The 144,179-nt window shown below is 44.7% G+C and overlaps 4 protein-coding genes across 7 annotated transcripts; 2 read left to right on the forward strand and 2 right to left on the reverse strand.

The window, feature by feature from the left end:
* Positions 1-44,590: 44,590 nt before the first annotated feature.
* On the forward strand, positions 44,591-76,565 carry LOC139383804 (solute carrier family 35 member F4). The gene is made up of 7 exons (XM_071128374.1): positions 44,591-44,942; positions 73,461-73,761; positions 74,260-74,479; positions 74,610-74,735; positions 74,848-75,040; positions 75,117-75,206; positions 75,783-76,565. Exons 1-7 carry the CDS (start codon positions 44,720-44,722, stop codon positions 76,016-76,018), a joined length of 1,389 nt encoding a protein of 462 aa, XP_070984475.1. The 5' UTR covers positions 44,591-44,719; the 3' UTR covers positions 76,019-76,565.
* A 3,226-nt stretch (positions 76,566-79,791) lies between these two features.
* LOC139384083 (N-alpha-acetyltransferase 30, NatC catalytic subunit) lies at positions 79,792-86,562 on the reverse strand. The gene is made up of 4 exons (XM_071128726.1): positions 85,762-86,562; positions 85,229-85,349; positions 84,721-84,776; positions 79,792-83,455 (listed from the first exon to the last, which is right to left on the reverse strand). Exons 1-4 carry the CDS (start codon positions 86,113-86,115, stop codon positions 83,318-83,320), a joined length of 669 nt encoding a protein of 222 aa, XP_070984827.1. The 5' UTR covers positions 86,116-86,562; the 3' UTR covers positions 79,792-83,317.
* A 1,727-nt stretch (positions 86,563-88,289) lies between these two features.
* Positions 88,290-92,135, reverse strand: LOC139383304 (adaptor related protein complex 5 subunit mu 1). Its single transcript, XM_071127780.1, has 8 exons — positions 91,428-92,135; positions 90,565-91,225; positions 90,220-90,447; positions 89,979-90,118; positions 89,700-89,785; positions 89,461-89,573; positions 89,284-89,380; positions 88,290-89,170 (listed from the first exon to the last, which is right to left on the reverse strand). The coding sequence occupies exons 1-8, from the start codon at positions 91,493-91,495 to the stop codon at positions 89,088-89,090; spliced, it is 1,476 nt and encodes a 491-aa protein (XP_070983881.1). The 5' UTR covers positions 91,496-92,135; the 3' UTR covers positions 88,290-89,087.
* Positions 92,121-108,640, forward strand: LOC139383303 (exocyst complex component 5). 4 transcript variants are annotated; one of them, XR_011628723.1, is made up of 19 exons: positions 92,123-92,271; positions 94,724-94,818; positions 96,660-96,807; positions 97,037-97,231; positions 98,583-98,647; positions 98,907-98,935; positions 99,037-99,146; positions 99,372-99,416; positions 99,548-99,688; positions 99,781-99,863; positions 100,353-100,562; positions 101,167-101,314; positions 102,908-103,016; positions 103,170-103,290; positions 105,803-105,889; positions 105,995-106,103; positions 106,267-106,482; positions 106,639-107,029; positions 107,172-108,640. XR_011628723.1 is itself a non-coding variant. In XM_071127777.1 (18 exons), the coding sequence occupies exons 1-18, from the start codon at positions 92,245-92,247 to the stop codon at positions 106,825-106,827; spliced, it is 2,127 nt and encodes a 708-aa protein (XP_070983878.1). In that variant the 5' UTR covers positions 92,121-92,244; the 3' UTR covers positions 106,828-108,640. The 4 variants fall into 4 exon arrangements, 3 of the variants coding, with proteins under 3 accessions (XP_070983878.1, XP_070983877.1, XP_070983879.1); XM_071127777.1 differs by having other exon boundaries at positions 92,121-92,271; positions 106,639-108,640; XM_071127776.1 differs by lacking the exon at positions 92,123-92,271 and adding an exon at positions 92,544-92,783 and having other exon boundaries at positions 106,639-108,640.
* Positions 108,641-144,179: the final 35,539 nt, after the last annotated feature.

Genomic DNA, 144,179 nt, shown 5'->3' on the forward strand with positions numbered 1-144,179 from the left:
AACGACAAAGCGAAAACAGGTTTATGGAAATGTTTGCAAATTTATTAAAAATAAAAAACAGAAATACCTTATTTACATAAGTATTCAGACCCTTTGCTATGAAACTCGAAATTGAGCTCAGGTGCATCCTGTTTCCATTGATCATCCTTGAGTCCACCTGTGGTAAATTCAATTGAACGGACATGATTTGGAAAGGCACACACCTGTCTATATAAAGTCTAACAGTTGACAGTGCATGTCAGAGCAAAAACCAAGCCATAATGTCTGTCACGACTTCCGCCGAAGTCGGCTCCTCTCCTTGTTCGGGCGGCGTTCGGTGATCGACGTCACCGGCTTTCTAGCCATCGCCGCTCCATTTTTCATATTTCCATTTGTTTTGTCTTGTTCCATTCACACATGGTTTTCATTCCCTAATCACACTGCATGTATTTAGTCCTCTGTTCCCCTCTATGTCTTTGTGTAAAATTGTTATGTGGGTATTGTCACGCGCCAGACTTTTGTTCATGTTCCGTGTTTTGGGCACGTTTATGTACTTATGTGCTTTCACTTGGACCGGAATAAAAAGTGCACCTGTTAACTACACTCTGCTCTCCTGCTCCTGACTTCGCCTCCAGTACACACCCGTAACAAGGTCGAAGGAATTGTCAGTAGAGCTTCGAAACAGGATTGTGTCGAGACACAGATCTGGGGAAGGGTACCAAAACATTTCTGCAGCATTGAAAGTCCCCAAGAACACAGTGGCCTCCATCATTCATAAATGAAAAAAGTTTGGAACCACTAAGACTCTTCCTAGAGCTGGCCGCTCGGCCAAACTGAGCAATCGAGGGAGAAGGGCCTTGGTCAGTTAAGGGACCAAGAACCTGATGGTCACTCTGAAAGAATTCCAGAGTTCCTCTGTGGAGATGGGAGAAACTTCCAGAAGGACAACCATCTCTGCAGCACTCCACCAATAAGGCCTTTATGGTAGAGTGGCCAGACAGAAGCCACTCCTCAGTAAAAGTCACATGACAGCCCGCTTGGAGTTTTCAAGGCCATGAGAAACAAGGTTCTCTGGTCTGATGAAACCAAGATTTTAACTCTTTGGCCTGAATGCCAAGCGTCAAACCTGGCACCATCCCTACGGGGAAGTATGGTGGTGGCAGCATCATGCTGTGGGGATGGTTTTTAGCGGCAAGGACTGGGAGACTAGTCAGAATCGATGGAAAAATGAACAGAGCAAAGTACAGAGAGATCCTTGATAAAAACCTGCTCCAGAGTGCTCACCTTCCAACATGACAACAACCCTAAGCACACAGCCAAGACAATGTAGGAGTTTCTTTGGGACAAGTCTCAGAATGTCCTTGAGTGGCCCAGCCAAGGCCTGGACTTGAACCCGATCGAACATCTCTGGAAAGACCTGAAAGTAACTGTGCTGTGACGCTCCCCATTGGGCTTGCTCCTACCTATTTCTCTGATTTGGTCCTGCCGTACGCTACGGTCACAAGACGCAGGCGCCCCCAAGGGGGGGCGCCTTAGAATTTCTAAGCAAACAGCTGGAGGCAGGGCTTTCTCCTATAGAGCACCATTTTTATGGAACGGTCTGCCTACCCATGTCAGAGACGCAAACTCGGTCTCAACCTTTAAGTCTTTACTGAAGACTCATCTCTTCAGTGGGTCATATGACTGAGTGTAGTCTGGCCCAGGAGTGGGAAGGTGAACGGAAAGGCTCTGGAGCAACGAACCGCCCTTGCTGTCTCTGCCTGGCCGGTTCCCCTCTTTCCACTGGGATTCTCTGCCTCTAACCCTATTACAGGGGCTAAGTCACTGGCTTACTGGGGCTCTCTCATGCAGTCCCTGGAAGGGGTGCGTCACCTGAGTGGGTTGATTCACTGATGTGGTCATCCTGTCTGGGTTGGCGCCCGCCCCTTGGGTTGTGCCGTGGCGGAGATCTTTGTGGGCTATACTCAGCCTTGTCTCAGGATGGTAGGTTGGTGGTTGAAGATATCCCTCTAGTGGTGTGGGGGCTGTGCTTTGGCAAAGTGGGTGGCGTTATATCCTTCCTGTTTGGCCCTGTCCGGGGTTGTCCTCGGATGGGGCCACAGTGTCTTCTGACCCCTCCTGTCTCAGCCTCCAGTATTTATGCTGCAGTAGTTTATGTGTCGGGGGGCTAGGGTCAGTTTGTTATATCTGGAGTACTTCTCCTGTCCTATTCGGTGTCCTGTGTGAATCTAAGTGTGCGTTCTCTAATTCTCTCCTTCTCTTTCTCTCTCTCGGAGGACCTGAGCCCTAGGACCATGCCCCAGGACTACCTGATATGATGACTCCTTGCTGTCCCCAGTCCACCTAACCGTGCTGCTGCTCCAGTTTCAACTGTTCTGCCTTATTATTATTCAACCATGCTGGTCATTTATGAACATTTGAACATCTTGGCCATGTTCTGTTATAATCTCCACCCGGCACAGCCAGAAGAGGACTGGCCACCCCACATAGCCTGGTTCCTCTCTAGGTTTCTTCCTAGGTTTTGGCCTTTCTAGGGAGTTTTTCCTAGCCGCCGTGCTTCTACACCTGCATTGCCTGCTGTTTGGGGTTTTAGGCTGGGTTTCTGTACAGCACTTTGAGATATCAGCTGATGTACGAAGGGCTATATAAATACATTTGATTTGATTTGATTTGATCTAACCTGACAGAGCTTGAGAGGATCTGCAGAGGAGAATGGGAGAAACTCCCCAAATACAGGTGTGCCAAGCTTGTAGCGTCATACCCATGAAGACTCGAGTGTCACGTTCGTCGTAAGAGTGAGACCAAGGCGCAGCGTGGTATGCGTACATTCTCATTTATTGAATGAAACACTTAACAAAAACAATAAAACCAACAAACGAAACGTGACAGGCAACTAAACATAGTCAAGATCCCACAACATAAATGAGGAAATGGCTACCTAAATATGATCCCCAATCAGAGACAACAATAAACAGCTGTCTCTGATTGGGAACCATATCAGGCCAACATAGACATACAAAAAACCCTAGACATACAAAAACCCTAGACATACAAGAACTAGAGTACCCACCCTAGTCACACCCTGACCTAACTAATATATATAGAAAAACAGAGATATCTAAGGTCAGGGCGTGACAGTACCTCCCCTCCCCCCAAGGTGCGGACTCCCGGCCGCAAACCTGAACCTATAGGGGAGGGTCCGGGTGGGCATCTACCCTCGGTGGCAGCTCCGGTCCTGGACGCAGCCCCCCCCCCCCCTTACGCAGCCCCCCTTACGCTGATCCCTCCGCTTTTGTGGAACCGGACCGTGGATCATCGCCAGAGGCTCTGGACTGCAGCTCGTCACTAGAGGCCCCGGACTGGGGACCGTCACTGGAGACCCCGGACTGGGGACCGTCACTGGAGACCCCGGACTGGGGACCGTCACTGGAGACCCCGGACTGGGGACCGTCGCTGGAGACCACGGACTGGGGACGGTCGCTGGAGACCCCGGACTGGGGACCGTCACTGGAGACCGTCACTGGAGACCCCGGACTGGAGACCGTCACTGGAGACCCCGGACTGGGGACCGTCGCTGGAGACCCCGGACTGGGGACCGTCGCTGGAGACCCCGGACTGGGGACCGTCACTGGAGACCCCGGACTGGAGACCGTCACTGGAGACCCCGGACTGGAGACCGTCGCTGGAGACCCCGGACTGGGGACCGTCGCTGAAGACCCCGGACTGGGGACCGTCGCTGGAGACCCCGGACTGGGGACCGTCGCTGGAGACCCCGGACTGGGGACCGTCACTGGAGACCCCGGACTGGGGACCTTCACTGGAGACCCCGGACTGGGGACCGTCACTGGAGACCCCGGACTGGGGACCGTCACTGGAGACCCCGGACTGGGGACCGTCGCTGGATACCCCGGACTGGGGACCGTCGCTGGAGACACCGGACTGGGAATCGTCGCTGGAGACCCCGGACTGGGGACCGTCGCTGGAGACCCCGGACTGGGGACCGTCGCTGGAGACCCCGGACTGGGGACCGTCGCTGGAGACCCCGGACTGGGGACCGTCGCTGGAGGTTCCGGACTGGGACCGTCTCAGGAGGTTCCGGACTAGGAAAAACAGTGACGGTCCCCAGGCCTCTAGTGACGAGCTGCAGTCCAGAGCATCCTAGGTTTTGGCCTTTCTAGGGAGTTTTTCCTAGCCACCGTGCTTCTACACCTGCATTGCTTGCTGTTTGGGGTTTTAGGCTGTGTTTCTGTACAGCACTTTGAGATATCAGCTGATGTACGAAGGGCTATATAAATACATTTGATTTGATTTGATTTAGACCATCTCAGGAGGTTCCGGACTGTGAAACGTCGCTGGAAGCTCTGGACTGTTGATCTCAGTGCGAGGAAGTGCGAGGCGAGTGCGAGGAAGAGGCACAGGACGTACTAGACTGTGGAGGCGCACTGGAGGCCTGATGCGTGGGACTGGTACTGGTGGTACTGGGCTGGTGACACGCACCTCAGGGCGAGTGCGGGGAAGAGGCACAGGACGTACTGGACTGTGGACATGCACTTGAGGGAGAGTGTGAGGAGCAGGAACAGGACACACCTGACTGGGAAAGCTCACTTGAGGGAGAGTGCGAGGAGTTGGCACAGGACGCACTGGGTTGTGAAGGTACACTGGAGACCTGGTGTGTATAGCCGGCATCAATTGTTCCGGAACATTAACACACGTTTCAGGATGAGTACGGGGAGCTGACTCAGGTGGCACCAAACTGACAACACGTTCCTTTATTCCAAATCCGTGCATCCTCCACCAACTCAACAACTCCCCCATTTCTCTATCCTCCGAATTCTCCTTCTTCTCCCAGACTGGCTCTGGTTTACTCCTCAGCTCTGCCGACTGCTCCATGTACCCCCCCAAAAATTTTCTTGGGGTTTCTGTGGCCTACCTCTCGGACTTAACCTCTATCTCCTCCTTCGGAAGGAAATACTCCCCGGCCTGCGTCCAGCGTCCTTTTCCATCCAGGATCTCCTTCCAAGTCCAATTCTCCTGGCCACGTTGCTTGGTCCATTTGTGGTGGAATCTTCTGTCACGTTAGTCGTAAGAGTGAGATCAAGGCGCAGCGTGGGATGCATACATTCTCATTTCATGAATTAAACACTTAACAAAAACAACAAAACCAACAAACGAAACGTGAAGCTATACAACTTAGTGCAGACAGGCAACTAAACATAGTCAAGATCCCACAACACAAATGAGGAAATGGCTACCTAAATATGATCCCCAATTAGAGACAACGATAAACAGCTGTCTCTGATTGGGAACCATATCAGGTCAACATAGACATACAAAAACCCCTAGACATACAAAACCTTAGAAATACAAAAACTAGAGTACCCACCCTAGTCACAGCCTGACCTAACCAAAATATATAGAAAAACAGAGATATCTTAGGTCAGGGCATGACATCGAGGCTGTAATCGCTGCCAAAGGTGCTTCAACAAAGTCCTGAGTAAAGGGTCTGAATACTTTTTATTTTTAATACATTTTCTAAAATGTCTAGAAACCTAGTCATTATGGAGTGTGTAGATTAATGAGGGGGGAAAAACTATTTAATCCATTTTAGAATAATTCTGTAACGTAACAAAATGTGGAAAAGGTCAAGGGGTCTGAATACTTTTCCGAATGCACTGCATGTAGTAATTTAAGTAGTAGTGAGTGGTAAATTGGGACATTTCATTACTGGCGAGCACTACATATTTCCCATTCAAATCACTACATAATTCTCTCTTAATGACTAATGTGTAACTACTGAGCTTTTGGGTATCAACTACTTAAAACCTACACAATTCCTACATGTTAATTTTTTAATTACCACATAATGCCTACACATTACTGCTGTATGCCTACTCAATCCCTAGTGAATAACTACTGCCATTTGTGAGTGTAGTGTTTTGTCACTACTGAATTGCTCCTGATCTTTTTACTTTCCTCATTTCTCATTACAGTATTCAGAGGTTGTCTACAAACGTCAATTGAAAAGGTGAACCTTCAGTTCTACCGTTAAACTAAACTACACTATTTCAGCCACACCCGTTGCTGACATGTGTATAAAATCGAGCACACGGCCATGCAATCTTCATACACAAACAATGACAGTAGAATGGCCTTACTGAAGAGCTCAGTGACTTTCAACGTGGCACCGTCAGGGTGCCACCTTTCCAACAGGTCAGTTCGTCAAATTTCTGCTCTGCTTGAGCTGCCCCATTCAACTTGAAGTGCTGTTATTGTGAAGTGGAAAGTCTAGGAACAGCAACAATGGCTCAGTGGTAGGCCACACAAACTCACAGAATGGAACCGCAGAGTGCTGAAGCTTGTAGTGCGTCTGTCCTCAGTTGCAACACTCCCTACCGAGTTCCAAACTACCTCTGGAAACAAAGTCAGCACAAGAACTGTTCGTCGGGAGCTTCATGAAATGGGTTTCCATGGCTGAGCAGCCGCACACAAGCCTAAAATCACTATGCACAATGCCAAGTGTTGGCTGCACCACCATTGGACTCTGGAGCAGTGGAAACACATTATCTGGAGTGATGAATTACGCTTTACCATCTGGCAGTCTGATGGACAAATCTGGGTTTGCGGATGCCAGGAGAATGCTACCTGCCCGAATGCATAGGTGCCAAAAGTTTGCTGGAGGAGTAAATGGTCTGGGACTGTTGGTTCGGGCTAGGCCTCTTTGTTCCAGTGAAGGGAAATCTTAATGCTACAGCATACAATGACATTCTAGACAATTTTGTGCTTCCAACTTTGGGGCAAAAGTTTTGGGGAAGGTCCTTTGCTGTTTCAGCATGACAATGCCCCTGTGCACAAAGCGACGTCCATACAGAAATGGTTTGTCGAGATCGGTGTTGAAGAACATGACTGATCAGCAGAGCCCTGTCCTCAACCCCATCGAACACCTTTGGGAGGAATTGGAACACCGACAGTGAGCCAGGCCTAATCGCCCAACATCAGTTCTCGACCTCACTAATTTTCTTGTGGCTGAATGGAAGCAAGTCTCTGCAGCAATGTTTCAACATCTAGTGGAAAGCCTTCCCAGAAGAGTGGAGGCTGTTATAGCAGCAAAGGAGAACCAACTCCATTTTAATGCCCATCATTTGGAAATGAGATGTTCGACAAGCAGGTATACATTTGGTCATGTAGTGTTGCTATTTACGAGGCTACTGTGAAGTGGGTACAATTATAATTATGAAAGATGGGACTAATGGTAGCCTATCCTAACTTGTTGTAGGTCTATAGGCTATTTCGCGGGAATGAAACCACCACAGTCAGAAAAGGTGAGGAATTTATTCTGCAATGATCATGGAAATAAATTATGGGAAATACATGCCCATTTCAAGGCCTCCCGGGTGGCGCAGTGGTTAAGGGCGCTGTACTGCAGCGCCAGCTGTGCCACCAGAGACTCTGGCTTCGGGCCCAGACTCTGTTGTAACCGGCCACGACCGGGAGGTCCGTGGGGCAACGCACAATTGGCCTAGTGTTGTCCGGGTTAGGGAGTGTTTGGCCGGTAGGGAAATCCTTGTCTCATCGCGCACCAGTGACTCCTGTGGCGGGCCGGGTGCAGTGCGCGCTAACCAAGGTTGCCAGGTGCACGGTGTGTCCTCTGACACATTGGTGCTTCTGGGTTGGATGGCGCTGTGTTAAGAAGCAGTGCGGCTTGGTTGGGTTGTGTATCGGAGGACGCATGACTTTCAACCTTTGTCTCTCCCGAGCCCGTACGGGAGTTGTAGTGATAAGACAAGATAGTAGCTACTAAAAAACAATTGGGGGGAAAATAAAAAAAAACACAAAAGAAATATTTTCAATGCAAAGATAAAATAGACTGTAGCTGTTCTCACTAACGGCAAATAATTGCATCTTGTTATTATATTTAGCTACCTGTTTTATTGTTATGAATAGGAGTGTCATTATACATGACATTCCCCATTTCCACAAGGCTTTAGCTTTCTTGCAATGCAATACTTCAACCACTAGAAACAGTGCGTACATGGTCTGAAGTTTGCGGGAGGATCAGCACATTATCATGTCAAGTTCAGTTTTTATGAATGCCATCTTTTGGTTGAAAACTGACTGCATGAATACATTTTGTGTAACAATTCAGTAATTATTTTTCATAAGGGATATGACCCTGACACTTTCCATTCAGATAACTGATTAGGTTAGGAGAGGTGTAATGCTGGAAGCCACACTCTGCCAAATGATAAAATGGCCTGTAATGACAGACAATCACATTGAGTCCCCGAGAATAGGATGGTTTAAATGGTTAAATGTTAACTATGCCTTAAGTGAACTTAAAAATATGTTTTAAAAGACTCTCCGGATTGTAATCTTAATTTTAAATGGTTTTAAATAGAGAGACAAGAGAAGGTGTTCCTAACATTATCCACTTCTCCATCACATTTTAAAAACATCTTTGAAAACGATCTTGAGATAGAAACCATCCTTAAAGTCAAGCGTAATATAAACGTTGGGTTTATATTGGCAGCCTGCTGCAGTATGCAAACCTGTTGCTGGCAAATCTGAACTAAAATGTATTGAGTTAAATGGGAGCAAGACCCAAACTACAACCTTTTGTTCCCACTGTTGAAGCCAGTTCAAGACCAGCAGTGCATAAAGTTGATATCTGCCTGTTTGATGCTGTTTCCACCATCCTAGGATACTTCCAAGATATGCTATCCAGTCATAATTGTTTTTTAATAATCCATGTGAGCTGTGGGCAAGCGTTTAGAGTATAGAGTGCAGAATCAGCACTTACAATTGGCCATTTCATCTTTTGATGTTTTGAATGTCATACTAAGTGTATATGATATCAGAGTTGGCAATCTCCAGACCACGACCCATTTGTATATTACTGAAATCTTCTAATGGGAGCTAAACTGAGGTCAATTAGACCTGTAGTTACGCTTAGTACAATCTATCCCCAAAGTACACAATTCATAACCTAACAGGCCATTTTTGCCAACTGCATATTGCGTTGTACGGTCAGAACTGATATTGATCATTCAGTACAGATTAGTCTCTCCAAGTAAGGCCAAGTAACAGCCATGGTGAAGTGACCTTATCTATGCGATTGACTTGGCTAGGCATCGGACCTGACAGATTTGAGCTTTGAGAGAGCTGGCAGTGGGTTGTGTTCTACAAACTACTCACAATTTCCGGAAAACGATTGTGAAATATTATAATCTTATAGTAACTGAGTTCCCAGTCAGTGTCATCATTAGGTCATTCTTCCACAGAATGAAGTTTGTCTTTTATAAGATGCCAATGCATAACTTTTGACAAAGTCTATTCTGGTCTGTTCTGACTGAGCTCAGAGAGTAACACTGAGTGAGAGTGTCAGTGTTCATCATGTCTCTCTGCACTGACATTGATAATATATACCATACCAGCAGCATGGCCGGACTACCGCATTTGGGGCCCCGGGACACATACCTCCAGGGGAAAACAGCTAACTTTTTTAGGAAAACCGCGAACTTCCTGCATTTCAATACATTTTGCCATGGGGCAGAGAGAAAAATGTGCAGTTTTATAATGCTATTCTACACATTTTGTCATGAGGCTGAGATATAAAAAAAAATAGTTTTGAAGGTAATTTCCTGCTATTCTACACATTTTGCTATGAGAATGAGAGTAAATGGTGTAGTTTTACCTTCTTAAGGATCGGTGGGTGTCCGGTGAAACTGGAGTCCGTGCAATTAAAATAAATAATCATAAATATTATGGATTTTAAACATTTATGTACATATACAGTGGGGCAAAAAAGTATTTAGTCAGCCACCAATTGTGCAAGTTCTCCCACTTAAAAAGATGAGAGAGGCCTATAATTTTCATCATAGGTACACTTCAACTATGACAGACAAAATGAGAAAAAAAAATCCAGAAAATCACATTGTAGGATTTTTTAATGAATTTATTTGCAAATTATGGTGGAAAATAAGTATTTGGTCAATAACAAAAGTTTATCTCGATACTTTGTTATATACCCTTTGTTGGCAATGACAGAGGTCAAACTTTTTCTGTAAGTCTTCACAAGGTTTTCACACACTGTTGCTGGTATTTTGGCCCATTCCTCCATGCAGATCTCCCCTAGAGCAGTGATGTTTTGGGGCTGTTGCTGGGCAACACAAACTTTCAACTTTTTAAGTGGGAGAACTTGCACAATTGGTGGCTGACTAAATACTTTTTTGCCCCACTGTAAGTGTCTTATATCGGCTGAAAGCTTAAATTCTTGTTAATCTAACTGCACTGTCTGATTTACAGTAGCTATTACAGCGAAAACATACCATGCGATTGATTGAGGACAGGTTTCATAAATTCACATACAGATGAAATATTCACTTACTTTTTGAAAATCTTCCTCTGATTTGTCATCAAAAGGATACGAGCTATAACATGTAGGGTCATTTTGTTAGATGAAATCCTTCTTTTTATCCCAAAAAGTCAGTTTAGCTGGTGCCATCGATTTTAGTAATCCACTCATTCAACTTGCAGAGAAAGGAATTCAAAAATCTACCCTTAAACTTTGTTTCAACAAGACAACATATTTTTTTATTTACGCCTCAGATACCCTAAAATGTAATCAAACTATAATATTTCATTCGGAAAGAACTATGTTCAATAGGAAACCGATTTTAACAGGTGCATAATGTCTTCATGGCGCGCGCAAACACAAATTTCCAAGACTGTGTCCCTCTACTAAAACTGTTACTTCTTCTTTGTTTTTGAAGTTACAAGCCTGAAACCTTGAACATAGACTGCTGACACCCTGTGGAAGCCATAGGAATTGCATCCAGGGAGCTAATTTTCCATATCTCCCAAAACATTATTTCCGGTTGGTTTTTCTTTGGATTTTCTCCTACCATATCTATTGTGTTATATTCTCCATCTCCTGATTTTCTTTCCAATGGTACCAATTACAGTTGAAGTCGGAAGTTTACATACACTTTAGCCAAATACATTTAATCTCAGTTTTTCACAATTCCTGACATTTAATCCTAGTAAAAATCTTAGGTCAGTTAGGATCACCACTTTATTTTAATAATGTGAAACGTCAGAATAATGATTTACTTCAGCTTTTATTTCTTTCATCACATTCCCAGTGGGTCAGAGGTTTACATACTCTCAATTAGTATTTGGTAGCATTGCCTTTATATTGTTTAACTTGGGTCAAACGTTTCGAGTAGCCTTCCACAAGCTTCCCACAATAAGTTGGGTGAATTTTGGCCCATTACTCTTGACAGAGCTGGTGTAACTGAGTCAGGTTTGTAGGCATCATTGCTCACACGCTTTTTCAGTTCTGTCCACACATTTTCTATAGGATTGAGGTCAGGGATTTGTGATGGCCACTCCAATACCTTGACTTTGTTGTCCTTAAGCCCCTTTGCCACAACTTTGGAAGCATGCTTGGGGTCATTGGCAATTTGGAAGACCATTTACGACCAAGCTTTAACTTCCTGACTGATGTCTTGAGATGTTGCTTGAGCGTTGGACTAGTAACCGAAAGGTTGCAAGATCGAATCCCTGAGCTGACAAGGTAAAAATCTGTCGTTCTGCTCCTGAAAAAGGCAGTTAACCCAGTGTTCCCAGGACGTCATTGAAAATAAGAATTTGTTCATAACTGACTTGCCTAGTTAAATAAAGGTAAAATAAAAAAATAAAAAAATGCTCCTTCAATATATCCACATAATTTTCCCTCCTCTTCATGCCATCTATTTTGTGAAGTGCACCAGTCCCTCCTGCAGCAAAGCACCCCCACAACATGATGCTGCCAACCCCGTGCTTCACGGTTGGGATGCTGTTCTTCGGCTTGCAAGCCTCCCCATTTTTCTTCCAAACATAACAATGGTCATTATGGCCAAACAGTTTGATCAGACCAGAGGACATTTCTCCAAAAAGTACAATCTTTGTCTCCATGTGCAGTTGCAAACCGTAGTCTGGCTTTTTTATGGTGGTTTTGGAAAAGTGGCTTCTTCTTCGAGATAGGACTAGTTTTACTGTGGATATAGATACGTTTGTACCTGTTTCCTCCAGCATCTTCACAAGGTCCTTTGCTGTTGTTCTGGGATTGATTTGCACTTTTCGCACCAAAGTATGTTCATCTCTAGGAAACAGAACGCGTCTCCTTCCTGCGTGGCATTACGGCTTGCTTGGTCCCATGGTGTTTATACTTGCTCACTATTGTTTGTACAGATAAACGTGGTACCTTCAGGCGTTTGGAAATTGCACCCAAGGATGAACCAGACTTGTGAAGGTCTACAATTTATTTTCTGAGGTCTTGGCTGATTTATTTTGATTTTCCCATGATGTCAAGCAAAGAGGCACTGAGTTTGAAGGTAGTCCTTGAAATACATCCACAGGTACACTTCCAATTGACTCAAATGTTGTCAATTAGGTATCAGAAGCTTCTAAAGCCATGACATAATTTTCTGGAATTTTCCAAGCTGTTTAAAGGCACAGTCAACTTAGTGTATGTAAACTTCTGACCATCTGGAATTGTGATACAGTGAATTATAAGTGAAATATTCTGTCTGTAAACAATTGCTGGAATAATTACTTGTGTCATGCACAAAGTAGATGTCCTAACCGACTTGCCAAAACTATAGTTTGTTAACAAGAAATTTGTGGAGTGGTTGAAAAACGGGATTTAATGACTCCGACCTAAGTGTATGTAAACTTCCGACTTCAACTGTATATGCATATCCTGGCTTCAGGGCCTGAACTACAGGCAGTTTTCTTTGGGCATGTAATTAAGGCAGGAAGTGGAGAAAAAAGGGCAGAGCCCTCTGAAGTCCTGCACTTCTACACAGTTTGCAATTGTTTATGATGTGTTTATATGCTATCTGGGGGCCCCCTGGTGGTTGGGGATCCCGGGGTACGTGCCTTGCTTGCCGGTTCAGTAAGCCAACCCTGACCAGCAGGTCATAAAATGCTATAGTATACTCAGGTGCTTTTGTAGAGGAGCCAAACATAAACATAAGGCTATAAGGCAGTATGATTGTAAGTTATCATGGCTCAGGATAAGACCCAGATGCAGACACTTCAAATAACAGACGTCTATTTATAAAACAGGGGGCAGGCAAGTGACAGGTCAAGGGCAGGCAGAGGTCGGTAGTCCAGGGCAGAGTCCGTAAGGTACAGAGCGGCAGGCAGGCTCCGGGTCGGGGGCAGGCAGAGGTCAGTAATCCAGGGCAGTGTCAAAAGGTAGAGAATGGCATGCAGGCAGGCTCAGGGTCAGTGCAGGCAGAATGATCAAAACTGTGATAACTATAAAACAGGGGCTCAAGAAAACAGGAGTATGAAAAACACGCTGGTAGGCTTGACGAGACAAGATGAACTGGCAACAGACAAAAAGAGAACACAGGTATACATGCACAGGGGATAATGGGGAAGATGGGTGACATCTGGAGGGTGGTGGATACAAGCACAATGACAGGTGAAACAGATCAGGGTGTGACAGTATGTAATCATTAGGCAAGGATGGAGTGAGACATGATATTGATTTCTTGTTGTTCCTGGAAATACAAAGTACCAAAGATGAAATTGAACAAATAAAAAAACTTCCAAAGAAGTATAGGGAACATCTATGGACATCTAGGTCATACTGGCTGTCTTTAGCACACAACCACCTGCTTAGATACAGGAACTAGCTAGGCTACGCAGAGTGCACAGTTTACACAGAGAATTTCCTATCTAGACTTATGCTTCCTTTTCAATTGTTCATGGTGGAAACTGTAACATGTTTAAATGCACAGTATGAAATTGTATCATGATGTAATCAGCTGTGTGATCAGCTGTATAATAAAGCTGTGATTGACCATCCTTGCTTGGAACTGGTTTCGACAGTATTATTATGTGTGGCAAAGGGACACTCTTTTATTATTGATCTAAACGGAATGATTTCACACAGGTTTCAAAGTGATTTACCCTTTCCACATACTATGCCCATTTTTAGGGACAGAGTCGAAACTGAAGTCGGAGGCCTGTGATGCCTGTCCATCTTGAATATAGTCTTAATGCTGACCACTGCATGAATTCAACAGGACCAGAGTCTTTTGCACTTCCCAACACCATGGCAACCCTGTGGAAATTGGGAGATAAGTGTTGTGCCTCTGAAACGGGTGCCATCTGGCCTGGTGTGGTGGCTGGGCTTTGCCCATTGACTCGAGTGCCTTAATACACAACCCAATAGGGTTTGGTTAATGCTTTGTGCTTCCATGGCTCTTGAGGAAAGGTCTTTGTGGGAAAGAAGAGGCTTTTGGGAATTATTGAGAGCATACACAGACTTAAGGTAACCTCAGAACTTAATCCTACTGGAACACTTAATCCTACTGGAAAATTGCAGCTCATTCCTAACTCCATCAATCTATTTGTATTATGCAGCTCTATCTACACTGCAATTTACTATAATTATTGAACTGTCTACACAGTTCTTAAAAGAGGGGTAATGATGATTACAGAATAAGGTATTTGACACAAGGCCTTGTAGGCAATTGCTGTTTTACTTGCACCGGTTTAAGGAAATACGCAATAAGGCCAATCTACTCAACATGCCCACACCATAGACACAATTGTGTCCCCTAGTGCACTTACTTTGTATTACCTCAATAAACAATTACCTCTGTCCTCATTACTGTCTTGTTCATGCCTTTATTAAATATATCTAACTTGATTGTTGAAATATTTGATAAAGTAATTGCACCTGTAAATAAAGAATACTGTAGATCTTATGGATAAATGCTAAAACCTAACCTAATGCAAGTTTGTGCTGCACAGATACTGACATCATGAATGCTGTTAGGCTACATTGGTCCGAGGCAGATAATCAGACTGACCTAACTCTCTACATCCTGAGAGTGATCATTCCCAGTGGTATAAAGTACTTAAGTAGAAATACTTTAAAGTATTACTTAAGTTGTTTTTTGAGGGCATTTGTACTTTACTTTACTATTTATATTTTTGACAACTTTTACTTTTACTTCACCACATTTCTCAATAAAAGAATGTACTTTTTGCTCCCTAAATTTTCCTTGACACCCAAAAATACTTGTTACATTTTATATGCTTAGCGGGACAGGAAAATGGTCCAATTCACACACTTTTCAAGAGAATAAGTGGTCATCCCTACTGCCTCTGATCTGGCGGACTCACTAAACACAAATGCATACGTTGTAAATTATGTCTGAGTGTTGGAGTGTGCCCCTGGCTATGGTGCCGTCTGCTTTGCTTAATATAAGGAATTTGAAATGATTAATACTTTTACTTTCGATACTTAAGAATATTTTATCAATTACATTTAGTTTTGAAACTTAAGTACATTTAGAACCAAATACTTTTAGACTTTTACTCAAGTAGTATTTTACTCTGTAACTTTCACTTTTACTTGAGTAAGGTTCTATTAAGGTATCTAAACTTTTACTCAAGTATGATAATTGGGTACTTTTCCCACCACTGATCATTCTACTGGATTCTGTGAACTGTTTCTTTCCAGGAGGACATTCACTAGAACCACACCATCCAATAGAGAACACATCAAGATAAATCTTCACCCATATAGTGTCCTGTCAGTCCAAGTTAGGGGTGTGGTCGAAACTGTGGTTTATCCATTCTTTTTATATGCTCTGGATACAGCATAACCTGTTATATGAAATAAAGACAACTCAATTCTATCTGTAGTCAGCAAAACCACACATATGTGCACCCTATTATATTTGTCAGAATATAAGTCCTTCTAACCATTGTTGCAATAGAGATTGCCATTTTGGTGGGCATATCAATCTTGTCAGTTGTCAGGAATGAAGATTATGTAATGAATTGAGTTGACATACTGCATACAGGGAAAAAATAATTCAGAAAAAACATTATGAGCTTGACTGAAATGACTGAATTTCACGTTGATGAACAGAAGAAAGTCTTCTGAAAATATATTCTGAGCTTGACTGAAATGACTGAATCTCACTTTGATGTATGTTCTCCGCCACCTATCCTACTGACGAGGCAGCCGCCATGGAAAATTAAATCTCCAGAAGACCCGAGATCACAGATTCATCCAAAGATATTCATAGTTCTCCTGAGTCCCAAGCCCAACATACACAGACCAGGAGAGCAAATAAATGCTATTAAGAGAAACAACACATTAGCAAGAAGCATAATATCATTTGATGATCCACATAAACTACTAAGCACCATTCCCAACAGAGATGGTATGCATCCTGATGAACAGGTACTTTCATGAATAGCTGCAAATAGGGCAATTGCACAACAAACAGCGTCAACTCTCACAGTGTATCAAACAATCACTTGTTTGTGAAGGAAATTGTATTTTCCCCATCTTCCCTCTGTAAGAACAAACTGTTGAAATTGTCCACATTGTGTTGTATACTGGTTGTCCACAGGGTGGCAGTCTAGTCATATCCCTAAAATCGATGTCAATAGGCAAGTAAAATAACCCAAAAGATCAGTGTAGGCTACTGTATGCTCTCTCTATGCCCGTAGAAAGTTTACATACCCCTTGACTTATTCTTCATTTTGTTGTGTTATAGCATGATTTCAAAATTGATTACATTTGGGGGGGTTTTCTCACGCATCTACCTACACACAATACCTAATAATGAGAAAGTGAAAACATGTTTTTAGAAAATGTTACAAATGTACTGAAAATTAAATACAGAAATATCTCATTTACATAAGTATTCACACCCCTGAGTCAATACATGTTAGAATAACCTTTGGCGGTGATTACAGATGTGAGTCTTTCTGGGTATGTCTCTAAGATATTTGCACACCTGGATTGTGCAACATTTGCCCATTTCTTAAAACAATTAAGGGCCTTCAAGGGCCTCCTGAGTGGAGCAGTGCTTGAGGTGTCACTACAGACCCGGGTTCGTTCCCAAGCTGTGTAGGTGTCACAGGTGTCACAAGGAGCCCTAGCAACTCCTTGTGGCGGGCCAGGCACCTGCAGGCTGACTTCAGTATTCAGTTGAAAGGTGTTTCCTCCAACACATTGGTGTAGCTGGCTTCCAGGTTAAGAAGCGCGGTTTGGCGGGTTTCGGAGGACGCATGACTTGACCTTTGCCTCTCCAGAGCCCATTGGGGAGTTGCAGCGATGAGTCAAGATCGCAATTGGATATCACGTACTTGGGGAGAAAAGGGAGTAAAATGTAATAATATTTATAAATGTTAATAAAATCAGACTTAATTTGTCACATGCGCCTAATACAACAGGTGTAATAGACCTTATCGTGAAATGCGCACTTACAAGCCCTTAACCAACAATGCAGTTCAAGAAAGAGTTAAGAAAATATTTACCAAATAAACTAAAGTAAAAACTAATAAAAAGTAACACAATAAAAGAACAATAACGAGGCTGTATACACGGGGTACAGGTATAGAGTCAATGTGCGAGGAACAGGTTAGTTGAGGTAATTTGTTCATGTAGGTATTGTAGGGGTAAAGTGACAATGCATAGATAATAAACAGTGAGTAGGGGGAGGGGGTAATATAGACAGTCCGGGTGGCCTCTAGATTGATTGTTCAGCAGTCTTATGGCTTGGGGGTAGACGCTGTCACGGAGCCTTTTTGTCTTTGACTTGACGCTCCTGTACCACTTGCTGTGCGGTAGCAGAGAGAACAGTCTATGACTTGGGTGACTGTAATCTTTGACAATTTTCCTCTGACATGCCTAGTATATAGGTCCTGGATGTCAGGAAGCTTGGCCCCAGTGATGTACTGGGCCGTACACACTACCCTCTAGCACCTTACGGTCAGATGCTCTCAATGGTGCAGCTCTAGAACTTTTTGGGGATCCGGGGACCCATGGGGATCCGGGGACCCATATCCTGAGGGATAAAAGGTGTTGTCGTGCCCTCTTCACAACTGTCTTGGTGTGTTTGGACAATGATAGTTTGTTGGTGATGTGGACACCAAGGAATTTGAAACTCTCGACCCACTCCACCACAGCCCCGTCGATGTTAATGGGGCCCGTTCAGCCCGCCTTTTCCTGTAGTCCACGATCAGCTCCTTTGTCTTACTCACATTGAGGGAGAGGTTGTCGTCCTGGCATCACACTGCCAGGTCTCTGACCTCCTCCCTATAGGCTGTCTCATCATTGTCGGTAATCAGGTATACCACTGTTGTGTCGTCAGGCAAACTTAATGATGGTGTTGGAGTCGTGTTTGACCACGCAGTCATGGGTGAACAGGGGATTAAGGGGATTAAGCATGCACCCCTGAGGGGCCCCAGTGTTGAGAATCAGCGTGGCAGATGTGTTGTTATCGCCCCTGATCATTGCTAGACAACCATTTTCAAGTCTTGCTATAGATTTTCAAGCAGATTTAAGTCAAAACTGTCACTCTGCCACTCAGGAACATTCACTGTTTTCTTGGTAAGCAATTCCACTGTAGATTTTGCCAAGTATTTTAGGTTATTATCCTGCAGAAAGGTGAATTCATCTCCCAGTGTCTGGTAGAAAGCAGACTGAACCAGGTTTTCCTTTAGGATTTCGCCTGTGCTCAGCTCCATTCCATTTATTTTTTATCCTGAAAAACTCCCCAGTCCTTAATGATTACAAGAGTACCCATAACATGATGCAGCCACCACTATGCTTGAAAATAGTGGTACTCAGTATTGTGTTGTAATGGATTTTCCCCAAACATAACAGATTTTATTCTGGACAATAAGTGAATTGATTTGCCACATTTTTTGCAGTATTTCTTTAGTCCCTTGTTGCAAATAGGATGCATGTTTTGGAATATTTTTTATTCTGTACAGGTTCCCTTCTTTTCACTCTGTCAATTATGCTAGCATTGTGGAGTAACTACAATGTTGTTGATCCAACCTCAGTTTTTCCTGTCACAACCATTAAACTGTAACTGTTTTAAAGTCACCATTGGCTTCATAGTGAATTCGCTGAGCGATTTCCCTTCTCTCCAGCAACTGAGTTAGGAAGGATGCCTGTATCTTTGTAGTGACTGTGTGTATTGATACACCATCCAAAGTGTAATTAATAACTTCACCATGCTCAAAGGGATATTCAATGCCCTTATTTGCGAGGCATTGGAAAACCTCCCTGATCTTTGTGGTTGAATCTGTGTTTGAAATTCACTGCTCGACTGAGGGAGCTTACAGATAATTGTATGCGTGGAGTACAGAAATGAAGTAGTTCAAAAATCATGTTAAACACTATTATTGCACATGGAGTGAGTCCAAGCAACTTATTAAGTGACTTGTTAAGCACATTTTTACTTATTTAGGCTACTTATTTAGGCTTGCCATAACAAAGGGGTTGAGTATTTATTGACTCAAGATATTTCAGTTTTTAAAATGTTTAATTAATTTGTATAAAAATCAGAAAACATAATTCCACTTTGACATTATGGGGTATTTTGTGTATGCCAGTGACAACAAATCCAAATGTAACACATTTTAAATTCAGGTTGTAACACAACAACATACTTTCTGAAGGCACTATATTACTATTTCAACAATATGTGAAATATATTACAGCCTAAGACAGAGCATTTCTGTCAAATACAGGAGGCTGATGAGTGCTCAGTAATAGTTCAGCTCACTCAGATCAACAATAACAGTCAGATCTTGTTGTCGCAGGCAGCAGTAGTGTTGAGAGTGGTTCTGCTATAGAAGAAGCCACCTCAAGGTCATGAAACTCATGTTTCTCCCATGAATAACCTAGAGTCTGTCTTAGGTGTCTCTGACTGTACTGGAGTAGAGAGTAGACAGAGATCAGCCTGACTGCAACCAAACCTCACCAACAACAGGGCCGTCAAAGTTTTTATTCACTGTAACTATGCAAATGCAAATCAATCCTATCATCCCATCCATTCATACACCATAATACAGATTCCTTAGCTAATTAATTAATAATAATGCCATCGTTAACCATCGTTAACCAGTCATGGTCAGGTCATGTCACATGTAAGGTCTGGTAAGTAATGCCTACTGGGTTGAGTTACAGAAATATCACTGTCCAATTACTCATACTAGAACCCAGAGGAGATCTTATGAATGATCCATCAATGATCCTATCTGGCTGCCAATACCAGGCAGGATTGGTCCGTTTTTGGCCACAGAGGAAATTCTCTGGGCCAGTTCAAGCCGAGGGAACAACCTTGGGGTCGGGGAGGCATTTATCAGAGGGCATTGATTCCATGTTAAGTTGCCCTTGGGTAGACAGTGATCATGGGAGAGAAAGCTCAACTTTGTGCCTTAAACGTCAGACTGGACAAATTGGTTTGGTTATGCTTGCCCTCTCGGGAGGAGAGAGGGGCATTGTGGGCTATGTGGATGCATGCGCTGTGTCTTTTGTGGTAAGGCAGATCCATATGTGAAACAGGGAAGCTGTCAGACTGAGATACATCAATGGAGTCCTTAACAGTTATCTGGCATATTAGTGGATAAACACTAAGCACAATAATCTTTGTTCGAATCAAAATCAAATCACAAATCATATTTTATTGGTTGAGTTCACATATTTTGCAAATGTTATCGCAGGTGTAGTGCAATACTTACACTGTATGTTCCTAGCTCCAACGGTACAGTAATACCTAACAATACAAAACAATACACGCAAATTCCAAAACTAATATGGGGTGAATATGGGGTGTTACAGCACAGAACATAATGATTACACAAGTAAGAGATATACGTTTAGGGAATTGTAACCCATGGAAATCTCTGCAGGTATTAGGTAATCCCAGTAGTGGTCCAGTATTATAGGGGCCAGTATGGCAACCCTAAAGATGAGGACCTATGGACATGGATACCCTTACAAAAAAACGTTAAAATACGCAGTTTCACATATGAAAAATAAGCGTGAAAAAATCCATATAAAACTTTGCACGTGTTCGAAATCCACCTGTCTGACTCATGAATGTGACATTTTTCATGTGATTTGTCAAAAATCCATGTAAAACTTCTGTCCGAAAACCAGGTAATTTTTATTTTTTATGTGACATTTTGTCACATCTCCTGCTCCTCCCCTCCGACGTACGATGTCGCCGGAATACTAACCACCAGTCCTGGGATTCATCATTACGCACACCTGGCACTCATCATTACGCGCACCTGTGAATCATTTTGATTACCTTCATAATTTCCTCCCCTTTATATGTCACTCTCTTATGTTCACTCACCAGTTGTTATTATTCTTGTGTACCGATGTTTAGCCACATGGAATTGTCTCGTTCTTGGTCTTGTTGTTTTATTAAACGTTTCACCTGCTCCATTATTAATCAATCAATCACATTTATTTATAAAGCCCTTCTTACATCAGCTGATGTCACAAAGTGCTTTACAGAAACCCAGCCTAAAACCACAAACAGCAAGCAATGCAGGTGTAGAAGCACGGTGGCTAGGAAAAACTCCCTAGAAAGGCCAGAACCTAGGAAGAAACCTAGAGAGGCACCAGGCTATGAGGGGTGGCCAGTTCTCTTCTGGCTGTGCCGGGTGGAGATTATAACAGAACATGGCCAAGATGTTCAAATGTTCATAGATGACCTGCAGGGTCAAATAATAATAAGTGGTTGTGGTTGTCGAGGGTGCAACAGGTCAGCACCTCAGGAGTAAATGTCAGTTGGCTTTTCATAGCCGATCTGATATTACTAGCCGATATTACAGAATACCAACTCAAACTATGGAAGCAGCAGGAAAATCTTATATCTCTCAGACGGTCGACGAACAAGGGTACCTTCTACGTCAACACCATGACCAGCTGGCTCAACTGGGGATGGCCATGGAAGAGGTTCTCAGTTCTATTTTTCACACCAGTTGGGAGCCCCCACCACCGAGAGGTCTAAGGTTGCCACGGTTATTTCTCTGCTGACCAGATGGGCATTGGAATGGGCTATGGCCATCTGGGAGAGAGGAGAGAAGGAACTAGATTCCTATGAGGGGTTCATGGCTCTGTTTAAATGCATTTTCGATCATCCCACGGAAAGCAGAGAGGGAGGTGAGCGTCTGCTTCAACTACAGCAGGGGAATCAGACGGCTGCTGAGCATGCGCTCACCTTCCAGACATTAGCAGCTTCCAGTGGATAGAATGAGCCAGCTCGTTATTTAGAAGAGGGCTGCGCGAGGAGGTCCAGACAGAACTGGCCTGTCGGGATGACAACCTCACCCTGGATGCACTCATTGCGATGGCCATCCGTCTGGATAACCTTCTCCTGGGAGCGTTGGAATTCTCTTCGCTTCTCTCCCTCCTTTGGCAAGTACTTGGGATCAGGGCCCGAACCAATGGAGGTAGGGGTCACATGCCTTTCTGCTGCAGAATGGACGGATACAGCTGGGGCTTTGTCTGTACTGTGGGCAAGGAGGGCACAAGCTCCAGCGGTGTCCGGTACTTCAGAATCTGAGATTCACTAGAGCAGAGGGACGGTCACAGGATGTTTCATCCCCTGGACCAGGAGTGAGTATTCCAGATTCAGCTCTTCCTGCTAGATTCTTTTTGGTGTTCATCACTCTGGCAGACTGTTCCTCATGTACTGTGTCTACAGCTTTAGTGGATTCTGGCACCGCGAGGAACTTTATGGATCAGACCCTTCCCTTCTCCCTCAACATTACCATCTGCTCTCCTTTCCTTTTCCGGTTCAAGGTCTTGACTGTCGGCCATTAGGATCTGGAACCATCACACACATCACTCAACCACTCACCCTCATCATGGAGTCCAATCACCAGGAGAACATCCCCTTATTCATCCCCGGGTTCACAAAAACATCCTCGGCCTCCAATGGCTCCAGTGCCATGACCCTACCATCTCATGGTCGTGGATGAGAATCACAGACTGGTCACCTGAATGCCGGAAGACCTGCATCCCTGTCCCCTGTGGTTCCACGTCGGTTGAGAGTCCTGTGGTTGCCCTTCAGCCCAACATCCCGGAGGAATACCAGGACCTAAGGGAGGTATTCTCCAAGACCTTCGCTACCTGTCTCCCTCCTCATCGCACCGGGCACTGTGCCATCGACCTGTTTTCTGGTGCCATACCTCCATGCAGACACATATACCCTCTGTCTGTGACTGAGACCCAGGCCATGGAGGATTACATTCAAGAGGCGCTCCAACCGGGTTTCATCCGCACATCCACGTCTCCTGCGTCGGCTGGTTTCTTTTTTTGTGGCCAAGAAGGAGGGAGGATTACACCCATGTATAGATTACTGAGGACTCAATGACATCACTCTCCCATTGATGCTGTCAGCCATCGACCAGCTCTGCGGGGACCAGTTCTTCACCAAACTGGACTTGCGGAGTGCCTACAAATCGCATCCACATCCACGAGGGGGGGATGAGTGGAAGACGGCGTTCAGCACGATGTTTGGTCACTACACGTACTTGGTTATGTCCTTTGGCTTAGCCAATGTCCGTCATTGTTCCAGGCATTCGTAAACGAGGTGTTCAGGGACATGCTCGGACGTCAGGTGACTGTATACATCGATGACATCCTGATATTCTCGACCAACCTGGAGGATCACATCACCCACGTTCGAGCAGTCCTGGAATGCCTCTTGGTCAGTCACCTGTTCGTAAAGGCGGAGAAGTGCCAATTCCATTAGAGGGCAGTATCCTTCTTGGATTACCAAATCAGCCCGCAGGGAGTAAAGATGGAGGACAAGAAGGTAGATGTGGTAAGGTCCCAGTCCCAACCACCATCAAGGGGTGCCAACTTCTACCGCCACCTCATCAGGAACTTCAGTGCCGTCGCTGCCCCTCTCACCTCGCTACTCAAGGGTGGGCCTCGTAGGTTGGTGTGGTCTCTTTTACCTCCGCCCCCTTGCTAAAACACCCAGATCCCACGCTACTTTTTGTGGTTGAGGTAGAAGTGTCTGAGGTGGGCGTGTGGACAGTTTTATCACAAAGACAGGGAAACCCATTGAAATTGTATCCTTGTGCTTTGTTCTCTAAGTCCGCAATCGGGAGCTCCAGGCGGTGAAGTTGGCAGTAGAGGAGTAGAGACACTGGCTGGAGGGCGCCAAGGAACCATTTGTCATCAGAACCGACCATCAGAACCTAGAATGCATACGGACAGTGAGGAGACTGAATCCGCGCCAAGCCAGGTGGGCACTTTTCTTCACCAGGTTTGACTTCACGCTGATCTATCGCCCAGGTTCTAAGAACATCAAGGCCGATGCCCTGTCTCGTATCTACGATTCGGGAGAGGTTCCTGTCCAGAGGGCACCCATAATCCCATCCTCCCGAGTCGTAGGTCCAGTGGTTTGGGACGTAGATGTGGACATCCGTCAGGCTCTAGAGAGGGAGCCCACACCCCGGAATTGTCCTCCCGAGCACATCTACATTCCCACAGGGATAAGGGATTGACTGCTGACCTGGGCACACACAGCTGTCGTTGCCGGGCATCCAGGTATTTCTCGCACCATCCATTCCATCGCTGAGAAGTACCGGTGGCCAACCTTGGTGCAGGATGTTACGCGGTATGTCAACTCCTGTTCCATATGTGCTCAAACCAAGTCCCCCCCGGAATGTTCCAGCAGGGAAGCTCCTGCCGCTTCCCATGCCTCAGCGACCTTGGTCACATCTATCCATTGACATTGACTTTGTCCATTATTACACATTTTTCATGTGATTTGTTCATATGTGTGCTCAAACGTCTGAAAACCATGTGATTTTTGTTGTTGTTGTAAGGGCAGTCTCAGGAGTCACGGTCATAGTGCTAAATCAGGCTTACTTCCATCGTAAAGACAAGAGACCATACCACACTATAAACTTTCTTACACAACAACACAGACACTTCAGTATGCTCACTTTGAAAAGCAGGCCAGAGGAGAGTCATCAAAGGCAATGTGGAAACCATCCCTCTACGTGTCTCATCTACCATGTGATGTTAACTGTTCTCTCTCTCTAATTTCATAATAACAAATGACTGCCATTGGCATGTTATATAGATACAGTTTAGTGAGTGGTCAAGTAGGAGCTACTCATGACAACACTTCACTTGGTTAGGGATTCTACATACGTGAGGAAATGGGCCAACCGTAAATACCCAGAGTTTAATGAGTGTGTGTGAAGCCAGTGGAGGAGGACTGAGCTGAGAGAGGCTGATTTAAAGCGACACTGGTCCTGACCTGGGAGGGCATCATGCTCGGCCAACCATCTCCATACTGCTCTGAACACCAGCTAGTGGAGAAATCTTTGCTTTTAGATTGCCAATCTCCAAAAACATTTCTCTCATTACGGACAAATGACAGAGGCTGGTACAGAGGGCTCTTTTGAGACTTCCCAAATCCCTTCACCGGTCGCTCACTCTCTGGTGACGTCGACCTTGAATCCCCAGAGTTAGTGGTGCATCTTCTACCATCAGGGTTCAATGGGTTTTGGTCTGAGGAATGAACTCTCTTAATGACCGATGGGGAAAGTGGCTATAGGCTGCGTGGTCAATGTTAGGGTCATACATCTAGCCAGGAAGTAGAGTGGAGTGGAGACACCCACCACTACACTGACTCCACTGTAACGTAGGCTTATCTCATAGTGCTGGTGCATTTCAGGAAGAAAACTGCAGCGTAACCATAAACTTCCAAAATGACTGTCAACAGTAAAACTGGTGGGCTGTCTGTGGATAATTAATAGTCGATTGAGTGTCTAGGTCTTCAGCGATTGGTACTTTTATCAGAGCTGCAGTAGTAAGGTTGGGTTGATTAAGTGGCAGAACTCCCATGGGACCTGGTCATAAACATGTGTTTTACAGAAGACACCTGATAGAATTCCATATCCATTCACCTATATTCATCTCTTCTTTCAACCAATGAGATTTGTATCTGGTAGCTGATAAAGAGAAAAGGTGGTTCTATGAATTTCATCTCGTAGGTCTCAGTTTTTAGAGTGAAGCTTTATGGTGGAGGTGGTCAGTGAAGAATGGCTTGATCATTCTATGTTTTTCTATTTTGGTCACTCACCTGCATTTTACACTAGCCTTACTCTTGCTTTCTTCAGAGACTTTTCCCCTCATAATTGTCTTAATCTCTGAGAGTTATGTAAATCAAACAGATATGGAATCATGTAGTGTTAAACAAATCCAAATACATTTTAGATTTTAGATTCTTCAAAGTAGCCACCCTTTGTCTTGACAGCTTGACACACTCTTGGCATTCTCTCAACCAGCTTCACCTGGAATGCTTTTCCAACAGTCTAGAAGGAGTTCCCACATATGCTGAGCACTTGTTGGCTGCTTTTCCTTCACTCTGCGGTCCAACTCATCCCAAACCATCTCAATTGGGTTGAGGCTGGGTTATTCTGGAGGCCAGGTCATCTGATGCAGCACTCCTTTACTCTCCTTATTGGTCAAATAGCCCTTACACAGCCTGGAGGTGTGTTGGGTCATTGTCCTGTTGAAAAACAAATGATAGTCCCACTAAGCGCAAACCAGATGGGATGGTGTATCGCTGCAGAATGCTGTGGTAGCCATGCTGGTTAAGTGTGCCTTGAATTCAAAATAAATCACTGACAGTGTAATCAGAAAAGCACCCCCACACCAACACATCGTCCTCCATACTTCTGAACCAAAATTCTCAAATTTGGACTCATCAGACCAAAGGACAGATTCCCACCGGTCTAATGTCCATTGCTCCTGTTTTTTGGCCCAAGCAAGTCTCTTCTTCCTATTGGTGTCCTTTACTAGTGGCTTATTTGCAGCAATTCGACCATGAATGTCACGAGTCCGACCGAGGGTGTTTCCCTTTCCCGGGCAGGTGGCGCTCGGCGGTCGTCGTCACCGGTCTATTAGCTGCCACTGATTGTTTTTCCTTCCCCTCCTTGTATGTTGAGTGGTAGCACCTGTGAATGTTTAGTTTGTCTTTATTAGACAGCCGGCCCGCCTGGATGTTGTGCGGGATTATTTCTATGTAAACCTTCGGCTCTGTGGTATAGGCACGTGTTAGTGTCCGGTCGGGATTGTTTCCCATTGTACATTTTGATTCCCTGTGTTTTGGGAACGTAACGTTTTTGTGAGCACCCTGTGGTGCATTGGTGCGATTAAAAGACGCGCAGCATTGAACTCTCTGTCTCCTGCATTTGACTCCACACCCACGACACCCGGAGCATTACAGAATCCCGCACCTATCAAATTGATGGAGTCAGCAGGAGCAGCAGCCAACCCTCTCCCATCGATGGAGGAACGGGTTCTCCACCACACCACCGTCCTTCATCGGATCGGATCCGCGATGGATCAAGTGATGGAGAGAATGGACAGATGGGAGAGGAGTGGGCTCCTCTCTCCACCTTCGGCACCCACGGTTCCGGACTCCCCATCTCCCGACTCCAGCACCCTCCGTCTGACGCTACCGAGGGCTTATGATGGAGCGGCGGCGGGTTGCCAGGGGTTTCTGCTCCAGCTGGAGCTATACCTGGCCACCATCAGACCCACTCCCTCAGGAGAAGAGAGGGTGAGTGTCCTCATCTCCTGCCTCACGGGTCGTGCCCTGGAATGGGCGAACGCGGTCTGGAATGGTCCAGACTCAACGCGGGAGCACTACCCAGAGTTTTCCCGTCGCTTCCGCGCCGTGTTTGATCACCCTCTAGACGGCCGAGCGGCGGGAGAACGACTATTTCACCTCAGGCAGGAGAGGAGGAGCGCCCAGGATTACGCGCTGGAGTTCCTGACCTTGGCAGCCGGATCTGGGTGGAACGACAGGGCCCTCATGGACCACTACAGGTGTAGTCTCCGAGAGGATGTCCGCCGGGAGTTAGCGTGTCGGGACACCACTCTGTCACTGGATCAGCTGATTGACATGTCCATTCGACTGGATAATCTGCTGGCTGCCCGCGGGCGTTCAGAGAGGGTCCTGTGCGTTCCACCACCCAGCCCCTCCGCTCCCATTCCGATGGAGTTGGGAGGGGCTGCGCCGAGGGGTACCGGAGGAGGAGGCCTTCCCTGCACCAACTGTGGTCGGAGAGGACACACGTCTGATCGGTGCTGGGGGGGTCCGTCTGGGAGTAGAGATGGCAGGCGGAACGCTTCTCGGTCACCCCAGGTGAGTCAGCATCAAACTCACCCAGAACCCCCTGTTGGCCACATGTTTGTCTTAACTTTTTTCCTTCGCTTTTTTCCCTCTTCCCAGCATAGGGCGCTCGTCGATTCAGGCGCAGCTGGGAACTTTATGGATCGCGGACTCGCCCTTAAGTTAGGGGTTCCGCTGGTGCCGATAGATTCTCCTTTCCCCGTGCACTCCCTAGATAGCCGGCCATTAGGGTCAGGGATGGTCAGGGAGACCACGGTCCCACTGGACATGGTGACGCAGGGGAATCATAGGGAGCGTATCAGTTTCTTTATTATTGACTCGCCTGCGTTTCCAGTGGTGCTGGGGACTCCCTGGCTGGCCCGGCACAATCCTAAAATTTTGTGGAAACAGGGGGTTCTCCAGGGGTGGTCAGAGGAGTGTTCTGGAAGGTGTTTGGGAGTTTCCATCGGTGCCACATCGGTGGAGAGTCCAGACCAGGGTTCCACGGTGTGCATTCCCCCCGAGTATGCCGATTTGGCAATCGCTTTCAGTAAAGTGAAAGCGACTAAATTACCACCTTATCGACCGGGAAGGGATTGTACGATAGATCTCCAGGTAGACGCTGCGCTTCCCAAGAGTCACGTGTACCCGCTGTCCCAGGAGGAGACGTTGGCAATGGAGACATATGTCACGGAGGCGCTGGGACAGGGGTACATTCGGTCCTCCATTTCACCCGTCTCCTCAAGTTTCTTTTTTGTGAGGAAAAAGGAGGGAGGCTTGCGTCCGTGTATCGATTATAGAGGTCTAAACGCCATCACAGTGGGGTATAGTTACCCTCTACCTCTCATCGCTACGGCGGTGGAATCGTTCCACGGAGCGCAGTTCTTCACAAAACTGGATCTCAGGAGCGCGTATAGTTTGGTGCGTATTCGGAAGGGAGACGAGTGGAAAACCGCATTTAGTACTACATCAGGCCACTATGAGTACCTCGTCATGCCGTATGGGTTAAAGAATGCTCCAGCCGTTTTCCAATCCTTTGTAGACGAGATTCTCAGGGACCTGTGCGGGCAGGGAGTGGTGGCTTATATCGATGACATTCTGATCTACTCGGCCACTCACACCGCGCATGTGTCTCTGGTGCGCAAGGTGCTTGGTAGACTGCTGGAGCATGACCTATACGTCAAGGCTGAGAAATGCGTGTTCTCTAAACGAGCCATCTCTTTTCTGGGATATCGCATTTCCACCTCGGGGGTAGTGATGGAGGGTGACCGCATTAGGGCCGTGCGTAATTGGCCGACTCCGACCACGGTAAAGGAGGTGCAGCGTTTTCTGGGTTTTGCCAACTACTACCGGAGGTTTATCCGGGGTTTTGGCCAGGTAGCGGCTCCCATCACCTCACTGCTGAAGGGGGGCCCGGTGCGTTTGCAGTGGTCAGCAGAGGCGGACGGAGCATTCAACAAGTTGAAGGCGCTGTTTACTGATGCGCCCGTGTTGGCGCATCCGGACCCCTCTCTAGCATTCATAGTGGAGGTGGACGCGTCCGAGGCTGGGGTGGGTGCCGTGCTATCACAGCGCTCGGGTACGCCACCAAAACTCCGCCCCTGCGCTTTCTTCTCAAGGAAGCTCAGCCCAGCGGAGCGTAACTATGATGTGGGGGACCGGGAGTTGCTAGCGGTGGTTAGAGCTCTGAAGGTGTGGAGACACTGGCTTGAGGGGGCTGAACACCCCTTTCTCATCTGGACCGACCACCAGAATCTGGAGTATATTCGGGCAGCTAGGAGACTTAACCCACGTCAGGCAAGGTGGGCCATGTTCTTCACCCGGTTCCGATTTACTTTGTCTTATAGACCGGGCTCCCAGAACGTGAAGGCTGACGCACTGTCCCGCCTTTATGACACGGAGGATGGGTCCACCGAACCTACTCCCATCCTTCCCGCCTCGAAGCTGGTAGCCCCAGTGGTATGGGAGGTGGACTCGGACATCGAGCGGGCGTTACGGGCTGAACCCGCGCCTCCTCAGTGTCCAGCGGGGCGAAGGTACGTGCCGCTTGGTGTTCGGGACAAACTGATTCGGTGGGCTCACGTCCTACCCTCCTCGGGTCACCCTGGGGTGACGAGGACAGTGGAGAGCCTTCAGGGGAGGTATTGGTGGCCTACGTTGGCTAAGGACGTTAAGGGTTATGTCTCCTCCTGTTCAGTGTGCGCTCAGAGTAAGGCTCCTAGGCACCTTCCTAGAGGGAAGCTACAACCCCTCCCTGTTCCACAGCGGCCATGGTCACATCTGTCCATAGATTTCCTAACCGATCTCCCGCCGTCTCAGGGGAACACCACGGTTCTGGTGATTGTGGATCGGTTCTCTAAGTCCTGCCGTCTCCTCCCGTTGCCCGGTATCCCTACAGCCCTACAGACTGCGGAGGCGTTATTCACCCATGTCTTCCGGCACTACGGGGTGCCGGAGGACATCGTTTCTGATCGGGGCCCCCAATTCACGTCCCGGGTATGGAGAGCGTTCATGGAACGTTTGGGGGTCTCTGTCAGCCTGACCTCCGGTTATCACCCCGAGAGTAATGGGCAGGTGGAGAGAGTGAACCAGGAGGTGGGTAGGTTTCTGCGGTCGTATTGCCATGATCGGCCAGGGGAGTGGGCACGATACATTCCCTGGGCTGAAATGGCTCAGAACTCACTACGCCACTCCTCTACTAACGTGTCCCCTTTTCAGTGTGTGTTGGGGTACCAGCCGGTCCTGGCACCATGGCATCCGAGCCAGACCGAGGCTCCTGCGGTGGAGGAATGGGTACAGCGCTCCAAGGAGACCTGGAGGGCCGTCCAGGAATCTCTACGACAAGCGAGTGGACGGCAGAAGAGGAGTGCTGACCGCCACCGCAGTGAGGCCCCCGTGTTTGTACCGGGGGACAGGGTCTGGCTCTCGACCCGAAACCTACCTCTCCGCTTGCCCTGCCGGAAGCTGGGTCCGCAGTGTGTAGGGCCCTTTAAAGTCCTGAGGAGGATAAACGAGGTGTGTTATCGATTACAACTCCCTTCCTATTATCGTATTAACCCCTCGTTTCATGTGTCTCTCCTCAGGCCGGTGGTAGCTGGTCCCCTGCAGGACAGTGAGGTACCGGAGGTCCCCCCCCCCCCCCCCGCTGGACATCGAGGGGTCCCCGGCGTACACGATCCGGGCCATTCTGGACTCAAGACGCCGGGTGAGGGGCCTGCAGTACCTCGTGGACTGGGAGGGGTACGGTCCGGAGGAGAGGTGCTGGGTACCGGTGGGGGACATCTTGGATCCCTCCATGTTGAGGGATTTCCATCGCCTCCATCCGGATCGCCCTGCGCCTCGTCCTCCGGGGCGACCTCGAGGCCGGTGTCGGCGCGCTGCGGGAGCCACGCGTCAGGGGGGGGGTACTGTCACGAGTCCGACCGAGGGTGTTTCCCTTTCCCGGGCAGGTGGCGCTCGGCGGTCGTCGTCACCGGTCTATTAGCTGCCACTGATTGTTTTTCCTTCCCCTCCTTGTATGTTGAGTGGTAGCACCTGTGAATGTTTAATTAGTTTGTCTTTATTAGACAGCCGGCCCGCCTGGTTGTTGTGCGGGATTATTTCTATGTAAACCTTCGGCTCTGTGGTATAGGCACGTGTTAGTGTCCGGTCGGGATTGTTTCCCATTGTACATTTTGATTCCCTGTGTTTTGGGAACGTAACGTTTTTGTGAGCACCCTGTGGTGCATTGGTGCGATTAAAAGACGCGCAGCATTGAACTCTCTGTCTCCTGCATTTGACTCCACACCCACGACACCCGGAGCATTACAATGAAGGCATGATTCACACAGTCTCCTCTGAACAGTTCATGTTGAGATGTGTCTATTACTCTATGAAGGCTTCATTTGAGCTGCAATTTCTGAGGCTGGTAACTCTAATGAACTTATCCTCTGCAGCAGGTAACTCTGGGTCTTCCCAGATGGTTTTTGCGACTGCACTTGAAGAAACTTTCAAAATTCTTGACATTTTCCGTATTGACTGACCTTCATGTCTTAAAGTAATGATGGACTGTCGTTTCTCTTTGCTTATTTGACCTGTTCTTGCCATAATATGAACTTGATCTTTTACCAAATAGGACTGTCTTCTACAGTATATACCACCACTACCTTGTCACAACACAACTGATTGGCTCAAATGCAATAAGGAAAGAAATTCCACAAATTAACTTTTAACAAGGCACACCTGTTAACTGAAATGCATTCCAGGTGACTACCTCATGAAGCCGGTTGAGAGGGTGCCAAGAGTGTGCATAGCTGTCATCAAGGCAAAGGGTGACTACTTTGAAGAATCTCAAATATAAAATATATTTGGATTTGTTTAACACTTTTTTGGTTACTACATAATTCCATATGTGTTATTTCATCGTTTTGATGTCTTCACTATTATTCTACAATGTAGAAAATAGTAAAAATAAAGAAAACCCCTGGAATGAGTAGGTGTGCCCAAACTTTCGACTGGTACTGTATATATCTTTGTTTGTTTCCAAATGTGACTTATTTTTTTTTCTTCCCCCGGACAGGGACAACCAGGCAGGATATAACCTCACCCACTTTAGCAAAGCACAACCCCAACACCACTAAAGGGAAATCAATAGGCAACTAACTTACTACTCTGAGACAAGGCCAGAGTATAGCCCACGAAGATCTCCCCACCGCACGAGCCCAAAGACAGGAAGAATGGAAGAGCGTGAGGAAGCCAGTGACTCAGCCCCCATAATAGTGTCAGAGGCAGAGAATCCCAGTGGAGATAGGGGAGCCGGCCAGGCAGAGAAAGCAAGGGTTGCTCGTCACTCCAGTGTCTTGCCGTTCACCTTCACACCCATACACTCAATCATAGGACCTACTGAAGAGATGAGACTTCAGTAAAGACTTAAAGAGTCTGCGACTCTGTCCATTCATGTGACAGGTGTGGCATATCAAGAAGGTCATTAAACAGCATGATCATTACACAGGTGCACCTTGTGCTGGGAACAATACTTCAATAGAAGACTTGAAATCACCGGTCACTTTAATAATGAACATTGCTCTGTAACGCCCGTCGGAAGAAGTGGACCAAGGTGCAGCGCGGTACGTGTTCATGAATGTCACGTTCTGAAGGCTACACAGAGCTAACAAAAAAACAACATCCCACAACCTAATGTGGCAAAACAGGCTGCCTAAGTATGATTCCCAATCAGAGACAACGATAGACAGCTGTCCCTGATTGAGAACCATACCCGGCCAAAACATAGAAATACAAAAACATAGAAAACAGAACATAGAATGCCCACCCAAATCACAACCTGACCAAAACAAATAGAGACATAAAAAAGCTCTCTAAGGTCAGGGCGTGACATGCTCGTCCAAATATTTATATATTCTTAATTCCATTCCTGTGTGTGTATTGTGTGTATTGTTGTGAAATTGTTAGATACTTGTTAGATATTACTGCACTGTTGGAGCTAGAAACACAAGCATTTCTCTACACCAGCAATAACACCTGCTAAACATGTGTATGTGACCAATAAAATTAGATTTTGATTTGAATATAAGGCCACTTTAAAATGCACAGTTTTGTCACCCAACACAATACCACAGATGTCTCAAGTTGAGGGAGCGTGAAATTGAAATGCTAACTGTAGAAATATCTACCAGAGCTGTGGCCAGAGAATTTAATGTTAATTTCTTTACCATAAGCCACCTCCAATGTTGTTTTAGAGAATTTGGCAGTAAGTCCAAATGGCCTTACAACTGCAGACCACGTGTATGGCGTCGTGTGGTTGAGCGGTTTGCTGGTGTCAACATTATGAACAGAGTGTCCCATGGTGGCAGTGGGATTATGGTATGGGCAGGCATAAGCTATGGACATCACCTCATCAATTCCTGGAAGCTGAAAATGTCCAAGTTCTTCCATGGCCTGCATACTCACCAGACATGTCCCCCATTGAGCGTGTTTGGGATGCTCTGGATTGACGTGTACGACAGCGTGTTCCAGTTCCCGCCAATATCCAGCAACTTTGCACAGCCATTGAAGAGGTGTGGAACAACATTCCACAGGCCACAAACAACAGCCTGATTAACTCATGCGAAAATTGACAAAAAATACATACTGGCATTGTAAAATAAATAAAACGGTGTGAAAAATAATATTTCATGCTGAAACCCTCATATTCACATTTTAGCAGAGGCTCTTATCCAAAATGAATTACAGATGCAATTAGGGTTAAGGGCCTTGCTCAAGGGCAAATTGACATATTTTTCACCTGGTCCGCTCAGGGATTCAAACCAGCAATCTTTGTCTTACTGGCCCAACGCTTTTAAACTCAACCTATCATACACTGCAAATTTAATGTTCCAGGAATTCCTTCTTCTCCACTGTTATTGACATGGTTGTGCAGTGTTACTTGTCAGGCTACTCTGCTGCATTCATGTTACCACTCTGGAGACCTTGACCACTTCGGGAATTTTATGGAAAAGTGAACGAATACAGAAGAAAGCCAGTTTAGAGGGTACTAGAGGGCACCAAGGTTGATGTCACATGGTTTCCGTGTGGTGACAACGTGATGGAATGAGAGAGGACAACACCTTCACTACCACAGACTTCCTCGAGTACTTGTCTCTGTAGTGGCACATCTGACTGTCTCTCGCTAAAAGCGTGTTCAAACATGTATGAAACCAAACAGGGCGGAACTTGTTAGAGTAGCCCAGCGCTGTTCATCTTCTATTTTTAAAAATGCAGTCTGTTTACTATATGTTTTATTCATATAGAGACTGGCTTAGGACTACTTACAGCAATTGAATTTTCTAGAGGCAAAACCAACCTTTGAATGTCAGAGGAAGAGGAAGAAGAAATGTCATGGGCCGACCAATTCACAGCAAGACCAAGTTACAAAAAAAAGCTGACTGTACTGTATGTGTGTGCTGCAGATCAAAACAACAAAGAAAGGTCATCATCAAATGGCATCTTGATATTTCATCTAGAGTGCATTGTCCATGGAGGTGGAGGCAATATTATTCCATAGATAGGCATTTTGTTTCAATGATGAAGCAAAGCTCATACAGCATATGACACACATGTAAGAATGGCCCTAAGTATTATATTACTGTATGTTATATTATATTAGGGCCTCAAAGAATACTCTGTACATTGGGGAATAATTCAGTGATCAGGCTCAGACTGCATGCACAGTTCGTTCTGTATTGGCTTTTGATTATACATAACTCCTGAATTGCTATCTGGCAACTGCATGGCCAACATCAAAGGTGTTTGATCACACATATTATCTCCTCTCTGATTTGGCTGAGGCTGCTATAGTTTGTTTCCATCCATCCCAGTAGGTACTGACTTTCCCGACGGTGTTCTCAGTCCTGCCCCACCTCCACCCCCTTTGATTAAAATTACAGCGACCCACTGATCAAAGACATCAAATATTTAGCAGCCTTTTAAACCTTTAAGCAGGTCAACACGGCATGCAGCCACAGCTGGCCTTGCTATATTCTAATGAGAAAACATTTTCTACAACAGACCTCTTTCTTCACCACCACGGCACGAGCCATGCAGGTTAGCTTTAGTGCACATTGAATAATTATATGGGCAAGAGGCTGGGAGCACCGCCACTGATCTCTAAGGTGACTTGGGTACTTTTGGATACTTCAGATTATCTGTCATTTGTGTGTCTGTAATTATCTCTGGCCCTCTGTGTGGCCTTATCACATGTAGAATATATGAAATAATTAAACAAGATGATTTTAAAATAAAAAATAGAATGAGAAAGCTTTAAAACATTATCCTAAATAGTAACCATAAAACAATGAATACCATTGGTGATTAATACAAGACAGCAGGTAGCCTAGCTGTTAAGAGTGTTGGGCCCGTAACCAAAAGGTTGTTGGTTCAAATCCCTGAGCTGACTAGGTAAACAATATGTTAATGTGCCCTTGAGCAAGGCACTTAACCCTAAATGCTCTGGATAAGAGCCTCTGCTAAAATGTACATTTGAGAATTTCAGCATGAAATACTCTTTTCACAGTTTTATTTAATTATGTATTTTTTTGTCAATGTTTTGGCTTCAAACTGGTGGCAGTTTGAAGTAAATAGTCAGAAGAGTTGCAGAGTTCATTGAAAGTAATGCTAATGTTGATAAGATGCTTTTTTTGATTATTAATTAAGAATTAATATTAATATTTTAAAAAGTCACTCAAGTATAAATTACCAAAGTTATGAAAGATTGCCATCGATTTTCTGTTATTTCCCAAAATTACTAAAGATTACAGTAACATTGGTATATTAGCTTTGCAACCCCATGCTGGTGGAGGGGGCTGGCAGTGCTGGGGGAGGGGGCCTGGCTGTCAAAGAACGAACATCTGCACAGTGTCACATTGCACATCACTCTTTTGTTTAATGACATGTGCCACTCATCCTGACAACCCATTCATCCGTAAAGCAGCACACTGTTGTAAACCATAACAACGTACAGTATGACGAACAGCACGTCGTACCATACATAACATTTCACGCCCCTTTCCAAAACCAGGGACTTGTACCATGTATAAAAATGTCCATAGGGCAAAATATCTGTAAGATATCTGTAAGAAAGAAACATTAACCTTTAAATGGAAGAGGTAAATAACGACTCTCCGAACTAGCCAGTTCAGTCCATTAACCTGGAGGCTGACTAAGACGCCTAACAGAGCCTAAGAATGAAAGGAGGTTAAGTAGTCCCCCAGATGAGTAGGGCAAGTTCGTGCCCTCATAGGCCGTTCTTCAGCCATCCCCGCATATGGCTCTGGACCTTGGGGAGCCCACAGAGGCTGGGGCTCGGGTGGTAGAAGTGGAGGAGGTCCATCAGGTGGCGTCTCTGGTCTCTAAGTCAGTTTTGTGGGCATTTGTGTTCCTTGAGGGGCAGGGACTTTTCCGAGGCGGCTGGCGTGCTAGCGTGATCCATTGCTCAGCATGAAGGTGGCGGGCCCCAGTTGTCGACTGACCTGCAAGGGGTTCGACCAGAATTAGGCCATTTTGTTGCACTGCTGAGGTCGTCGGGCTCGGACCCAGTCTGACACTTGGATGATTGGCTTCTTCACCCTGTGTGCCTTGTCAAAACGCTGTTTCATTGCTCTTTGGTGCCTGGTCACTGCCTGCTTTTCTTGGGTGTGTCTAGTCGCCGATTCTGCTACTTTCTGTGTTCTGAGTCTGTCAAGTGGCAGTTCCATCTCACAACCTAGCATGAGAGATGCCGGGGAGACCTGTGTTGTTGTGTGTTTTCTTGCTCTGTAGTGCATTAGCGTTTGGTTCAAAGCAGTTTGGAACGTGCGCCGCTGGACCAGGTGCGCTCTGATGCTGTTCTTCAGTGTTTGGTTGAATCGTTCCACCCCTTTGTTAGCTTGTGGGTTGTAGTAGGCCGTGCGGATGGGTTTGATTCCCTTGTTGCTGAGATAGGAGGAGAACTCGACAGAGGTTAGCTGGGGCCCATTGTCTGTGGTGAGGGTGAGGGGTAGGCCCCACCTTGTGAACAGGCTGTCTAGGATGTCCATGATGGCCTGTGTTGTGACAGTTCCGACAGGAAACACTTCTGGCCACTTAGAGTGGAGGTCATACGCCACCACCAGGAAGCTCTGATAACGAGGGACTGCGTGACCATGGATCTCGCCACAGACGTCCAGCTGGGTGTACTCCCAGGGGCGGGAAGGCCACGTGAGAGGGGGTGGGGTGGACGGGGTGGATGTTCCTGTTTTCCCACTGAGGAGGCATGCAGCACAATCCCTGACCACGGCTTCAATGTCATGGTCGATGCTTGGCCACCACACAAGTTCTCGACATCGCTGCTTGACCTTCACTGTGCCCAAGTGACCCTCGTGCGCACGCAGGCCACTCGGGACCACAGTGCAAAACCCCCGAGAGACACAGACTTCTTCCCAGCAAGAAAGTGTGTGCTTCACCTGGAGAAAGTCACCAGCTCTTCCGACACACGCGCTGGCCATCCAGTGCGTATGTAGATGCGCAGGGTAGACAGTGTGGGATCCTGTTTCGATGCTTGCTTCAGCTCCTCCAGTGAGACGGCTGGCTGATGGAGAGCGTAGAGTATTTGTATGAGCTCTGTTTCATTGTCATCTGGCAAAACGGTCGGAGTAGGAGCATCAAAGGAGCGTGAGAGGGAGTCTGCCACCACGTTATCCCTCCCCGGAGTGAACTTCAGCTGATAGTCATACTGTCTGAGGCGGTCGGCCCCATCAGTACAGCCGAAGTGGCTTGTGGCCAGTTCCTGATGCTGACAGTAGCATTGTGAGGGACTGGTGGTCAGTTCGGAGCGTGAACAGCCGGCCGCATAAATAGAGGTGCCACCTTTCACATGCCCAGACACAGGCCCGTGCTTCTCGTTCACCCACAGAATACCGTTGTTCAGTGGGGCTCAGGGCCCTTGAGGCGAAGGCGACGGGTCTCTCAATGCTGTTAGAGGACAGCTCCTATTGCTCCAGCTGAGGCGTCACAGGTGACAATGGTGGGGCAGACAGGGTCAAAGTGAGACAGAATTTGGGGCTGTGGTGAGCTGGCTCTTCAGTGAGCGGACCGTGTCTGAGCAGGCTGCCGTCCAGGCCCATGGCTCATCCTTCTTGAGGAGCTGGCGCAGGGTCGCTGCGATCTGAGAGGAGTGGGGCAGAAACTGGAGGTGGTAGGATGTCATGCCCAGGTACTAGGCCACTTGAGAGGCTGAGATTGGTTCCGGGATGCGGAGGACGGCTTCAATGTTCGACATGAGTGGGGCAACGCCTTTGGCCGATAGGCGGAAACCCACAAACTCAACGGCTGAAGCTGCAAAGATGCACTTTCCACCGTTCAGGGTCAGGTTGTTCCACATTAGAGCACTGAATACTCTGTGGAGTCGATGGTCATGGATGTGGAGATCAGGGACGTGGACCATGATGTCGTCCAGAAAGACTGCCACCCCAGGTATTCCGGCGAGGATGGTGCTCATCACCTTCTGGAAGCAGCTGGGGGCAGAAGGCATGCATGTATATCTGAACACGCCAGCATGTGTGACAAAGGCTGTGAGGTCTCTACTGGCTGGGTGGAGGGGCACCTGAAGATAAGCCCGACGCAGGTCAAGCTTCGTGAAGACCGTGGAGCCATGAAATTGTGCGGTCAGCTCCTCAGTTGTAGGCAAGGAGTACTTATCCGGGACAACAGCCTTGTTCACAGCACAGAGATCCACACAGGTCTGGATTCCACTTGACTTTTTGGTTGCCATGACCAAGTTTGAAATCCAGGGGGCAGCGTTGACTGGCTCAATGATGCCTGCCTCCAACTGTGACTGGAGATCTTTTGTGACATCATCACACAGTGCAAAGGGAATGTGCCGCAGGGGCTGCATGACTGCGGTCACGTCCGGGTTCACTAGGGGCCTGTGAGTAAAAGCTGTGAGGCAGCCAAGTCCATCATACAGAGTTGGCCAGTTCTGTTGCCATGTGCCAGTAACTTGGTGGATAGCTGACCAGTGTGAACCCCAAGCCTGTGAAGAGGTCGAGGCCCAGAAGGTTGGCACCCCCCTTTGCAATGTGAAATATGAATGATGGCAGGTGCTTGGCGCCGTAGTGCACTGGGACCTGGAGGGTGCCTGCAATGTCTGTCTTGGATCTCCCATACCCACACAGGGCAGTGGAGGGCTGTTGGAGTGTTAGGTGACTGAAAAACTTGTAGTAAGATTCAAGGTTGAGCAATGAGACCACAGCGCCAGTATCCAGTAGCAAAAGCAAACCCACCTCGCCCAGTTGCCCGGTGCATGTCATGAATGACACATTGTTAGTGGAGATGATTCGGATTTCAGTGTGTTCATGTTGAGAGCAAGATGAAAATAAGGGTCTGTTCTGGGTGGAGCTAGTGGCTGGGGCAGAATGACACACTTTAGCAAAGTGATTGTATTGTGAACCGTTCTTGCATATTTTCCCACGGGCTGGGCAGTTTGAAACCCTTGAATTGTGAGAGCTAGCCCCACAGTTGCCACAGCTTATTCTGTTTGTTTGTCTGTGTGCCTGCTGCACAGGCATGTCTGTGTCCATGCAGCTATCGACGTGGGACGGCGTGTGCTGCGCGTGATCGTTGTAGTGCGCCTGCTCGGGCTGAAGCTGCTGTGTAAGAATGGCTGGGGGCCAAGTGTATGCTGCAGAGCTGTCTGTTAGCACAGTAGAGCATTCCGAAACCGCTTCAACCTGGAGTGCTATTTTAATAGCTCCATCAAGTTGTAAATTATCCAGTTCCAAAATCAGTTTCTCCCTTGTCTTTTCACATGACGTCCCCTCTATCAGCTGATCCCTGATGATCTAGTCCTGAAGTGTCCCGTAGTTACAAGAGCTAGCCAAATTCCTCAGATTAGCCACATAGCTTTGAATGGACTCACCCGGGCATTGGTGTCTTTTCCATAACTGGTAGTGTCGGAGGAGCACTAGCTCTTTCCCGGCGAAGTGGTTCCGTTGCAGCGGTGAATGTAGGAGCAGATCCAAGCGCTCTGAAAATATTCTGTACTGAGGCAGTGATGGAGCAGTGCTGTCCTTGGCTTGTTGGAGATTGAAGAAAATCCGTAGCTTTGAGATAAGTGTTAAAACTTTCAAGACAGTTAACCTCCACGGGACTGGAGGTTCGCCAGGCACAGCGAGGAATTATGCTGCCGGTGGTAAGCTGAGTTCAGCCATCTTCATCACCAATGTGATGAAGCTTCGGTGATGTGAGGCAGAGTGGTAGGCCCCGTCACACAGTGACTCACACTCTGTCATCTAGACCCAGCATTAGGAAAGCAATCATGCTGTGGGCTACAGAACATGTTAGCTGTGATAGTGTGTCTGTCTACGGGTGGAGTGACGTTATCTCTCCTGTACCTTGATACATTTGGGAGGGAATTGCACTGGATGTATTTTCATGTACTTATTGGGGGGTTGAAAATAAATGTGATTTGTTAAATTAAATATACCCTACACATATATTGAGAGAGTGAGATATATGGTATTTCTGTCTAAACTGTATACACTGAGTGCACAAAACATTAGGAACACCTGAGCTGTGTTCGAATACTCATTCTAACCACACTAACCTTACTATTTGTGACGAGAATTGATTATATAGTACGCTTTTTGGTCATAGTATGGATATAGTTAGTATGCCAAAAATTCCCGGATGTAGTACTAAATTCACCAAAATATGAAGTATACATGCAGTGGACACTACTTCCGAGCTTTTAGGGACCATAACGCAATTCTTCCCGAAAATGGGCGTGGCTTCACAACGTTTTCAGATTTGAAGAAAATGGAGGAAAATATGCAGCCGAAGTACGACGAGAGAGGATACTATTTCATTGCTTTAATTTTATGACAAATGTTAAGAAAATGTTGAACAATGTAATAAAGTAATAACTTTTCAAAGAAGTTACGTTACATGTTATGTTGGCTGACAATTTGTTAGCTACGCTATCCTAACGAACCGCATAGATTACAACAGTATGTACGGGTATGTTAGCTAGTTACCTAACGTTAGTTGGCTACTAATACATCGAACTAGGCAGGCAGTATTATTAACTATCTGCTATCTAACTAACTACCCAACGTTTATTGACTTGATTATTCACATCATTCCTAGCTAAGTGGTATAGCCGCTGTGCTTTTGTTCATTCTAGCTATCTACTCTGAATTTACTAACGGACAATCTGACAATGTTTTGGATTTACGAACACCCAGAGCGCACTCTGGCAATCCAGATTCAATTCACGAACACACCTGAAATCGTCAAATGTTTAACAAGTCATTTGTTATGCTAACAAGCTAGCAAGAGGTGGCATAGCAACAGCATCAACTTCCGGTAGACAGGCGAAAGTCTAGTATGCTCAACTGAAACGATACCATTCGTTTACAGTATACTAAAATGAACTAATGGTATATAGTATGTAGTATATACACATTAAGTATGTAGTACACAGTATGTTAGTGTGAGTATTCCATTACAGCACTGCTCTTTCCATGACCTAGACTGATCAGGTGAACCCAGGTAAAAGCTATGATCCCTTATTGATGTCACTTGTTAAATCCACTTCAATCAGTGTAGCTGAGGGGGAGGAGACAGGTTAAAGAAGGATTTTTAAGTGTTGAGACAATTGAGACATGGATTGTGTATGTGTGCCATTCAGAGGGTGAATGGGCAAGACACAATATTTAAGTGCCTTTGAACAGAGTATGGTAGTATGTTTGTCAACATCCAAAAGGCAGCTTGGTTTTTTATGCTCAACAGTTTCCCATGTGTATCAAGAATGGTCCACCACCAAAGGACATCCAGCTAACTTGACACAACTGTGGGAAGCATTGGAGTCAACATGGGCCAGCATCCCTGTGGAACGCTTTCGACATCTTGTAGAGTCCATGCCCCGACGAGGGCAAAAGGGGGTGCAACTCAATAATAGGAAGATGTTCCTAATGTTTTGTACACTCAGGCTATGTCAATCTAAACTTTGATTATACAGCCGGTCTGACTGCCCTATCAAATCCAGCCTCTCTTTTAATTCCACATCTAAAACCAGAAGCTATAAATAGAAGCTTAACAGTGTAATTGGTCTATTTATAGGCATTAGATGTCCAACTGCCTGAAAAACATGTTACTGATAATAAGCATCAACTAACACTGCTGTCATGTAACCCCCACTGATGATGACGTGACATCTCATTAGAATAGGGTGGGGGACACGGGGTCAGAATGCTAATAGATTCAATCGATCGTAGGGCTAGAAGAGTAGGCCCTATGACACAGAGTTCAGCTTCATTGACAAGACTAGTAAGACCAGACCCACATGGGTTAGCTGTGCCTGAGAAACATTAACCACCGTCATCTTCACAGAGACAAGATGACAGGCTGAAAATGCTAAGAATACTGAGCAGGAGGATGTAGAAGTGTCAGAATGCATCTTCATCCCTACATCCTCATGTTCTCCTTATTAGTCAGGGTATGTCACATAACAGATACGGAAATGTATTTATTATGAATAAATAATATTGTGAATAAACCAGTCCCCATCCAACCTTGTGAAGACTGGACTCCGGTGGCCAATAAAAGAATCACAGAAACAAACTCATAAAGCCTTTGAGGGAAAACACTTCTGGGCACTGGCATCTCTACGTCGTTGCAGCCATTAAGCTTTCATGTCCCTGCCAGGTAGTAGAGAGATAACTGTTCTGGAGAAAAACAACCAGAGACAATGGAACATGAAGTGGAGATTGGTTTAGTAAGTAAGAGAGGGAGATGAAACACTGCTGGCACCCAGGGGCATCACCACAACTCAGCGAGTGTCTGCACAACAATGCCAACAGGGGTGCAAATTCTCCACACTCTCGAAATCAATTACACACAAAGTGCCGAGGACTTGGACAAAGGCGAATCAGAAAGACATTGAAATACTGCAGCTTGTGTCCTTGAATTTGGAGCCGAATAGTAATCACTTTTTGGGCAGCATCTACAAACTAGGGGATCCTGTCAAGATGAGCTCTCCTTCTTTCCAACGTCAGCCCTGGAACCTCTGGCACCCCCTCAGCCAGCAGGAGAAAATACATTGTTAGGGGCTTTACCTCACATAGTTATGTCCTCATATTTTAATTAAAAACGTTTTGGTTGCTTATAGTTATACTAGAGAGTATGACTACTAACTCTGTAAGCTACTCTATTGTAAAGTGCATGCTTTAACTATCCCTGACCTATGTTTATGTAAAATACCTTCTCCTGATGTATGCCTAATACCCTGACAACTACCTTTGTCCTGCCACAAATCAACAACAAGATACCCCCTTTCCCTTCAATAAACTGTATTTGCAGAATCAGAGGTAGTTGAGGGTATTAGGCCTACATTATGAGAAGGTATTTTACATGAACATAAGCCAGGGATAGTTAAAGAAAATATGAGAAAAATACCAGGAATTCGGCTAAAAATGACTTCAATTTAGGAAGTCTGTTCACAAAAAAAAGAAGAGAGATATATGATCGTGTCTCAATGTAATCAAGGTATGAAATTATTGTTATTTTCAAATACAATCTCTTTTTGGGCTGAGGCTAAATGCGGACAATTTGCAGTGTACAAATTATTATAATTAATTTTCAGCCCCCCAAACCACTTGACCATTTATACCCTAACCATAACGTCAACCTTATACCTAAACCTAACCTTAATTACAAACGAAAACATAATTTTTGTTTTCATTAATATTTACGATATAGCCCGCGTTAATTTAAACTGTGGCTGTGCTATCTAATGGACATCTTGTAAAAGAGAGAGTTATCGAGATCCAAACCCACATCGACCCTTTTAGGTCTATAGCTATGCACTTGTGGAGATCTGAGCTGATTTAATTTGTAGGCTATAAGAAATATGTTTAAACTACCATGTAGGCTATTAAAGGGCACAGCATGGCGCTATTACCATATTGATTGCACCTGTCAAACACTCTCAGATTTCCAAAAGGGTTTTGGGTCCATTTGGGATCGGGCCAGAGACGAGCATACTACACATGAATTTAGAAGCGATAGTGACACGCCCCCTGGTGTACGATGTATGTCATGCTCACTAAGTTCCAATAACCTTGCGCACAGTGTGGTGGAATGTGAAATGTGAATGTCCTTTCATAGCTGTTGATTGATGCCATTGATACTATCGTTCACATGGTGAGCGCGGAACACCCGAATTCTTTCCTTCTGACTGCCCGTTTTGACTTACGATGATCAGTACCGAAGGTGCTGAAAGTGGAGGGGACCAGCCCTGCTTTCGGCTGGAACCGTTGAACACGCACCTACCCGGCAAAGCGGGTGACAGCCACCTTCTCTTCGGGGACATGGACGCCCCCTCGAAAGTGACGGCCAGCGGTGTGCAAGACATTGAGGATAGAATTCTGCGGATCACTGGTTATTACGGCTATTACCCGGGCTACTCCAGTCACAGAAGTAAGTCATGAAAACGACATTTATACATATTTTTTTAAACAGTCGGAAAAGAAAGTAGCCAGCCTAAAAGTCAACTAAACGAACACGTAAAACTAAAGGGCTTTTTTCAGACAATGGCACAGATCGTAGTAGACTATGTATGACCCGCATATTATAGAGGGAAAAAAGAGCTTCGCTTCCCCATATTACATTCATGTTAACCATTTATGGGGGGTTGCAGGAATAGGCCAAAACATTATCTTCACTCACAAAATGAAATAGTGATTGATGTTAATTATACTGGTTTCTACTGTTCTGTCAATCACTGAGTTGTGTTTAATGTCAGAAGTGGGCATTTGTTTTTCATTCTAAGCTGACAGTAGCTGACAGCGTTAGCTATGTCGACTAAGAGGAAGTAATGTTTCTCCTCACATCCCTATTGACTTTTGGTCTGAGACACAAACAATCAACAGCAGACAGACAGACAGTCAGCCGCAATGCAATATCGTAATGTGATGCATAGCCTCAGACATATTTATTACACATTGTATAGTGACTTGATGTCTATGCAAACCATTGTGCCTGTTACCATGACTGTAGTGTTTACTTAATCATTTAACAATCTAGATGACGAGGAGTCAAAAGATGTTGAGGAGTGTATTAGATGTTGGGTGCCTATTGAATTGTTTGTTGCTGGTCATGTTAATAGTTGGCACTCTATTAAAATAGTACATATTTTTCACGTAAACCCCCACCATTGTGCATGCATTGCAGGATACATTGGATATAATGTACTTTGTTTTTTTGCCACCTCAGAGTACTAGAAGAAGCTGCAAGCAGTATGCCTGGGCCACCCTTAATTGGATTGATCTTGATTTGCTATACATCTATGTTTGCTGTGGTGAACCCATGGTTTGAGATGAACCTAGATTTAATTATATGGGTTGTTCATGGGATCTCTGTCTAGGAGCTCTGTAAAGTGGAAAAATCACCATATACAGTGCCTTGCGAAAGTATTCGGCCCCCTTGAACTTTGCGACCTTTTGCCACATTTCAGGCTTAAAACATAAAGATATAAAACTGTATTTTTTTTGTGAAGAATCAACAACAAGTGGGACACAATCATGAAGTGGAACGACATTTATTGGATATTTCAAACTTTTTTAACAAATCAAAAACTGAAAAATTGGGCGTGCAAAATTATTCAGCCCCCTTAAGTTAATACTTTGTAGCGCCACCTTTTGCTGCGATTACAGCTGTAAGTCGCTTGGGGTATGTCTCTATCAGTTTTGCACATCGAGAGACTGACATTTTTTCCCATTCCTCCTTGCAAAACAGCTCGAGCTCAGTGAGGTTGGATGGAGAGCATTTGTGAACAGCAGTTTTCAGTTCTTTCCACAGATTCTCGATTGGATTCAGGTCTGGACTTTGACTTGGCCATTCTAACACCTGGATATGTTTATTTTTGAACCATTCCATTGTAGATTTTGCTTTATGTTTTGGATCATTGTCTTGTTGGAAGACAAATCTCTGTCCCAGTCTCAGGTCTTTTGCAGACTCCATCAGGTTTTCTTCCAGAATGGTCCTGTATTTGGCTCCATCCATCTTCCCATCAATTTTAACCATCTTCCCTGTCCCTGCTGAAGAAAAGCAGGCCCAAACCATGATGCTGCCACCACCATGTTTGACAGTGGGGATGGTGTGTTGCTTTTACGCCAAACATAACGTTTTGCATTGTTGCCAAAAAGTTCAATTTTGGTTTCATCTGACCAGAGCACCTTCTTCCACATGTTTGGTGTGTCTCCCAGGTGGCTTGTGGCAAACTTTAAACAACACTTTTTATGGATATCTTTAAGAAATGGCTTTCTTCTTGCCACTCTTCCATAAAGGCCAGATTTGTGCAATATACGACTGATTGTTGTCCTATGGACAGAGTCTCCCACCTCAGCTGTAGATCTCTGCAGTTCATCCAGAGTGATCATGGGCCTCTTGGCTGCATCTCTGATCAGTCTTCTCCTTGTATGAACTGAAAGTTTAGAGGGACGGCCAGGTCTTGGTAGATTTGCAGTGGTCTGATACTCCTTCCATTTCAATATTATCGCTTGCACAGTGCTCCTTGGGATGTTTAAAGCTTGGTAAATATTTTTGTATCCAAATCCGGCTTTAAACTTCTTCACAACAGTATCTCGGACCTGCCTGGTGTGTTCATTGTTCTTCATGATGCTCTCTGCGCTTTAAACGGACCTCTGAGACTATCACAGTGCAGGTGCATTTATACGGAGACTTGATTACACACAGGTGGATTGTATTTATCATCATTAGTCATTTAGGTCAACATTGGATCATTCAGAGATCCTCACTGAACTTCTGGAGAGAGTTTGCTGCACTGAAAGTAAAGGGGCTGAATAATTTTGCACGCCCAATTTTTTAGTTTTTGATTTGTTAAAAAAGTTTGAAATATCCAATAAATGTCGTTCTACTTCATGATTGTGTCCCACTTGTTGTTGATTCTTCACAAAAAATACAGTTTTATATCTTTATGTTTGAAGCCTGAAATGTGGCAAAAGGTCGCAAAGTTCAAGGGGGCCGAATACTTTCGCAAGGCACTGTACATCCCCTTTACCAATGACAGCAGGAAGAAAGAAAACCCTTTGGCACTCCACAATGCAATTACTGCCAGCAATAGATATTACGTATAGCATATAGAGAATCTATATGAGATTAAGGCCAGTATTCTTCACGTAAAATGCTACAGTGGTCAGAAATCCTATATACTGTAATTGGTCCATTCATTGTGGTATATGTGGGTGTAAATGTAAGGAAGATCTGATACTCTTGTTGAAGATGTCAGAGGAAAAATATCAATGATTCAGTGTCCCTGAGCCTGTTGCGTTTCAAACTCTGAAAAATACCCTACTGAGTTTAATTTGACGTGTCACACAAGCTCCTTTGCATTTCCTAGATGTTATATTAAAGTTAATCTACATTAATTAGTTGTGAAGTTACTTAGACCTAAAGAGCAGTATAAGTCAGTGACACACAGTATCACTCAGGGTGGATAACAAGTCTTTACCAGGCTTTAGTGCATCATACAAGAGGATTTGAGATCTTATTCAGTTATACGAGGTCATCAGCTTTCCAGGTAGACAGGGAAATAACTTTCAGCATAGCTAGGGAATGTCTGAATTGATAAGATATTTTCTTTCACACTGTTAAAGCCACTCTGGAAGATGAGCATACCATGATTTCTGTGGTATATCTGCTCAAGGAATGACATTCCATGAGTGCACCATAACCTATTGTGTTGGATACCTCACTGACTCTCTGGATTCCTCTGCTGTAGCAGTAGATGCATCTGGGGAGAAACATGTATATCTCTCTCTTATTACATGGCTTTATTATCTTTGCTTCTTGGCATCACTTACGATAGTCTAACTAGGAAAGTAATAAACCATGTTTAAATGGACATTCCCACCTGTCTCATCTAATAAGATGAAAGAGAGCCTTCTCTAAACCAACAGTGGCATAACGGACTCTTTGGTAATATAGCCAAGGATAATGAATGGATAGGATACCATCTGTGATGAAATTACAGGTGTAAGGAGCAGGTGTTTTCAGTGTGGAGGGGAATAGCACCCGCAGTCACGTTCTTATTACACTTCTTATGACAAACCAGATGTGGGTCTCACAGAGAAGCTTTATTTGACATCTAGTCTCTATGATGTTGATGTCTGAGGGCTGCCTATACCACTTGTTCATAAGTATTTGTTTCAATTTTGAATTCAGAATTAGATGTCTCTTGAAATGTTGCATATCATTTACAAAGAGGTTGCTGTTGGGATGAAGCAAAAATAGCACAGATATAGAACATTCTTTTAATCTTGCCAACGCCATTGGGTAATTATATTTTTGGCCTTTTTCTGTTGACATTTTGCTTTTGTTGCCATCGGCAGTGAATTAATATTATGCCTCCAAGGAGGATCATGGACTACATTTTCAGAAAGGTTGTTGGCTAAAGTTCACATGGTGGCTGTGATGACAGTGATATGACCAAAAATGTAACTGTTTTGCTGACATTAAGTGATAAGATAACTGACTGAAGTTGGAGTGTTGCTTTGAAATGGTAAAAATTATATAGCTTGCTCTTAACCCAGCACCAGTTCTCAGATCGATTCTGGGGACGCCTCATTGGCCCTGCTCAGCCAATTGCCCATCAGTGTCCCTTGAACAAGCGTTTTTTAAATAATTTTTTATAATTCGTGGTGTATAGTATCATGCCTGTGAAGTGCTGAGATGGCTTGTTCAGTGATCCAGAGGAGCTGTCTGGCTGGCACTGGCATCCCACTGGGCAGACTGGCAGAGGAGAGAGGAAGTGAAATGAAAGGCCTTGGCAACGTCTCTCAGCACCGGGCTAGGCTGGCAGCTCACATTAACATTGACATTGGAATAAGAACTCTGTTTGGAAACTCCAGAGACTGGAGTGTTCTCAGAACAAATATGACAAGGTACACTGATACTTATAGCACTAAAAGTCTCCCCAGACACACAGACAACACATTCACATTTCTATTGAATCATTTAAGATGTTCCCATCCCTAAACAATGCTCCATATCAGTGCTTGTTGACATCAAAATACAGTTGAAGTCTGAAGTTTACATACACATAGGTTGGCGTCATTAAAATTCATTTTTCAACCACTCCACAAATTTCTTGTTAACAAACTATAGTTTTGGCAAGTCGGTTAGGACATCTACTTTGTGCATGACACAAGTAATTTTTTCAAACAAGACAGATTATTTCACTTATAATTCACTGTATCACAATTCCAGTGGGTCAGAAGTTTACATACACTAAGTTGACTGTGCCTTTAAACAGCTTGGAAAATTCCAGAAAATGATGTCATGGCTTTAGAAGCTTCTGATAGGCTAATTGACATCATTTGAGTCAATTGGAGGTGTACCTGTGGATGTATTTCAAGGCCTACCTTCAAACTCAGTGCCTCTTTGCTTGACATAATGGGAAAATCAAAATAAATCAGCCAAGACCTCAGAAAAAACTGTAGACCTCCACAAGTCTGGTACACCTTTGGGAGCAACAGGATGTACATGCATCATTGGTAAAAGCCCTACAAAGTAATTGGTGTAATATTTCTTAAAAATGGTTTAATAAGGAATCCTGTGTGTTTGCCAATGTAGCAAACATACAAACATGGGAGGCAAATTAAGAATCTAGGTGCTTAGGATAGGTGATTAAGGCTAACTCAGCATACACTTCTTAAAAGTGTGCTTGACCACATATTCTCAGTGTTTGTGAGACTTTAGCAACAGTATAGCACAGTATAAAACAGGTGGAGGAAATGCATAGACCTGCAATACCACGCAGATCTCTACTCCATTAATGGATTGACTGTTAGAGGTGGGGGTTTCCATGCATTGTCCCCTCTCTCCTCTGGTCATTATTTTCCTTAGCTTACGCCAAACAGCAGCATAGTACCTTTTCAGTATATCCAGTCCTCCAGCAGTCTCATAGTGCCCTCTTGTGGTCTATTATCTAAACCTCAGCGTCAAGTCACCTTCAGTCCTCCAATGAAATTCCAATGAAATCCTCCAATGAAATTGTTGACATCAAAATACAGTTGAAGTCGGAAGTTTACATACACATAGGTTGGCGTCATTAAAATTCATTTTTCAACCACTCCACAAATTTCTTGTTAACAAACTATAGTTTTGGCAAGTCGGTTAGGACATCTACTTTGTGCATGACACAAGTAATTTTTTCAAACAAGACAGATTATTTCACTTATAATTCACTGTATCACAATTCCAGTGGGTCAGAAGTTTACATACACTAAGTTGACTGTGCCTTTAAACAGCTTGGAAAATTCCAGAAAATGATGTCATGGCTTTAGAAGCTTCTGATAGGCTAATTGACATCATTTGAGTCAATTGGAGGTGTACCTGTGGATGTATTTCAAGGCCTACCTTCAAACTCAGTGCCTCTTTGCTTGACATAATGGGAAAATCAAAATAAATCAGCCAAGACCTCAGAAAAAACTGTAGACCTCCACAAGTCTGGTACACCTTTGGGAGCAATTTCCAAACGCCTGAAGGTACCACGTTCATCTGTACAAACAATAGTACGCAAGTATAAACACCATGGGACCACGCAGCCATCATACTGCTCAGGAAGAAGATGTGTTCTGTCTCGTAGAGATGAACATACTTTGGTGCGAGAAATGAAAATCAATCCCAGAACAACAGCAAAGGACGTTGTGAAGATGCTGGAGGAAACAGGTACAAAAGTATTTGTAACCACCATAAAAACAAGTCATATCTCGACATTACCTGAAAGGCCACTTTCAGCAAGGAAGAAGCCACTGCTCCAAAACCACCATAAAAAAGCCAGACTACGGTTTGCAACTGCACATGGGGACAAAGATCGTACTTTTTGGAGAAATGTCCTCTGGTCTGATGAAACAAAATTAGAACTGTTTGGCCATAATGACCATCGTTATGTTTGGAGTAAAAATGAGGAGGCTTGCAAGCCGAAGAACACCATCCCAACTGTGAAGCACAGGGGTGGCAGCATCATGTTGTGGGGGTGCTTTGCTGCAGGAGGGACTGGTGCACTTCACAAAATAGATGGCATCATGAGGAATTAAAAATTATGTGGATATATTGAAGCAACATCTCAAGACATTAGTCAGGAAGTTAAAGCTTGGTCGCAAATGGGTCTTCCAAATGGACATTGACCCAAGCCTACTTCCAAAGTTGTGGCAAAATGGCTTAAGGACAACAAAGTCAATGTGTTGGAGTGGCCATCACAAAGCCCTGACCTCAATCCCATAGAAATTTTGTGGGCAGAACTGAAAAAGCGTGTGCGAGCAAGGAGGCCTACAAACCTGACTCAGTTACACCAGCTCTGTCAGGGGGGATGGGCCAAAATTCACCCAACTTATTGTGGGAAGCTTGTGGAAGGCAACCTGAAACGTTTGACCCAAGTAAAAAAATTTAAAGGCAATGATAACAAATACTAATTGAGTGTATGTAAACTTCTGACCCACTGAGAATGTAATGAAAGAAACAGAAGCTGAAATGAATAATTCTCTCCACTATTATTCGGACATTTCACATTCTTAAAATAAAGTGGTGATCCGAACTGACCTAAGACAGGGAATTTTTACTAAGAGTAAATGTCAGGAATTGTGAAAAACTGATTTTAAATGTATTTGGCTAAGGTGTATGTAAACTTCCGACGTCAAATGTATGATAGAACAACCTGCTATGTTGAACATATTTGTATTGGCTGGTAGTCAACCTACAAGCAGCAGGTGAATTGAATTACATTTTCACTCAGACATTCTTCATGTAGGCCGATGTCTGCACTCACTTTCCCCTTGTCCCTCTCTCAGCCTGCTATTTTTAACTAGTGTCTAATGGGGTGTGAGCTTTCTCTTGAACCACTAGCCCTCAGCTCTCTTGAGAATGGATAAAAAAACAATGATTTATACAGTACCAGTCAAAGGTTTGACACACCTACTCATTCAAGGGTTTTTCTTTATTTTCTTCATTGTAGAATAATAGTGAAGACATCAAAACTATGAAATAAAACAAAAAAAGTTTTAAACAAATCAAAATAAAGTTTTAAACAAATCACTACCCTCTGTAGCGCCTTGCAATCGGAGGCCAGGCAGTTGCCATATCAGGCGATGTTGCAACTAGTCAGGATGCTCTCAATGGTGAAGCTGTAGAACCTTTTGAGGATCTGAGGACCAATACCAAATCTTTTCAGTCTCCTGAGGGGGTATAGGCGTTGTCATGCCCTCTTCATAATTGTCTTGGTATGTTTGGACCATGATAGTTTGTTGGTGATGTGGACACCAAGGAACTTGAAGCTCTGAACCTGCCCCACTAGGAACTTGAAGCTCTCAACCTGCTCCACTACAGCCCCGTTGATGAGAATGAGGTCATGCTCAACCCTCATTTTCCTGTAGTCCACAATTATCTCCTTTGTCTTGATCACGTTGAGGGAGAGGTTGCTGTCCTGGCACCACACTTCCAGGTCTCCGACCTCCTCCCTATAGGCTGGAAACTATGCAGTATTTTGTTTTTTTTATGTACTATTTCTTACATTGTTACCCCAGGAAATCTTAAGTCTTATTACATACAGCCAGGAAGAACTATTGGATATAAGAGCAACGTGAACTTACCAACATTATGACCAGGAATACGACTTTCTCGAAGCGGATCCTCTGTTTGGACCACCACCCAGGACAATGGATCGGATCCCAGTAGGCAACCCAAAACAATGGCACCGCAGAAGGGGCAGACGGAGCGGTCTTCTGGTCAGGCTCGCCCACCGCTCCCGAGTATATCACTCGCCAATGTCCAGTCTCTTGACAACAAGGTAGACGAAATTCGAGCAAGGGTTGTCTTCCAGAGAGACATCAGAGATTGCAAAATTCTGGATCATTGCTACTCTAAATTCTGTGACGCATACAAAGCCCACCCTCGCCCTCCTTTCGGCAAATCTGACCACGACTCCATTTTGTTGCTCTCAGCCTATAGACAGAAACTAAAACAGGAGACACCCATGCTCAGGTCTGTTCAATACTGGTCCGACCAACCTGATTCCATGCTTCAAGATAGCTTCGATCACGTGGACTGGGATATGTTCCGGATAGCCTCAGACAACAACATTGATGTATATGCTGATTCGGTGAGCGAGTTTATTAGCAAGTGCATCGGTGATGTTGTACCCATGGTGACTATTAAAAAACCTTCCCCAACCAGAAACCGTGGATTGATGGCAGCATTCTCGCAAAACTGAAAGTGCGAACCACTGCTTTTAATCATGGAAAGGTGACCGGAAACATGACCGAATACAAACAGTGTAGCTATTCCCTCCGCAAGGCATTCAAACAAGCTAAGCGTCAGTATAGAGACAAAGTAGAGTCGCAATTCAACGGCTCAGACACGAGACATATGTGGCAGTCAATCACGGATTTCAAAAAGAAACCAACCCTGTCGCGGACACTGATGTCTTGCTCCCAGACAAACTAAACAACTTTTTTGCTAACTTTGAGGACAATACAGTGCCACTGACACGGACCGCTACCAAAACCTGCGGGCCCTCCTTCACCGTAGCCAACGTGAGTAAAACATTTAAACGTGTTAACCCTCGCAAGGCTGCCGGCCCAGACTGCATCCCTAACTGCGTCCTCAGAGCATGCGCAGACCAGCTGACTAGTGTGTTTACGGACATATTCAAATCAATCCCTATCCTAGTCTGCTGTTCCCACATGCTTCATGAAGGCCACCACTGTCCCTGTTCCCAAGAAAGATAAGGTAACTGAGCTTAACGACTATCGCCCCATAGCACTCACTTCCATCATCATGAAAGTGCTTTGAGTGACAAGTCAAGGATCATATCACCTCCACCCTACCTGACACCCTAGACCCACTCCAATTTGCTTACCGCTGCAATAGGTCCACAGACGATGCAATCACAATCACACTGCATACCACCCTAACCCATCTGGACAAGAGGAGTGTTGATTACAGCTCAGCATTTAACACCATAGTACCCTACAAACTCGCCATTAAGCTCAAGACTCTGGGTCTCAAACCCACCCTGTGCAACTGGGTCCTGGACTTTCTGACGGGCCGCCCCCCAGGTGGTGAGGGTAGGAAACAACATCTCCACCCCGCTGATCCTCAACACTGGGGCCCCACAAGGGTGCGTTCTCAGCCCTCTCCTGTACTCCCTGTTCACCCATGAGTGCGTGGCCATGCACGCCTCCAACTCAATCATCAAGTTTGCAGACGACACTACAGTGGTAGGCTTGCTTACCAACAATGACGAGACGGCCTACAGGGAAGAGGTGAGGGCCCTCGGAGTGTGGTTTCAGGAAATAACCTCACACTCAACGTAAACAAAACAAAGGAGATGATCGTGGACTTCAGGAAACAGCAGAGGGACCACCCCCCTATCCATATCGACGGACAGTAGTGGAGAAAGTGGAAAGTTTTAAGTTCCTCAGCGTACACATCACGGACAAGCTGAAATGGTCCACCAACACAGACAGCGTGATGAAGAAGGCGCAACAGTGCCTCTTCAACCTCAGGAGGCTGACGAAATTTGGCTTGTCACCAAAAACACTCACAAACTTTTACAGGTGCACAATTGAGAGCATCCTGTCGGACTGTATCACAGCCTGGTACGGCAACTGCACCACCCTCAACTGTGAGGCACTCCAGAGGGTAGTGAGGTCTGCACAACGCATCACCGGGGGCAAACTACCTGCCCTCCAGGACAGCCACACCACCCGATGTCACAGGAAGGCCAAAAATAAAATCTGGTTGTGAAGATGCTGGAGGAAACAGGTACAAAAGTATTTGTAACCACCATAAAAACAAGTCATATCTCGACATTACCTGAAAGGCCACTTTCAGCAAGGAAGAAGCCACTGCTCCAAAACCACCATAAAAAAGCCAGACTACGGTTTGCAACTGCACATGGGGACAAAGATCATACTTTTTGGAGAAATGTCCTCTGGTCTGATGAAACAAAATTAGAACTGTTTGGCCATAATGACCATCGTTATGTTTGGAGTAAAAATGAGGAGGCTTGCAAGCCGAAGAACACCATCCCAACTGTGAAGCACAGGGGTGGCAGCATCATGTTGTGGGGGTGCTTTGCTGCAGGAGGGACTGGTGCACTTCACAAAATAGATGGCATCATGAGGAATTAAAAATTATGTGAATATATTGAAGCAACATCTCAAGACATTAGTCAGGAAGTTAAAGCTTGGTCGCAAATGGGTCTTCCAAATGGACATTGACCCAAGCATACTTCCAAAGTTGTGGCAAAATGGCTTAAGGACAACAAAGTCAATGTGTTGGAGTGGCCATCACAAAGCCCTGACCTCAATCCCATAGAAATGTTGTGGGCAGAACTGAAAAAGCGTGTGCGAGCAAGGAGGCCTACAAACCTGACTCAGTTACACCAGCTCTGTCAGGGGGGATGGGCCAAAATTCACCCAACATATTGTGGGAAGCTTGTGGAAGGCAACCTGAAACGTTTGACCCAAGTAAAATAATTTAAAGGCAATGATAACAAATACTAATTGAGTGTATGTAAACTTCTGACCCACTGAGAATGTAATGAAAGAAACAGAAGCTGAAATGAATAATTCTCTCCACTATTATTCGGACATTTCACATTCTTAAAATAAAGTGGTGATCCGAACTGACCTAAGACAGGGAATTTTTACTAAGAGTAAATGTCAGGAATTGTGAAAAACTGATTTTAAATGTATTTGGCTAAGGTGTATGTAAACTTCCAATGTCAAATGTATGATAGAACAACCTGCTATGTTGAACATATTTGTATTGGCTGGTAGTCAACCTACAAGCAGCAGGTGAATTGAATTACATTTTCACTCAGACATTCTTCATGTAGGCCGATGTCTGCACTCACTTTCCCCTTGTCCCTCTCTCAGCCTGCTATTTTTAACTAGTGTCTAATGGGGTGTGAGCTTTCTCTTGAACCACTAGCCCTCAGCTCTCTTGAGAATGGATAAAAAAACATGATTTATACAGTACCAGTCAAAGGTTTGACACACCTACTCATTCAAGGGTTTTTCTTTATTTTCTACATTGTAGAATAATAGTGAAGACATCAAAACTATGAAATAACACAAAAAAAGTTTTAAACAAATCAAAATAAAGTTTTAAACAAATCACTACCCTCTGTAGCGCCTTGCAATCGGAGGCCGGGCAGTTGCCATATCAGGCGATGTTGCAACTAGTCAGGATGCTCTCAATGGTGAAGCTGTAGAACCTTTTGAGGAACTGAGGACCAATACCAAATCTTTTCAGTCTCCTGAGGGGGTATAGGCGTTGTCGTGCCCTCTTCATAATTGTCTTGGTATGTTTGGACCATGATAGTTTGTTGGTGATGTTGGCACCAAGGAACTTGAAGCTCTCAACCTGCCCCACTAGGAACTTGAAGCTCTCAACCTGCTCCACTACAGCCCCGTTGATGAGAATGAGGGCATGCTCGGCCCTCATTTTCCTGTAGTCCACAATGATCTCCTTTGTCTTGATCACGTTGAGGGAGAGGTTGCTGTCCTGGCACCACACTTCCAGGTCTCCGACCTCCTCCCTATAGGCTGGAAACTATGCAGTATTTTATATGTACTATTTCTTACATTGTTACCCCAGGAAATCTTAAGTCTTATTACATACAGCCAGGAATAACTATTGGATATAAGAGCAACGTGAACTTACCAACATTATGACCAGGTATACGATTTTCTCGAAGCGGATCCTCTGTTTGGACCACTATCCAGGACAATGGATCGGATGCCATTAGGCAACCCAAAACAATGGCACCGCAGAAGGGGCAGACGGAGCGGTCTTCTGGTCAGGCTCGCTCATCGCTCCCGAGTATATCACTCGCCAATGTCCAGTCTCTTGACAACAAGGTAGACGAAATTCGAGCAAGGGTTGTCTTCCAGAGAGACATCAGAGATTGCAAAATTCTGGATCATTGCTACTCTAAATTCTGTGACGCATACAAAGCCCACCCTCGCCCTCCTTTCGGCAAATCTGACCACGACTCCATTTTGTTGCTCTCAGCCTATAGACAGAAACTAAAACAGGAGACACCCATGCTCAGGTCTGTTCAATACTGGTCCGACCAACCTGATTCCATGCTTCAAGATAGCTTCGATCACGTGGACTGGGATATGTTCCGGATAGCCTCAGACAACAACATTGATGTATATGCTGATTCGGTGAGCGAGTTTATTAGCAAGTGCATCGGTGATGTTGTACCCATGGTGACTATTAAAAAACCTTCCCCAACCAGAAACCGTGGATTGATGGCAGCATTCTCGCAAAACTGAAAGTGCGAACCACTGCTTTTAATCATGGAAAGGTGACCGGAAACATGACCGAATACAAACAGTGTAGCTATTCCCTCCGCAAGGCATTCAAACAAGCTAAGCGTCAGTATAGAGACAAAGTAGAGTCGCAATTCAACGGCTCAGACACGAGACATATGTGGCAGTCAATCACGGATTTCAAAAAGAAACCAACCCTGTCGCGGACACTGATGTCTTGCTCCCAGACAAACTAAACAACTTTTTTGCTAACTTTGAGGACAATACAGTGCCACTGACACGGACCGCTACCAAAACCTGCGGGCCCTCCTTCACCGTAGCCAACGTGAGTAAAACATTTAAACGTGTTAACCCTCGCAAGGCTGCCGGCCCAGACTGCATCCCTAACTGCGTCCTCAGAGCATGCGCAGACCAGCTGACTAGTGTGTTTACGGACATATTCAAATCAATCCCTATCCTAGTCTGCTGTTCCCACATGCTTCATGAAGGCCACCACTGTCCCTGTTCCCAAGAAAGATAAGGTAACTGAGCTTAACGACTATCGCCCCATAGCACTCACTTCCATCATCATGAAAGTGCTTTGAGTGACAAGTCAAGGATCATATCACCTCCACCCTACCTGACACCCTAGACCCACTCCAATTTGCTTACCGCTGCAATAGGTCCACAGACGATGCAATCACAATCACACTGCATACCACCCTAACCCATCTGGACAAGAGGAGTGTTGATTACAGCTCAGCATTTAACACCATAGTACCCTACAAACTCGCCATTAAGCTCAAGACTCTGGGTCTCAAACCCACCCTGTGCAACTGGGTCCTGGACTTTCTGACGGGCCGCCCCCCAGGTGGTGAGGGTAGGAAACAACATCTCCACCCCGCTGATCCTCAACACTGGGGCCCCACAAGGGTGCGTTCTCAGCCCTCTCCTGTACTCCCTGTTCACCCATGAGTGCGTGGCCATGCACGCCTCCAACTCAATCATCAAGTTTGCAGACGACACTACAGTGGTAGGCTTGCTTACCAACAATGACGAGACGGCCTACAGGGAAGAGGTGAGGGCCCTCGGAGTGTGGTTTCAGGAAATAACCTCACACTCAACGTAAACAAAACAAAGGAGATGATCGTGGACTTCAGGAAACAGCAGAGGGACCACCCCCCTATCCATATCGACGGACAGTAGTGGAGAAAGTGGAAAGTTTTAAGTTCCTCAGCGTACACATCACGGACAAGCTGAAATGGTCCACCAACACAGACAGCGTGATGAAGAAGGCGCAACAGTGCCTCTTCAACCTCAGGAGGCTGACGAAATTTGGCTTGTCACCAAAAACACTCACAAACTTTTACAGGTGCACAATTGAGAGCATCCTGTCGGACTGTATCACAGCCTGGTACGGCAACTGCACCACCCTCAACTGTGAGGCACTCCAGAGGGTAGTGAGGTCTGCACAACGCATCACCGGGGGCAAACTACCTGCCCTCCAGGACAGCCACACCACCCGATGTCACAGGAAGGCCAAAAAGATCATCAAGGACAACAACCACCCGAGCCACTGCCTGTTCACCCCGCTATCACCCAGAAGGCGAGGTCAGTACAGGTGCATCACAGCTGGGACCAAGAGACTGAAAAACAGCTTCTATCTCAAGGCCATCAGACTGTTAAACAGCCAGTGGCTGCTGCCAATATACTGACTCAATCTCTAGCCACTTTAATAATTAAGAATTGGATGTAATAAATGTATCACTAGTCACTTTAAACAATGCCACTTTATATAATGTTTACATACCCTACATTACTCATCTCATATGTATATACTGTACTCTGTACCATCTACTACATCTTGCCTATGCCGTTCGGCCATCGCTCAACCATATATTTTTATGTACATATTCTTGTTCATTCCTTTACACTTGTGTGTAGAAGGTAATTGTTGTGAAATTGTTAGATTTACTTGTTAGATATTACTGCACGGTCGGAACTAGAAGCACAAGCATTTCGCTACACTCACATTAACATCTGCTAACCATGTGTATGTGACCAATACAATTTTATTTGATTTGTACGCCTATGTAGATATTCCATAAAAAAATCTGCCATTTCCAGCTACAATAGTCCTTGACATCATTAACAATGTCTACACTATTTCTGATCAACCAGATTTTATTTTAATGGACAAAATATGTGTTTTTCTTTCAAAAATGACATTTCTAAGTGACCCCAAACTTTTGAACGGTAGTGTGTATACATATACAGTATTAATCAGTTTTCCTCTTGTCATGTCAGTCATTGCATTTATTCGAGAGCATAACTTGTCAGAAATGTCCAGATCAACTAGCCCATGTCAGCTAGGTTTCTTGGCCCATTGATTTTGTTGTAATGTTTCAGCCACTCAAATATCACAGGGATACACATTAGACATGGCAAAATGTATAGAATTGCAATAACATTTTCTTTATAACTGCAAAATGTTCTCTGCACCCCATGACAACATGTGTAGAATTGTAGGAAATAAACTTTAAACTTGCAAAATGTTCTCTCCCCCACAAGAGGTGTGAACAGTTTGTGTCATGAACAGTACTTGTGCGCGCGGGAGGATCCCCAATGCTGGAAGGGGGGGCCTTAGTGAAAGTGAACCTTAGTGAACCGCTGCACTAGATGACTGATGGGGGGGGGGGGGGGGGTGTGTTTTGGAGCACCTCCGTCTTGGCACTACCCCACCATTGTAAAATAAAGTTATGCATTTATTAATGCCATGTTTATTCTATTACATACTTTTAAATGATATTATGTGAGCTAAACTTAACGCTGCCTTAGGAAGTCTCTGCTAGTCGAAACACGTTGCAGTTGTGCATCCTGATGTACTATGCTAACTGCTTCTATATGTATTATTTTGTCATTAGTTCACTAAAGTTAATTGCAACATACTGGCTGCCTACTTGTCTTCTTTCTTGGGTTACCCACCATTTAGGGGCCTACCTTCCCACTGCCCTCATTTCACCTGTGAGCTAAACATAAAAATAAAAAATGACTTCTTAAAGTAACATATGTTGAAAGTCCTAATGTTACTGTCCCCACTACATCAACACAAATACATCAGAAATACTGTAGAATTCCACTCATTCCTATTGAGGAGTGCCAATATGACCGAACGGTGGCTCCAAAGCCTCTCACTGGCCAATACATAGCATCAGCAACAGGATGTACATGCATCATTGGTAAAAGCCCTACAAAGTAATTGGTGTAATATTTCTTAAAAATGGTTTAATAAGGAATCCTGTGTGTTTGCCAATGTAGCAAACATACAAACATGGGAGGCAAATTAAGAATCTAGGTGCTTAGGATAGGTGATTAAGGCTAACTCAGCATACACTTCTTAAAAGTGTGCTTGACCACATATTCTCAGTGTTTGTGAGACTTTAGCAACAGTATAGCACAGTATAAAACAGGTGGAGGAAATGCATAGACCTGCAATACCACGCAGATCTCTACTCCATTAATGGATTGACTGTTAGAGGTGGGGGTTTCCATGCATTGTCCCCTCTCTCCTCTGGTCATTATTTTCCTTAGCTTACGCCAAACAGCAGCATAGTACCTTTTCAGTATATCCAGTCCTCCAGCAGTCTCATAGTGCCCTCTTGTGGTCTATTATCTAAACCTCAGCGTCAAGTCACCTTCAGTCCTCCAATGAAATTACAGCTAGTAAAAGGGGAGCTGTGACTGGAAGTCTACTTAGCCTTATTACTACCTGCATGTATAAATCAACATGGAGAGCTCCTTAAATCACACCCACTCTGACATCCATTATCTCCCTAGAAGAACCACTGAATACACATAACATGGGCACATCTATGGCATATGGTGCTCCTTATTTGCATTAGTTAACAAATACTTAAGATGACCAAAGTCCTATTGGTACACAGTTACAGTTACATCATACAGAAAATAATGGGTAATGCTTCTAACTACTGCTCCTAGTCTGCTATTCTCCCTTATGCCCACTAGATGTCCCCCTCTTAAAACTTGTGATTTCTTCATCAACAGATGATGGGCATTGATTTTAATCATCAATCTTAGCTTCACAACCTCACACTATTTTGTATAGTCCTGTAATTATTTAATATGTTTAAGAACAATGTAGATGAACATTCTATGCTTTGTTATAATCATATGGGTAGTCAGAATACTATTATACCACTGCCTACTCTAATACGTTATTTCAGGAACTCTCTCTCCTCTCTGTCCTCTCGTCCTTTTCCTACTCATCTCTGAGACGTACTGATTAACAGAGAGATGCATAAAGACAAAGGGCTGTATGGTGGCAGAGGGGCATGGGCTAATCTGAATGACAAAGGCCCTGAATGGGGCTACTGCGTCAGTGTACTGGGCCAGAGCACACCAGAACAACGCCGTTGCTATGGAGGAGTGCTGAGTTTTTTGTGGGGACCTGTGCCCTGGTCCAAGATGCAACAGCAGCACTGTGTTGGCCACGGATAAACCCTGGTTGGGGGTCTATGGGGTTGTGATGAGAGGGGGAAGTGTTTGGTAAGTCTGAGGTGGAGATGTGTATCATTGGGATCATTGAGAGGGCTTGTCCCAGTCCTTATGGCCATCCCATCCCAGCACTAGGACTGAGAGTCACACCAGATGTTCCATCTCACCAGCTGCTGTTGTTGCTCTACTCTACCAACCTAACATGTGGCTGAAAGCAAACATCCCTCAGATGAATGAACATGTTTCAATAAGACGTTTAATAACAATGCTAGTTAGTTTAACTGTTTTGAACTCTAAACACAGATAGGACCCATGGAAATTAATTTGCTCGGGCAATAATCATGCAAACATTATTTTGTTTATTGTGGCACAGCATCAGTGGGATTTAAACCTATGCTCTTCTGTTCTCTATCTATGGAATTAGTCCACTGTGCCACCAGGATGGAGCTAGCATGCCATGTTTTTTTTTTTATTCATTCAAAGCTGTTAATTTAAGTCTATTCAAACAGACCCCATTTCAAAGGAAACAAACACTCATTAAGATCAGGTGTGGCCAATTAGTGGGCACTGCAACACACCTGAACACACTTAACAAGACAGAGGATAGAGAGAGTTTTGTTGATGCTGAAAGGAATGTATGTTTTTTAAATAACATTTTTAAAACGTTCTCTGAACGTTACTAAAGTTTTCTTGTGGTTTTGATGCAAAGTTTTCTTAATGTTTTCTGACAAATTTGAGAACATGACTTTAAATAGAACCACGAGGAAACCTGCAGGAAGCATTATGCTGAAGTATTGAAATTCCCACAGAAGAACGTTGTTTCTTAACGTTCTCTGAACTATTTGAGAACATTCCCAATGTCAAACCAGTTGGAGAACATTCATAGAACATGACCAAATTTTAAATTAAACGTAACCATGTTTGAATTTCTAGGAAACGTTATTTTATAGTAATGAAATGCCAAGAAAATAATGTATTTTTGTCAAGTTCCTTAAAAGTGCACTATGCACCTTTCAATTTTGTGGGGAATAGTTTTCCTTATTTCAGTTTATGTGACAAAAGAAGCAAATATAGTGTAGAGGATCATTGGAACATGTGAAATATATTTTCCATAAGCAAAAATACTGTATTTTCAGCTGTTTGAAGCTGGTGTACAAAACCCAAAGTAAAAGCAACAGAAATTGAACTTAAGAACGGGAAGCATAGAAATAGTGCACATAGAACAGCTTCCTAGACTTGCTTTCAATGAGATTTGACAGAGCTCTTTACTCACATTTTTTGTGAATTTGGTCAGGTCGCCCCAAAAAGTTACATATTGCAGCTTTAAATGTGCAGAGAATGTTCTAAAGCCTAGCAACTATCCTGCACCATTCCCAGAAATTGTGGGAAGATTGTATGCAAAATAACCATAGGCCAACCACACTCTTACCAAACTCTAAGAAACATATGGTTCTCTGAATGTTATGTGCTAGCTGGGAAGCCAGCTCCAGACTCCACTTTTAAGGAACAGTGAAGCACTATGATCTGCCATGCTCTCTGTAGCCTTGCCAGGATTATGACTGATAAGAATTGGAGAGGAGAGACAGGAGAGCGGGAAGGGAGGTCAGAGTGACACTGATATAGTGATAGAGAGAGGCAGGAGTACACATTTCCTGGTAACTGTAATCAATGGGAAGGTGCTGCAGCACTGGTTCACTGCACTGTTGTTCACATCTCTGGTGAAATACTGCTCACTTGAGCAATACATAACTCTCATCCCCAGCCGGCGTTGATTTTACTGGCTTGGGAGTATGCAGGGTGGGGGATTTATATTACAGGGTGCTGAACCTCTGCTCTGTGACTCACCTCCGTAGTATGCTATTGATGTATAGGCCGAAGTGACAGTGGGGCCCATTAGAACGTTTGATTGTGAAAACTGCTGAGAGAGGCAGGATGACCGGGAGAGATTGCACTGTTAGATGGAAACTCCTGACCACACTCACATGGGCCATGAGTATGCCCTGTGCTCACACCTCTGCTGGGGCATACTGGGATACCTACAGGTGGTGTGTCTTTTCTCCTGTGAAGGATGAGCTTAATAAAACAGTAAAGCAGTGGGCACTCTCCTCAATCACTCTCCTCAATCACTCTCCTCAATCAAAAACAATAGCATGAACAGGGAGTAAAACATTTCATTTCTGATACCCTGTTTTCCCCTGTGATAATACTTTGCAGCTACAGTTTTTGTATCTGGTCCCTGCTCTCTCCAGCCCCCCTTTCTGTGGGCATGACAGAGCACCATGAAGTGGGCTGAATGTGGGGGTGTTGGAGAGAGGATGTGCAGCCAGACTCTCCTCATCTAGACTCTGGGAGATTGTACTGCAGCAGATCTCCCTGTCGTGAGGTGTATTGAGGCAGCCTGGTCACATAGACTAGACGTAATATGGTAGGTAAATCCGGGACACTCAAATGAGTATGATGTTATGCTTGGTATTATCACATAAGACAGAATGTTGTTTAAGGCAAAAAAAAAAGTAGGAATTTGTGACATATCATACGTTTTGCAGATCCGTAACATTGTATGAATTACAATAGAGCCCAACAGTGTGTCACAGTTTCTGTGTTATTTGATTGTTGTTTCCTTAGCTTACCGTTGGAGGGCACCATTACACTGTTTTCTAGTTTCCAGGTTACCCTGATTATTACTTATGGGATTCACATGTGTTTAATTACCTTCTCTGGTCACCTGGTTGCCTTGTTATTTAGATTCCTCAGTTGGCCTGTATCTTTGCTTAGGTCTCATGTTTTATTAGTGTGCTCTTGTGCGGTTGCCTTGATTCTGTTAAGACGCCATGGAAAAGTTCTGGATTTACCCTTACCTCTCCTTGCTGTGTTTCTCTGTGCCTGGGTTCAAGTTCGTACTGGCATTATTATTAAGGTAGACCTAAGACTGCTATGGACCCAGCAGAGATTTTTCAATCATCCTAGGAACATTCCGAACTCCACCATTTACGGTCGGCTCTCACCCACCATGGAACTGTGATTGGTCGCCATGAGGCGCGGCAGCAGACATTGCCGGATGATTTAAGAACTCTTGTGTCCGCTCTGCAGACAGGACAGACGGGAGCAACGGCTGCTGCACCTGTGGCTGTTCCTAATACTCAACTCCCTACCAGCTCAGGGTCTTCCTCCCTTCGGGAAGCCTCATCTTCCGGCACCGGAGCGATATGAGGGGCATCCTGGGAGGTGTTGTGGGTTCCTGCTCCAATGCTGGCTGGCCTTCGAGCTGCAGGTATCAACGTTTCCCACTGAGCGTTCCAGAGTGGCATACGTAATCTCCTTGCTCTCATTATGGGATCTGGCCTGGGCTACGGCAATATGGGAGCAGCAATCAGATATTTGTTTTAATTGGCAAAGCTTCACCCAGGAGATGTTTTTTTTGATCACCCCATCAATGGCAGGAACACTGCTCAAAGACTCATTGTGCTTCGGCAGGGCAGCCGGAGCGTAGCTGATTACACCACTGACTTTCGGACGCTCGCCGCTGAGCGTGGTTGGAATACAAAGCCACTTCACTCAGCCTTTCTGAACGGACTCAGTGAGGTTCTCAAGGATAAACTGGCTTCCTGGGACAACCCTGACACTCTGGATGAGCTTATCATTTTGGCCATCTGGATTGACAACCAGCTTTGGGAATGTCGTCGTGAGAGAACGAAGGGGTTCTGAGCTGTTTCCAGTATTTCCGCTCTGGAGAGTAGGTGCAGGAATAACAGGCAACGTTGTCTTTACTGTGGATAATCTGGACATTTCCGTGCCTCCTGTCCCGAGCTGACGGGAAAGGGGATGACTCGTCAGTAGATGGGAGAATACTGGGGAGTCAGATACAGTCTCCAGCTGCCGACATGGTACATACCTTGCTTCCAGCCAACCTGTGGTGGGACAATGGGCAATTGGACATTCCTGCTTTCAATGACTCTGGGGCTACCGGCTGTTTTTTGGATCGCACATTAGCTCGCCAACAGGGACTGACTCTCACTAAGCTGGACATTCCATTGTCGGTCACTGCGCTGGATGGTAAACCTCTAGGGTCTGGGAAGGTGACGCAACTCACCATGCCTATTCAGCTGCGAGTTCTGGATTATCATGTGGAGTTTATCCAGTTGCATTTGGTGTATTCTCTCTCAGGTTTAGAGACTGCAGCCAGGCGCTGGTGGCTGGTTTTATTCAGCCATCCACTTCACCTGCAGGAGCGGGTTTTTCTTTGTTTGAAAGAGGGATGGGGGATCCCTGTATCGATTACCAGGGTTTATATAACATTACCATCAAGAACCATTTCTCTCTTCCTCTTTTGTCGTCAGCCTTTGAGACTCCAGGGAGCTACAGTTCTCAAAATTGGATTTACAGAACACGTATAATCTGGTGCGCATCAGACAGGGAGACGAGTGGAAGACAGCGTTCAAAACCCCAAATGGACATTATCAGTACCGTGTCATGCCGTTTGGACTTACAAATGCTCCGGCCATTTTCCAGGCCCTGGTTATTGATGTGCTGCGCGACTTCCTTCACCAGTTCAGGTTGTGTACCTGGATGACATCCTTATCTTCTCCAGGTCCATGGTTGAACACATCCAACATGTTAACCAGGTTATTCAAAGTCTCCTCTCTCACCACTTGTTTGTGAAGGCTGAGAAGTGTGAGTTTCACATTCCTCAGATCTCCTTCCTGGGGTGCATCGTGTCTCAGTGTTGTGTATGTATGGACTCCCAAAAGGTAGAAGCGGTGGTCAACTGGCCGCGGCCCAGCACTGTCAAGCAATTCCAGCGTTTTTGAGGTTTTGCTCATTTCTACTGGAGATTTGTGAGACTTTAGTTCGGTGGCTGCGCCATTGACAGCGCTCAGACCTGCTGCTGAGAAGGCGTTCCAGGACCCTTACCTCTGCTTGCTGTGTTTCTCTGCGCCTGGGTTCGAGTTCATACTAGCATTTTTGTTACATAGTGGAGGTGTCATACCCATAAAACCTAGCGGTCAAACAGGGAAATGATTCCAATAGTTTTTACTCCATACATTTTTTCCCATTGGGGATTTTAGAAACACTTAAAATAAGGGTTGTGTTTTGTGTAGGCTTACCCTGGCATGACGTTTTGATAACCATGTAAATCTCTCTAAGACTGAGTGAATTTTATCAATATATTCAGTTTTATTTTTTGAAAAATATTTAAAAATGCTAATTAGCATCAAAGTAGACATCTTCCAAGGCTATAAATCTATAACTTCCAGCACGTCCTCTCTAGCTGACACCTTTGCGAACAGGTATGGTGTCAATTTAAAACTTGTACAATCTAACCAATTTATTCATTGCTACATTTAGCTAACATTAGATAGTTAATCCAAAGATTCTTACTTTTGCCAAATCGAGGCAGTCTTGTCCAGATCATCTTTGCATTTTGTAGTTCTTTATGATAGACACATTAGCAGCCAATTAGCATTTCATTTTGGGGGGGTAAATACAGGCAAATATATTGGTAAAAGTCACCTTGGCCTTGAGCGATTAATAAGGTTATCAAAATGTCCTGCCAGTGTAAGCCTACATGGAGCACAGCCCTTATTTGAAGTGTTTCTAAAACAAAATCCTATGGGAAAAATGAATGGTGGAAAAACAATTGGAACCATTTCCCTGTTTAACTGCTAAGTTTTATGGGTATTATGAATCCCACTGTGGTACTCTATTCGTAACATATCATATGAAATGGATGATGGGCGTCCACAAATTAATACATAACATATCATACTAATTGGAGTTTTACTATCTTACGTCTACCCCAGGTTGAGTGAGTCCAGGTTGAGTGAGGAATTAGGGGTGGTGGGGGGACATAGGTAAGTCCTTTCCCATTCTCAGTTAAATTAATTTGTGTTACAGTGGCACAAGCAACAGGACAGGACCTCTATAAATAATCTAAGACTGAAGGAGTAGTGAAGTAGGAGAGAAGTGCCAGCAGAGGAGCGAGAGGGAGAGAGACAAAGAGGGAGAGAAAGAGGGGGGGATGCTTGGTTACCTTCCAAACAAAGCATCTGATTTGCACAGCAAACGAAGAGGAGGGGAAAGCAACGGAGGAGGAATGAAAGGAAAGAGATGAAGGGAGTGATTGCACGGTGCCACACACTTGAGTCTACCTTGAAGACGGTGTAGCGTTGGATCACAGCATGACAGCTCAACAGTAGTCTCCACTCCACAGCACTTCTACTGAGCTCCACCACTGTCCAGAGAGAAAGACAACATCTAAGTAAGAAACAGTGAGGGAGTCAGCTCAACTGATTGTGAAGGAGGGAGAGACAGAACTAAAGAAGAAGATAAAAGATGCACATCAATAGACATTTAGAAAGAAGAAGCGGATAGAGAGCTAAAGCAAGCTGCCTGTGGATGAGCCAGGAGCCCGGGGATGCAGAGGGATTGCAGGAGGAACGTAGCAGCAGCAGCCTAGCCAGGAGGACAGACAACATACACACATCCCAGAGAGGAACTGTTGGCTCTGCCCCCTAGTGGAGGATGAAGAAGCATTCAGCCAGAGTGGCTCCTCTCAGCTCCTACAGCTCCCAGGTCCTCACCTGCTCCATCTCCGAAGGTAAAAACTCCTGATTGGGGGTAGGGGACAGGGAAAAAGGGATGGAGTCTCACCCTAGGTGCCATGTCTCGGACATGTGTGTGTACATTTGTGTTTGCATATGCGTGTCTGTCTAAGATGGGCAGCATTGGAAACTCATCAAACCCTTCTATAAGAGCAGAGATATGCGTGGTGATTACCATATATTTGTGCATTATTAATGCCTATAGCTAAACGACTCTGGCAGTTTTGCTGTTTTTACATATTAATACTTGTGTAATAGGACTTTGTGTTAAGTGGTCGTTGCATGGCTCATTAAATCAACCCCAAAGGGCAGAGTATGAGAGAGAAAGAGAAAGAAAGAGAGAGGGAGGAAGGGAAGGAAGGAGGGAGGGTTAAGGTAGCTAAAACAAATTAGGATGTGTCCAGTCCTAGTATAATTGTGTGCTCTGGGCTTTCTTTGATTAAGTAAAGAGCACATGATGTGCCCTCCACAGAATAGTGCATGCTGGGCTTCTTGTTAAGTCTATTAAATGTCACAATGGCATGAACATTATATAAACAGTATAAATTATGTAAACAATGTAAAGTTATCAAGTAGACTATTATCTTGTGATTATTCAAAATCATACACAATCAGATTAATGATTATATTACCAATCAACTGTTAGGATTATTTCAATATTTTCACTTGAATGACAATGTATTACAGAACTATGAGAAACTTCCATGCCTTTGCTCTTCCCCATTCTTTGGGAGGGGATACAGAACTTATCGACAGGGACTGTGATATCACAGTGTGTGTTTAGTTGTCATTTGTGCCACACAATTGATATTGACAATCCAAACAGGCTGACGGCTTGGCTGTTCTCACATCTTTTCCTTCTTGCTTACCTGTCTTGTATGTGATTAGTTTTAGGCTAAACCTATTTAGATCTGGACATGGGTACCACATCCTTTAAATGTACAGGCCTCTCCACAGCCATACACTGTTTCTAAGGATTTGAGTTCCATACCATTGCCTTTGTGTCTATTTTGCAGAGATGAACAAAATATAAATTTAATCAATTAATCCATGTATTTTTGTCTCTCCTGGGATGGAATAAATGCACTGCCTGACTCCTGTATACCACTGCATGCCATCTAGGAACATCAGTGTTTGCATTTCTCACCTTTGCTTATGAGTCAACTCAAAACATAGCTTTGGGCTTAATACCTGATGTATAGGTAGCTAGGTAAACACTTACTAAACAGCATTGCTTAGAGATTTTCCTGTCCTTTGCAATACTTTAGCCAAATGATGCTGTCAAGTGTCCAGACTACAGCTTGTGAGATACTGTAGGTTTCCTTTATGGTTTTGCTAAGCTATTCTTTGCTGTGCCATACCATATTGTCTGTTATAGAATCGCAAATGTAGCCAATACTTCAGCATTAATGAGGTGGAATGTGGAATTATAGTTTTGTTTTAAAATCCGCATCCTGGCAAAGGATCACAGTGTGGTGCTTTTGCCTGGGGAAACAGGATGCTAGCAAGCCTACAATGTGTTGCTCTCTGCACCTAGCACCCATTACAGTACTGTACAGTGAATTATGTCCTCTCAGTATGGGCAAGATCTTTGAGTGGTTAATGAACCTCAGAGAGAGGAGGACAAAGAAATGTAGCTCAGCATACAAAATCTACATCCAGACACGCTCATAGAAATTATGTTACTTCTGGTTTTAAATCATGCAGTTCTGGATCGTCTCCCATACTCCCCTTAAGGTCTGGCTGTCTGTCCCCATCTGGGACAAAGTGAGATAAAAACTTTAAGAGAAAACATGTAATCAATCTTTAGTTTTAAGGCATAAAACTCTATAAAATATGTAAGTCCACGTGCCAAGTCTTACATTTCCTGGATATATATTGGAGGGGACATTTTCATCCAAAAGTAAAACTCTGCACTGTACGCCAAGATCCCAAGCCAAATTGACAGAGTTCCAATTGCCAGTGAAAGTTAGCTACTGTATCTAATTGGGTGGCAGGTAGTTTAGCAGTTAGAGCATTGAGCCAGTAATCAAAAGGTTTCTAGTTTGAATCCCGAGCTGACTAGGTAAAAAATCTGTCAATCTGCCCTTAGTCCTAATTGCTCCCGGGTTGCCGTCAATCATGGCTGATCCAATACCGTGACCCCACTCTCAGTGGGAGTGGGATATGCAAAAAACACATTTCCATTTCACCACACAGGTTGTTAAGGTTACACATTGGTACGTGTGTGAAACAGGACAAATATAAGCACCCCCAATTTGACATTTTGAATTGTCACAGTAACCTCAGTTGCCACAGTAACCATGGAGCAAAGTGGGGCAGATATACAGTTTCCCTATCAAAATGATCTTTTAAAAAAAGAAGTCAAACATCACTGACTGGAACTGATTCTAATGCACTGTCTGTCTTCATCATCAACATTGTCTGTTTGTCCAGCATTGTCTTTTCGTGTCTCTGGAAAGGCACTCTTTGGATAGATGCAATGCTCAACTAATATTATGTAGCAACTGTAGGTGTATGATTGCTTTTGAATAAGGGTGTTACTGTTTGGTTTTGTCATCGTGAAGTTTATGTAGGAAACTAGCAGCATTATTGTAACTTAGGGTCAGACAGCATAAAGTGTCTTGGGTTTCAAGGACATTATCGTTCTGGATGTGCTGCCCGACGTCTTTCTTCCTACTTCTAAGGCCTTAAAGTCTAACAGAAACCAGCACACACACTCTTAAGCATCTATGACATGTTAAGCCAGCAATTAATGTTACCCTTGAAAGAGTTTAATCTCATGCATATTCCATTTCATTACACTCTGCTTTCTGTTTTAGAGAACCTAAAGGGAAGAGTCACGGTATGAATCGTAGTGGTACTTTTATAGTCTTGATTGGATTTTTTTTGGGGGGGACGGAAGACTGCTCTGAACCAACAGTTTTCTCTCTGGGAGCAGAGGGTCGATACCTAGTGGTGCACATAGGGGTTTTATTGGATTACTTAGAGGCACTGATTGTACTCATCTTGTTTCGAGCATTGCTAATGGCCCTCCTCAAAGGTCCAAGTAGAGAGGAACGAGAGAGCCTGCTGCTTCCTGCTATACTGTAATGTAATGTCTATAGCCATGGTGGAAATGGCTGGGCTGAACCCATAGTGCTGAACCAGCAGTCTGAGAGAGAGCAGCAAACACCCAGCACATGTCTATTTTATTCCTGCCCTGGTGTAGGTTGATCACGCTGTGGAGGCCTAGATAACGGATCCTGGATCTCCGGAAATGGACTCACATCCTCTCAGTGACACACACATAAAACACACACGCGTGCACACACCATTCACACCCACAGTCCATTAAGGCAATGCACCAACCAACATTATTCTGCTTTGACTGCAAAATGACTGCTGCAAGGAATAACATTCAATATAAGTCCTTACATTTCTGTTCTCGATTCCTGTTTCTCTGTAGTAGTGGGTTTGATGTGCTCACAGTTAGCTTTACGGTTCTCCTTGCTCCCAGTCTCCCTGCGCACAGTGCACCAGTCCAAAAACCACCCAGTCTGCTCTGAAGCCACTGAATGCAGATGTGCACACTCAGAGCTTTGGTAATCTAATCTCTTTACAGTCGCAAGCAACAAAAAAAAGGCAGATCTGCTAAACTTTCAACAATGTTTTCTTGCGGTTGTAAAGATGTCAGCAGTCTACCATAGTGGCCCATGTTATGTCCACTAGAGAGTCCGAGTGGAACATCTTGCTCAGTGCTCTAAAAGGAATTTTGAAAAGTCTTATAGCCAGACCTCTGAACAATCAGTCATGTCGTTTCTTTAGAGCACACTATAAGGAATGGTAAGAAACAGGAGGCTGCCACAATTGACAAGGTTGTCATGTCTTTCTAGAGGCGGATGCCACGGGATTGGGCGGACACATACATAATGTGGATCCTTTTTGGGGGTCAGGTTTCTGTGCATGTCTGAATACATGTCTATGCTAGGACCGTATCCCCTGCGTTGTATAATAACTCAATGGTGCTATTCCTGACATGGGCAACCAGCATCCAGGATGCTAAGAACACATATTTTGATCAAAGCTATGCCTTAGTGCCTTTACAGCAGGTCATTCAAACTGGAGGACTGACTCACTAAGGACGAATTATCAATACTTGTTTACATATCTCAGTGAGGCAGCCAGGATAGCGTCATAGAATGGAGCTTGGAACCCATTGGTCTTTATGGAACAATCCACTCTTAATTGTCTTTGTGAAAGCTGTTCCACATCAGCTTTATTTTCAAGTGCTATGTGTTTTATTGTGGAAATGGAACATTCAAATTGACCTGTTGCTATCAACCACACACTGGAAAAACAAATACTGAAAACACATGCTTATGGCTCTTTGTCCAGAGTGTCGCTGTCCATTGTGCTGAATGGGGTGCCACTGTCCATGGTGCTGAAGCATCTTTTGTTCAGCCACACCTACACCAATGCCTCTTGTGATGCAACAAGCCTACAGTACATATCCCTCCATACATGAACTACGGATATGTTTACCCCCACAGGAGAGGAGGGTTCTGAGTCTCATGCGGACACACCAGGCAGTGAGGCCAGTGAAGAGGGGAAATCGTACCAGACGTGTGCTAACACAGTGCTGAAGGTGCTGGGGGGCCTCCTATTGGTCCTATGTGTCTCCTCCTCTTGGGTGGGCACCACTCAGCTGGTCCAGCTCACCTTCAAGTCCTTCTCCTGCCCCTTCTTCATCTCCTGGTTCAGCACCAACTGGACCATCCTCCTCTTCCCTCTCTACTACGGAGGTCACGTGGTCACCACCAGGGACAAGCAGACGCCTATACAGAAATTCAGGTGATTGATCATGACAGTGGGGAAGGGCTTTTACAAGGTTGCACAGGCTAAGTACTGTAGCTCCTTGAGAAACCATAGACTCCATAGGCTATAATTCCAGGGTATTGAATCAGTTGTAACACCCAGACGTGTTTATGGGAGCTGCAGTAGTAGCTGCAGCAGATTTGTAAAATGCTTTCTGTTCAGTATTCGGGGGGTTTGATCTCCTCCAGTGCTGTGAGACGTTGTTTATATGACACACCCCTCCTCTAATTACCATGGGCACAGGCGTGTGAAAGGGAAATTAACCGCAACCATGAGAAATGGCCAGTATAATAATTTCAATGAAGCATTGACTCTCAGCCGGAAGAACGGTTTTGACTTCCATCCAAAGTTTTGGAATTCCCATTTCCTCATGGGTATAGGACTAATCCCGTTGATAAGTTCTCTTACCAACAACAAATTTGAGAAGTAAATAACCTCTTCCTTTTCTCTATCCACTATAATTCCATTTGTCAGAGAGTGCAGCAGGCTTTTTGGGGAGGATGGGATGACCCTCAAGCTGTTCTTGAAGAGGACAGCTCCCTTCTCCATCCTGTGGACCCTGACTAACTACCTGTACCTGCTGGCCCTGAGGAAGCTGACCGCCACTGATGTCTCAGCCCTCTACTGCTGCCACAAGGCCTTCGTCTTCCTACTGTCCTGGATCGTCCTGAAGGACCGCTTCATGGGTGTACGGGTCAGTACTCTACCACTACTATTACTTCATTGGGCTTGGTCACACAGCTATCAAATGAATCATACAGGGGAGGGGAGGTAGGCACAAGTATTAATGTTGATTGGTTTACGTCCCTCATTCCTACCTGCAGATTGTGGCGGCCATAATGGCCATCACAGGCATCGTCATGATGGCTTACGCAGATGGTTTCCATGGGGACTCCATCATAGGCGTGGCCTTGGCTGTAGGCTCCGCGTCCACATCGGCTCTCTACAAGGTTAGTTTACTAAGCAGGTGCCTGTTTATACTGAAATAATTAGAATTATCAATTAGTTTTACATAGAGTTCCATCAGTATAACATATCTGGACATTGTTTCCTCTGCTGCAGGTACTGTTTAAGATGTTCCTGGGCAGTGCCAACCTGGGTGAGGTGGCTCACTTCCTCTCTACCATGGGTGTCTTCAATCTCATCTTCATCTCCTTCATCCCCCTCATCCTCTACTTCACCAAAGTGGAGCATTGGGGCTCTCTGTCCTCGCTGCCCTGGGGATACCTGTGTGGCCTGGCTGGGCTCTGGCTGGGTGAGTGGAAACACACACACACTATTTGATCTTACTAGAAACAATATTTGTGTTAACATTGTCATTTCTCTTCCAGTGTTCAATATCCTGGTTAATGTTGGCGTGGTGCTTACCTACCCCATCCTCATCTCTATAGGGACATTGCTCAGTGTGCCCGGCAATGCAGGTAAGTGTCTGTGTGTGTGTGTGTGTGTGTATCTCTGAAAAATGTGTAAAGGCCTCTTTTATCTAATGCATGCAGAGGTATTGTATTCAGACGTCAGCACTTGAGACCCCGGCAACAAACAGATTACACAGCAGGTCTCACTCTCTCACCTCGGAAACCCAATCATCATTGTGCCTTCAGACGCAGCAACTATCGGTCACAAAGGGAGGATCAGGTTGCTAAGGCGACAGTAAATGCCCACAGTTATTTTCCTTAACCACAGTGGCCTGTATGAAGGTCAGTGGGTTACTACAGCTTGGCGTGGTGCAGGGGTGTAGACCTTTAGAGCAGAGAGGACATAGTGGCCCACTTGTGCTGATTGTAAGCTGCATTGTTAAGCTACATACTGTATATCCCCCCATGCAGTTCAGTTCACCCCCCCCACCTTTGTCCTGCGGTTTCTGTTACTTTACGTAATCATTCAGAACATCTCTCTCTGTCTTTCTCCCTCTCTCTTCTTTTACCTTACTTCTGCTTAATTAATCAAAACATCTCCCTCCCTCCCTCCCTCCGTCCCTCTCTCCCTCCCATCCATAGTGGTAGATGTGTTGAAACATGAGGTGATCTTCAGTGTGGTGCGTCTGGCTGCCACCTGCATCATCTGCCTTGGCTTCCTGCTGCTGCTGCTTCCTGAGGAGTGGGACTCCGTCACGCTGCGCTTCCTCGCTGCATTCAAGAAGTCTGAGGATCATGGAGAGGAGCTGACTGATTCCAGCATCCACACACGCAGCCGCAGCCAAGCCAATGGCGCCGTCTCAATCCCTATGGCATGACCCCTGACCCTGTCAGCTCCCATGATCCTCCAAAGGCCCATCCCATCATCAACCCCTATCCTCGCACGGTTCTACATGTCCCATCCTGGAAGCATGGCGGGATGACTCCTGTGCTGACTACAGACCAGGAAGTCCAAAATCAGGAGAACAGGAAGTGTTTCTATGGCTGAGAGAAACTGTTGTGGAGTTGAATCTCCTCTGTCACTTTCCCCAGGAACTAATGGGGAGTTAAAAAGAGAACCTTACTGCTGATTTTGCTGAGCGTAAAGTTGGAAAGTCTTGAACTCTTTGCCACACCCAGTCTTGCCCCTAGACCACATAAGCCCAACCTTTAACCTGCTCCACGGACTGTATTCTGTGAATATAAATATTGACAGGGCCAGTTTGGCTCAATCTTATGTGCATTTATTGAATTTACTCAGAGGTGTATCAATAGAGTATTTACATTTGACTTCTTATATAGTATTATATACAGGAATGGGTTGGGAAACATATGCTGAACATACAGGCTCTTTTTCTTTTTTAATAAAAGTAAAATAAAGACCAATAGCTTCTTGATCAGATCGTCTCATAAACACAACCTTTAAAAACATGATATGTTCAAGACAGGAAAATGATTGAAATGGCTGTAAATGGATATTTCAGTTATCAATAGCCACTGAAGTGGATCAGGTCCACATTCGACAAAGCAGAGCTTCTGAGGTCTCTCTCCATAAAGCCAGGGCCTTCATATCATCCTATTACATCACCTCTGCATGTACGTGGCACACAGACAGCAGGTTCATGTTTATATGTATAACTAACTGCTCAGTAGATCTGCTCACATGTCACTACCATGTCTTCGGACCTGATTAATCTTAGTCCCAAACATATCCAGCAGCATGGAGTGTGATTCATCCAGTCTTAGTAATAATGTATTTAAGTAATTCTGCAGGGATGACAGACTCTCCTCTGTCATCCATTCCTCTCTCTACTCCCCCTGCTCACTTACACAGAGATCTCTGGTAATTAGGTGAAGAAGGCTTTTATGGCCCAGCAGTAGCCTAGCACTGATTCAGCTGCAGGTAGCACACAGCTCCTCCTCAGCCAGTCCGTGACAGCTACCAGGCAAAACAGCCTTTCAGTGGGATATAAATAGAATGAAACCAAAATGAAAGATGGAATAACTAAATTCATTTCAGGGCACTTGAATTACTTTATTCCTGGAGAGGAAGTGGAGTGTGTTTGTTGGAAGTAATCTGTTCTCCTCTGAGGCTGTGAGACAGAGCTCAGTCCCCAGTCAGTGCTGTGATGACTGGTGTGCTGTCAGTGAGACATGACCTCTAATGAAGCGTTTGCTGAACTGACAGATTCAGACACTGTTGTGGATGCTGCCTCATTAAACCAAATGAGCGAGAAAAGAGGAGGTGAACGAATGTAGGGAGGGGTTTAAATCCTCATTACTGATGATTTTCACATCCACACACTGAGACAGAACAAAGTACAGCATCTCCATGTTATGCAGGTTGTCCGAACTCTCTTCATCATTTGAAAAGTAATTCTAAAAACTTTTACCTTTATTTCTATGTCCTGCTGTGAATTACTTCCTTGTTGGAAACTGAAAGTATAGTGGATGTTTTCGAGGCAGATTCTGTAAATGATCTATTATTATGCCTGGACAGTTTGGAGCGTGGAGGGGAAGAGGTATGTGGCTAGAAAAAAAGCAGGGTCTTTCAAGCATTAACTTGGAGTTACAAAGTAACCTGTAGGGAGAGTTGTCATAGAAACAGCTCATTATAATGAAAAATTAAAAGTATAAAGACAGGGATGGGGGCACAGACCTTCCATTTTAACCACAACTAAAACTGTTACCTCACTTGTACAGCTGCAACATACAGAATGGATACCTGAGATGTATGCCGCCACAACTAACTAGGGGAGTTATTATGTCACTAAGGGTGTCATACCAAAGGGCTATGCTAATTTATCAAGAAAGAAAAGTAAACTACAGTACATCAAGAACCGTAGCAGCTGGTGGCGGAGCACTAAACACCACATACAGCCAAACGAATGAGAGAACATGAGCGGAGGACTCAAAACAAGTGAGGTGAGACAAGTTCTTCTGATTTCAACACTGAAAGTAACTTAGACCGTCCGGATTTCATAATATTAACAAACCCAAATTAGTGTGATTGCTTGGCTCATCAACAGACTTTTACTAAAAGCATAGCATAGCATAGCCTAACAGCCATAGCAGAGGGCTAGTGGTGGACTATGGGCTCTACAGGATCCAGGTCCAGGCTGAGTCAGGTGGCCCCATGTCACAGTCAGCCAGAGGGAGACCTGGACCAGCAGGCCAGTCATCCCACCTCACAATGGACCATCTCTGCTGCGCCAACCCCACTGGGGCCACAACATGGGCCCCTAGGACATAGTAGGACTATCCAGCTGCCCCCACTGAAACTGGAAAACTCTGCAAGCTTCCACCCACTATCTACAGGTCAGTAGACAGATTATTTTGTCTCCAAATGTGGTTGTCATCATCATGAAGGCTTAACTGACTTGTGTGTCTATGTGTGTAAGAATCATCATATGTAGCAAGCAGCCTCCCACAGAGTCAAAGCAACATTTGGGGACCAAGCATCATTCATTCTCATCCACCACGAAGACTACAGGTCAGAACAGTATAGCTTTCGCTACCATTTTACTACAAACTGTCACAAACATTCTTGTTCAAGTGTTCCTAAATTCCTACTTTATTTTCCTATCTCTGTGAAATAAATTGTATTTCAATTTAGTGTCTTAGACTTCACATTGGGGGAAGAGTGGCTGTGTTATTGCATTGACTGTTGTTGTGGTGTACTGTACTGTGTACCCATGCAGACCTCCCATCATTCTCTCTCCTCAGGCATTGCAACCGCTGGCCCCTCTTAGTGCAGGTCTCAAGGTTACTGCCAATCACATGGCCATGGTAAAAAAAATAAACATACAAAAACATCAGTGCCATTTTGTCTCTGTTTGTGCTGTGTTGACATGTATACAAAGCCTTTGTCAATGTTGAAGCTGTTTTTATGACCTTATGCTTGTGTTTGGTTTGTTCTTTTTCTCTTGTCACAGGGCAGAGACTGGAGAGATGGGGGTGTCCTCCACTTTTCTACCCCCAGCCAGGGTGCACACGATGGCACCGGCCGCCATCCGCAGGTGCAGATAGAGAATGTAATGGACTTACAGTGCCTTCAGAAAGTATTCACACCCCTCTACCTTTTCCACATTTTGTTGTTACAAAGTGGGATTATAATGGATGTAATTGTAATTCATTGTCCACAATCTACACAAAATACTCTGCATTGTCAAAGTGGAAGAAAAATCCATCAACAAAAAATATACTAAATGGAAAACATGAATATATCTTGATTAGATAAGTAATCACCTTTGGCAGTGATGATATTTGTGTCTTTCTGGGTATGTCTTGAAGAGCTTTGCAAACCTGGATTGTACAATATTTTCCCATTATTCTTTTAAAACTCCAGTGTTTTAGGTTAAGGTGGATTTGTCTCCCAGTGTCTGTTGGAAAGCAGGCTCAACCATGTTTTCCTCTAGGATTCTGCCTGTGCTTAGCTCTATTGATTTTCTTGCTATCCATAAAATCTCCCTAGTCTTTGCCGATGACCAGCATACCCATAACATAATGCAGCCACCACCATGCTTGAAAATATGAAGAGGGGTCTCTGTAGTGACTGGGTGTATTGATACACCATCCAAAGTGTAATTAATAACTTCACCATGCTCAAAGGGATATTCAATGTCTGCTTTTTTATTTAAAATGTTTAAACCCATCTACCAGTATGTGCCCTTCTTTGCGAGGCATTGGAAAACCTCCCTGGTCTTTGTCTTTAAATCTGTGCTTGAAATTCACTGCTGGACTGAGGGACATTACAGATAATTGTATTTGTGAGCTACAGAGATAGGGTAGTTATTCACAAATCATGTTCAACACTATTATTGCACACAGTCCATGCAACTTATGTGACTTGTTAAGCACATTTTTACTCCTGAAGTTATTTAGGCTTGCCATAACAAATGGATTGAATACTTACTGACTCAAGACATTTCAGCTTTTCATTTATTTGTATTTACATAATTCCACGTTGACATTATGGGGTATTGTATGTAAATAAGAGACACATAAGTCGGAGCACAATTGGCCCAGCGTTGCCCAGGTTAGGGGAGGGTTTGGCCGGGTTAGGCCGTCATTGTAAAATTAAGAATTTGTTCTTAACTGACTTGCCTAGTTAAATAAAGGTGAAATAAAAAAAACACAAAATCGAAATGATCCATTTTAAATGCAGGCTGTAATACAACAAAATGTGGAAAATGTCAAGGGGTATGAATACTTTTTTGAATGCACTATACATGCTTATGTTCCTCAGTCTCCAAAACAATTACATGGGATTTGATTTAGTCAGGAATGTTGTTATGAGAGGTAATTTACCAGAGAGAGCGAGAGCAGCTGGTGAGCTGCGAGCCTGGGCCCCTTCTGTCCCAGTGGGCCTGATTAAAGCGCTGGTGGAGTGGAAAGTGGGGTGGTCTACAGCTCTGACTGGCCCTCAATGGGATGCGCTTTCAGGGTACAGGGAACAGGAAAAACCCCACTACCAGGCAAACACACATGTGCGCGCACACACTCCCTCACAAACCGACATACTGTATATAACAATTTGTACATTTTCATGTTTCATTGCATAGGGCAGGATCTAGGGATCAACATTTTATCTGTAGCATATCATTGATGCGTTGTGTATTCCATGACGTGTGACTATATTATATTTTAAACTACCGTACCATTTGGTGGTGACTCATGCATGGTCTCTCTGGCTGTGTGGGTTGGGTTGTATAGGGAGGACTCCTGGAGGCACAGATGGTCCTCAGTCAACAGGCCCAGCGAAGAAGGAGAGCCCACCAGAGACGAGTCCGAGAGCAGCGGGTCCACGAGAGGACAATCTACATAGATAATGGTGAGACTGGAGACATTTTGTTAATCTGGCTGACACCAAACTCAAAGTCTTCCTGACTGCAGTGTCACAGCTCTCCCTCGCATCAGCCAGGCTAAAAAAAATTACCACCAACTTGAACATGTTCTAAGTGATGCGTACAATCCATAGGGCTGCAGTACTTAAATAGATTGTGTACTTTGTATTGCTCCCTTGGCCTCTGTAGTTGAAGCACCAAGCAGCAAAGGGATACAGAGACTGCATCTGCTAAACAGGCCAACCCAAAGGGACATATTTTGGGATGAGATGACAGGAGAGAGTCTCGACCTCAAGGAGATCCTCCAACCAAGCCCCCTTCCGCTGGAGCAGGGAGAGAGACAGCAGTCCCAGCCTGGACTACCACAGTGCCTGTGTAGGGATGAAGAGCTGATCAACAGAGACTTGGCATGGGGAGGCCTCCGGAAAACCAATACTCTCACAGACAAGAGTGGAAGGGGAGACAGATGGTGGACTGACCCTGAGGAAAACCTTACCTTTGATGCTGGACTGGAAGACAGAGAAACAAAGAGATACAATTCCCAAACACTTGAGCTCTTTCAGGGATAGTGAGAGGGCTAGTAGGAGGCCTCTGAGAGGCTGTCAGAGAGAGGGCATTAGAGGTCTATGTCATTGGGAGAGAGGGATTTGGGAACCTGACCTGGAGTAGGAGCTGTTTGAGAGGTTTACTAATCTGGATTAGATCGGATCTTCAATCTCAGTTTGCGAAATGCTAATGGTGTATAGGTGATGACTTCATTTTGAAAAGCAGAAATTGTAGCTCATTTATCTTTTAAACTGTTAGCATTTTTACTGTATGATCACATGGCAAACTAAATATTGGTTTGTCATAACCAAAGTATTTCAGAGAATGTGTCCACCACCAGTGTTAAACTATCACCTGAATGTATTCATAGGATTGCTTTATTAAAATAGCAGCTGTGGTTAAAGTCTAGGATTGCTTCATTAGAATAGCAGATGTGGTTAAAGTAAGTCTCATTATGGGAACAAATCTGTTTTCCATAACAAATAAATGTGTTTATGAAAGTGAATCAGTGTGTTTTTATTCCAGCCTGTTTGAAGGCAGTGTGTGGCGCCCTCTAGGGATGATAGTGATACTTACTACAGGTGTGGAAAGGTCTAAAATTAGCTTGATGTAACACCAGCTTAATGTTCAGAAGGTGAGAAAGCACATTAAAAAAATAATACATTTGGCTTTTTGATCTTATTTCCATCATGATTAACAATACATGGTACTTATATAGCGCTTTCAAGGACCAAAAGTTACTTTAATTTTGTTACTCAATCTTAATCTCTAAAACAATGGAAAATGGACAGACAAAATACTACCACCAAAAAGTACAAAATCCCAGCAATTAATTACCAAATACATTACTTTGTCCATCTTAAATTGAAAGGTGTCTTGCGATACACTTTTGAAAGAAATTTCTGACCATATTTTGTTTCACGTCTTCAAGACCTCTAGACACAATGGTACAGAGACAAAAATGGGTACATACAAATGGTACTAAATAATTTCCCTCAATGACCGTTTAATTTAGCTTCAAAGATAATGTATTTTCTAAATTATCTTTGGGGCTGAGTTTTTGTTTAATGAGAAGCACACTGAAGACCTCTTGTGCTCCCCAATTCCCTTCAACATTGAAAAGATATATTGCACTTCAGGGCTCCTTTTACCCTAACAGGAAATTGCTTATTGCAGCAATCCTCTCCACCTTTATGAAAATCCTGATGGAAGCTCTTAGCGGGATTAGAGAGAGAGTAGAACTGGCCAGCTACCACACACCTGGGGCTACAGTGAACACACAACAAGACAAGGGACAGCTGCATTTAGTTCTTGAATCAAGTGAGAGGTATCCTCTTTTCTTATGACGTCTGAAGCATTTAGGCTGTATAGCCCTTATAAATGGCTTTATGAAAACATTCAGTTTGCATAGTCTTACTCTTCTTCCCAACTTGTGTTTTCGCCATGTTTTTAGTCCTCTAAATAAAACAAATAAAAGGACAGAGGCAAGCTGTTGTTTTGTTTGTAATTGATTTAGTTTGGTCGAGGTCAAGGGCTAGGGTGTGGTTATTTTCAGTTCATTTCCACTGGCCACTAAAATGCCACAAGTACTCCCAATTCAACAAAGAAAACTGTGGTACCGGTCTCCAATTTTCCTTCCTGATCTTTCTGGATTTTATGTGGCTTTGATGTTTCCCTCGTAGGGAGGACGTTTGTTCCTGAGACTGGGAGAAAGAGGTCTCAGAGCCAGAGACACTGACTGTATTGCTACCGAAGCCACAGTTTGAGCCGTAGAGCATCCACTCCATTTAAATAGTATTGGAAGAGCCTCTTGTCCCTTACAAAGCCCAGGTTCTCATACAGTTTCTGGGCTGATTGGTTGGTGATCTCAGTCTCCAGCACCACCTGTTTAAAGTTAACAAAACCAAGTAATTTGTAAGAGATTGTTACCTCTATCTCCATACTGAATACTATACAAAATGGTATTCAATGGCATTTTCAGTTTCAAATGTGCAATGGTGTAATGAGATTAGAATCAAGCTTAAACTTGTCACTATTTATGGTAAAGAGTGTGGCCTGTTATCTTCTAGCTAAAATGTGGCCTAATGTAAGGTGACCAGAAATTATTTTGTTTTTGCGTGGGGAGGGTGGGGGAGGGGTACTGTTTGAAAATAAAAATGCCATTGATCTATATTTAACTATCAATTTTCGTTATTGTCCTTTAAAAATACTTCAAACACAGAAATGGAATAACCCTCCACAGTTCTTAAAAGCCTAGCTAGTCATTTTTTAATCACCCAGGTTTGGTAGCCTATGCTGTTGCATGTACTTTCTGGCCATGGTGTGTTCATGTTTTTTTTTATTTAACCAGCCCATTGAAACCCAGTCTCTTTTTCAAGGGAAGCCTGGCCAAGAAGACAGCAACATTCAATATATTAAAGAATTAAAACATACAATTCAACAACATGATCCAGCCTAAAAAAAGCATTTACACTCCTCCGTAACAGTCTCCCACCAACATTTTAAATGAATTCAGTGGCACTAACATATCTAGATGAAGCGTGGATTGTAAACTATGCCATGCCTCTGGTGTACAAGACGAGAAAGGCAGTCTTGCCTAATACTGTAAATGTCCTGGGGACTTTAAGTAGCAACCACTGAGCAGACCGGGTATGGTAACTGCTGGTGGTGAAGGAGACCAGACTACAGAGGTAGAGGGAGTTTACCCAAAAGGGCCTTGCAGATGAACACATACACATGTACGTAGCTTCCTGCACATATAAAGTGAGGTCCAACCCACCATTTGGTATAAGGTGCAATGGTGGGTGAGTGACTTGGCATTTGTAATAAAGTGCAAGGATGCATGATAAACAGAGTCCTGTCTCTGTATCACTGGTCAAATGTTCTCATAAAAGGTCCATGGCAAAGCCTCGGGAGAAAACGAGTTTGGCAAAGGGATTGATATATGCAAATCTGATTGGACAGCATTTGATTATTTAACGATCAGCCCCAATTTAACTTCAATATTACTTTTTTCTTTCTAATGGCTAATCAGGGACATTTTCAGGACAGGCCACCAAAATCGGGGACTGTTCCTGGAAATTGGGGACGTCTGGCCACTCTTGCCTAATGTCTTCCAGGGTAGATATGATTATGTAAAATAAACATACCTCATCACAGTCCTCATCCATCATAGCATAGATAGCCTTTTTGACTAGATATGTACCTGAAATGACAGGAGTGATGACATGTTAGAAGTAAACATGAAACATTATAACACAGTCTTGCAGGGGTGGGTATAATTTGTGGAATGTTCCAACAGGACAAAATCTTCGTAAAGTACAAGGTTGCCAACAAACATTGCATACAAAGTAACATGATCAATACACCTAGCTAACTAGCTGCCGAATAGGCATCAACTCACCATGTAGCTTATTCTTAATGTTTGTCGATGGGCTACCAGAGTGAGGACAGACATTTTTCGGAATAAACATGGTGAGTGAAAACGTAATTAAATAGCCTACTCCCTACCTGGTACCTTATTCTGCCGCTATACAACTTTGTATGCGTTGTTTGATGGCAACCTTGTTATTTACAAAATTTTTGGAACAGATACCTTTTGGAATGTTCCACTAATTTTACCCACCCATCTTGGAGATTCTCCTAATGCCCACTTACCAATTCCTTTCCTCCTGTATCTGGAGTCCACAGCCAACATGGCAATGTAGCCACGGTGAATCTTCTTGTGCATATCCAGTTTGCACACAATGGCACCAACACAATCCTTGTCCACCATCGCCTGTGGCACAGAGAGATAAAACATTTTATTATCTACTGGCTGGCAGGTGTGTAGGCTTTTTCTCCAGCCCGAACGCATCATATTCAGCCCTGAGCATAGGCTGGTAGTGGCAAACTACAAAACATGATCAGTTCCTAAAATGCATACAACTTTATATCCGATTAAACGCAACTCCAAGATTTACGATGGAGTTGAGTTTGCGACTACTGTGGGCGTACTGGAGATCCGACGCCACATATAAACGTCATTTTTTTGTGTTTTTTACTCTCGATTTCAGCACCCAAAGTAAATAATTGCCGGGAATTACACACGACACTGTTATTTTGTGTGATGTTGGAGCTCCAGTCCGCCCACACGCAACTCCACCATAAAACGTTGAGTTTAGTCAGCTAGCTAACAACTTTATACGTACCAGGAAGCAGAGTTGAGGCCAGTTATGAATGAAATACCTATATGTATAAATCGAATAAGGCTCTGACAAGTCTTTGGTAATAAGCCTTTTGATGTCTGACATTTGCAGTTCAGACTCGTATGGTACGTATTCCACGTCTCCCTCTATGTTTGAACATAACCCAAGCCTTCTCAGTTCTTCCACAATAACTTGAGAGGTGATAGTGGCAGCAAGCGCGGATGCCACCAAATCTTCTTCAGCGCACAGCGTCCCGAGCTCTTCCCTGTCTCCCTCCATCACCACCACTTCTTTGCTGCATGTTAGCACCCCGTCGACACTGCTGGAATCTATTTCAGCCATTCCCATGGTTGGCATGTTGTTGTTGATTTCGTTATTGTTCGCATGCAGACAGTGCGTTTAGCCAGCTAACGTTAGCTAAAACGAAAAAAAAAGTCGCTTGCACGGTTAAAGTTGCCACCAGTTGCGAATCTGTTTTTAAATTATATAATGTATTTTCTGTAGCTAACCCAACTAATGTACTGTAGCTAGCTAATAACTTCTAAAGTTTGTTGCTAGGCTAGCTTCTGCCTGTCAAAATTATTGCTACCGTAAAGCATTTACTGTGCGAAAAACAACTTTACGACACTCAAAGTCGATTAAAATCTTAGGAACAGTGTTGTTGTAATGTCAAGAACAACAAGTCAAAAAAATTTATGAAATAATTTAATGAAGAATATGACATCTATAAATCCAATTTAAGTTGTTTTTATAGTGCGACAGAACTCAATAACATGTTCTCTAGCCCTACCACTGGATGTCGTAGTATGCTTGACAGTGTGAGGGAAAGGACATATGTCGATCAGTCTTGGTCCCTGGGCCAATGATTATTCATGTATACATATATATTATACCATTATATATTGGTAATTGATCACAAATTGATTTTTTTGTGAGCAAATCAATGTGGGGCTCCTTTACTTGTGTTCTGTTTAGTATTATGTGGGTTCCACAGGTGAGCACAAAGATGATCAAAAGACAAAAACCATGGGTGTTCATAAACCTAGTAGGCTTACTATTTGATAAACAAGTCAATGTATCAAATATCAAATCAATTCAGCATCCCCACCAGGCAGGGTAGCCTAGTGGTTAGAAACGGAAGGTTCAAGTTCAAACCCCCGAGCTGACAAGGTACAAATCTGTCGTTCTTGAACAGGCAGCATAGGCCGTCATTGAAAATAAGAATTTGTTCTTAACTGACTTGCCTAGTTAAATAAAGGTAAAATAAAAAAAAAAATAAAAAAAAATCTCAATTTAGTTGTATGATATGTGAGTTCAAGGCATTCTAGCAGAGGCTCGTTAAACGTGCCCATTCATTTAGCAAGCCTTATTTAACCAACAATGCCACGTCTGCCAGTACAAACCCAGTGACTGCACTGACTCCAGGAGCCAGGCTGACAACAGGCCGGGATGCTCAAGAGCTTTGGAGCAGTCTGCCCCTTCCAGTTCAGTACACACACACTGGGTCTTAAAACCAAATCAATGTGGAGGGTGGGTGTCTGCCACAGCATACTGCTACATAAAAAGGTGAAGGATGCCGTGTGAGCAATTGGTTCCAATTGACAGAGGATTGGTCATGGTCAGTGGATTGGTCATGGTCAGTCTTCTGTGTGGAAATCCACATGAGAACGATTGCACCAGCAAGGAGGGCAAGAGAGGCCAGTACTGGACAATAGAACACTCAGAAGAATCTGTTCACATACTTAACCGTGTATATATGACCAATATACTGTATTCCTTTCTAACTAAAGACAGGCTGTTGTATGTCTTGGGAAACACAGCTTGGTTAACGTAAGGACACTTAGAAATATCATCCAGATGTCTGTGCAGGGAAATAGTCTAGGCTAGGGCTCTTAAAATGTGTTTTGTAGACACTTACATGTATACCTATGCATTTTCTTTTAATTGACAGGACTTTCTTATCATGGTCATGTGTGGATGAGCTGTACTCTAACCAGATTGCAATTATTTGAATCTGACCCTTATGCTGAACCAATTTTTGTCATGCAATATTTAAGGTGGCCACCACACCGTTTCTCTTTACAAGTTTTTCTCCACTTAGCCAGTCATCTGGCCAGCTGGGGGTGGTGGAGGCCTCAACTTTTTAGAGGGTTGTTCAGTGCTCCATCTCAGGCTGGAGAGGCTAGGTATTTGAAGAGGCCACTGGCTGACAGGCAGTGGAGTCAGAGGAGTGGGGGACCAGGGAGACCTGCCAGTTCTCCTGAGAGGCTCTTTGTGGCACAGACGCTGCCCGGATCAGCCTACCCTTTCACATCCCAAGCCCCATCTCCCACAGGACCTCAGCTCCAGCCGACGACAAGGCCCCAGCTGCTAATTATCTGGCTGATGGAGAGGCACTGAAGTGGGACTGTCAGAGCTAGGGGTGGCCCCTCTCTCTAAAGAGATGTGGCCAGTGGAGTGGGATGTCCAAACATTTCCAAAATATAGGAACTGGCAGCATCAATAAATAAAAATGTACACAAATGCAGACATTATTGTATTAACGTCAATATTTAATTGCAATAATTCAATATTTTCTCTTTCCAGTACTAATACTCTTTAGTAAGATTCAGTTGAATAACCATTATCTGTATTTAAAGCTAGAATCCTTAGTAGCTACATCCATTTTTGGACATACATTAAGGATATATACATTTATACCCATTGATTATTGAAGAATATAACTTATAAATGACTCATGAGCTTAATTCAACAGTCATACCCCATTAGAACCAAAAATATAAGATTGTTCACAAACATTGGAGTAAAACAATGTAAAACAAAAAGCACTGTATAGCCTCAAAACATAGTTAAAACTATAATTTTGATATCATGGATAGTCAGTCCTTGCAACCATAGCTCTGTCTATGATTTTGGGAGTGGTTACATTTCTAAAGACCCATCCCTCAGCTTTATACCAAAACAGAGGTGGGGTGGACACTTTGTTGTTGTTTCAATTAAGGATTCTAGCGTTAAGGCATATTCTTTCACTGAAAATTGATTGGTCTGTTCAGTACGGATGAGAAATTGCATTTTGCGTCTTAGATGAGACCAAGGCTGTCAGAAGAACAGCAGATACAAGCCATTCAGTTACAGCACTTTGACCATTGTGTTCATAATGTTGGATGCTGTTTGTTACACAGATTCAAACCTTGTCACCAGAATCGAAAGCAGTGTCTGTTGTCCAGCAATGCTCTTATGCTCTGGAGATCCATCATGTGTTTGGCCCATCCCAGATATGGACGAAGTAGTCATTTCCTCGATGCTGGTCTATACTGTACAGTTCCATCCTACAGCATCATGTGTCCGGAGGACACTGGTGCAGTTCCAGTTGAGTTCCAGATAAAGTATTCTGAGGATAACAACTCCCGGGCTGCAGAGAGAAGAGAGAGCGCACATTCAGGCTTCACAAATACATATTTTTTCATAAATATATTTTTATAGAAAATAATTAAACCAGCATTAGAACCCAAATCTCTCACTCACATGTGACTATACGAGGTTTTGCAGAGGAATAGACCTGCACTGAATGCTGGTCCACACAGCATCCAGACAGAGTCAAGTCTGGCACTCGGAAGTACAACTGAAAAACATGAAGGAATGGTTTTTCTGGTATGTTTAGTTTTAGATGCATCTCCAATGTCTAGAAAGAATCTGACTTACTTTGATGTAGGCTGTAAGGTCTGTGCAGAGAGGATCTGTAGGTCCTGGGAGCTCCCCTGAAAAACTCACACTGCCCTCTAGTGACACCTCGCGGGACTTGGGGAACTTCTGGCCTAAAGAGTGATAAGGCAGAATATACACGTTATTTTTCCATAAACAAAGGGTATTTGAAACTTAAATATGTGGTAAACTGGGTCATTGCACAGTGTAAATGTTGTCCCCAGACCAATGAGACGTACCGAGGACCCAGACCAGCAGGTTCTTCTCCTTGGACACTTCCAGCTGTCCTGAGCTCACTTTCACATCCACACTACCCATCTGGTCCCTGCAACAACACAGAGGTTCAGAGGTTAAACGTAACCTCAAGTCGAGATGTGTTTCTTTACAAGATTCCAGAAACACTGCATTTTTAAGCAACACTAGAAGGGATGATTATGTGTAATAAGCTACTATATTGACATCAGGAAGTGCATCATCAATGTGAGATGTTATGCATTGTTTATATGTGCATAGGTTACCTGTTAAAGAACGGCAGATGTGCCTCACAGTACTCAAAGCTGTTCCTCACACTCTCGTGAAGTTTGAGACTCACAGTAATACGCAACTGGTTGTCATCATCCTTCAGCTGATAGGTGCCTAGGATAGGAGGCACGGGAACCTGAGAAAATACATCATTCAATCTGACGAGATGAAGACAGCAATGTATGAAGGAGTGAATGCATGTTTTTAGCTATTTTTACAAGCTCTGGACTTGTGTACCTGAGATGTGTAGCTGCAGAGCCTGAAAGGCTCAAGAGGAGGGGAGAAGGGGAACTTGTAGGGGCCAGAGAAGGCAGAGCTGTCACAGTCCTCAACACTCATGGCAGTCAGAACACTGGCATCCAGTGAAGACACACAAGGGTGGACCAGGACATCCATCAGTGGTGAGCCATTGGGTGGCAGTGTGAGAGTGACCGTCACATTGGGAAGGACCCCTTCCACTTCACACTGATGACACAAAGGGAAAAAGCACAAATGGGTTAGAGAGAATGAGTAGACAGCAGAAGGTAACAAGACACTTCAGTATTGCATTACCATAGACATAGACAGTATCACTGTGCTCACCTTGCAAGTCACTGTGCCATAGACATCCCAGAGGTCCTGCCTGTTTCGGTTTCCATACTGCATGGAGCGCACCATCTCCGTTAGAGCTACATTCACCACAGCCCGACCACGGTGCACCCCTGTTTTCCAGGCTGGCTGTTTCTGGGTCCCTGCAGGAGTGGGCATTGCTGATGCCGATGAGGCCCCTGGCTGAGGGATGTCCAGTGGGGTCCCGAGGGGGCAGATCTGCAGGAGGATAGAGGGCATCATGGCCAGGCGAGAGGTCAGCCCCTCTCTGTCAGGCTTACTCCCAGACCCACAGAGGAAAGCCTGCAGGCCCGCCAACAGTGTGAGGCCCTGGGAGACAGAGAACAAGCTAGCCAGAGGAGGCCGGGGATCAGCGGGGGCATCCACCACGGCCAGACAGGCCAGGATCAGAGGCCCCTGGGAGATGACCAACATTGGCCAAAGAACCCCTCCACTGGGGCCTTCTACATGGAGCTCCAAGGCTGGTGAGCGCTGCTGGTGGAGACAGTCATCTCGTAGAGCCATGTAGGGTTTGTCAGAGTCAGAGAGGCCCAGCTCAGTGAGTAGGAGCTGGAGCACAGTGCCATCCTCTGGGACAGACACATACAATGAGCCGGCCATACACTTAGCACGCTGCTCCACTGTTGGGTATCGCCTGTGTGAGAAGCCAACACTTTTACCAACTATGCACATAGCCAAAACAGCAATACGGGACAGGTGTGAATTAACACACACACACACACACAGAGATAGACAGAGACAGACATATACACACACACACACACACACACACACACACACACACACACGATGACATTACATTTTACACAAACAATGGAAGGAAAAACATTACAAACCTGGAAAAGCGCACTGCTACAGACTCTCCCCTCTCGTAAGATATAATCCACAATGCCCTCACACTCATTTTGTCCAGAACAAAATGCCTGTGATTGACAGGCTATGCATACATATGATAACCACGTTTCTTCTGTGATAGATCTATAAGGGAAATCTTAAAGTAGTCCAACAAAGGGGGACATAACATTTTGCCTCATTTTAAACTTGCACGACTGAGTTTTCATCGATATTCTGTTCTCGTTGCAAAATTAACTTCCTATTTTTACAATCATGTGACAGCCTGAACCAATCAGGATACTTTTGCGCATGTGTGTTTACGCAGTGTACCTTCCGGGGTGTCACTAGTTACCACAGCCACAAAGTAAAACATTATTTTTAAAAAATGTTTACATTTTGGTATTCATTTAAGGTTAGGCATAAGTTTTGCAGTGTGGTTAAGGTTACGTTTAAAATCAGATTTTGATAAGATAAATTGTAGGCGGGGTTTAGTCATAATAATGGACACGCTCGACATTGCAGCCGACTTTAAATGCGAGTCGAGACTGACTGATTTACAAATTCCCTTGCATCCTAAATAACTGCTCAATGTTATTGATCGATTAGTCAGTCAGTCACAATTAACCCATGATACACCACGGTTTTGACGCTCTCGAATACGGCCTAAGGCTATGGAAACTAGTGACGACCCGGAAGTAGAGCTGTTAAATGTATCAACAAAGGGCAAAACATAAATCCAGCTGATCAATCAGTCGGCTGTCATACCCGAATGTTAGTTTGCCTAAACTGCAATTTGTACATTGCAGATATAAGTAGAACATGGCAACGACTCCTCAACTATTCGAGGTAAAATAAACTATGTTCCCTTGGCCTAGCTGACTGCTAACTTTAGTGGTAGCTTAATAGCTAGCTAGGAGGATAAGTATGAGCTAGCCAACCCCCTGTTTAAACGTTAGATGAGTAGCGTTAGTTGAAATGTGAAATGTCTTAATTTAGGCTAACTAGCTAGCCAGATATAGCTATAAGGATTGGAAATTGTGCCTCAGCTAGGAAGTTGCCTTGCCAGCAGATCCGACCCGCTTGCTTACAGCTGCACTAGGGTCGGATAGGCTTCCTCTGTAGGTTAAGACACCACTGAGCCAGCGCGAGGTAAGGCTCGGATAACGTACTTTAAAACAGGGATGAGAAATGCGGTGTACTCCGAATTGTCCCAACATCCCAACTGTTACACCGAAAAAATTCGGGAGTACAACGCATTTCCCAGGATTGAGGTACGTTTTCCGAGCCATATCTCGCGCCGGCTCCGTGGTGTCTTAACCAACACAGGAATCCTATCCGAACCCAGGCCTAGCGCAGCTGTAAGCAAGCGGGTCAGATCTGCTGGTTAGGAAGTTGCCCTGCTGTCCATTAGCTAGCTACGTTACCATTTGCTAGCTATTTTGCACTGACAGCTAGCTAACAAAGCTAGTTACTGTAGTGTTTACCCAGGCAGATGTTGACGATGTGATCATTTGTCAATCATTATGTAAGTTGACTAGAGGGTTATACTACAAAGTAGGTTCAGTGAGTTAGCCAGCTAACTTGATAGACAACCAGAAATAACCGATTTTTGTTGGTTAATTAAGAAAGCTAAACTCATGTTTTAAAATGCTGAGCCCATTTCAAGTTATTTTAGAGCATTTAGACAAGTTAGCTGGTTAACTCATTGAACCTGATTTGTAGCATACCCCCCAGCTCTACCTTAACGATTTGTGATTGTTACCAAAGTTACCTCTAGCTTGGGGGGCAAAGTGTATCCATCCCACTGGGCACTTCAATCTGGCCCGCAAGACGTATTACATTTTATTATATATTATTTATTTTTTGTAAACATTTTTTATCCCCAATTTCATGGTATCCAATTGGTAGGTACAGTCTTGTCCCATCGCTGCAACTCCCGTAGGGATTTGGCCCAGCCCGCCACAGGAGTCGCTAGACAAGGAAATCTCGGCCTGTCAAACCTTCTCCTAACCCGGATGATGATGGGCCAATTGTGCACCGCCTTATGGGTCTCCCAGTGGGATTGAACCCGGGTCTGTAGTGACGCCTTCAACCGCTGCGCTACTCGGGAGGGCTCCGCAAATTGATTGCATCCCTCCGTTGAATTTCAAAACCCCGATGTGTTCCTCCAGCCAAAACGTTTGCCCACCCCTGCTCTGTCTTATGTTATTGCCTAAGTTACTGGTTTACAGTAGCATTGGCTAGGTAGCTTGTTACCTAGCCAATGTTACGCCCCTAGATATCAGTGTTGGGGAGTAGTGAACTAGCTACATTGTTCATTTAATGACATTTTGCAATAGCTTGGTGGTGGTTGAACTAAATTCAAATATTGGTAGTTAATTACTTTTTTTTGCCATGTTTTGGTGTAGCTAACTACTGTAACTGCACGCTACGTTTTTGCAAAAAGAAAAGATGGGTGAGGGAAATAATTTCCTTTATTTTTTGGCATCAAACCTAGCTAATTCTCACTTGAAACACGCTGTGTGCCTAATTCTAACTTTGTTAAATAGGCTAAATCATACAATCTGTTAACATCTGACTATAGGGATCTGTTCTTGCAATTTGTTGTATATGACATTTCAGATTTAATGTTATTTTTTTCACTAAGTAGTTTGGAAGAAGTTAACTTTTTTTTCTAAGTAGCTTTAGTTAAGTAAACTATATTCTTCTTAAGGGTAGCTTAACTTCAGTGTGAAGTAAATGGTAGCTTGGTAAACTGCAGCTGTCTAAGGCACTGCATCTCAGTGCAGTCCCATAGGGCGGCCCACAATTGGCCCAGCGTCGTCCAGGTTTGGCCGGAAAGGCCATCATTGTAAATAAGAATTGTTCTTAACTGACTTGCCTAGTTAAAACAAAACAAAAATAGCAACTATATTTTCAGAGTAGCTTCCCCAAAACTGCCAAAAAAGCATTGAAACCATGTAGCCAGCTAGCTACTTGAGTGCACCTGTAATCAATCAGACACAATAAGGTTTAATGTATGCCATGGTCTAGTCAACTAAACTCAACGATTTACGATGGAGTAGAGCAGCGACTAGTGTGGGCGGATTGGAACTCCGACATCACATAAAATGAAGTTTTTATTAAAAAAAACTACCGATTTCAGCACCCAAAGATTAGCCCACAATTATACAGTCGTTGAGTTTAGTCGGCTAGCCAGGTTCCAGTATTGCTCATGTCACATCCCATGCTCACCATTTATCTAAGACAGCCTTGACAGGACAGAGATTGACACTGTCTGTGTGTGCTTGATCCACAGGAGCCCTTTGATGCAGATGAGTACATAGAGAGGTTGGCCTGGAGAACCCCTGGAGGAGGGTCCAAAGGCGGAGCTGAGGCATTTGACCCCAAAAGGTAGTCTTGTTCTAAAGACATGGCTTTATTGAAAGTTACCGTAATCATGACTCTTGATCTCTTTTCGAAAGACTAACTAACCGTAACACCTACCACCAGCCTAATCTTGATCAACCAGCAGCCAATCCCCGGTTTTATTGCAGGTCCTTGTGCTTCCCCTTTTAAGACCCTTACCTTTGTTTCAGCCTCATCCCCCTTTCTTAAAGCTCTAGTCCCAACCATACAACAAGTTCTATTTAAACCTCCATTGAAGATAACTCAGAGGCAGTGCGTAATGGGAGGCCACCGAGCTCTGAGTCATACAGTAACTGACAGCAAGGAAATGAATGTGCATTGGGAAGGGATGGGAGATGTCCCTAAGCTGAAGCCACTGCTGCGGGAATTAGCTAAGAGATTAAATACTCATCATTTTGGGACGTTTCCTAGTCTGTTAAATATGGTGCTGACTTACAACATTTGCTCCACAGTCCTCACTTTAAATGTAGCTGACGTAGCTCCCAGTTTGTAGAGCTTCGTAAATGTGGGGACCCAAGGATTAAGCCCTCAATACTATGTATAAATATTAACTGAATGAGTGTAAGGTTAGTACAGTGGTCACCAACCGGTCGATCTCAATCTGCAAGGCATTCCTAGTCGATCACCAAACATTTCTGAAGAAAAGTCAATGATAAAGCCTTGCACTCCTATCTATATATATATATATATATATATTTATATATTTATTTATTTATTTAGAAGGCATCTTGCTCTGTTGGCAGTAGGTTCATTTGACTCAGAAGTTCTGCACGCCTGGTAGGCAAAGTGTTCCCATTTTGAACTACATTTCATTGTCTGGCGGGACAGACTCTGCCTACCCGGCAGACCAGGAAAGTTCAATCAAGTGTGCTTACTGCGCTGTCCAGTCTGTTAGCTAAAATCACTGTGCATACAGCTTCCACAACCCCACAGCAAAGTTTGATATTAGCCTAGGTGACATTTCATAGCTTTTAAAACCTCGACCAGAGAGAGACTGTCAAAGAATATAGCAAAGAGCTGGTGTTTTTATGAGTGAGTTAATGTTTCTGTTTTTATTCAACCCTTTTTCAAAACATAAATGTGCTTTCCCTACTTCCACTCGCGCTGCAACTCCAAGGAATGAGTATCGATAGACCTGCGTCTTTTATTAATTGCTCATTGTGTCAAGGAATATTTCATTTTTTCTGGTCGTATGCACAAATTCATGTTGTTCCTGAGGCAGAAATCTCTCTGGTCAGTCTCACCGGAGGAGAGACTGTGCTCTCCCTCTGCTGAGACTGACCATCAGATGCAGGGACCATCACTCTAGTAAAAATAAAAAGCCAATTAATTAAATGTATGCTCAGCTGTACCTCGAAAGTGATAGAACTTATCTATTTTGTTATCAAACCTCGAGTTTTGAAATACAATATGGTCTGAGAAGAACAATATTGTCAGGCCAGTCATATAGCCAAATGCTGTGATTATGTACTAGGCCTACGGCACAAACCTCATTCCTACAGAACATTTTTTTATTTTTATTGCATAGACTTTTTAAATCATGTTTTTTTTTATCTGAGTGGTAGATCTTGGCTTGCATTTTGACCCCGAACGTGATCTTGACTCAAAGGTTGGTGACGACTGAGTTAGTAGGACAAATCCAACCCTAAATGACTCACCCATGCTAGTATACTAAAGCATTTAGTCTACCCTTTGTTTGCTGTGAACTTATGGCTGTAGATCAAGTTGAAGGCCAGCTTGTAAGTGAACTCATGGCTATGGAGAGTCTAGACCAATGTGAGGTAGGCCTGCAGTCTTTTAAAGCCCTTGTCCTGCTTCCCTCCTAGGCTGCTGGAGGAGTTTGAGAACCACATAGAGGAGCTGAAGCAGCTAGATGAGAAGATCCAGCGGCGGGTGGAGAAGCTGGAGCACCAGTGTCACAGAGAGGCCAAGGAGTTTGCCCACAAAGTGCAGGACTTACAGAGGAGCAACCAGGTCAGTTTCACAACCCACTGGACCCACCACAACCTCAGATCCCCAGCCTTTTACCCTGTAGACAGGCACGTTTTGAAGAGAATGTCAGAATCCAGTGTAATATAAAAGCATTATGACCCTTGGTACTTTTGAAAGCCCTGCCATCATGCAATATTATGTTTATCCCCATTCATGAATCATGTCACACAATGTGTGATTTCTTTTTGCACAACTCTCTGTCTCCATACAGGTAGCCTTCCAGCACTTCCAGGAGTTGGACGAGCACATCAGCTATGTGGCCACCAAGGTGTGTCACCTTGGCGACCAGCTGGAGGGCGTGAACACGCCCAGGCAGAGGGCGGTGGAGGCACAGCGTCTCATGACCTATTTCAATGAGTTCCTGGATGGGGACCTGCGCAGTGATGTCTTCAACAACCCAGAGAAGGTCATGATACACACATTACCATCCACCTCGTGTATTCTTAGAGATTTACCTTTTTTATGTTTTTCAAAAATTAAAAAGATTGACCCTTGAAAATAACACCACTACAGCAGTGAAAGATGTTACGAACTGAAATAAGTCAATGAACAGGATTGAGGTAATTGATCCCTTTAGTTGGATCCCTGAGCTAATTTGGATTAATCAACTGGCCTTTACTTTTTGACAATAGCTAGAGGATTGACTACCATGGATGTCAACATGCTCATGTCTGTCTTAATCGCATTAATTGCAAGGTGTGAGAGAGAGTTTTTTTTTTGTTGTTGCTGTTGACGGTCTTGGTCATCACCATTTTGTCCTACTACAGCTAAATGTGGCATGGGAAAGCACATCAAAATATATTTCTTATGGGAGAAAACTGGGCCTAATTAATCTACGTTTCCGATAAGAGTTCAAAGCCATTTGAGTGACCTCACTATCAACCCTCAAAAGTTTGATTGGGGATTGTCAGAACGGTTTAAGAGCGAGTGGGGAAACCGTAATCAAAGCGGGCGGAGAGTCTGGAGGTCAATCTCAGAGACGGGACCTGGAGATGGGATGGGAATGCTTCCAGAGAGGCATGGTGGGAATATCGGACGGATCCCTTTTCCTGAGCATACCTCCAGATGAGGGGGAAAGAGGAAAGCTGCGAGTGAATAGCTGAAGAGGGGATGGCTCTGCTAATCCTTCTGAAAGGGAGGGCTGGGCCGCCAGCGAGGAGACAAGTGCTGCTAAACCCTGACTGCAGAGAGACGGCTACATTACTTACATGGGATTTAGCTAATCTTAGCTGGGGGACAGATACTTAGAAAACCTTTGCCGCGCAGAAAGGCTGGATCCTCCTCATGGGAGCGGAGTAATGATGTTAGCTGAGGCAGGCATCTGCGGGAACAGAAGAGTTGCGGACGGCGGGCCTTTACTAGGTCTGGGGTTTTCAGCCAGCGTGTATGTCAGGGGGAGGGGAGTGGCGGGTTCTCGACAGGGCCCATTTTTTAAGAGATATCCCTGGCCGGACAGATTATTGAAGGCGATTTAGGCTGCAGTGGGATTAGAGCCCATTCAGAGGAGGCATGCCAATAAAGAGTTAGATATGCTGCTAACCCAGGGCTACTGCTGCGGATGCTGTTAGCCAGGTGAGCGGCGGCTGCTTGTTATCAGCTCCATGGTGTACAGGGAGGAGGAGGAGGAGGGCTGGTTTAACATGATGTGGAGAAGTGGAGATGTTGCTACTGTTGGTCTGCTCTCTGTTTGGGTGTCCATTTCTTATGTTTCTCTCTCTCCCTCCCGACTCCTTCCCCCCTATTTCTCCCTTTCCCAGATTAAGGAAGCTGCTGATATCATTCAGAAGTTGCATCTCATAGCACAGGAGCTGCCGTTTGACAGGTGAGTCGTCCTGGAGGCAGCTTTACACGAGCTCTGTGGTACAATGTAAACAGTATCGGTGCTGCTACTCTGTGCCTCCAGCCCAACCAGACTAGTTTTGTAAATGTTATGTTGCATTAACTAGTGTTTCTGAGTGAGAGAATACATTTCACTTCAAGTCAGAGGGACTACAAATGTCACACATGCAAGATTACATTGACATCATTTTGGGTTTGAGTCTTTTTAATCTCCGATATCCTCTATTCTTGTCCTCTTACAGGTTTGCAGATGTCAAGGCCAAGATTGCAAGTGAGTGGTTGCACTCAAAATTACCTTTGTTGCTGATTGATCAACAAACGATCGCACAGCCATGCTAAGAAAGGCAACTCAATCTGAATGTGTCTCTCTAGGTAAATACCACGACCTGGAGCGCCAGCTGGTCCAGGAGTTCACGGCGGCCCAGCGTAGGGGCGAGATTGGCCGCATGCGGGAGGTCGCCGCAGTCCTCTTACATTTCAAGGTGACCCACAAACACTGGACTGTTTTGATACGTCTCCATATTAAAGAAAGATTAGTGTTATTGTTTGAGCGGTGTATGTGTAGTAGTAGTGCATATTGTAACTTACAAATATGCACTTGTATCTCATTTAGCGTCTATGCAACCATGCATCCAGTTTGTTCTTTGGAGATGTTGGATTGTGGTAGTGATGCAGGTGTGATTGTGACATGTCTTTGTTTCCTGCAGGGCTATGCACACTGTGTAGATGTTTATATCAAGCAGTGTCAGGAGGTGAGTGTGCACTGTTCAGTTGAACATGAACCCTTTCATAACAGTTTAGTATAGAGTACCTGTGCGCTTCTGTTGTAGTCTCACCACAAGTTGTAGTCCTGAGGTCTGTAATTAACTCTGTGTGTGTTCAGGGAGCGTACATGCGTAGTGATGTGTTTGAAGACACGGCCCTCCTCTGCCAGCGAGTCAACATTCAGGTGTGCGAGGTCTTCCAGAGCCCCGAGACCGTCATGGCCAAACTCATCCAGAACATCTTTGAGAACAAACTACAGGTATAGTGAACAATATCTGCCACTAGATTTGCCAGACAATACCTTCTCTGACCCAGTTCTGTTGGACTGACTGAGCAGCTTTGTGTTTCCAGGCTCACGTGAAAGAGAAGCTGGACGAGACCCGCCGCTCTGACATAGAACAATACCTCAAAAACCTCTACGACCTCTACACCAGGTAATGTCTGTTCACCTTTGAACTCTCACTCTTAAAGGTCCAATGCAGGCTTCTTTTTTTTAATCTCGATACCAAATCATTTCTAGCTAACAATATGTACCTTACTGTGATTGCTTTAAATGAAAGCATTTTCTCAATCAATAATTTTGCTAGGTCTGTCTGGGAGTGGACTGAGTGGGGAGGGAAAAACTGAAAACTAGCTGATATTGGCAGAGAGGTTTGGAACTCTAATTGGTCTATTAACTTATTTACCACCTGGTGATGTCAACAGGCAAAACTCCATCCCACCACAACAGGTTGACATTTCAGTCAATCTTTTCAAACAGCTCTTACTAAAAGGGAATTATCATTTTCACAGTATTTTTGCAACCTCATAGTGTGGAAATATATGTAAAATACAGGAGATCAAGTTTTTGACTGCACTGGGCCTTTAATACCTCATACCCTCCAGTCTGACCATTGGTAATCTTGGCAACCCTGTGTCTCCAGGACGACAGCCTTGGCTGCCAAGCTAACAGAGTTCAACCTGGGCTCAGACAAACACACGTTCCTGTCCAAGCTCATCAAGAACATATTCTCCTCCTATCTGGAGAGCTACATTGAAATGGAGAAAGATTACCTCCGCACACGCAGCGCCATGATCCTGCAACGCTACTACGACTCCAAGAACCACCAGAAACGCCCACTGGGTGGGGGCAGGTAAGGAAGTGACTGACCACCTCTACCCTAGAGCCCCCATGACCCTCTCCTCTCTCCTCCGTCTTCTCCCTTTACCCTGAACTTCCTTCTCCGCCTTGGTGTCAGACCTGAGTTGTATTAAATAGTTAAATGGCTTTAAATAGTACATCCCTCATCTCTCCACTCCTCATATCAAGGTCCTGTCTTTGAGTTCAGACTCCTCCCTTTTCCTTAATGGTGTAATGGTGAGGGAGTTCTGTTAATGACCCGGGTATGGTGAAGCCTCCCGGGTGTGAGCCAGGTGCCCTGTTTTGGCCGACGACATAGTCTGCTCAAAACAAAAGTGGCGTAGTTTAGGCACTTGGAGTAGTGAGTAGGATTCTGTGTTTTCACGTGCAAACATGATTGCTCTTGATGAAAAGGCTTTATCTGCCTTCCCAATTAACTTTTTTGAAAATTGAAGCATTTTATGGAGAAATAAGAAAGTGGTGTTTTTCTGAATGATGCACCATGCTGTTTTGTTGACGACATGACAGAGGTGCAGATTTCGATTTGATAAGGGCACTCCTCCGTTCACGTCACGGGCCATAGCCCGGTGCACTTAATCAACCCCCCCCCCCTTCAGTATCCAGGAGCTGAAGGAGCGGATCAGACAGCGCACCAACCTGCCATTGGGGCCCAGCATCGACACCCACGGGGAGACCTTCCTGTCCCAGGAGGTGGTGGTCAACCTGCTGCAGGAGACACGCCACGCCTTCGAGAGGTGCAACAGGGTGAGGCTGTTACGCTGCCCCCTACAGGAGAGACAATAACACTGACTGCAGTGATGTCACAGTCTGTACTGAATTATCATAACAGGATCCTTTGTCACAGTGATCATACAGTTGAAATCGGAAGTTTACATACACTTAGGTTGGAGTCATTAAAACTTGTTTTTCAACCACTCCATACATTTCTTGATAACAAATTGTAGTTTTGGCAAATCGTTTAGGACATCTACTTTGTGTATGACACAAGTGATTTTTACAACAATTGTTTACAGACAGATTATTTCACTTATAATTCACTGTATCACAATTCCAGTGGGTCATAAGTTTACATGCACTAAGTTGACTGTGCCTTTAAACAGCTTGGAAAATTCCAGGAAATTATGTCATGGCTTTAGAAGCTTCTGATAGGCTAATTCATCTGTACAAACAATAGTACGCAAGTATAAACACCATGGGACCACGCCGCCGTCATACCGCTCAGGAAGGAGACGCATTCTGTCTCCTAGAGATGAACGCACTTTGGTGCGAAAAGTGAAAATCAATCCCAGAACAACAGCAAAGGACTTAGTGAAGATGCTGGAGGAAACAGGTACAAAGGTATCTATATCCACAGTAAAACGAGTCCTGTATTGACATAACCTGAAAGGCCGCTCAGCAAGGAAGAAGACACTGCTCCAAAACCGCCATAAAAAAGCCGGACAACGGGTTGAAACTGCACATGGGGACAAAGATCATACTTTTTGGAGAAAAAATCCTCTGGTCTGATGAAACAAAAATAGAACTGTTTGGCCATAATGACCATCATTATGTTTGGAGGAAAAGGGGGATGCTTGCAAGACGAAGAACACCCATCCCAACCGTGAAGCACGGGGGTGGCAGCATCATGTTGTGGGGGTGCTTTGCTGCAGGAGGGACTGGTACACTTCACAAAATAGATGGCTTCATGAGGAAGGAAAGTTATGTGGATATATTGAAGCAACGTCTAAAGACATCAGTCAGGAAGTCGCAAATGAGTCTTCCAAATGGACATTGACTCCAAGCATACTTCCAAAGTTGTGGATGGCTTAAGGACAACCAATTCAAGGTATAGGAGTGGCAATCACAAAGCCCTGACCTCAATCCTATAGAAACTTTGGTGGCAGAACTGAAAAAGCGTGTGTGAGCAAGGAGGCCTACAAACCTGACTCAGTTACACCAGCTCTGTCAGGAGGAACGGGCCAAAATTCACCCAACTTATTGTGGGAAGCTTGTGGAAGGCTACCTGAAACGTTTGACCCAAGTCAAACAATTTAAAGGCAATGCTACCAAATACTAATTGAGTGTATGTGAACTTCTGACACACTGGGAATGTGATGAAAGAAATAAAAAGCTGAAATAAATAATTCTCTCTATTATTTGGACATTTCACATTCTTAAAATAAAGTGATGATCCTAACTGCGCTAAAACAGGGAATTTTTACTAGGATTAAATGTCAGGAATTGTGAAACTGAGTTTAAATATATTTGACTACGGTGTATGTAAATGAGGCCTTTGCAGTAGATCCCTGTAGAGTGCTGCGAGGATATCAGGTCCTGTCTCTGTGTTTTGTGAACCAGCTCTCAGATCCCTCGGACCTGCCCAAGAACGCCTTCTCCATCTTCCTGCTGCTGGTGGAGCACCTGTGTGTGGACCACATTGACTACGCACTGGAGATCGGCCTTTCCGGTACACAACTCTCACTAACTGTCACTAACACAGTAAAGGTCGAAAAACCTTTTAGAAACATTGAGTAAATCATTTTACGTGTGGGTGTAAAATGAATCTTCTCTTGTGCCTTTTTAAATGGAAAGTGTTTGTTTCTCTCGCCTCTCTCTACAGCCATTCCATCAGCTGATGCCAAGAATGCCAACCTTTACTTCCTGGATGTAGTTCAGCAGGCCAACACCATCTTCCACCTGTTTGATAAGCAGTTCAATGACCACCTCATGCCTCTTATCAGGTTAGCATAGGGTGTGTCCTGTCAATCACACCTATCCCCCCCTGTCCCATACTGCAGTCTATTGCTAGCACAGACTGGATTATTTTCCGAGATGTCTCCGATGGCGTTTAGGAGTACACCACATCAGTCATTGGCTTCATCAATAAGTGCATCGACGACATCGTCCCCACAGTGACCGTACGTACATACCCCAACCAGAAGCCATGGAGTACAGGCAACATCCGCTGTGGTGGAATTATTGTAATCAAAGGGAGACTTTGATTTCTTCAAAACAATCAAACTTTATTATTTAATTACTGGAGCTGGTCGGTAATCACCCCTGGAGGTGATCACTGAGAACCCAATGAGCGGATTTGAGCCACAGCATTTTATAGCAAAGTCCATCCTCCTGGATGTTGATGACAAAAAAACAGATGTATGGAATGGGTCACAAGGTTAAGATTTGTATGAAAGATGCTGTCTGCTGTTAATTATAAGTATCTAATTATGTAGAGACCAGGGTCTGGCTCTGGAGTCGTCTCTCCCTGGTACCTTATAGAACAGAAACATTAACTCATGTTCTGGAATGCGGTATCCCCAAGGACATCGTATATCTCCTGACAGTGTTATCTCCCAGAGGCCCACTTTCAGTTCACACCGACACAGAGTTATAAGAACCCTCTATTTTGTTGCATAAAAACAACCGTTTGATGCAATAAAAGTATTATAACAATCTTGCAATTTTGCTCTCACACTGCACTGAGCTAAAGGTTAGAGCTGTCGCTTTCAAGGAGCGGGACTAACCTGGAAGCTTATAAGAAATCCCGCTATGCCCTCTGACGAACCATCAAACAGGCAACGCGTAAATACAGTACTACACCCGCTCTGACGCTGGTCGGAATTGGCAGGGTTGGCAAACCACAGTCTCCAAAGGGAAGCACAGCCGAGAGCTGCCCAGTGACACTGGCTAGTTTAGCTTGTCTAATAGGCTAATGTATGTAAAGTCTTTAAACAGGTCAACATTCACAAGGCCGCAGGGCTTACCAGGACATGTACTGCGAACATGCGCTGACCAACTGGCAAGTGTCTTCACTGACACTTTCCACTTCTCCCTATCCGAGTCTGTAATACCAACGTGTTTTAAGCAGACCACCATAATGCCTGTGCCCAAGAACACTAAGGTAACCTGCCTAAATGACTACCGACCCGTAGCACTCATGTGTGCTTTGAAAGGCTGGTCATGGCTCACATCAACACCATTATCCCAGAAACCCTAGATCCACTCCAATTTGCATACCACCCCAACCCCAGGCAATCTCTATTGCACTCCACACTGCCCTTTCCCACCTGGACAAAAGGAACGCCTATGTGAGAATGCTATTCATTGACTACAGCTCAGCGTTCAACACCATAGAGCCCTCAAAGCTCATCAATAAGCTAAGGACCCTGGGAATCAACACCCCCCTCTGCAACTGGATCCTGGGTTTCCTGACAGTCCATCCCCAGGTGGTAAGGGTAGGTAACAACACATCTGCCACGCTGATCCTCAACACAGGGGCCCCTCAGGGATGCGTGCTCAGTCCCCTCCTGTACTCCCTGTTCACTCATGACTGCACGGCCAAGCACCATCCCAGCACATTCATTAAGTTTTCCGATGACACAACTGTGGGAGGCCTGATCGCCGACAACAATGAGACAGCCTATAGGGAGGAGGTCAGAGACCTGGCAGTGTGGTGCCAGGACAACAACCTCTCCCTCAACGTGATCAAGACAAAGGAGATGATTGTGGACTACAGGAAAAGAGGACCGAGCACGCCCCCATTCTCATCAACGGGGCTGTCCAAGCACACCAAGGCAGATATGAAGAGGGTACGACAAAACCTATTCCCCCTCAGGAGACTGAAAATATTTGGCATGGGTCCTCAGATCCTCCAAAGGTTCTACAACTGCACCATCGACAGCATCCTGATTGGTTGCGTCACGGCCTGGTATGGCAATTGCTCGGCCTCCGACCGCTAGGCACTATAGAGGGTAGTGCGAACGGCCCAGTACGTCACTGGGGACAAACTTCCTGCCATCCAAGACCTCTATATCAAGTGGTGTGAAAGGAAGGCCCTAAAAATTGTCAAAGACTCCAGCCACCCCCCTGTATATAGTCTCGCTATTGTTATTTTACTGCTGCTCTTTAAGTACTTGTTACTTTTATTTCTTATTCTTATCCATATTTTTTTTAACTGCATTGTTGGTTAGGGGCTCATAAGTAAGCATTTCACTAAGGTCTACCTGTTGTATTTAGCATTTCACTGTAAGGTCTACACCTGTTGTATTCAGCTCGGGACAAATAAGATTTGATTTGTACTGTACACTATTACTGCCTCTTACGGTTTGATAGCCTCCCGTTGTTGTTGTTATTATTATTATTGTTATTCACTAACAGGTAGCGACTCTGTAGCAAGCTTCATGTTTTCCAGATAGTTGTTCTGTGCTACTTTGTATTACCGTTGACCTTTTATGGACCTTCTCTCTCCACCAGCTCTTCTCCCAAACTGACAGAGTGCCTGCGCAAGAAGAAGGAGGTGATTGAACAGATGGAGGTGAAACTGGACACCGGCATAGACAGGTCAGTAAACCACTTTTTTATGTTATCAACAACATCATGGGAAATTAGTGAATGTATTATATTAGTGTGTGAGGGGTGGTTGTCATGGTGTTGTCCTCTCTGCAGAACGCTGAACTGCATGGTGGGACAGATGAAGCACATCCTGGCTACGGAACAGAAGAAGACAGACTTCAGGCCTGAAGACGAGAACAACGTTATGATCCAGTGCACCGCAGTAAGGAGTGAACTGCACCCAGCCTCCACCCCTTGTCTCATATGCAAAGAGAAACTGTAGTCGGATGAGTTTTAAAAAGTAAAAAACAAATCAGTGCCATTTCACTCGACCTGTGACTCCCAACCAGACGGTCTGATGTCCCCTTCCTGCCTGTGCTCCCCAGGCCTGCTCCAAGGTGTGTGTGTACGTAAGTCGGCAGGTGGAGCGTGTGCGGAAGTCCATGGACGGTAAGAACGTGGACACAGTGCTGACGGAGCTGGGCGTGCGCTTCCACCGCCTCATCCACGAGCATCTGCAGCAGTACAGCTACAGCTCCATGGGAGGCATGCTGGCCATCTGCGACGTGGCCGAGTACCGCAAAAGTGCCAAGGACTTCCGGGTGAGAGGTCACACCAGAGTTAGCATTACAGCTGTAACAACAATTTACATCATAATATTAAGCGCTAGTAATGCTACCGAGTTAATGCTAGCTAGCATACTGGCTTGGGTTGGATGTCGTAAAAGTTCTGTGTATGATTGACTGTCTGTCCCTCAGGTTCCTTTGGTGCTGCAACTCTTTGACACGCTCCACGCCTTGTGTAACCTCCTGGTGGTCGCCCCCGACAACCTCAAACAGGTTTGCTCCGGCGAGCAGCTTACCAACCTGGACCGGAACCTTCTGCACGCCTTCGTCCAGCTGAGAGTGGACTACCGTCAGGCCAGACTGGGACGCCACTTCAGCTAATGGCCCCGGTCTATGGGTCACTGTCCATCCATCCATCCAATCACCAGGCCCTATGATTTCACAAGATTCACCATGGAAACAGAATTCAGCCAACCTGGATGTTAGTCTTTCATTCTCATCTGCAGTAGCACCTTTTGCTTGTTTGTCCGTCTTAGAGGCCAAGAAAGACCGCCGCCATTCACAGTTGGGCTACCTGCATTTTGCCCTTGATTTCTGCAATGCAAAGATATATTGACTGAGCTCTCTTGTTTCTAAATACTAATCAACCAAACCACCGTAGAAGATTGTCATATTGCCGGTAATATGGACCTTGATTTCCAAGATTTCTACTTTAAAATAAAGAGACGTTTTGTTTTGATTGTGCCAAATATGTTCTGTGGCTGCACTTGTCCACAGGAACAAACTCTAAAGCTGCAGTATAGGGAAGGTTGAATTCTGCATAGCTCAGGCATGTCATGGCAATGACTGACTGGAAACAGCCACCCCTCATAGAGAACTCCCAGAGGAATCTACTTTACTCTCACCACCACTACCATCTCTCTCATATCGCTCTCCCTTATCTCTCTCTTGCTCTCTCATACACTATATGGACCAAAGTAAGTGGACACCCCTTCAAATTAGTGAATTCGGCCATTTCAGCCACACACGTTGCTGACAGGTGTATAACGTTGAGCACACAGCCATGCAATCTCCATAGACGTAGAATGGTCTTATTGACAAGCTCATTGACATTCAACGTGGCACTGTCATAGGATGCCACCTTTCCAACAAGTCAGTTTATAAAATTTCTGCCCTGCTAGAGCTACCACAGTCAACTGTAAGTGCTTTTAGTGGGAAGTGGAAATGTCTAGGAGCAATAACGGCTCAGCCGTGAAGTGGTAGGCCTCTAGACTATTCTGTGCTTCCAACTTTGTGGCAACAGTTTGGGGAAGGCCCTTTCCTGTTTCAGTATGACAATGCCCCCGTGCACAAAGCGAACTCCACACAAAAATGGTTTCTTGATATCGGTGTGGAAGAACTTGACTGACTTGCACAGAGCCCTGACCTTAACCCTAGCGAACACCTTTGGGATGAATTGGAATGCCGACTGCCAGCCAGGCCTAATCGCCCAACATCAGTGCCTGACCTCACTATTGCTATTTTGGCTGAATGAAAGCAAGTCCCCGCAGCAATGTTCCAACATCTAGTGGAAAGCCTTCCCAGAAGAGTGGAGGCTGTTATAGCAGCAAAGGGGGGACCAACTCCATTTTAATGCCCTTGATTTTGTAATGAGATGTTTGATAAGCAGCTGTCCACATACTTTTGGTAATTTAATGTATCTCTCCATATCTATATCTAACGAAGCCTGGTATAGAGCTCCGCTGTGCCTGGCAGATAGTCACATGACCACCTCTCTCCGACCCCTGACCTCAGGGCAGAGGTGAGGGGTAAGCATGTCTGAGAACCACTCAGAGGTCCTGGGTGGTCTGTCTGTGGCTGGGATGATGGGTAATTGCCTAGATCGACACCTGTTCATCCACACCGGCTTACGATCCATCCTTTGTGGCCTGGATCAGTCCTGAATCAGGGTCAGGACACAGTGAAATGTTACTCTTCAGTGCTTAAGGAGATAATGAGTGAAAGTTAAGTGGACTTCACAGGGAATACGGGAGGCCAGGGAGGGTCAAGATCATTGTGCCTCGGCTCTCACATGGTGGTCATTGACTGTCAGTGTCAGTTAAGATCAAACCTGAAGTTCTATTGTCTTATGATGCTGTTCCCAGTGTACTGCTCTTGACCTTAATCAATGATTCATAAAAAACGTTTTGTTTAATTAGCGTCTTTACTTCTAGCACAACCTTACTGGTTCATTTTCATAAACAGTTGAGTTTGAGATGTTAGTACTGTTATTTATTTGTACTATTTTCTACATTGTAGAATAACAGTGAAGACATCAGAACTATGAAATAATACATATGGAATCAAAAAAAGTGTTAAACAAATCAAAATATATGTTATATTCTTCAACGGAGCCATCCTTTGCCTTGATAGTTTTGCACACTCTTGGCATTCTCTCAACCAGCTTCACCTGGAATGCTTTTCCAACTGTCTTGAAAGAGTTCCTACATATGCTGAGCACTTGTTGGCTGCTTTTCCTTCATTCTACAGTCCAACTCATCTCAAACCATCTCAATTGGGTTGAGGTAGGGTGATTGTGGAGGCCAGGTCATCTGATGCAGCACTCCATCACTCGCCTTCCTGGTCACAAAGACCTTACACAGCCTGGAGGTGGGTATGGGTCATTGTCCTGTTGAAAAACAAAAGATTGTCCAACTAAGTGCAAACCAGATGGGATGGCGTATCGCTGCAGAATGCTGTGTTAGCCTTGCTGGTTAAGTGTGCCTTGAATTTAAATCACACCTCCTCTTCCATGCTTCACGGTGGGAACCACACATGTGGAGATCATCTGTTCACCTACTCTGAGTCTCACAAAGACACAGTGGTTGGAACCAAAAATCTAACATTTGGACTCATCAGACCAAAGGACAGATTTCCACCGGTCTAATGTCCATTGCTTGTGTTTCTTGGCCCAAGCAAGTCTCTTCTTATTATTGGTGTCCTTTAGTAGTGGTTTCTCTGCAGAAATTCCACCAGGAAGGCCTGATTCACGCAGTCTACTCTGAACAGTCGATGTTGAGATTTGTCTTCCTTGAACTCTGTGAAGCATTTATTTGGGCTGCATTTTGAGGTGCAGTTAACTCTAATGAACTTATCCTCTGTGGCAGAGGTAACTCTGGGTCTTCCTTTCCTGTGGTGGTCCTCATAAGAGACAGTTTCATCATAGAGCTTGATGGTTTTTACGGCTGACATGAAGAAACTCTTGACATTTTCCCGATTGACTAACCTTCGTGTCTTAAAGTAATGATGGACTGTCGCTTCTCTTTGCTTGTTTGAGCTGTTCTTGCCATGATATGGACGTGGGTCTTTTACTAAATAGGGCTATCTTCTGTATACCACCCCTACCTTGTCACAACACAACTGATTGGCTCAAACGCATTAAGGAAAGAAATTCCACAAATTAACAAGGCACACCTGTTAATTAAAATGCATTCCTAGGTGACTACCTCATGAAGCTGGTTGAGAGAATGCCAAGAGTGTCCAAAGCTGTCAAGGAAAAGGGTGGCGGCTTTGAAGAATCTCAAATATAAAATATATTTTGATTTGTTTAGCAAGTTTTTGGTTACTACATGATTCCATGTGTTATTTCATAGTTTGTCTTCACTATTATTCTACAATGTAGAAAATGGTAATAAAAAAAAACCCTTGAATGCGTAGGTGTGTCCAAACGTTTGACTGGTACTGTACCTCTGAGTCATTGGGTATTCTTAACATGCTAGACTTTCTTCCTGAAAGAGTAGTTCTCCTCTAGTCTACAGGAACAGAATTTGTTTGAGGGATTAGACATCTAGCGGTTCATGAAATGTGTGCAGTTGTCATGAACGGGAGAGACAGGGCGAGATAGAGATGGTTGAGAGCTCAGCCACAGCTCCGGCTGGCTAGTGTTGTGTAGAAGGTACACAGGGTGCTGAGTAAAGTCAAACAACACAATTAATTAGGCTAATATTAATATTATCAATGTCACTGAAATTCAATTCTCCCAGCCCTAATCACAACTACGTAGCTTGTAAAAATGATTTTGTTAGGCCACGGCGCAAACACTGGGCCTTTTCCAAACATTTGAAAACTATTTGTTTTTGTGGCGATTAATACATGCTGCCTGGGGAAGGGTTGGGGTAATGGGCCCCAGCCGGGGACGATAACTGGAGAGGAGTTGAAGGGAGAGGCACAGGCTGCCCCCAGGGATGCCCCGCCTGGGCAGATGGGAGGGAGGGATGTTGTTTTGGGGGAGTGTTTGAGCAGGTGGAGGGGATTAGTAACACTGTCAATACTGGAGAGCTGGATAAGACTGTTCCCTCTTACTCATCAGCTGCCACAGTTTGAGCAGTTCCTGCATAGACACACACATCCAGACATGTTTACACACACATGAACACACAGGGTTATCTGTCTGGAGAGGGAGACAAAACACGCTTGTTCTTGTTCTACATTGTCAACCTGGTTGAGGAAAATATATTTCCTGCTGCTTTTTCTTGTGCCTATTACAAGGCAGTCCAGGATCTGGATGTAGAGAACTGTATGTAACTTCTGAAGACTTAACACTGCCCATGTTTTTTTTCTATCGATCATCTGACCTTCCTACAAGGAAATCCTAAATATTTATCCAAACCCATTCACTTTCTCTCCACACTCTTTCCACCTATCTCCCTCTCCTCTCCTCCCCCTTGAGCTAGATGCTCACCCAGCAGGCTCAGGTAGAGCTCAGCCAGCTACTACACCTGTATTAGTGCCCTGATACGGAGTGCCCCACTACCAAACCTTCCAACCTGCAGTGTCACCAGGATAATTATCTGTCACACCCTCAGGAAGGGGGATGTCTCCTTGTCAGTCAATTTGTTTGCGGAGTGCGTTATTGTATTCAAATTCTGTTTCAGACTCTAGACTCTCGAGTGCTCCACTTTCTATGTACAACTGCAACAACTCTTAAAATTCCTTTCATTGTCTGTTCTGTTAAGAGGAAGTTTGATTCCTCCAGTCCTCTGCTCTGTCCGTCAATATCATCCTTCTCTCCTCAAGTCATATTCTCCCCCCTCATCCACACTTAAGCACCAGTCTTCCAGCCACCCCCTTCTCCACCCTCAGATGTCATAGCACTTTCAGTTTGTCCGCTCTGTCTACGCTACAAGCCCAACTAGTCCTCCAGCATCCCACAAATCCCTGCTTTCGGCGTCTCCGTAACACACCGGTCCACCCTCTGCCTCCTGGAGCACTGACAATAAAGCATTACAGCAGTCAATCCATGTCAACAACAGCTTCGCTTAATTCCTGCTAAACACAATTTAAGCTAAATCTTCAGCTAATGATCCATAGTGATTAGCACTTGCTCTTTCGTCTGCCGGCAGCTTGTATCAATTTCACTTCTGTATTTGATTTTCCTGCCATCATCAGAGAGATGACTCAGGTGTGGGAGTTGTGGCAACCAGGCTTGGGAGGGGGTTAAGGATTCCCCTTCAAATTAGTCACCAAGTAATTAACACTGTGTGTTCATACAACACCCCTCATCAGAATATTTTACGTGGGAATCAGAGTAATGATGCCAGAGCCAGCAATAACTGGTGCTATTCAACTGCCTGTTGTCACCAACTACATTTCATATCAGACATTTGTCACTTGGCATTTAAGGCTTAGAAAGAGGGAGTGGAGAAATACAAAAGGAGTCATAGTGCATAGTAATTAAACGGGAGGTTGGACACAGCTATGATAGGGGTTGTAAATAGGGTGCTATGATGGGGGTTGTAAATAGGGTGCTATGATAGGGGTTGTAAATAGGGTGCTATGATAGGGGTTGTAAATAGGGTGCTATGATAGGGGTTGTAAATAGGGTGCTATGATAGGGGTTGTAAATAGGGTGCTTTCCATTTGAAAGAATGGGTTGTTGTTCATGTGCTGACCCTTCCAAAAGCTATTCTCTAGGATGTCACTATGTGATGGGCTTAGAACAGGCGTCAGGAGGTGGGCATCATGCCATACCCCCACTTACCCGCCAGGCTCTCTTGATGTGCTGCAGATGTTGCCCCGGCCTTGACCTGCTGCCCAGAGTGTACCAGCCAGGCCCAACATGGCACAAGCTTGGGCAGCCTGGAGCAGCACTAGGCATGGTGCCATTGGTCTCCTCCTTCCCTCTGTCTTGTTATACCAAAGGCTGAGTCCACTGTGGCCCAATTGAGCCCTCCCTTAAATAATTTAGTCATGCCATCCTTTTGCTAATATTAAACCAACGTGCCATAGTGTGCTTCGTTCTCCCCGCTCCTTCCCTCTATTCCATAAAAACTCTATTAATACTATGTTATTGTGGAGGGTTTTCTGGAGCTGCTGCCTGGCTTGGTGCCTGGGCTGTGCACGCTCTTGGCTGGACTCGTCTGTTTGACTGCTCCACAGGAACAGACTGGCGCTCTGACTGAGGGCTCTGTCTCCTAGGCCTGCACACACAATCAGCTAAGCATGGCTCTGTCTCTGTCTGTGATAAACAGGGTTGTCTTCTTACAAGAAATCCCAATATAAATTGTCTCATTGCAAAGGGCTTGCGCTTGTCAATAGATAAGAGTTTTCGTAGCTAATCTGCGTCCCTTAGAGACACGCGCACACACACACAAAGCAATAGCTAGGTTTAATAGCGCTCATCCTACCCAGGGATATGAGCAGTTAGGTGTCTGGATCATGGGATTGGGTTGTTTTCAAATAGAAACATCTGCAGCATGCTCCTGAATGTGGCGCAGTGGTGTAAGGCACTGCATCTCAGTGCAAGTGGTGTCACTACAGTCCCTGGTTCAAATCCAGCCTGTATCACATCTGGCTGTGATTGGGAATCCCATGGAGCGGCGCACAATTGGCCCGTGTCGTCTGGGTTTGGCAGGGTTAGGCTGTCATTGTAAATAAGAATTTGGTCTTAACTGACTTGCCTAGTTAAATAAAGGTTAAATAAATAAAATAAATCTGTGTGGCCTGTGCTGTGCCAGCACACTTGGCAGAGAAACAATTGAGATACATCTCGACTGAGGATGAAACACTACGTCAACACATGCTTTTGTTTCATTAAACATTTGCCTCCAGGGTAGATCAAATGTAAATTAATGTGTTCTGTGCTCACCTCGTATTTTTCTATGTGGAATGAGTATCCGTGCTGCTGTAGTAGAATGGTTCAGTACCTCTAAAATACAAGCAGGGGGCAGTAGTGCACCAGTATTACTCTCCTCCCTTGACAAACCCTCTCTTTCTCAGAGCTACTCACAATGGGGATCTGCCTGAGGAGGGAAATGTTGCTTTTTTAGGTCTGTAAGCCCATATCCCTTAATCCTCAACCATGATTGACAATCATGATTTAGGGTATATGGTATCCCATTCTAATCCACGAGCAATCATTTCATTTGCATACCTTCTGTGCGTGGCCTCATTTTGGAGGAGGAATCCGTTGCCTTTGTAAGTGATACAGAGAGAGAGAGAGAGAGAGAGAAAGCGGAGGAGACAGTGTATGAGAGAGAGAGAAAATGAAGAAGAGAGCATGGATGGGGGAATGTTTGTGATTTTTGCCAGAAGGGGAGATGATAGCAGTCTCCATGCCTAACAATACCTTCCCTTTGCCCGTCTTCCTCTCCAGCAAAATGTTCCTCTGACACAAGCATACACACACAGGCAAACAGAAACACGCACAACGCGGAGACACACCACAAACATAACAGAAACAAACAGACACCAGAGCATAGAGACATATAAAGACACAAGGGGACACAGAGGAACACACAGAGATGCTCCCTCACACGTTGCAAAACTAAATTGGTATTTGCTCATTTTATATCCAAGTCAGGCTTAATTATAATCATGGGAGTTTGGGAGTTACCGTATAATCTCTGGAAGGTATTAAGAATTACCCAGAACACACCACAGCAAAAAATAAACAAATACAAATACTTACAATTATTTTCCAGTTATAATACCAGAGGGACTCGACATCAAATAACACACGCTGTTTGGCATACCTTCAGAGAGTAGTCATCCACACTGTATCAATGAGGGTGTTGTACAGAGGGGGATTACCTGATCAAGGGGTTGAGGGTCAATGCCTAGGCTTACTGTACTACATGTGTATCAAAATGACTTGCACAACAATTGGTTTGTTTATCTGAATATCCTGTGAATGTATAGGATGCGATGAGGAACATGTTTTTTAATGTTAAAATGAGAATATCTCACTGTCTCATATGAAACACCGACTGTTGTTTCATGTTCATGATGTATGGATAAGGATGCTTTTGATATACACTGATTGAAGTGGATTAAACAAGTGACATCAATAAGGGGTGATAGCGTTCACCTGGATTCACCAGGTCGGTCTATGTCATGGGAAGAGCAGGTGTTCCTACTGTTTTGTTTTATTTCATAATCTATAATTGTGTAATTACAGCATTAGAGCACGTTCAATATTCTACCATTATAGTAATTATTGTAATTGTAGATAAATTAACATAAGATATGCCTATGTGGAAGCAATATTTGTTTGCGATGTTAGTGCTACACATGCAACTACTTACACATAACACACTTAGACATGGAGAAATTACAGTAAAAATATCTATATTCTAAAATACTTATTCATGTTATTATCATATTGTATTAGTAGATGTTTTATAGTGCATACGAGGCAAGCTTTTTCTTATGGGACATTTTCCACTGCAGTTCAAACATCTTTCAATACATGCCACTCATATTACAGCAGAGGAGGCTGGTGGGAGGAGTGATATTAGGATGGGCTCATTGTAATGACTGGAATTGAATAAATGAAGTCAAACACATCAAACCCATGTTTGACTATGTTCCACGAATGCCATTGCAGGCACACAATAAGCCCGTCCTACAACTCCCTCCACCAGCCTCCTCTGTATTACCGTATACATTTATTTTGAAAAGAAACCTGTAAAGTGACCTTGAACATATCATTCTCACACTTTCATAATGGTTTATTACATCTTTAACTCAATCCCTGAGAGACCCAAGTTATCTAGGTTATCAAGTCTCAATAGGAGTGAATAGATGTTCAGGTATCTCTTCCCCCTAATGAATCTACCTTAGCGAGGCCACCACATTTTGCTATTAACTTCCTTACACTCTTGACTGACTGAGCCTGGCCAAGCCTTTGTGACAGACTGCTTCCCTTTGAGATGGTAACTGTGTGATAATCGTCTCTTATCTCCAGTAGTATAATGTCTGTCTGGTTAACAGGCTGTCTGTCGACAGGTGTAGATGTTTCCATACTGTAGCGTCAGTGTTAGTACTAGCCTGGAGAAGACAGGACATAGCGAGACACACTGACTACAGCAGATAATCTGGACACGACAGTTCACATAAATACAGGAACATATTGTTTAAATACAAGGATGAACATATTGTTTATCTTTTCAGACTTGGTATTATAAGTGGCTTAAAATTATCCTATTTTTATTTGTAAAAATAACCCAAAATAAATGCAGTAACAAAGTAATTAAAAATATTCCATATTAAATTCTCAACTTCCCTTCCATAGACTGGCTCATTGCAGTGAACAGCAGCAAACATACCTGACAGTCCTGGCCAGTGCTACTTACCGTATCCACCATTGGTGCCTGCTGGCTACCCAGCCCCCACCTCACCCCAAACCCAGCCCCCACCTCACCCCAAACCCAGCCCCAGCCCCACCCCAAACCCAGCCCCAGCCTCACCCCAAACCCAGCCCCAGCCTCACCCCAAACCCAGCCCCACCTCATCCTCAACCTTAGCCTGACCTAGACTGTCAATGTGGGAGGTGCAGTGTGATTAGCACGCCTGCAGCAGGGCTGTGTGTATTTTAACACAGTGCCCTCATCCCACCTCCTTGTGCCATCCTAACATCCCAACCCCTCGGCAATCAACACTGTTTACTGGCTTAATTGATTGATGAGTGAGTGAGTGAGTGAGTGAGTGAGTGAGTGAGTGAGTGAGTGGGAAAAGCTCCTCTTTTACCCCATTTTGAGAAATTATACTCTTGTACTTGATCCAGCTAACAGGATTTTCTTAAATTACTTTATAAAAGACCATCTTTTAACTTCTCTTTCTCGCTCTATCCATTCATTAGCAGGTCTGCCTCAAGGCCTGCTCACATCAATTGGTTGGGTTAAAGTTACAAAGTTAGGCAGCTCAGCTCAGCGCTCACGGTGGTTTGTGGATGAGAGGGGGTGGTTGGGGTGGGGTAGAATTAATAATTTCTGAAGTATAAAAAAAATAAAGAGATTGAATTAAGAGTATTGGCCCTCTGTTATCCAGCACGGGGAGCCTCAGGGACCTAATGTGGTGGAGGACATTATGCTAATGCTCTCTCCCTTTCCCCACTATCTCTCTCTCTTTCCATTTCTCTCTCTCTCTCTCTCCTCTCCCACACCCTCTCTCAGTCACTCTTCTCCCTCTCTCTATAATCTCTTCCTCTGCCCCCCTGTCCTGTCCCCGTCTCTCCCATCTCTCTCACTTTATAATCTTCATCAGTCTGCAGAGGCAGAGAGTCTGGGGAAAAGACAAGCTGTCAGAGTCTCCTGTCATTACACTTCCCTCTCTTTCCCTCTCGCTCGTTAAGTGCTGATTGCGTTACAAAGATTTCCAAGAGCAAACCAGAGGGGTTCTGTCTCTCTGTCGCGACAGCAATGTCTCTTTATTCCCTCATTGTGATGTGTATGATAGTAGTAGTCAGAAGATGAAGATCTTTATTCAAGGGGATCTTCGCTCATTTACAGACACTGTTCACACTCCGGTGATCCTCCTGCCCAGATCATTCCTCCTATCAGGTCATCATATACTGCAACTGCAGAAACTATACATAAACAGCAGTTATCCCCGAGCCTTCACTGTTTCCTTTTCAGTGGCCAAACATTGCTATGCCACACTGATGAGCCCTGGTCCAGTTAATTAAGACTCCATTAGGAGATGATGGAACGGTGTGGGTGATAAGGCGAGGATGGCCAAGGGGGAGGAGAGTAGGAGGGGGAGGAGAGTAGGAGGAGGAGGGCAGGGAGACGAGGAGTCAGTAACAGTGCCAGTAATCTTACAGCAGGAGGAGAGAGACTCCCAGCAGCACACGGGAGCCACAATAGACAGGTTTGAGGTTTGCAAATATTAGATTTGTGCAAGATGTATGGGTTTCTCTTCCTTTACAAACTCATTACATATTCAGAAGCAGATGTTGAAACGGCAGTAGAGAGGATGAGGAGGGCGGGTGGCCAAATGAAAGGCTGGGACGGCAGAGTTGCTGTCAGAGGAGCAAGTAATTGGCCCCTTGGCGATGGCGGTGGCAGAGAGGCACTTGCACACACACACATACACACACACACACACCCCCCTCCCCCCTCGCTCTCTCATCTCCTTTTCCTCTCCCCAGATCTGATAAAGGTAAACGTGGAGCAAATGTGTCATTTGATGAGGGAGGATTTCTACAAACAGAGCTGACATGATGAGCCTGTGATCTGCCTGTATGAGTGTCAGCAGGGGCCCAGGCAGAGATCTCAATCCTCCCTCCTCTCTTTCTGCCTCTCACACACACACAGCTCTGTGTGCATGGAGCCTCAGTAATTGCTGCCTGCCATCCATATCTTGCTCTCTCTCTCTCTCGCTATCTCTCGCTCTCTCTGGCTCTTGTTCACTCTCTTTCCTCCTCAGAGATTTCCTCTCCTTCTCTACTCCTATTTTCCCATCAAATAAAAACCTTGGCAGTCACTTCTGCACCTCATTCAATGTCTGACTCTCACACTAATCTCTAGTCTCCATGTCTTGAAAAGAGAACTGTATGTGAAATCTGTTGCATGCACCTTTCTCACATTTAAGCATATCATCTTGAAATATTCCAGGCCCACAAGACCACAGACACACAGGACAGACCAGCAAGATAAAGTTAAAACAATTAAAATGATAAATACCAACTTTAAAGAACAACATGGGTGTGTATCTGAAGCCTAGGACCAGAATGATCCAAGACCAGCTAAACGTATGGGGACTAAACCTGCACTTCTCTGGTCAACAGTTAATTTATCTCACCATCAAATCCAAAAGAGATCATCTTCTAAAGAGTTCATCAATGACCCTTCAAAAACCGATCATGAGTCTCTCAGACCAGCAGAAATACATCTTCCTCATTCTGCTCCCCTTACAGTAATTTGTTCATCTGTTCAACTACTGCAGGCTTCATTCTATCAGGCAGTCTTTTCCATTCCATCTGAGAGAGTGTGAGTCCTTCAGTTTGAGCTCCTTTACTCAGGGGTAATGGTCCTGCCTGGTCCCATGACTGGTCCCATGAATAAAAATAAATTCATGAAGTTCTTTGAGGAAAAGATCATGATTATTAGAAAGCAAATTACGGACTCCTCTTTAAATCTGCGTATTCCTTCAAAGCTCAGTTGTCCTGAGTCTGCACAACTCTGCCAGAACCTAGGATCAAGAGAGACACTCAAGTGTTTTAGTACTATATCTCTTGACACAATTATGAAAATAATCATGGCCTCTAAACCTTCAAGCTGCATACTGGACCCTATTTCAACTAAACTACTGAAAGAGCTGCTTCCTGTGCTTGGCCGAACATAATAAACGGCTCTCTATCCACCGGATGTGTACCAAACTCACTAAAAGTGACAGTAATAAAGCCTCTCTTGAAAAAGCCAAACCTTGACCCAGAAAATATAAAAAACTATTGGCCTATATCGAATCTTCCATTCCTCTCAAAAAATGTAGAAAAGGCTGTTGCGCAGCAACTCACTGCCTTCCTGAAGACAAGCAATGTATACGAAATGCTTCAGTCTGGTTTTAGACCCCATCATAGCACTGAAACTGTACTTGTGAAGGTGGTAAATGACCTTGTAATGGCATCAGACCGAGGCTCTGCATCTGTCCTCGTGCTCCTAGACCTTAGTGCTGCTTTTGATACCATCGATCACCACATTCTTTTGGAGAGATTGGAAACCCAAATTGGTCTACAGGGACAAGTTCTGGCCTGGTTTGGATCTTATCTGACAGAAAGATATCAGTTTGTCTCTGTGAATGGTTTGTCCTCTGACAAATCAACTGTAAATTTCAGTGTTCCTCAAGGTTTCGTTTTAGGACCACTATTGTTTTCACTATATGTTTTACCTCTTGGAGATGTCATATGAAAACATAATGTTAACTTTCACTGCTATGCGGATGACACACAGCTGTACATTTCAATGAAACATGGTGAAGCCCCAAAATTGCCCTAGCTAGAAGCCTGTGTTTCAGACATAAGGAAGTGGATGGCTGCAAACTTTCTACTTTTAAACTCGGACAAAACAGAGATGCTTGTTCTAGGTCCCAAGAAACAAATAGATATTCTGTTGAATCTGACAATTAATCTTAATGGTTGTACAGTCGTCTCAAATATAACTGTGAAGGACCTAGGCGTTACTCTGGACCTTGATCTCTCTTTTGACGAACATATCAAGACTGTTTCAAGGACAGCTTTTTCCATCTACGTAACATTGCAAAGATCAGAAACTTTCTGTCCAAAAATGATGCAGAAAAAGAAATCCATGCTTTTGTTACTTCTAGGTTAGACTACTGCAATGCTCTACTTTCCGGCTACCCGGATAAAGCACTAAATTAACTTCAGTTAGTGCTAAATACGGCTGCTAGAATCCTGACTAGAACCCCAAAATGTTATCATGTTACTCCAGTGCTAGCCTCCCTACACTGGCTTCCTGTCAAGGCAAGGGCTGATTTCAAGGTTTTACTGCTAACCTACAAAGCATTACATGGGGTTGCTCCTACCTATCTCTCTGATTTGGTCCTGCCGTACATACCTACACGTACGCTACGGTCACAAGACGCAGGCCTCCTAATTGTCCCTAGAATTTCTAAGCAAACAGCTGGAGGCAGGGCTTTCCATTTTTATGGAATGGTCTGCCTACCCATGTGAGAGACGCAAACTCGGTCTCAACCTTTAAGTCTTTACTGAAGACTCATCTCTTCAGAGGGTCATATGATTGAGTGTAGTCTGTTCCAGGAGTGTGAAGGTGAATGGAAAGGCTCTGGAGCAACGAACCGCCCTTGCTGTCTCTGCCTGGCCAGTTCCCCTCTTCCCACTGGGATTCTCTGCCTCTAACCCTATTACAGGGGCTGAGTCACTGGCTTACTGGTGCTCTTTCATGCCGTCCCTAGGAGAGGTGCGTCACTTGAGTGGGTTGAGTCACTGATGTGATCTTCCTGTCTGGGTTGGCGCCCCCCCTTGGGTTGTGCCGTGGCAGAGGTCTTTGTGGGCTATACTCAGCCTTGTCTCAGGATGGTAAGTTGGTGGTTGAAGATATCCCTCTAGTGGTGTGGGGGCTGTGCTTTGGCAAAGTGGGTGGGGTTATATCCTTCCTGTTTGGCCCTGTCTGGGTTATCATCGGAAGAGGGCACAGTGACCCCCACCCCTCCTGTCTCAGCCTCCAGTATTTATGCTGCAGTAGTTTATGTGTCGTGGGGCTAGGGTCAGTTTGTTATATCTGGAGTACTTCTCCGGTGTCATGTGTGAATTTAACTATGCTCTCTCTAATTCTCTCTTTCTCTCTCTCGGAGGACCTGAGCCCTAGGACCATGCCTCAGGACTACCTGGCATGATGACTCCTTGCTGTCCCCAGTCCACCTGACCGTGCTGCTGCTCCAGCTTCAACTGTTCTGCCTGCGGCTATGGAATCCTGACCTGTTCACCGGAAGTGATACCTGTCCCAGAGCTATTATTTGACCATGCTGGTCATTTATGAACATTTGAACATCTTGGCCATGTTCTGTTATAATCTCCACCCGGCACAGCCAGAAGAGGACTGACCACCCCTCATAGCCTGGTTCCTCTCTAGGTTTCTTCCTAGGTTTTGGCCTTTCTAGGGAGTTTTTCCTAGCCACCGTGCTTCTACACCTGCCTTGCTTGCTGTTTGGTGTTTTAGGCTGTGTTTCTGTACAGCACTTTGAGATATCAGCTGATGTACGAAGGGCTATATAAATACATTTGATTTGATGACTCTCTAATCCAGGGAAACAGTGGCCGAGCTACTGCTCTGTGCTGCTCAGTACCCTCTGTGTATGGGCAATGGTCTCTCTCCCCCTTTCAACCTATAATCAACCCCTGGAACTATTGTTTTGATTGCAACACCTGAAAAATTCCCCCCCCCCCCTGTAATAAAGCACCTTATTTAAGCCAATGCAAATGCTTTACTGAATCAGTAGTCATCGTAGTCAGGACTGTAACTCTGGCCCTATATTCACCACACTCAGATCCTGCTCTACTGGGAACAGGTCCCCAGCATGTTTGTCAAAGCACAGCTCACTGGGACGTCATTAGAAAGAGATGGCCTGCCTCTTATGAGAAGGCTGGTGTGGAGGGAGAGGAGGTTGGTGTAAGTGAGGAGGAGGGAGGCGGGCACTGAGGAGACCTGAACCTTTGTTAATGGACTGTTTCTGTGTGCGAGTCACCCAGCTTTGAAAGCCAAGCCCCCTGGGTGAGGGCTCTGAAGCGCCAGAATCAAACATGCACAATCAGTTCCACTCTTTAAATCTCCTTTAGAAGCATATCTATTTGAACAGCCTTTCCTTAATTTGTTTCTCTATCAGTTAGTGGGTTGTGATCTGGCGGAGTGCTTCGGCAATATGAGGCACGGTTGAATGGTGAATATGGAGATGGTTCTCTCTAACCTCTCTTTTTTTCTGCTGTCTCTCGTTTCCTCTCTCACCAAACGTCTGACAGAAGGATGCTGATACGTGTGTTTGTGTGTAGCACATGGGGATGTGTGAAATTACTCTGTTAAATAGCTAGCCTTTCGCGTGGCGCTGATGGTAAGATGCTTCAGGAGGGTGGTCAAGTGTGCTAGCAAGGCAGAGTTCCTGGGTTTGAGCCTCATATGAGCCGAATCAGGAGGAATTGGTGATAAGCAAGCAGCGTTGCATCCTTTACATATGTGCGTGCCTTTTCAAGACCATTAATCATCTGCTTAGTTTGTCCAACCCAGAGCAATAGATGTCATTAGGTGGAAATAGTGAGAGGTACTTTGAAAAATGTCTTCCAAAACACACTTTTGGCATCCAGAAAAAATTAGGCATCCTATGGACTAGGACCCTTGGATAACTAATGGACTGTGCCTTGGCTAGCATGGCTGTGGGTGTGTGGGTGCTGCGTGCATGCATCCACGTGGCCTAGCTGGAAGCGGAGCGGGAGCATTGAGTCGACAGCTCTGGCCGTCCAGTGGCCCACTCCGGAGGTCACCCTGTTTGACTTTTCCTACAATCCCCTGGAACAAAGGCGTCATTGACATGAGGAATGTGCTAGGCCACCATGGCTGCCCCCCGTAACCCTCCATCCCCCCCAAAACCTCCACCCACACTGGACTCACCAAGTGATTAGTTAGGGATTAAAATATTGTGCAAATATCTGCCTTGGCTGTCTGACCCAACACCGTAGTTCAAAGACATGGGCTTAACCATCACTTCTCCTAACTTCACAAACATCACAGGCAACCCTAGACACCACCCTTAACATCTTCAAACTCACTCTCCTTATTAGCAGGCAGAGTTGACTTGCTTGAAAGCTTAGGGGAGAAGAGATGTTGGTAACGGTCTCGTACAACATTGTGAGCAAATGAACGTCAGGGCCTATATGTGCATGTGGTGAGATGGCTTGTTATAAGTGTATCATGTGAGGTGCTGACATGCTGAACCTCCTGTTAGCGATATGGCCCACTGACACTGGGGTCAGACATGGGAACCAGGGCCTCTTCAGGGTGAAGGGCAAAAATGGAAGAATATCGACTGACAAATGAAGAGGACTCATGGAGGACCCATGCTCACTGTTAGAGGTCCATTCTGTGTCCAGCATCTTAATTATTATTTATTTAAGGCTGGCTAATTTAGCATCAAATCTGGTTTATAATTTTCTTGGGAATGGCTCTGGACATGCTTGTCTTGAACGAAAAACCATTAAAAGGTTTTTATTAATTATATTGTGAAAAGAGAAGGACATTTATTTTCAACGTTTTTATGAAAGCTTTAAAGTGCTGAGTAGAGTGGAGGAGAGGAGAGGAGACGCTGCCAAGTGCATTATTGCCCCTCCGGCCAAAACAACATGCATCCCTAACGCCTTACACCCCTCAGCAAATTAAGAGCTGGGCTTGTGGCTGGGGCCTTCCACCTTAACAGCCTCCACCTCGCCACGGAACAATGAGACCCGGTGGCCGCCACAGTGCATTCATCTCAGCTCTCTGCCTGGTCTTGTTATTCCTTTATTATGAGCCCGGTGACTCAGGGGGCTATTATTGTTTTGCTTCCGACAGTCATTTGGCACAGAGTGTTCTTAATTTCTCGCGCCCCCGTCTCCATCGTACCTTTCCTTTGTGGTGCGTGGGGGTGGGGGCAGAAAAGGCACGTTGGTGGAAAGCAAAGGTTTAATTACTTTCTGTTGAATTAATTAAGGGGAAAAACTTGTGGGTCCCTGGAACAAAAGTGAGGCTGGTTGCAGGCGGTGTTCTGGGATGGACGCAGGGCGAGGGGAAAGCGTCATAGCTGGCTGCCAGATTCTGGGGATTTAAATTAAAGTGGGTGCCCCGGCGGGCCCGTCTCCCAGGGCCCCATATGGACCTCTCAAGAGGGCCTTATTGGTACCAGGCTCACAGCCATCCATCACTGTCAGGCCACCCTGCATGTCCCAGCCGACAGGGCCTGGAGCTGGGGCAAACCACACCAACACTAGTGAGTTATGAAAATGATATGAAGCACCACTGCTTCTCTAAACAAATGAAAAAAGGAGCTTTGTGGTATTTGTCTGTATTTGTCTGGAGGGTTGGAGGGGAAACAATGTTGCCAGTGGTAATAGGAGGAGGGGGCTGGAGTGGAGGTAGGGGGACAGGGAGGTTGAGTCAGAAGCAGTGCCTGAAATGGGGCCACTGCGTAATGCCTATTTATGGTCCTGGTCCAAACATTTCAGGACTGCTATTCCCATTTCTCTCTAATCTGGATCCATCAGTGCTCTGTTATGCTGCTCCACTGTGTCCCTCACTCTCATTCATTCCCGATCTGCAATTTTTTGTTTGATGGTTTTGTTGTGGCGTTTAGTCCCCCTGGTCTTTTTGTCCCTCACCATGCCTTCATCACATAGGATGTGTTAGTCTTGAGGACCAGAACTGCTCATCCAAACATGTCAAATATGATCAGGAGTGGTGTTAAGGTTCTGTGTTTGTGGCGCTGTGATGGGGGGGGAAGGGAATGTTGGTTGAATACAACATTAAAGTGTGCATGACGGTGATATCACCAAATTAGATGTCCCTAATCCCCCAGGAATTTGAATTAGACAGGAATGAATCAGTTCTGGAATGAGTAGGTGTTTTCAGAGGGGAAGCATTGCTGTGATGTGAGCTCTAGCCAGTAAAATACTATTCACAATGAAAATACAAAAATTAAGGAAAGTACTTATAGTGGAACTGACAGCATTTTAACTACTTTGCAGATATGAAACAAACAGATAATCATAATAATCAGTCAAAAAAAAATCTAATTCCAGGTTTATGCTACAAAACTAATTTTGGGTCTGTTCGTAAATTCAATCTGGAGTGCCAGAGGGCGCTCACAGTGTGCTCTGGGCATTGGTAAATTCAGAGGTTGTCAGATTGTCCATTCATAAATTCAGAACGTTTCACTCTCGGAGCGCACACTGGATGAGGAGTAGGGTTGATCAGAGCATTCGGACCAAACAACGGCAGTCAAGCACCCAAGCTATCTGGCTAACGTTGGCTAGTTGCCAATTGTTAATTCGTTGGCTAATTCACCAATACTTTTCTTGGTAGTCCAAAAAATATTGCCATCAGGTTGTAAATCACAGCTGGCCTGGTAAATTGTTTGCTGCCTCCACCCATATGGGATGCACTGTTTCAGTTTTAATGACTCATTATTTTGAACCAAAAATCACAACTTTAAAGCTAAGGCTGGGAATGTCAATACAATCAAAATAGTATGGGCAATGATCACAAGTCAGTCATAACGTGGCTAATAGGCTAGCGTTTCTATTCATGTAGCTCTTTATTTAGCAAGCTAAAAACACAGAGCCTAACGTTAGCTAGCTAGCTAGCTGCTGGGAGGATGTCATGTCATTGGAGGAGTGTGTGAGTGATCTACTTTTTCCCCTCATATCGTTTTTCGGTGGCTACAGCTAGATGCAGGTGTAATTTGGTTAGCTATCAAAAATAATGTAGTCGCTTTGCAAGCTATACTGAACTTGGAACAACTGTTATCCAGTTAGCATATTTCTTGTGTTCATAAATTCACCCTGGCTATCTACTCTGATTCAGAGCACACCGAGTGTGCCAGAGTGCAGAATAACTGATGAATTTACGAACGCTCAACACCCGCTGAATATGACTGGTGTCAGTAAACAAAAAAGTTACAGTAAGTCAGGAATGCTCTAGATAACATGTAAACAGCCTAGCTAACCAGCTCTGCTAGGGTGAGTAAAATGGTCAGAGTGAAATGTTCTCTCATTTGTGTCTGGATGTATCTAGCTAGCAAGCTAGCCAACTTTAGCCAGTTAGCTTGGGTGCTTGACTGCCGCTGTGAGGAATGCTTGGATCAACCCTACTCCTTGGCCAGAGCATCCAGTGTCAATCATGCAGTGTGTGCTCTGAATTTACTAACGACCCAGAGTGCACTCTGACACACTGGAGTCAATTTATGAACGTACCCTTAGCTAGTTGTCAATCAAATGTATTTGGCATTGATCAAATTTTCCGGGCAGGTAGGCAAGTTCCCATTCATTGTCAAAACATGGGTTGGGATGCATTGGCAGGCAAGCTGCAGATCGACGAGCAGGCTACTATTCCCCATCCTTTATCAGTTCAACGTTGACGGCCAACTAGCTGAAAAAGTTTGAGGGTTTATTTAATGTTCCCTCGTTAGATCATCTCATCTCGCTCTGGCATTAGTTGTGATCTTGTTGTTGTTGATGCACATAACTAAGGGAGAGAGAACCTACCTTTTCATGGTTGTTTGATCAATAGGACTGTAAAGTTCACAAATGTAAGAGGACTCTAGTGGTGTTTATATATTTGCAGAAATCCAGTCAGGCCTATTTTGTGGCTTTTGACGAATGTGTTCTAATGATCTAAAGCCACGCTGTTGCTAGTGCCTGTAAACACACAGTCCAGTTCAAAGGGAATGATGACAGGCCCTACTGCCTGTAAACACACAGTCCAGTTCAAAGGGATGATGACAGGCCCTACTACCTGTAAACACACAGTCCAGTTCAAAGTGAATGGTGACAGGCCCTACTGCCTGTAAACACACAGCCCAGTTCAAAGTGAATGGTGACAGGCCCTACTGCCTGTAAACACACAGTCCAGTGCAAAGTGAATGATGACAGGCCCTACTGCCTGTAAACACACAGTCCAGTTCAAAGGGATGATGACAGGCCCTACTACCTGTAAACACACAGTCCAGTTCAAAGTGAATGATGACAGGCCCTACTGCCTGTGAACACACAGTCCAGTTCAAAGGGATGATGACAGGCCCTACTGCCTGTGAACACACAGTCCAGTTCAAAGTGAATGATGACAGGCTGTGTGGCAAATGGGTTCTTCTTCTTCTGTGGGTTTTATGACAATCCAAAAAGGTGTATTTCTGCCTGGACGGATTGAAACCAAAAGAAAATCTATGTGATAGGGAAACTAACTTAATTCACCCAAATAAAAATAGTACATTGATAAAACAAAACTCCCACTCTTTCAATTCTCCATATCTCCCTTCTCGGGCTCTAGGACCTGAGAGGGTGGTACGGCTTGTGACAATATTCCATGTAACTCCTTGGCAGAGAAATCTTTCAGCCCCTGGAACCGCTCTGCCGTTTCCACAATTATTTCTATCTTCCTGGACCTTCTCTCCACCTTGGCTGTGCCATTTATCACCATAGCTATATAGGCCACAAAGTCCACCTTCTTAACATTTACAATGTCAGGTTCCTGCTTCTGAAAGGCAACCCCTGCAGCCTGCGGTCAAGGCCTATCTACTGGTGATGGGTCGTTCGCGAACAAGTCGGCTCTAAGAGCTGGCTCTTGTAGGTGAACGTTGGGAGCCGGCTCGCATATCAGAAGAGCCAAATCTATTTATAAAAATCTAAAAAAGTTAAAATCAAGATTTAAATGAATAGAATTAACTAATTCAAAGAACAAAAAAATAAATAAAATAATATAGGCCTAAATGACATTTGTTCTGACTGTCTGCTCAGACTAACAGCCTCACCTGTTGTTCCTGTCAATCAGACATGCAGTGTCAACCAATGAACCAAAGATGCGTCAGCCAACTCTCTGTCACACACTTTTATCAGCCGAGGAGAGAGAGGAAGGACAGCTGGAAAATGAGTCGGAAGCACAGTAGCATTTGGATGCATTTTAATAATGTAGAGCACAGTGTCGAATTTTACAAAACAAAATCTCATATTAAGCCGGTTCTATGCACAACCTACACCGGCATATGCGACTTTGCACCCAACTGTGAAGCTAGCTGCAGCGGAGCTTCGAGAAACTAGCGGGCCTGCTAGTGATAGTGGTGGAGCCAGCACCTCCACACGTGGAGATGTTTCCACTCAGTCAAGTAGGCCTACTCCGCAACCCACAGCAACACAGTCTTCTATGGACCAGTTTAAAATTGATATTGCATTGGCTAAAATGATTGCCACCGATTTCCAGCCATTTTCAATCGTGGAGGACAGAGGTTTTCAAAATTATAGCAATAGTCTAAATCCAATGGACACAATTCCAAGCAGGAAAACCCTTTCAAAATCACTTATTCCACAACTGTACGAGAGCACACAGGCTTCAGTGCGGGAAAGGGTCCATAAAGATACTGCAGTTTGCCTTACCACTGACTGTTGGACATCAAGGGTAACCACTTCTTACATGTCAGTTACATGCCACTTCATTGAAGATTTATCGATGTCTAGCTGTCTCCTGGACTGCTTTGAGTTCAGCGACAGACACACCTCAGAGAACTTGGCAGAGGAGCTGTTGAGAGTGGCCAGAAAATGGCAAGTAGATGGAAACGTGGTCGGTTGTGTTAGCGACAATGCAGCTAACATAACCAAAGCCATGAAAATGTTTAAATGAACCCATCATCCATGTCCTGCCCACACAATCAACCTGATTGTAGGAGATAATCTGAAGGTGATGAAGCCCACTGTGGACAAAGTGAAAGCAGCTGTGGAATACTTCCACAGGAGCACAGTAGGTGCTGAAAAACTAAAGTCTACACATGCCAGATGGGGATGCCTGAGCTGAGGCCTAAACAAGACTGCACTACAAGGTGGAATTCAACATTTATATGTTGAAGCGGTTTCTTGAGTCAAAGGATGCCATCATCTCTACCTTGGCCATTGAGGCTCTAAACCAAAAGGAATGGGAGGTGGAGGAGGAGGTGTGCAGAGTCCTGGAACCCTTTGAGCAGTTCACTGTGGAGGTCAGTGGCGAGAGGTACAGTAAGCAGTTATTACTACATTTAATCCAGTATTATATATGTACATGAGCAGTAGATGAGAATGTAGTATCAGTAGATAAAACATGAAGCTAAACTAATAAGTTACTGTTCTCTCTTTTCAGCTGTGACAGCCTCAAAAATGATACTCCTGTGTAAGGGTCTGCAGCGAATCACAGCCAGCCGCCAGAGAGAAGCAAATGTAATCACAGGACATGTGACAGAGTTGATGGACACCCTATATTCAATGGAAGAAAGTTCCACAGAATGGAATATAATCACGTGCTATCAGAAACCGCTGCACTTGACCCCAGGTTTAAGAAGTTAGCCTTCAGTGATGCCAGAGCATTTGATGTGGCTCTTCAAAGAATAACCTCAGCAGCAGGATGGGACAGCCCCAGCAGTCAGCTGGCTCAGGCACCAGGGCAACAGGAAGAAGAGGGATCAGATGGAGCAGAAGCACCAGCAGTAGTGCCACAAACGTCTGCTCTTTGGATGCTGTTTGACGAGAGAGCTCATTGCCTTTCACCCTTGTGGGGCATTAGGAAGACATGGCTTCATGCTACCCACCACAATTGCAACAGGTCATATTTTAATCACTTTCACAACACATAATATGATCTTTTCCACAACATGGACATCTCGGCTTCCCCCTTCTGCAAAAACTTGAAACATGACCAAAAGCTTTACAATGATCACACTCCGTTGGTATCGAAATGAGTGCTCTGACTCTGTAGTTAATATACCCTAAATGCACATGAGTAGGGAGACACTCCACATCAAAAAACTAAAGAACAGATAGACTCTTCACTTTTTCTTCCTTCACCACACAATTCATCCAACGTGCATCAATCACTCCAGGAATATTTTTAATCTCTTCAACATCTACTTCCCACGAGATTCCAGATATAACCCCCTTGAGGGGTGCCCTGTTCCTAAGAGACACACACGACACTTCAAACTTATCAAATCGGGTGAGACGCAACACACGTTTCATCTGATCCGCAGAAGCACAAAACAAATCCAAGTCAGCCTGCCTCTCGTGGTCCTTATAGCCTTCATTCTACCCAGCGCTCTCTCCACCAGTTTGGATATCTCAAATGGATTCCTCAAGATTGGTAATTCGATCAGCTGCTCCTCATTTACAAACTGTACTCCTACTTGATACGAAGTGACATTCTCATCACTGTACTCTACTTTGCTCCGTTTTCCTTTCTTTTGGACAATATTCCAATTCTCATTGATTCTACCGCCATTAGATTCAGAATCCACTTAATCATCCGCTTCTGCCATCTTTTTTTCACAAACTCAGCCTCCCAATGGCAAATGGGTTATTTGCATAAAGGCCTACTGTAGCTCTGATTGGCTATGGCACACCGGTCTGTGTAGACTCCGGTCCTGGACATTACATGTTTTTATTAGATTTTATTTACTGCCGTGTCTATTAATTGTCCAAACGCACAGCTGCTTTCCCACTCTCTATTGCTGTAGAATATTCACAAATGCCTTAGTATACCTCATTCCCAAACATTCTAAGAATTTATGAACCTGAAAATGACCGTATCTAAACGCTCGCTTATCAGAAAAAAAGTGTCATATTCTTCCTGAGAGTGTATACGAACAGATTTGAATAAGATTTCATATTGCATAAACGCAGTTCCACTTAAGCAAGACAAAACTACAAGCCAACATGATCTGAGAGACATAACGTAGGGTAAAATGTATTGTGACAAACTGGAGACTGAGAAGACATTTTCTACATTTACACTTACCTGTGGGTTTGTGTGAGAAACATTCTTTACTTGCATGTGAACTCAAAAATATCATACTGATTAGGCACAAAAGCAGAAATAAACATTGTCACACCAATGCAAATTATTTCCTCATCAAAGCTTTCAACTACAGCAGCCTATGGCTTTACCTCTGTCAGTAGAGCTGTGTCTGAACTAATGACTACCTTTCACTGGAGTGTGAAGTAACAGCTACTGGGTGGCCAACCGTCCTACTGCTCGGTCTCTGCCTCATGCCCACCCACGGTACAGAGGTGTTCAAATCAGCATAGGGAGGAATCTGCAATTCTACATCTCTCTGCCCCACGGCACACACACGTACTGTACGCTCTGCTCTGATTCACTCCAGCGCTACGCCTGCTAACGGTGGCGGCAGCAGCAGCATTATAACGCACTGTGCTACCTTTACAGATGATCCTTTTCATGAGCAATTAAACACTTCTTGGGGAAAGCACAACACTGAGAGGCTTACCATACACACAGGCACACACATGCACAGACACACACACAGCATCAAAACACAGAGAGTGCTGAGGAGTGGAGACCAACTCCCTGCCAAGACTCTGCAGCCACGCTAATGGATTCCCAATAAAAAAAATCACTGTAGCGTGGCCTGTATCTGTAAGTGTGCACTGTTTTAGAGGCACCGTCTCTCATACTATCTAGTTGAGAGATCAATAATGCTTAGTGATTAAGCTGCGTTTTATTTTCGGGAGGGGAAATGGACGCAGTGTACTCTGTAAATGTTCTTATTGGCACATGTGAATTTATTTGCACTCAAATTAAGCAGGATTAAGGCTTGAGGGGGACAGAGGGGGAGCAGGGCCTCTCCAGGCCCCAGCTCATGTGACAAAAGCTGAGTGGGGCTCAGTGTGGCCAACTAGACTGTGTGTCCAGATTCAGTAGCAGATCCAGGGGCGGCCAGGCCTGAGAGAAAGGCTGCCTAGCCCTCCCTCTGTCAGCCCGTTGGGCTCCTCTCTCACTCCACTAGGGGTTTCACATGGTCTTCAATACCTTTCCTATTGGGGATTCCCTGTTTTCTTGATACCCACCAGTTATTTGAGATAAGATGGTAATCCTTCCTTTCTTATTGAGGATTCACAGTATAATAAGAAAAGTAATATAATATATCATTGATAATATCATTGGTCTCTCTCTCTCTCAATTCTGTCACACGCGCACACAAACTTTTCTTGATCATGTTAACTGAAGGCGAATGAAAGCAGTGAGGCCCAGAGAATAGATGAGGCCACGGCCATCCTTAGTGTGAGGAGGGAAAGGGCCCCAGCAAGCTGAAATAGCTTAGGCTCCCAAAGAAATTAAATCCAGGCACTTATTTGTCAGGCTGTCTGCCTGCTCTTTCCCCGGCTCTGCACTGTGTGAATATGCATGAGGATTTGAGAGGTATAAATAGCGGAGGTGTCCATATTGCCACTGCGTTTTCCATCAGCACAGAGAAAGGCTTTAATGGGCTTATTATGAACAGCATTACATCACCAACGGCCAAGTAAAAATTCCTTAAGGGAGAAGGAAAAGGGGAAGCTTACACTTGCACAAAGTTTATACTGCTGACAAGTCACCTACCCCTCCGTCTGAGGGTGAGAATACTGCACTGCTCTATAGGGCCATACTCATTCCCTGGTTCTGAGGCAGGAGGTCAGGTTTGTTACTTCCTATCACATTGTGTTATTGGTGAATAGGATGCCACTGTATATTTCTGTGTCTTTGCTTTCAGTGTCTACAATATATTTCTCTAACAGCACACACCCTGTATTCTCTTCCTCCCAGTGAGTGTTCTATTCCCATTCCTCCCATGGTCCCCAATGGGACCTCTTCCTCCCAGTCAGTGCTCGGTCCCATTCCTCCCATGGTCCCCAGTGGGACCTCTTCCTCCCAGTCAGTGTTCTGTCCCATTCCTCCCATGGTCCCCAGTGGGACCTCTTCCTCCCAGTCAGTGTTCTGTCCCATTCCTACCATGGTCCCCAGTGGGACCTCTTCCTCCCAGTCAGTGTTCTGTTCCAGTTTCTCCTCCTCCAGATCTGACCCAGTTATATTTACTTCACAAGGCTGTTCCTCTCTGAAATCCCCTGAAAGATGTTATGTTATTGCCTACAAAAGGGACGAAGGATGGAACAGTTATGTTAAGATAGAAACCAATGGGTAACACTGTACAATTTATATACTGGGTCAAATCACATGGTAAGAGGTTAATGGTTAGGGGCACTCAGGGAGAGCAAAGAGGGGAATAACTGGGGTACCCCCTGAATGGCTAAAGAGAATGACTACAGCTGTGGGAGATTGACAAGGTAGATAAGACCAGGCTGACTGACTGTAGAAGAGAGGGAGACAGAAAGATAGAGCAGGCAGGAGGGAGGGAGGGAGGGAGGGAGGGAGGGAGGGAGGGAGGGAGGGAGGGAGCTGAAGCGGTGATCTCATGATAAGCCTGATAGCGAGAGAGAGAGAGGGCTCAGAGCACTCACAGAGAGCATTAGACAGAGGGAGGCAGAGACAGCAGGCAGCACACTGGACACCCCCTCCATCAGCAGGACCCCGCTCTAACAGGGGCCCAAGGCTGGGTAGGTGCCAGTGCAGATGCAGACGGGCAGAGCTGAGGAGAGAAACAATTGGGCAGGGGGCATCAGGCTGGGCGTAAGGGGAGGGAGATAGAGGGAGAGAGGGAGTGAGTACCATCCCCGCCGCTCTTTATCGCATCCATTGATCATGGCGTGTGTGCATTGATCCAAGTCGACCATCTGCTAGCGTTAGATAAGCATGCAAGGGCCTGGGCATTGTGCTGTCACTCACTGAGTGTGCACTGAGACAGAGACACAGACACAGAGAGCAGGAGAGAACGAGAGAGAGAAGGGGGAGTGGTGATGTTGAGGAAGGAGGGGTGCGTTTGGCTGCAGGGAATTATGGGGGTAGGATTAGCCTCTTCACTTGCAGGAAACAGAATTTTAAACGGCTGTCTCCTGGCTCTCCCTCACACAGACACACGCACCACCCCCTTTCCATGTCTCCTCTACACCCAACCCAACCCCGCCCTGTCTCACCCTAGCTCCTCTCACACAATTACAGGTTGACTTCATCATATCCATAACAGTGTACGGTGGCGTGCGTACCCCGGACGCCACAGCGTGGAGAGTCATTACTCTGGTCTTAAGGCTCTGCCTCGATGCTTAACCTCCTCTTTTTTCTCTGTTCACTCTCCTCTCACCTCTATTAGTCTCCAAATCCCCATTCTGTCAACTATCGCTCTCTTTCCCTCTCCTCTAATATCCTCTCTTTAGTTGCATCGCAGAACACCAGAACCAAGGAGAAATGCAGGCCCAACTTTCAGTATCCCTCTACTGTTCATACTATAATTATAAACTGGGTAGTTTGGGTCCTGGATGCTGAAAATATACCAAGGGTTTGACGCAAAAACACTTGTTTACTGTTATTTGTATGTTGGTAACCTGTTTCTAATAGCAATAAGGCACCTCAGGGGGTTGTGGTATATGGCCAATAGAGCACTACTAAGGGCTGTATCCAGGTCCTCCACCTGTATCCAGGTCAGCCTTACTCTCTGTTGGGCTTGGAATCATCATCATTATCATCATCGTTATTATAGTTGTCATCATGTATTCTATGCAAAGTCCAAATTCCTTTATTTTTGCCCAATTAGTTCTAATTTATCAAAGAAGGTAATAAAATGAGACTTGGGACCTCACATTTTGATTTGCGTCCATACATGATTAACAAAAGTATGTATCCTCAATTAGACAGAGCTTTGGTAGATGATCCAGTCTCTGAAATGAGAAAGGAAAACCAAAGCAGTCGTGTAACAGTCATCTGTTAATCACAGTGCGAGAGGATGTTTGAGGAAGAGGATGGCATGGCGACGTTTATGTCCTTACCAGTTGATGTAGAGTTGGCAGAGGAACCCGTCCTGTCCCCTTTTCCTGTTTTGTGGGTTTAAATCAGAAAAATTGATACAGAAGATCTGGGGAATATTTTGGTTACAAGGGAGACCTACAAAAGAGCAACAGCAACAGGGGCTTGGTCTGAGGGGGTGAGTGGCAGGAGAGAGAGGGTGTGTTGAGTGGCCAGAGAACCTGCCATTCCCCCACCTCACCCTCGCCACAAAGCTCTCCCTATCTTCTGTGCAACTGTCTTTATGTCCATTCTACTCTGTTGTTGCAACTTTTTCTTTGCTCCATTTTCCTTTTTAGAATGTGCACATTGAGGTCCAAGTCTGGGGCCTGCTGCATTGTGGGAAGGTGGGGTGTTTTAGATGTGGAGGCGAGTGGGTGTGGGTGGATTAGTGGGCCGGTTGGATCATTTTACAGCCGCCGACCCCCCTAGACTCCTGGACAATGGGGATTAAACTTCTCTTATTCTTCACCCAGAAACGGCAGGATGACAAAGACAGTATTCCTCTGGGTCTTTTAACACCGGGCTTCACAGCTGAAGATGTGGACAAGGTGGGGGGTGGGGCATGAGCAGCCTTCTTACACAAAATTAATCCTATGGAATTTTCTCCTCATTGCAAACAGAGATTTGCAGCTTTTGCCTTGCTATCTTTTCCAATCCACACAAAACACATCAATGTCAGTCAATCGAGGATAACAGTGGTGGCCAGTGTTAGTGTTTACATCTGAGGAACCCAGGGGCTGCGTGGAAGGCAGCGTTCATTCAGAGAGCTGATACTGATCTACACAGCAGTGCTGCGGCTGCCTGCATCAAAGGCAATGTGTCAGTAGCTCATTTGGAATTGATGTGATAGATTCATTATATTTCATTTACACCGGCCTCCCGCTGGACATCCTCTCTGCCAGTTTTAAGGCCCAGGCAGCCAACATATCAGCGTCACCACATTCATCACTTCCCCACAATTTCACCTAACAGTGGAGGAGGAGTAATTGTTAAATCAACAGTGGACATTGAGTGGGTGTTCTCATCCGAAATGGATTGTGTGATTTGTTAATAGCATTGTTGTGATCATTTCAGTACACATAACATTTTTCCTATTTATGCCTATAAGTGTTTTTGTAATGCATCTTAGAAGGGGACATATGTTCAATCATTTCATAATCCTCATTATAGAACACTTTGAACACAATGGTTTGTTTATTCCTACAGACACCAACTACTGTACATGCATGTGTTCCTCCTAATCTTGAAGAACATTGTTTAAACCATGTTTAAGCCATCTGAGAAGCTCTCTGTTTCCATTGCTGTATAGTGTACCACTGGATAAGAGTGTATAGTGCTAATGCAGGCCTGACCCTGTAAATGAGGCTGTATGGTGTTTGTGTAGCCGTTATTGTTATTTGTATCCTAATTGAGCAGGTGGACTATCCGTCTAACTATCCTTATTATTGACCAGCGACCTCATTAAAAAAAAAACACAAAAAAAAGTGTTATTATTTCTTATTGTTGTCCCATTATTGAGAGGGAACCTGCAAGTCAGCATTTCATTGCAATGTGTACACCACGTGTATCGTGTGCATATGACAAACAAACTTGGCTTGACTCTAAGTGTAACAACTTCAGTAATGACCCATCTCTCAACCTCACACCTTTACCCTAACATGTCATCACAAATACAAGTATAGAATCTCCATTGAAAGGCCGGAGCCAGCTTGCAGAAACCTGCCACTACTCCAGCATACACTACTGCTCTCAGGACACAGAGGCTGTCTTCAGACACTATTATTGGGTTTCTAACTCATCACTCTGTGTTGTGTAGTTGTTGGTTTTATCCCACCAGAGGAACTTCACAATGTCAATTCATTCTCTTTCAGAGATAAATTAAATGAGAAATGCAGTGTTGTCTTTGGTGGTTGGCGCTGAGCAATCTCCAACAACAAATGATCCCCTCATCCTCCTCCTCTCGAGTCTGTAGCTAAATTATTTCCCTAATAAAAATGCATCTTTCGATTGGGAGGGTGGGGATATTTTAAATATATGCATATTATCTTTCTCTTTCCCCCTACCCTCGCTCAACCCCTCCCTCCTATCACTCTTCCTCCTTCCCCCTCACTCACCCTTTTCCTCTCTGTCTCTTGCTCTCCCTCTCTCTGCAGTAAATACATATGAAATGAGTGTTCTAAAAACACAGACTGGTCACCAGAAGATAAATGTTTCAGCTGTGTTTACTGTGCGTGAGTGTTCTCTTTTTAGTCCTTTTTTCTTTTCATTGTGTCCATAATTAAAATTCCTTTATTTTCAAAGTAGTTCTAAAAGAGGGAGCTAAATTGCCTTTTCCGTGTTTATATGTTGTCATTAGCCCACTGTTGTATTTCAGGAAGAGGAGAGCAGGGGGAGGGAGACAGCACCAATGTCCTTGGGCTGGATGGGAAGATCAACTTTGTTGTGTGTGTTTGCGCATGTGTCTGCGTGCATGCATTCTCTGCAAAAACGTTGAAATAAAATCATATTCTCTATGGAATACAAAGTAAATCAAGTTTGTAAATAAAAATGAATTTGTTGGCTGTTGGACTAATCCAATATGTCCAAATGTATCATTATTTACAAATGAGGTGTTGATAGATCTAAACAACACAAAATATGTAAATTCAAATTAAAAGACCTATTCTGACACCTTATAATGAACACCACATATTTTCGAAACACAACCACACAAACACAGAACTGAAACATGCTCATCTAGCAGCACAACAGAAACACATTTCCGGGGAGCGTGGCTCTTCATGCACATTGATGAAGTCAGCCCACATTGATACCCACATTGCAACCCCCACCACCTCCCCACTCAACCCCAAAGTCTACACGTCTTCATGGGGCAAAATCAGAACTGAGAACAGATCTGATGATCAGGGACCTCATTAGAAAAAGGTGACAATGAGGTTTTATAACTCAGAATTTCTACCAGCCAGTCTTCCACATCTGCCTTTGCTACTCAGGGCACGACCAGGGAGGCTGACATGGGTGGGTCCTGAATTGACACGAGGACGCAGAGAGACAGAGTGTGGAGATCCTTTGCCCCCTCTGCCTGTCGATGGGGTTCAGGGACCTATGGCCATCCCATAAGCTTTCCTATAATTCATCTGCTGGACTGAGACCATGTCATGTCCAGCTATGCTCATATCCATGCACGCACGCACACACAAGCACACACACACTCCTCTCTCCACAGCATACGATGCTATCCCCCTTCTGCTTAGCCAGGCGCCCATAATTGAATCTCAGGTTGGGATTAATTCTAGGAGCTGCACTTGACTCGGTCAAAAACAACTATTACAGGGAGGCAATGTTGTTGTTTTTTTACACAGCACTTCACATTGATTAGTCAATGTGCAGTGATGAGAAATGCATTGGATTCTAGATGACTGTCATTTGCATTAAATGAGGAGTTTGCCACTTCCAGGGGAAGGAGACCACCTGCCTGACAGCCATCAAGCGGAACAGAACAAATATCACTTTTTATATTGTACTGAGAGAATGAACACACACAAACACACAATACAAGCACATACTGATAAAACACAGGACAAATGTATGATGACTTTCCTCACAAGATGTTGCCGTGTTCAAATCAAAGTCGGGAACAGTCTATCAATGTGAAAATTGGCAACAGCGGCCATTACCAACACACAGTAAAGAAGTCAACAATCATTTGAAGAGAGACCAATGTTCTATGACATAATAATCACTCAAGGTCAAGGAGAGGATCATCCAGGACTCAATCACATGATGTGAGCTCTGGAGATGGAGAGGGATGGGAAGAGAGAGAGAAAGAGATGGACATAAACACTGAAGTGGACGGTGAGTATGCTTCAGGTTTGGTGCTTTAGTAGAGTGATGTCAAGAGCATTTAAACCTGCTGGCTGCTCAAGGATGGGCTCAATCTGAGACCCAACTAAAATGGGGATATTATTTTAGGGGATAAGGAGAGAGAACGACAGAAAGACTGACAGAGTAATGTTGAGAGATGTTCTCCTGCTCTTTCACATCTGTACACGACGGGGATACAGAGAGGAGAACGAGAAATATGGAGGGAGAGTAAAGGTCCTTTGCCCCAGTCTAGTCTCAAGGGAGATGGTCCAGGGAAAGCATGGGCCTATTTAATTTCAGGGTGAAAAGAGGAGAGGCAGGAAGGAGGAGGGGTGGAGGGATGGGGTAAAGGAGGGGGCTGAAAATGGCCCTCTTTCAGTTTTGAATGAAAGAAATAAAACGTTTTTCTTGCCTCCTCCCGACGCGCTGTCAAACTCGATCAACGCTGAGTGCCGGTGACGCTGCTCGCCTCCCAGACTCCCCCTTTGCACAATGGACTCTGTGAGGAACCACCATGCATTTCACATTCAATTTAGCCCTCCCCAGGACATGGCTGTCAGGGTCATCACTGGCTGGATAAGACTGGGGGGATGGAGGGCGATGTCCTGGACTGAGGTAGGTTCTGGAAGAGGGGGCTATTGTTGACAGGTTTGGGCAAGCAGGTCGGAAAGGGGGTGCTGCTGGTTTGGTAAGGTGGGGGGGGGGGGGGGGGATCAGCGGGGACTGGGATTTGGGGGAGAATGGAGAGAAGATTTGGGGTGAAAACAGGGGTGATGGAGGGTGGCCTCTTCCCCATAATAAAAAAAAGGCTGGCTGAAAGGTCTGGCTGGAGCCTTTCTTCCACAGAGCTTATGCTGTTTTCCATGGGGTCCTCAAAAGGAGCTAGGAGACCATTACCCCACCGAAGCCCATTAGCCAGCATTAGGAGCGTCCACACACACACCCGCACAAGGAGATTTGAGACAAGCCCCAAACAGCCCACAATAACCGCGAGGTACAAGCCCTGAGCCTTAAGACCTCGACTCGCCCCAAAAGAGCCCTGAATAGACGCGCCCCAAATCATGTTGTTGAACAAATCAGGTATTAAGGAGAGAGGAGTTTGTCCGAATATACTTTCCCTAAAGACTTTAGTTAAGCTAGTTACTGCGGGGCTTTAGTTAGGCATGGACCGCATGTGTGTGGAAGCGTGTGTTAGCTTGTATGAGTGCGTGTGTATGAGTGTGTGTCGAGGGGGCCATCATTCTCCGAACATCTACACTGTGCCCCCCTCGAACATAAACCCCTCCCTCCCTCACCCCCTCACACAGAAACACACACACCCAGCCTGAAGTCTGTGTTTACCCCTCCATCCCTCACCCCTCACACAGAAAACACACACACCCAGCCTAAAGTCTGTGTTTACCCCTCCCTCCCTCACCCCCTCACACAGAAACACACCCAGCCTGAAGTCTGTGTTTACCCCTCCAAACAATAGGCTGCTATTGGCAATTAAACGGCATTTGGTGATCCGGGGTGCAAGTGGTATTACTGTTGCAATTCATCTCCTGAATGGTGGAAAGGATTTGCTCCTCACCAATAAAACACTACTCACCATCTTACCAGAATTACATAGCTTACCTTGGTCTTATGATTCACGGCTCGTCGATTACCATTTGAATATTTATTTTTCAAGAAGACGACGCGGATGTAGTTCAGGATTGGCGGGATCCATTTATTTCCTGGTGCTGGGCCCACAGCTCTCTGTGAATCAGCAGCCTGGATGTATTCACTCATCCCAGGCCTTTCGGTCAACTCAACCTCCCCTAGCCTATAGACTCCATCACTTGACAATCATACAGGTAGCTAGGCTACACTCTCTCTGCCCCCACTGTTGTAAAACATTTGTCACTCAAACTCAACAGAACATTGAGCCATTAAACCAAAATTTCAAGCGTGAATCGGGCGGTCTATAGATTGCCCAGCCTGGCCTCAAAGGCGTAACTGTTATGGTTTTCTTTAGGTGAAGGAGAGTCGGACCAAAATGCAGCGTGGTATTCTTGATACATGTTTAATAAAGAATAAACATGAACAATACAAAAACAACAAACGTAACGTGAAAACCTATACAGCCTATCTGGTGCAAACTAACACAGAGACAGGAACAATCACCCACCAAACACTCAAAGAATATGGCTGCCTAAATATGGTTCCCAATCAGAGACAACGATAAACACCTGCCTCTGATTGAGAACCACTCCAGACAGCCATAGACTTTGCTAGAGAACCCCACTAAACCACAATCCCAATACCTACGAAAACCCCAAGACAAAACACACCACATAAATAAACCCATGTCACACCCTGGCCTGACCAAAATAATAAAGAAAACACAAAATATAAAGACCAGGGCGTGACAGTAACATAGTAAATATAAATCTGTGCACCTCAAATTAGTATGATATGTTACGTTTGGTATGGTTACATTAAATCAAATAAGAAATCTCATTTCATTTGTCACATGCTTCGTAAACAAAAGGTTGACTAAAATGCTGACCAGACCAACCGCGTTGCATGTGCAAGCGTTGCAAAATAAATGTACATTTTATAATTTATAATTTCATCCCAATTGCTCGCGGACGTCTGCGTAGCCAGGCGCTAAAATTTTAGATACTTAACGCTCTGAAAGTCCCACCTCTCCCATCTACTCAATGGTTTTTACGAGCATATACCCATGTGTATGATTGAAAGATGAACGCGGTCCACACTCCAGTCCAGTTGGTGGCGGTAATGCACCTTAAAGTTGGTTGCCAACCACCATATAAAGTCCAAAGAAGAAGAAGAGAGGAGAGATTAATCAAAGAAAACAAACAAAAACTAACTAGGTTTCCACTTTTATCTGTGAATTAATTGTTGGAGTAGAGAACACACGATTTTGTGTTCCTCAAAATGGGTCAAACTTGTACAAAAATCCTGCAAAAAAATTGACCATATGCATTTCAGGTAAAATAATAAAATTAATGTCACATGCACAAGTACACGGAAATGCCTTTCTTGCAAACAAAAAAAACAACAATGCAATTATCAATAACAATGTAATACTAGAAAAAAAACAAGAGAAATAAGAAGAACAAAATAAGTAACTAAGTAAGAATACTATACAGGGTCAGTTCCAGTACCATATTTACAATGTGCAAGGACACTGGAGTGATGGAGGTAGATATGTATAGGGGTAAGGTGACTAGGCAACAGGATGTAAGATAAACAGAGTAGCAGCAGCTTTTATGTGAGTGGGTTTTTTTGAATTTATTTTACCTTTATTTAACTAGGCAAGTCAGTTAAGAACAAATTCTTATTTTCAATGACGGCCTAGGAACAGTGGGTTAACTGCCTGTTCAGGGGCAGAACGACAGATTTGTACCTTGTCAGCTCGGGGGTTTGAACTTGCAACCTTCCAGTTACTAGTCCAACGCTCTAACCACTAGGCTACCCTGCCGCCCCAGGTGAGGTGGATCAGTATAAATGTATGTGCACATGATGTGTGAGTGAACAGATGATGGAGTGAGTGTTTGTGTGTGATTGGGTAGGGCCCTGTGAGTATGCTTAGAGGGCCCTGTGCCCTATAAAGATACAAGGTTAACTCAGATAGTCCATGTAGCTATTTATTGGTCTTATTGCTTGAGGATAGAAGCTGTTCAAGAGCCTGTTGGTGACAGACTTGATGCACCGGCATCGCATGTCGTGTGGAAGCAGAGAAAATAGTCTTTGGCTTGGGTGGTTGTAGTCTTTAACGATGATGTCAGGGAGCTCGGCCCCAGTGACGCGTTGGGCTGTCCACACCAACCTCTATACTGCCATGCGATCGAAAGCGGTGCCTTTGCCATGTCAGGCAGTGATGCAGCCAGTCAAGATGTTCTCAATTGTACAGCTGTAGAATGTTTCGAGGATTTGAGGGCCCATTTTTCAACCTCTTGAAGGGGTAGAAGCGCTGTCACGCCTTTTTCACGACTGTGCGCATGTGTTTGACCCATTTTAAGTCTTTAGTGATTTGGATACCGAGGAACTTGAAGCTCTCGACCTGCTCGACTGCAGCTCCGTTGATGTGGATAGGGGCATGCTCGGCCCCTCCAGTTTTCTGTAATCCACGGTCAGCTCCTTGGTCTTATTGACGTTGAGGGAGAGGCGGTTGTTCTGGCACCACACTGCCAGATCACTGACCTCCTCCCTGTAGGCTGAATCATCGTCACTGGTGATCAGACCTACCACCGTTGTGTTGTCAGCAAACTTGATGATGGTGTTGGAGTCGTGCGTGGCCACTCAATCGTTGATGAACAGGGAATACAGGAGGCACTAAGCACACATAAGGAGGTGTTCAGACCCAGAGTCCTAAGCTTGATGACGAGCTTGGAGGGGACAAAGGTATTGAACACTGAGCTGTAGTCAGTGAACAGCATTCTCACATAGGTATTCCTCTTATCTAGGTGGGTGAGGGCAGTGTGGAGAGCAATTGAGATTGTGTCATCTATGGATCTGTTTGGGCGGTATGCAAATTGGAGTGGGTCTAGGGTATCTGGGATGGTGGAGGTAGTGTGTGCTACAACCAGCCTCTTAAAGCACTTCATGATTACATATCTGAGTGCTACAGGGTGGTAGTCATTGTGACATGAAGCCTTAGAGTTCTGGGGACAAGAATGATGGTGGTCATCTTAAAACATGGAGATTACAGACTGGGACAAGGAGAGGTTGAAAATTACCATGAATATGCCTTCCAGCTGTTCTGCGCAGGCTCTGATAACGCACCCTGGAATACCGTTGGTGTCCCACGGCCTTACGTTGCTGACCTGATTAAAGACCTTTCTCAAGTCGACCTCTGAGATCGAGAGGCCCTCACACCCAGATGATGTTGTTGTTGTCAAAGCGTGCATAAAATGCATTGAGTTTTTCTGGTAGAGAGGCATCGTTGGGCAGATCACAGGTTGGGTCTTCCTTTGTAATCCGTAATGGATTGTAGCCCTGTCACATGCAGCAGTCGTCGACGCTTGTGCAGTATGATTCCACCTTTTTCCTATATTGTCCTTTTGCTCATTTGATGACAGCGAAGGTCATAGCGAGGCTTCTTGTACTTATTCTTGTCCTTGGTCATGGCCTTAGGGTTGTATACTATAGCTCTTTGTGGGGTAGCCCTGTCCTTTAGTTTAGCTCCAACCTCGGTGTTAATCTCAATGTTTATCTCCCAGGACAATAGCTAGCAACAGCAAGCTAGCTACATGTCCATGAATGTTTCATATGAGTTTCGACCTGTCCCCAAATTAAATCATGGTATTTTAACCTGCGTGTCATGAATGCGTCTGATAGACAAAATCAACATGCATGACATACACACAGCTGGTTTGGTCATCATACAACAGTGAACTGCTTACTTAACGGTCCTTTTTCAACAATGTTAAAGATTTTTTTAAATTGATTAGCTATTTAGCAGTCTTGTTTAGCAGTCTTATGGCTTGGTGTAGAAGCTGTTCAGGGTTCTGCTGGGTCCAGACTTGGTGCACTGCTACCGCTTGCCATACAGTAACAGAGAGAGCAGTCTATGGCTTGGATGGCCTTCCTCTGGCACTGCCTGGTATAGAGTTCCTGGATAGCAGGGACCTTGCCCCCAGTGATGTACTGAGCTAAACT

Source organism: Oncorhynchus clarkii, chromosome 25 (assembly GCF_045791955.1).
Source record: "Oncorhynchus clarkii lewisi isolate Uvic-CL-2024 chromosome 25, UVic_Ocla_1.0, whole genome shotgun sequence".
NCBI classification, from domain to species: Eukaryota; Metazoa; Chordata; class Actinopteri; order Salmoniformes; family Salmonidae; genus Oncorhynchus; species Oncorhynchus clarkii.

Bases quoted from the DNA above. Each gene is read 5' to 3' on its own strand.
- LOC139383804 (XM_071128374.1), top strand. From the start codon at position 44,720: ATGATCAGTACCGAAGGTGCTGAAAGTGGAGGGGACCAGCCCTGCTTT. The intron at 73,762-74,259 runs GTGATTGATCAT...TCCATTTGTCAG, and splicing joins ACGCCTATACAGAAATTCAG to AGAGTGCAGCAGGCTTTTTG. The intron at 75,207-75,782 runs GTAAGTGTCTGT...TCCCATCCATAG, and splicing joins CAGTGTGCCCGGCAATGCAG to TGGTAGATGTGTTGAAACAT.
- LOC139384083 (XM_071128726.1), bottom strand. From the start codon at position 86,115: ATGCCAACCATGGGAATGGCTGAAATAGATTCCAGCAGTGTCGACGGG. The intron at 84,777-85,228 runs GTAAGTGGGCAT...CTGTCATTTCAG, and splicing joins ATACAGGAGGAAAGGAATTG to GTACATATCTAGTCAAAAAG. The intron at 83,456-84,720 runs GTATGTTTATTT...AACTTTAAACAG, and splicing joins TGGATGAGGACTGTGATGAG to GTGGTGCTGGAGACTGAGAT.
- LOC139383304 (XM_071127780.1), bottom strand. From the start codon at position 91,495: ATGAGTGTGAGGGCATTGTGGATTATATCTTACGAGAGGGGAGAGTCT. The intron at 91,226-91,427 runs GTTTGTAATGTT...CTTCTCACACAG, and splicing joins GTAGCAGTGCGCTTTTCCAG to GCGATACCCAACAGTGGAGC. The intron at 89,381-89,460 runs GTAAGTCAGATT...CATGTTTTTCAG, and splicing joins ACCTTACAGCCTACATCAAA to TTGTACTTCCGAGTGCCAGA.
- LOC139383303 (XM_071127776.1), top strand. From the start codon at position 92,607: ATGAGAAATGCGGTGTACTCCGAATTGTCCCAACATCCCAACTGTTAC. The intron at 94,819-96,659 runs GTAGTCTTGTTC...CTTCCCTCCTAG, and splicing joins GAGGCATTTGACCCCAAAAG to GCTGCTGGAGGAGTTTGAGA. The intron at 98,936-99,036 runs GTGAGTGGTTGC...GTGTCTCTCTAG, and splicing joins TGTCAAGGCCAAGATTGCAA to GTAAATACCACGACCTGGAG.